We start from the raw sequence: 144,179 nt of genomic DNA on the forward strand, positions 1-144,179 counted from the left end.
ATTACGCATGGCAAACAGATCAGCATGAGAATTCATAGCCCCGATATAAAAGTCATAACACCAGAACAAAACCAGCATCACCTGGCACATGTTATGAAAAACCACACGAGACCGTCTAAAGCATAAGGAAGCATTCAGTACCTTTGATTCTCCTAGGAAGGCACATTCTTGCTTCTTTCACTCCTACTGCTTTCCCCACCACTCCTTCCTCTGTTTTCTCAGATGCTGTAGTAAAAACTTGAATCAAGCAATAAATTAGTTGCAAACTTTTAGACAGGGAACTTGTTTTATTGACTCTGCTGGGAGATGTTGAGCAAGGGGGCTTGAGAAGGAATAGGTTTGTAGTACTTATGGAAAATGAGAGTTTTGGCAGAGCTCTGCACCCATTAACAGTCCATGGTAAGGGCCTTAAGTTTCAAATAAAGGACAAGACAAAGCTTAATTGGAGATGTCGGTAAGGATTCTTACAGTAACTGCAGCCTCTCTGTGCACTCGGGGCCCTGCCATGAACCATGTCTTCCTTCACCATGAGAAATCCTCTGGAATTACTATCCTCCTGATGAAAAATATTAACTCCAAAATTTTGCTTTGAGTGGCTCAAGTGTAATCATTAAACAACCAGATCATCTCTGAAATCCTCTCAGAAAGAAAATTGTCGTAAAAAGGTCATTGAACATAGGTTTACCTTTAGAAACATTAATAACAGCAGCTGGGATGAAGACTTGGGAAATTACTTATTTCCCATTAGTAATGATCTGCTTTGCATCAGAGAATGCAATTTTTAATCTTCAAGGTACTTTGTAGTAAGCAATTGTTGTGATGAATAAGCTACAGAAATTCTTGAAAACAGTTTGTCCCAAACTTTGTAAGGAATGTTTTTTTTTGACATGGCTGTCTGTCTGAGGGATAGCAACTGCATTAGAGATGTGCTCAGACTTTTAAAGAATTTTGTGAATTTATACACCTATCAGTAGCTTTGTCCTTTGGTTGGAGAGGTTTTTATTTTTAATTTTGAGTCAATTCTTCAGCTAAACATAAATGTAGAGCCATCATTGTGGAAGATGTAATGCACTAAATAAGATCTCCTGGGGCCTATATGGGAAAAAGAAAAAAGGAAATGTGATTAAAAGGAAATTCAGACAGATTGTTAAGAAGCTGGCAAAATAAAGAATCTTACGGTATTCCTGAACTAATGTTAGAAGCTTGGGAGAACATCAGAAACTACTACAGATTTTCATGAATAAACATAATTATAATTGGATTGACAGACAATGTAGAACGAGCTTCACAAGTGAAATGCTCATCAGTGACACCCTGTACTCTCGATCCAGACATGGCAAAACTCCTGTGGAAGCAGCAGGCCTAGCCTGTTATACACTGGAGCCACAGAGTAAAGGGTCATCCCTGAATACATATCTAGGAAACATGATGTGACTTCACATGAGATGTATTGATTTGGAGGCTCATTGTTCTTCAGATTTAGTTTGTTTCTCACTTTTTAGTGGCTCAAAATCATATACTTAACCCAATATCACTTTAGGACCCTGTTCATTAGACTGAATGCATGAGATTCAAACAGATCATGCTCAGAATTACTTCTATATAATTGTTCATGGGTTTTATGTTAAAGCTACTATGAAAAAAAAAAAAGCAAAAGGTAGTCAAAAGATAATGTGACTTTTTAAAACTTGAATGTTGCTTTTTTTGGTGCTCTTTCCTCAGAAGTTATGAAATGGTTCTCCTTGTGCACCCATAGAGAGAAAGGAGCTGATACTGATGTCCATTAGAGGAAAGAGAGATGGAATGGAAACATTTATATCCTATTTAACAGAAGTGCTTGGCTGATCTACCTACACTGGCCAGCCAGCACAGATGTAACTGAGCTAGTCATACCATAAAGACAGCAGGTAAAATTAAGGTATATTTAGGATATGCTGAGTGCTGGGCTATTTGGGTTATATTTACAAATTGTGGTGGACATTGGAGATTCTGGTAGGAATGAGGCAAATAAATGTCTTGGAGAAGATCAGAGTTCTGCAATGGATGTGCTATATGGACCTGTGGCAACACAGGATTATTGCAAGAGTGCATGACTACATCATAAATCCACGGAAAACCATATTTTAATATGAATTTTCAGTTTTTAAGACAGCTTATTCTGCTCCTTAGGATTTATAACTAGCCTTTGAAAGTAATTTTTTAACTGAAAATTGCCACAAATATTAAGTTTTGTTGTTCTAGGTCTTGTAGGAAGACATTGCAGGAGCTTCCACCATTTTATTTTGAAATATCATACCTTAACTGAAATAGTAAGGAATTGTATCTTTAAAAAGGTAGCTTTCCTCCATGGTGTCTTTTGATCATAGTATTTAAGAAAACACATATTTAGTTGTAAAAGAGTTTGGCTTCAAATAAGTTTTTATGACTGAATTATGGAATGCATCCACAAGTATTTAAATTTTTAAATTATACTCTGGTTTTTATATCAGTGGTCTTCCATACTAGTTTTTGTAGCAAAATGTTTTAGAAATATGAACATTCCCCAAAAGCTCCATAAAAGATCACAAACTACATAAAAGCTTCCAAATTCTTACTACATATATGCACCATTACACAAGAAAGCTACTGATGTTTGACTTTAAAGGAATCATTTTGTGCATGGATGATGACTCCCCAAATGTCCTCCATAATTACTTTAAAAGAGGTAAATAGTTGTCCTTATACTTCTTAGTGCTTTAGAACTTGGAAAATCTATTGCAAAATGAAATGTCCATCAATTCAAATAAGTATAGCAACAAATCAATCTCTTTTTCTCTTAATTTCTATATTAAATGCAGTTGCACATAGAAGAAAGCTTAGTACTTCATCAAGCATTTTGAATATATATGCATGCAGAATAACGAGAAAAGACCAAATTACAACTTAGAACACATTTTTATAGTAATAACCTATGCCAAATGGAGAGTGTCTTTTCTATGTAAACAAAAAAAAAATCTAAAACTAGTATGTTACTGTAGTACTGCTGTTGCTATGGATGTTCTGAATGTCTTCCTTAACATCTTTATCTAGTTAAGACACACTACTAATATACAAGGACAATATAAGGACATATGAATTCGTTAATCAAAATCACAAAAAATACTAAATTATTTTTATAAGTGTGAAGTGGTGGGCTTTTTTTCCTTTTTTGATTTGCTTTTCTGTTACTACATCATTTCTTAAAGCTTTCTCTTTGACCACAAACAAAAAATCTTTATGTAAGTGTGGCGGTTTCAAGAAAATCAAGATAATAAAAGCCCCAGAAGTCAGACTAAAGTACCATAGACACATGTGATACTAATGAGAAACGTTTATTCTGCCATAAGTGTTTGGATTGGAAGTATCAGAAAAATGGGGAAAAACCCAACAACAAAACAGTTTTAAAGTATGAAAAGGGGCACCCCCTGCAGAGTTTCTTGCACTTTTGATTCCTTTAAGCTATTAGATGTAGTGCTCTGGTGACCTTTGAAGGTGTCTGCCAGCACCAAGTCTCTGCTAGTCCGTGGAGATTGGCCTATGACTTCAGAGGTGAAAATGAGCTGAGAGGCTTCTGCAAATCTATCTTTAGATGTTTCAGTTAATTATTTGACTGCCACACACTACAGAGCATCCCAGAGGCTGGAGGACAGGGTAGCAGTGCTGGATGTATGTTCCTGAAGGACACTGCCTGTTTGGTGCTGCTATCAGCAGGGGCTGGATGGAGGCAACAGGTACCCTTTAAAACTCTTCAAGTAATTTCATGGAGCTGGGTATTCCAGGGACATAACAGCTGTAACATCAAAGGCTGCACACAAATGGAGGACGTGGAAACGCTCCCAAGGTTGGTAAAGAAAGCAGATATAAAACCAGACAGCTATGCATCTTGAATATATCTTAACATGCATCACCCAGTTTAGGTATCAGCCAAGAAGTCCCTCCTCTGAGATAATTATACAGGGTGTCCTTAAAGTAGCTTCTCTAGTGTCTAATAATATCTGCACCTACACGACAACTTTTCCTTTAACAAGACCACTGATAAGATTTGCTTATTTTACTTGGCCATTTTCCAACCCTTGTAGGAACATGTTTATTTTTAGAACTATGGTCCTAAGTTAATTTGGTTGGAATTAGCCAAAGGGCTCAAAGGCGTTAGTGGAGAACAGAGAGATAAACATGCATGTGTGCATGCATTCAACACACACACATATTTGAGCCCACACAGGCATTTTTTTTATCTTATAAAAACCAATTTGAAAATACAATTTAAAACACACCCTTCAGCAGTAATCTGCATGTTATACAACAACAAATACATTAAGTACAGCTGACACTCTATTTGGTTTGGAAAATTTCCCTCATTCCTCATAAAAACCAAAATTGAACTATAGAATTAAGCTTATGTAGGAAAAAAAGATTATTTTTATAGCCCCAGCAAAATACTTTAACTATATGTAAGTCACAGCATAATAAAAGATTTCCTATTTGTCAAGTAACAGCACGGTGGTCTGTAACAAATACTAATATAATATAGCATGTCAGAGATCAAAGCCTCAGTCCTAAAAGATACAGAATAACTCATGAAATCATAATTACTGTTTTGATTTAATGCAGGCAGTTTGCTTAAAGCAGTTTTTAAAGATATGCAAGCATTTCAAAGAAAACAATTTTCTAAAAGCAAAACAGGAAATAATCTGGTTCCCTGTCCTTCCTCTTCTTATTTTATGGCACACCTATTTTTGATATTATATAAAAAGACCATATCCAACCAACTAATTCCCTCATCAAAATTTTCCTTCAGTACTGCTGTCAACTGCATCCTATTGAAGTGGAAATAGATTTCTTTAGCACAGGTCTCCTGCTTTGTGCTTAGTATCATATAAGCTATAACATGATTAAAATGCGCAGTCATTTAAGATGCAAAACTCAAACTCACAGTTTTGCAGAATCAGGTCATGATTATACAGTCTGTTTAATGTGATTAAATCCTGCTGATTACATGCAAAAATGGGTGCATGTGCTCTTTGACTTGCCTGACTGTGCCTGCTCAAAAGCCTCCCTGCTTATAGCAGCACTAAGGAAGATGCTGGGAGTGAGCAGCTGGGCACATGAGGAGACAGAGTCAATTTATGTCAGGTTGACATGAGTGTGAGCCATCACTGCAGCCTCTTATTAGCCAGCCAGTATAGCTGGAGTTTTGCTTATTTCTATGAAGAATTTCATACAGTTGGGATACTTTAAAAAAGTGAATTTTCCTTGTAAATGTTGCCATTTTTAGATAAACAACTTAAAAATTATTTATTATGAAGGAAGTACATTATTAGCTATTCATTAGTTCAACCAAAGGATTTTAACGTGAAAACTGTCAAATCAATGCTAATGCCTACACACCTCAAAAACTGACCTTATGACATTTTGTGGTCTGCATAATGAGCTGTGTTTTACCTTGTTTTTGAAGGGAAAGGTCTACCCACCAATTCTGGTGAAGTCAGTGAAGATCTTAAACCTATTCCTTCCTTAATAATCTAGAAATATACATAATACATAAAAACTGGTAGCAAAAATAAATTTGAGGTTGTGTCATTCACAACAGTAAGTATAGTCCTACACATTAAAACTGAGACTATAGGAAAAAGATGTAAGGGACCTTGTATCTCTGCCTAGAACCCTGGGAGTTCCAATCAGTAATCACACTAGTAGGCACATGCACCTGAGCCAACAAAATGTTATCTTAAAAACAGCTCAACTCTTAAAATTAAATGTCATTCCTAATTGGAAAACAAATCACAAAATGCCACTCAAACTATTTCATTCTGTATGTTTAAAAAGATTTTTTTTGCATCCCTTTTGCAATCTTTTAATCAGCAGCTGTGTACTTTACATATATGATGAGTGTGTTAGCTCCAAAGAAAAAAAAAAGGAAAATGTTCCATGGAAATAAATGTAGTTTTGCTTTCTCTAGCTTCAATGCAGGACTAATTCATTCTATATTCATTTCAATTCATTGTAATTCATTCCACAATTGAACCTGCTCTAGATATAACATAAAAGTTTAGGAAACAGTTTACAAAGGCTTTGCCAACTTCTGTGTAACTAGCTTAGTCCCAGCTATGTGGACCCCAATGAATAAATGCAATTCTATTCACATCTCTCACCTAAGGTAAGGAAAGTATTTTTCCTTATCCTCACAGAAATAAATGTCCTTGTGGAACAGAGCTCTGTCTCTCTATAGTTATTTTTGGACAAAGACTGCTAAAGAGGTCTTCTGTGTCCTGGAAATCTCCAGATTTTGGAGAAGAAGACGGATCACATCTTTTAAAATATTAATCTGCTTGTGGAGCACTGTTTGGAATAGAGCTACCCAGTCAATAGCAGGTGGCAGAAGATGTCTAAATGTGAATTGGTCACAATCCTACACACACTTTAAGATATTTGTGTTAAAGTATAAGTTCTGTGCATTGAGTGATTATAAAAGCTCTTTCAGTAGTAAAATTAACAGATGCAGAAGTTTTTGAAGGCTTAAAGCATTAGGAGTAATCAAGATGGAGAGGTTTGAATCCAGAGGTACCTGTATCACAAACTAGAAATGCATTTTTTCTGTTTACCCGGTTTTCTAAGGCTTTAGGGTTCACATAAGTAAGCATTTCTGTTCCAAGAGGAAGGATGAAAACTTGTTCGCCTACAGCAGAATCTTTCATGATCACATGGCTCAGGCACATGTCTTCACAAATGGCAGCTTTAGGTCAAGCAACAAAACCAACCCCAGAACCTGCTATAGCGGTGAACTCTATTTGATTTTTCCATTTGAAGCTGTTTCATATTTACTGAAAATCTATAGAGTTTAAAGTTACAGAGCAAACATACCCTTTCCCCATTAGTGAGACTATCCTATCCAGAAATGCTTTTGGTAGCTACCATCAGCCTTATCCCAGAGCACATTTCCTCTCAGAGATAGAAGCTCTTTGGTTTGAGGGTGAGGCAGAAGATGGATGAATCCTGGCAGCCAGCTCACTCCCCTGGGATGGTACTTTCCCCAGGTGGCAAGCAAAAGACAATATTCATGCTGAGCTGTCAGAGAGGTATTTCTGAAAGGAATATGGCGTTGTTGCCACACCAGGGGCTTAGGAACTGAAGGGAAGCACATCTCCCCTATGAAAATGGAGAAACAGAATTAAATATTACATCCAGATATTGCAGGGTGAAGAACAAAAGAAAAAATAAAAATGGCACTGAGTGAGCAGAGAAGCTACAGATTGATGAACACTAGTCTTTGCAAGGAAGATGTTTATTTTCCACAGCTGGATGTAAATGGGATTGTAATTCTATTTTTATTTTTTTAATCTTAAATTTTCTTAACAAGTATGTTACTCTAACCTAGTTTTGTTTCTTTCCCCTGATATATATTTTCTAACTGTGTGTTCACTGGACTGCTCCAGAAAGAAGCAAGAAAAGATCTAGTGCAGCTGATTTATGTTTTGTAACTGGAAAATATTTGTTCCAGCCCTGTTCTTTGTCACTTCTGTCAGATAATTTGCAACTTAAATTAGAGGTGCTCTTTGGTTTTTAACTCTGGCAACACCTGAAGGCATTACATAAGTTTTTAATTGCTTCGTGTATTGAGGAAGAACTTCATGTACCTAATTGTTTCTAACTGGCAAGTTTATAATTTAATAGGCAGATAAAAATTCAAAATAACAATGTTCAGATCAGTCATATATTAGGCTTGGACAGAGCACATCTTTTTTCTTTTCTCACCTCCAAAGCACTGATGAGTTTGGAGTAAATCAGGCCTTTTCTGGCAGTTATCTGTGTAAATCCAAAATCTCCATCACTATGATGACTAAGCAGATCTAAATTTCAAGTCCAAACTGCATTGCAGATTCCTGTGCCTAGTTGTTAAAGAGATTTTAGCTTAGGTTTTTACTTTGCAATCTCAGCTTTGACTCCAGAGTAGTCTGGGTCAAGTGATGTTTATATTCAGTGTTTTCAAATAAAATCCCTGTGATTGTACTTTTGGTTTGAGACTGTGTTTTGACTGCAGCATCTGTACTGCTTGTAATATGGACATAAGTAAACCTGAAGTACTGTATTCTCAGTAAGAGAATCACTGAAGAAAAAGTGATATCCTTTGTTAAATCCACTGACATCAAGGAGAAAGGGAAAGACTAAACACACATTTTAAGCTTACAAATACTTTTCAAGTTGGCATTTCCAGAGGAACTATTTTAAGAAAGAACAGGAATTATCAGGAAATTATGGGATTTATCATGGAAAATTTCACTGTCCTACTTTAGGATATGCCTTTGCTGCAAGGATTAATGCCCAGGTGTGTGAGTCACTCTGCAAAATCCTAAGATTATACCTTTACTGAACCTTCGTGACCTTAGATGTATTGCTGATGTCCTCACGTCAGCAGGAGTGGCATACATGGTTCCAATTCTTTCACAATAAACTGTGGAGAAATGAGTCTGTCTTTATGGCAACTGGATGTAAATTGTGAGAAAGGACAAGTGGCATTTAGTCCTCCTGGTAAACTGAAGGAAGAACACACACAAGCAGAGATTTAATTTTTTTTTGTCAAACTGTAACAATAGGGAAAAACCACCCAAAACAGAAAACCAAACTTGTGAAAAACTTAAGGAGAAGAACAGAATGTCAAAAATAAAGCCAACAAACCATAGAAACAGTTAGAGGATCAAATCTTTATTCAGGGACACATCTTGTATGAAAAATCCACCCAAATGAAATTCTTCGTAATGGCCTCTCTGACTATGTGTCCAAAAATGAGGAAGAGGAGTGCCTGAGGAACAGGTTTTTCTGGTGAAGGAGGGACTTGGTAGTCCTTGTAACACATGAAAAATAATTTGGCATTGACACAGGACCAGTTTTTAACGCTCCTTCAGGGGAGCAGACACTGATTTTTGTTGTAATGTCCACAGGGGAGAGTGTTGTGAGAGTCCCAGATAACCAGAGGAAATGTTGTTATTCAAATAGGCAAAGATTGTTGTACTCCTCTGAGCTGCCTCTTCCTAATGCATTACAAGCAGCATTTTGTTTCAGGTGTTTGGACTTACTGTGGCTGTTTCCAGTGGTTAAATTAAATCTCTACATTTTGTAGTTGCATCAGTGTTTGTTAAGAAAAGACTGTTGTAAGTGGGCTGCAAAATAAACAAGCAGAAGAATGCAACCAATTTCCAAAGTGGCTTCAAAGGTCTAAAGCTTCAACTCTGAGAGCACATCCAGTACTGATAAAGTCCTTCACACATAGACCAGCTGCAAACATCAGTGGTGCACAATGGAAGGAAAGTATAATAAGCTCTCCAGTATTCTCACAGCTTTTGCCAAGTCCTGAAAGTTTACTATAACTTACAATATTTAGCCTCTTTCTTATAGTTTTTGGAGCCAAGACATTTATTGCCAGAGGAAATAAGCTTTTAAAGGATTTTGTAGTGTTTATGATTGCAAAGCAAAGCCTGGAAATACGACTTGACAATTTCTTACCGGTTCGGGAAACACAGAAAATGTAAACTTTCAATTCCAATGTCATGATTTTAGAGCCTGGCTAATGGCTCTGAACACCTGAGGTTGCTGATACTGCAAACAGAATATTTATTTACTCATAGCTGTTAGATTCTTCTCATTTTCTCCCCCACATCCATCCCCTATAAGCAGATTACCTGTCCTAGAAATTTTGTTGATTATGGATTAAACCTTTACGACTCAGTGGAAAACATTGCTTAAAGAAAACAAAGAAAAAGTTTTAGAATCACTTCTAAAGCCCTTCTGGTCAGATTTTTCTAAAAAAATACATTTCCTAACAAAGAACCTTTTGCACCATATGTTAACTGCAGTACTCTTAGTCAGGCTTCTCAGTATGCTGTCTTCATCTGGATTTATGTAAAGAGGACATAATAGACACCAATTTTGCAGAATACAAATACGGTAAATGATGCCAATTTTTTTAATGTGTAATGAATAACTTTGCTTTCTATTTGTTGGTTTTGGGGTGGGTTTTTTTTGTTGTTGTTGTTGGTTGGTTGGTTAGTTGGTTTTTTACTAGCTAGTAGTCTTTTTAAGTGGATATTTTCTCCCTAAATGTTTTAGATTCAACTTATTTTGTGTTCTTTGTGTCACTGAATATCTTAATTTTGGTCTTAAATCACAGCAAAATTCTGTATTGTTGTAACAATCACAGTGCCAGTATCACTGTAATTGCTACTGTAGTAGTTCGTAACCTGAAAATTCAGGCCCAAACTCCTGCTTAGGACCTACACCTAACATCTGGAAGGATAACTATGATACAGTGATGCAAACAAATTCTTCTTACCAGAAAAGTAAACTGAGTCCACTGCAACACCATCACCAAACAAAACTAAAACCCATGTACACAAATTGTTTGCAGTACATTCTAAAATTGCACATATGTATGCTTGAGAGAATACCAAAAGCATCCTTTTGAAGTATCCTTTTGATACTTTTTAGCCTGATGGGCCGGTCACATAGGCTGATCTGCCTGCCAGATACACTGAGGGGTTCAGATCTCAGAAGAGAAACCATCCAAACCCTTTTGCAATAGGTAGTTGTTGACATCAGATCAAGCTTGGGTAACAGCAAATAGTCTGAAGAGCAAAAGAAATATCTTTAAATCACAGATATGCTTTCATGACCCTTCACCCACTTGAAAGGAGTGGGATTGTTTACCATAACATAGAATAAAAATTCAATTTAACAGTTTTTGCTGCAAATGATCATATAATTCAGATAAAGAATTGCACTGGTTGTTTCCAAAGGAATTTTAAGAATTAAGGTGACTTTTCTAAACAGTTTGTTGCATTCTACCTTACTTGCCTTTGAATCAGCAATGTACAAATAGCATAGGAACCCTTCTGTTTGTGTGCAGTATTTTCACAGAAAATCCCCAGCCAAAAGCTAAGCAGCTGATGACTAACATCTATGTTACAATTCTGATATTACTCTAGTTCTGATAGACTTCTGATAGACTTCTAAAAAAGAGATCATAATTTTGAAAGTTCTATTTGTATTACAAACATAGCTTATCTTTATTCCAATACTTAGACAACTAGGATTAAGCTGCTAAGGCAAACGGTGTCTGTCTAGCATGTCTAGCTGCAGACAGTTGTTTGAATACAAAATGTTCACTATAGCAAAGATGTAAGCTGGTGAGAGCTTTAAAAGAAATTTCAGCCTCCCGTAAACAATTCTGAGAACATGAACATTGGGGAAATATTGCAGCCTTATTACAAAGGATGAAGCAGGAATTAGGGCTGATGCTTCTTCAGTAATTATTTATCTAATGCCCAACATCCACATCATATTGCTTTGAGTGGCCCTTTCACATACACCCTTGCACCATCTGTTTGTGATGAACCTCAGGTGAATGATGAAAAATCTTAAAGTGAATGAGATATTTAATTGGAAATTATACAGCTGTGATCTTGAACAGAAACAAAACTTCTGATAAGGCCACTCAGAGCAAAGAGCTTAGAACTGGCAACATCCTGAAATAACGGAATATTCAAATTTTACATAGAAAAGATACTTTGAGTTCCCCTTTCTGTTACATTGCTATGTAGACTTTTGGGGTCATGTGACCTTGTTTGAACTGGAATGGAATGCAATCACAGAGAAATGCTCTTGAGCAGTTAAGACAAAACACTTGAAATATTTAACGACTACAAATTCTTCAGATCTTCTCCACCCAACCTTCTCCCCCAGTAAAAAGGGTGAAACCCAAACTGAGCAACCCTATGCAAACTCTAACTATACTGCCAGCTTGAGCTACAGGCAACTTAAACAAGAGAACAGAGGCCAAACTTTGGTTTGCATCAGTTGTTATGGACAATCAGAACTAATTAGAGGATTCAGAAATAATTCTGCAAAAGACCTTTCTAGATTGTAAAGAAAGGTATAGAAGTTCAGGCTTGCTGATGTTAGTCTTGTAGCCACTTCCATCAAACTGTTTTGTAAAGCAAAGTCGGTCTGTTGTTCTTTCAGTCTGTCCCTCCCCCAACCCTGCCTGCAGTTTCCCCTTTCCTTAGTCTTCACTTGTTTTCTTGTACAGACCACAAAAACATATCCTTTTGCTCTCCAAATACAGGCTACTGCTCTTTCAGAGGTTATCATGATGGCAATTAGGTCACCAATTTCATTTTTCATAAGCTGGTGAGCTAACAGTTATTTAGGTTGTGGAACTGCCCTCCTTTCAGGGCTGGAAAATAATTTGCACTCCTTTGTGCTTCGCTGCAAGTTGGCACAGTTGCTCTTTTATTGCTAAATCCCGCTTATGCCCCTGCTTCTGTGCGTGTTGTGTCCTCCCCCTCACAACTACATTTTTGTTTCTTAACTTAGTGCACTTCTTATGCTTTACTTTACAAAACCTTTATAAACTTCTGGATGTAGAACCTGATGGTGGTGGACAGCCCCATGGCTCCCAGTGTCCCCAGTGGGATTTCAAAATGTGGATCTAGACCATCAGACCACTCCTCTAGCTTATAGTGAAAACTGTCATAAGTGCAAAAAACACTACAAGGTGTTGACAACAGGTTGGAGTTTCATAACTAGGAAGGAATTCATAGCCATCAACTTTCAGGTACTCCTTGTAGATGAACTAAACATTTGTCTAGGTCTAAGAGAAAAAAATTCTGTGAGTATTTTAAGGACTGAGTGCAAACACTTTCTGCCAGGTTTGCCTTTGACTGCAGATATAAATACTTGCCCTAACACAGTTCTTCACACTGTGCTTTGTGGGCTTGTGCAACTGATATGAAAAATAAGGCATGTGCTGCTCTGCCTGGATGAGTGTGGTGCTAACGTGGCTGCCCTGCTCTGTTAATATGCTGGCTTGTTGCAGTGCCCGTCCCGAGCTGTATGTAATGAACGCAAAAGGATGACATGGATAAACTCCCTTACAGATGACTCATCAAGTCTAATGGAATTATTGTCACTTGAAGATAGGCTCAGGGAAACAAGTGCTAATGCTTCTAATGCTTCTGGCCTACCATGGATAATTCTTTCAGTCTCTGTTGAACCCGTATTTTCAGACCTGTTCGCACTGATTTAGAAACACCTTCCTTCCTAGGGGGAAAAAAAATATACATTTTTTCAGTTTATTACAAGAATGGGAACTGGCAACATAACTGCTGATTTATTTTCTCTTCCTCCCAGCAGCTTTTCAAGAATTCCCTGATATCATCCTCATCCCAAACTGCTGCCGCTTCTCACCTCTCCTTTATGAGGCTGCCTCTTCTTCTGCCTTGAGTCTAAGTGGTCCAGTCCTTCCTTACAGCCTCACTGCTTGCTATTGCAATTACACTGCCTTTCCCTTTTGAAGCTGAGATGATATTGACCAAAAATTAGAACAATGGATTCTAGCATCAGTAACAATTTGGAAGACTATTAAGGCTGTGCTGATTGTTGTAAAATCAGAGAACAGTTTTCAGCAGAAGTCTGGTGGGTTTATTCCAGCACTACAAGAACAGAAGGTGCTTCCCAGACTGTTATGCTGTTGGGCTGCCAAATCCCAAGCAGAAGTAGGGACAAATTCAAGTACAATGTATTAATTGTGACATCATCTTGCTGGGAGATTTGTGTCAGATTTGCTCTTTTACATCTAGCACACTTAGGATATATACATCTTTGCAGTAAGCTGTCAAAAGATATTAATTATTTTGAAACCCTTAACTGCTATAGCTGAACATACAAGGTAAAGAGATATAGTGTCTAGAAAGTTTGTTTTTCTAAACTATTATCTTGGTTCAATTACTATTATTTATATAGATTCATAAATATAATAGATTTTATATTTAAAAGTATAGTAATATTTTTAATCCTGCTCAACCCTTACATTTTATGAAATAGGTAATTTATCTTATCAGTTCATGATATGGTGCCTTGCCCAGAGGACATATTTATTGGCTCAATGACGTGTCAAGCAGTAGGTGCTTTAAGTATTTTGACTCTATTTCCTATTTACCTAAGTATGTGTTGAAGTTTTTTCATAATTACACACTACTGATCATTTACAGATCACTATTTTATGGGTATTTTATGGGTACCTTCAGGATTTCCTGTAACACAGATCTGAGCACAGGGCATTATTTGCTTGTCTTGAAGCACAGTGAAAGCCACAAATATGGATCCTAGCTGTGTACATACATGCCTGCCAAATAAGCACCTACAAAATTTTAGGGGACCAAAGCAATACAATGGAATTGGTATTTCACAACTCCTATTTCTCAATGGTTTTGAAAAAATTTAATTTATTAAGGTGGTGAAATGTCATGTGCAAGACCTCTGCATGGCACTGTTATTGACAATCCTATCCTGTAAAGTAGTTTGTGCTGTAAGATTTGGATTTTCGCTGAGGGATCAGCTTGGGGGAAAGAGTACTGCTAACATGAAACATTCAACATTATAGACTCAGAAGTAAAAAGCATATTAGACACTTAGAAAAATTAGTATTTTTTATTATTTATAAAAGGCAAATAAGCTATTATGAGTATCAAGTGTTTGCTCTTTTTGCTTCACATGACTAACAGCTGGGTATCTGACTGGGGAAAAACAGTTGTATGAGTAAAACTGAAACCCAGTAATATCACAAATAAAACTAAGAAGTGGTCAACCGTGAAATGTTAAGTATTTACCAATCCCTGGGAGAATTACAGAACTTCTACAAAACCCATCAGCCTTAAGAACTGCTTAATGCCCTTCGCGTTTCTGCAAGAAAACAGATTCTGCTTTTATTGAGGGAGAAAAAACACTGTAATTGAAGCTTGGTTTTCCTCACATTAAAATAGTCGTGTTGTTTTTCCTCCATCTTTCCTGCAAACCATTATCATTTCTTTGGTGTGCATGTTTGTGTTACGGGCAATGCAGGAAAAAATCCCTCTTTGTTTCTACTCTCTTAATGCACCTAAGGTTAACTGTGTAACTTAAAGTCCAGTGAAAAAGCAACCACACAAACAAAAGCCCAGAGAACAGTGCTTAAAGGAAGAGAAAGTTTTGGACAGGAATCTTTCTGTGTATTCAAATACTACGCAGAAGGGGCACATCACCCCAGGGCTCTCTGGGCTGGGGCAGACATGGCTCTGTTTCTGAGGACATGTGTTTCTGTTCCATACTTTATGCCATTAATTAACAACACTGTAGGTAACAGGCTTATAGAAGTTTCTTTCACAGAACCAATGAGTTTGGAAAAGACATGAGATCGTCGAGTCCGAACAATGACTGATCACTACCACGTCCAGTAGACCATGGCACTGAGTGCCACATCCAGTGCTTCCTTAAACACCTCCAGGGAGGGTGACTCCACCACCTCCCTGAGCGGCCCACTACAAAGTCTAAACACACTTTCGTGAAGAAATTCTTCCTAATATCCAACCTAAACCTTCCCTGGTGCAGCTTAAGACTGTGTCCTCCCGCCCCGCCGCTGGTTGCCTGAGAGAAGAGACCGACCCCCACGTGGCTGAAGTCTCCTTCCAGGGGGTTGTAGAGAGTGATAAGGTCACCCTGAATCTCCTTTTCTCCAGGCTGAACACCCCCAGCTCCCTCAGCCGCCCCTCAAAGGACTTGTGCTCCAGATACCACATGCGCTCTTTCTTAGCATCTAGAACCAAGAAAGACGCGCAACGCTGCACACGTCACTGGTGGATGAGAGATATGCTGCTGGGTCAGCAATTTAACAAAATATTTCCATTAGCGTCCGCAGCACAGTTGCCTGACACCGAAGAGCTTTAAGACAGGTCACACCAAGGGATATAGGGCAAAAAACCCGACCCGCAGTGTCGAGCTCTGTGCCTTGTGGCCGTACCCCGCCGAGGGCTGCTGGAGCCGGGGCCGGGGCCGGGGCCGGGGCCGGGGCCGGTGCGGGGCCGGTGCGGCCGGGCAGGCGCAGCGCGGGCCGGGCTGGGCGGGGAGCGGAGCGCCGGCCCCGGCAGGGGCGGCCCCGCTGGGCGGGCGGGGCGCGGCGGCGGCGCACGTAGCCGTCCCAAGATGGCGGCCGCTCCGGACCGGGCTGCGAGGGCGGCGGCGGGGCCGGGGCCGGCGGGCGGGCGCTGAGCGGGGAGGCGGCGGGGGCTGGCGGCGCTCGCCTCGCCTCGGCTCCCCGCGGGGTGCGGGGTAGCTTTCCGCGCGGCCGCCAGGCTTCACCATGCTGCGGGGCTAGAGCCGCCGAGGCGCCGCCGCAGCGCAGCGGGGTAATAATGTTAACAGAGGTAAGAGCGCTGCCGGCGAGGTGCGGGAGCGCGGGGAGCGGCTCGCTGTCCTCCGAGCGGACAGCGCTCAGTGCCGCGGCTCAGCCCTGAGCCGGGGCCCCCGAGGTGTCTCGGCGGCTGGCAGTTTCCCCCTCGGCCGAGGAGGGCAGAGGCGCTGGCCGGCTCGCCCAGGGCAGCTCCGGGCCCCTCTTATCAGCCTCCCTCCTCTCCCGGCGGGGAGGGACGGGAGCGCGGCGCTCCGGCTCCGCGGCGGAGCCCGGTCCGCCGTGCCCGCTCCGTGCGGCGGCTGGGCCCGGTGCCTGTTCCGACGCGGTCCGCAGACGGCCGGGCTGTGCTGCCCGGCGAGGGCCCGCGGGGCCGCGCTCCCGCGGCGGGCCCGTGTCTGCAGGTACGGAGCGCACCTGGTGAGGGGCAACCCGCCCCGGCCCTGGGCCGCGCCGGGGAGGTGCCCCCGCCTGGGCCCCGCACGCCCCCTCCGGCTTCAGCCCCTCTGGCCTTCTCCGCGGTGGCTTCGTAAGGGCTCCGTGTTTGTGTTCTACTTGGAGGGCTTAAACGGAGCGGTTCGGCTGTGCTTGCAGGAGTTTGTGTCAATAGCTAATCCTTAGAAGTTGGCTGCCCTGGTTCACCTCTGCCTGGTGGAGGGTTTTTGTCCCGAAGCAGCTCGGCTGTGAGGCAAGCAGGTATTTGAGGATCAGCGTGGGCGATAAATGTCTGCTGTGTCCAAAGGCATTCTAAAAGGTGGAATCTGGCAGTGCTTTCCAGTTGCTGGAAATTAGACTTTACCCCGTATTCTGTTTTGTCTACAAAGAGCAATTGATTTTCTATTTTTAATATGAACAAGGTGTCCTGAGTGCAGATACTTCTGCAACACAATGACTACATTACCCATGTTTTATAATTTTTCATTTTATTCTACAGTGGAGTTTATTCATCCAAAAGTGAGTTGTCCTAAGTCTTGCAGAGTAAAAGCTTGCTTCCCAACACCTGAACATTTCAGCTTTGCTTTCTTGAATGATATTAAACAGTATCTTAGACGTTTTAATTTGCATCAGTTCAAAGTTTTAGGGGATTAATAAAGCAGTTCTGTGGAGCCATGAGCTCTCAGATTTCCCCAGGAGGGTAAAATTTGCAGAATGAGTTAAACCGGTAAAAATGTATGACCTATTTTTGCATTGAGGGTATTTGGTAGGTGGTCAGGATTAATAAGCTGCAATAAAGAGAGTTGGTGAGTGTGATGCATAAGCATTAGCCATAGTAATTTAGATTATTTTAAGGGTAGCATAGAACATTCTGGGTCAGTGCCTCCTACTGGACTGTTTGTTCCATAGGATGGTGGCTGTGTGTGCCCATCCAAGACACTTTATCTTGGAACTGAAATTTGTTTTTTATAACAGTATTGAAATTCTGTAAATAGCAGTGTGGATGACAATCCATTGGCTTTTTGAGGTAAAGCTTAGTGATTTCATGTGTGATGACCAGTCATGACTCTTATCCTTGGTGTCAGGAGAAGAGGGCTCTGATGTTCCCTACTTTTAGTTTCTGTACCTAAGTTATTTGCAGACAAGATGCTTCAAGGTAAAGCATTCCATCCTTGGTCTCTGCCAAGGGGATGAATTTAAATTTTAAGAGAAAATTTGCAGGCTTTGCCTGCCTGAGAAGCAGTTGTGGGGAGTTCTTTGGGCAGTCAGACAGCTCCGGGCTGTCAGGAGTACCCATCTCAGGTGAACTGGAGGGGTCCTTTCCCAGTGCCCTTTTCTGGGTGTCCCGGTGGTCACTGGGTAGCTACAGCTGCCCGGGGAACCTGCACACGGTTGCACCTATGAAACCTTGCCACACTTTGGAGGAATATACAGATTTTTTCAAGTCTACTGAGACGTGATTTCTTTATATATGAAAATTGAGATTGACTTTATAGTGAACTGACATTAGAAGCAAAAACTACACCAGTTTTTGGTGCTGGGTATTTGTGGCCTTGTCAAGTTTGCTACTGTCTAGAGTGGCCAGAGTCACTTGAAATTTTTTTTTTTAGCCGTTAAAAATTTAGATCCATTTCCCTTACTATAACTGCTAGTTTTATAACTTAAAAATATAGAAAATATTTTTTCTTAAATGTGTTCAAGAATGAAGGGAAGGCAGATGGAGTTTTGCATGTATTGTTATCATGCAGTAACATAGTGTTGAGTTTCTCAAGGTCAGTTTCCTACATCCTTTGACTGTGTCTGTATATGCAGACACCAGCAGATTCGTTTCAGTTTTGTGTGAATGCAGTTAGGATTAGGACTCTGTAATCAGTAATTTCAGGGGAAGATCACACTTCCTGTCAGGAAAAAACACTCTGTGCGGTTTTTATTTGGCCCTTTCTGCCTATCTTCTTTTAGTTGCATTCAAAACCCGTGCTAATTTGATGCCAAACACATACATTTATTTATCTAGCTGGCAAATGCCATTTCCAAATCTTTCACCATGAAACTTATTTCTGCAGTAACGTTGAATACATTCTGTCGGGATGTGTTTAGAAGCCTGCTGTGATGGTCATTTCCCAGGTCCGTTGTGTTGGCCACTCTGTGCCTTTTCACTTGTTCCCCTTTCCTTGTTCATCAGATGTCTCCTCTTCTTTCCAGGCCAGTGTGGCCTGTTCCCGTGTGACTTAGTGCCTCAGCACTTTCTCAGCTGGTGAGGCCATGGCAGACACAAGTTGAAGTGATCTTTCTCTTGTCTTTTTGGACAACTGGCTTTGTCATGCTCACCTCTTGTGCAGTGGTAACTGTGCTGCACGGACTACAGGGAAGCAGTTGGTGTTTTACAGCTCTGGCTCTTGGTGGTCATTAGTGTCTTAAATTCTGATGGAACAAACATTCAGTAGGATTTTGACTTAATTTACAGGAAGTTTTGGATGTCTTTCAAATTGATGGCCTGTGTTGTCTGCATTTGCAGCCTGTGTCACCTCTGAAGAAGGCACTTTATCTCAGCTGAGAGCTAGGTTCCTTTTTTTTCTCCCCAGCTGCTTATTAAACTGCTTTGAGATGCTTAGGATGCTTAGGGAGGACTTCAGAATTCATCAGCAGCTAAATTTTTGACAACTTAATTCTCAGCAAGAGTAACTTGTTGCAGTACTAGTGACAGTTGAGAGGATTTTTGAAATTTGACAAAGCAGGAAAACTTTTTCTTATCCACAACTAAAAATGAGCTATACACTAAATGAGCTCTGATGTGTTGGTATTTCTTCTTAGTGCAAGTGGTCAAGATAATTCGGTAACTACATGCAGATTGTTTCCTTTCCATTAAACAATCTACATTTTGTTTATAAGAGAGGTTTAATAACCTTTTGTTGTTGTTAAATTTTGGTAACTACTAGCCACTGAGAACTATTTCTGAGCAAAATCGAGCAAATTAGCTTGATTTTTAAGAATAAAGTTTGACTTAGCAGCTTAACTTGCTCTAGAATAATAGTGAATAAGCCTTTCTGCAACAGTAGCACATTGTAAAGTATATTAGTACAGCTCCGAAAGATGCAGAACACAGTTAACTGCTTGATTAATGCTGTAGCATTAAATTTTTCTGTTCCTTGATTCATGTCAGTGGCAGGTTGCTCTGGTGCTTTATGTGTCTGAACTTTGTTCCGCTGGTAAAACCATTTTCAAATGTGTAGACATTTACCAGGGTGCTGACATAAATTAGTTTCCTGTCCTTTTGTGAAACTTGTGTGTTGGGGCTTTCTTTAGTGCCAGTGTTTTGCTAGATGAGATCTAGCTGGAGCATTAGTTGCAAGCCCTTGGGAGGTAAAAAGCCTCTTTCTCCTTCAGTATTTTCTGTCAATGAGGTTTCCCCTTCAGCTGGACTGTGTTGTGTCCCTAATTGTTCCTATTACAGCTCTTTTAATAACTCTGTAGTTTATGAAGTGTCAGTTGAAAGTATGTAAGAAATGCTAAAATTAAGAAAACTAACCTTTTGCAGGGAACAGTTATCGTATATTCCTTAGTACTTGTTTTGAAATATTTTGCTGGCTACTAGTAAAAGACAGTGTCTAAACATTCAGGACTATTCTTAGAGTGTACAGTTGGGCCTAAACTGCTGAGACCGAGTGCAGAGTTCTGCAAGAAAGCTAAAATGTCAGTCTGGACCATTCCCCAAAACAGCATGGAAGAAGAAAAGCATAGAGTTCCTTCAACAAAAATAGTAATAGCTTGTCTAGTTAGATAGCCGAAGGAGCTCCAAATGATGATTACCTCTGTCTGGTTGCACTCTAGGTAATTATCTCTCTTTTAAATATGTTTGACTCTTCTCCCCACCCTTACAAAGATGACAAAGCATGTTTTCTTTGAGCTAGCATTGGGAGAATTGCTATTATTAGAAAAGAGAAATCATTGATGTTTTATCTATGTTATTTGCAACAGTGCAAGAATTAATATTTAGATGTCTCACTTGCAATTTCCCCCATTGCTTGGTTGAGAATACCAAGGCTGAAATGATAGCAAAATCAATTGCAGTTGGCACTTGCAGTTATGTGAGCGAGAACTTTCAAGAAGTACAAGGCATTGTAAGCTTGGGCCTGATGCTTGTTCTTATGCCCACACCATGTAATGTCTGATTTCTGAATTAATAAAACACGGCATTATTTCATGATGTAAACATATTGACAAGTTTGAACACAAGCACTCTAACCTTGTTTACATAATTCCTGTGAAATCACACCTCATAATGATGATGGCATCATTGTGATTTACAAGTTTGAGGTGAAAAGGGTGTTTATTGGTACTGTGAGTAAGCATAGATTATAGATGTGTTCAGCCAGGGGGACTCCTTTTATAACTGCCGTTTGTTTTAGACAAGAGGTTAATTCCTACACTATCACAGTTTGGGAGGACCTGTTAAAGATTATTATTGCTCTGAAACAGGGGTAGCTGCAAAATCCTGAAAGAGTGGAGGTGGTTTTCTGAAGAAGTTGCCCTGTTGATTGACTTGATGTTCTGTATGGAATGGGATGTAGTCTCGATTGTGCAGTTAAAATGGTGTGAGCCAAATTTATTGCTGTATTCTAACACTGACATTTTACAAACATTTAAAAAATCCCACAGATTTTTAACTATTTTTTTTCAAGTGGGATGTTAGAAAAAATCAGGGGTTTCCTAGGATAGAATATGCAATTTGACTATAGTGGTTAGTACAGTAGTTTATTTTGGAGCTGTTTTGCCAGTGACACTGAAATCTTTTCAATCCTGCTGTTTTGCCTGTTTTCTCAGACAGTGAGCACAAGACTAATTTGATTTGAACCTCACTGGTTTGTCAGTCCACTAGTTGGCATCAGGAGATGGAGATAAAATCATCTCTGCTGGCTTGAATCCCATTAAATCCCTTCATGCATCAGATGGGCTTGTATGATGTCCTTTCTTCAACTTCACTTGGAAGGATTTTTTGATAATAAGACATACTAAATTTCAAGAACTTTTTCTTTATTTCATAGGTAGAAGTAGCATTGTGTGTGTTCATGTGACGGCTCCTATGGCCTAATTAAAAATTCACAGGTACCATTGATGTCTGAAATGCTTAATTCAGTATCCCATTGTGGTTGGAGTTCTGAGTAGGAGGATGAGCTTTGCACACATTTTCTTTCCAAGAATGTTCATAAGTTTGGGACCATGCTTTGAAGAGTATTAACTGCTTAAATACAGTTGAGCTTTGGTTACAATGTGTTCTTTTTATCTTTTATGTCTGTTCCTTTGCCATTCTTCCCTTAATCTCATGCTTCTTGGAGGAAAGGGGTGATCCTGGTTTTATTTTAATCCAATCTGTTTGTGTCAGAATGTTTTGATTTCAGAAATGTCACTATTGTAAGATCATGTATTTTTGTTCATCGGTATATTTTTGCAATTCTAGGGAATGACTACTCAGCTCTTCTACTGGTGCCTTTAAGGCAGTGCAGGTTAGGCTATCTCTTGTGATGTAAGGGAATGAACTTGAGAAGGAAGTTTGAATTGCTACATATCCTGTAGGGACCCCTGCATTTCCACTCTTTCAGTCAGCACTGTTAGACAAGGCCAAGTAGAAAATAATTTAAAATAGTAATATCCTTGCAGCAGCTGTCCAGCTGATTGTGAAACAGTGCCTCAGACTTGTGATGATTTCTCACATACCTCTTAAGTGATACTAAAAGCAATGGGGAACAAATGTGTATGGTGTTCCCAGTCACCCCTTATTCAGGATTTGGCATTCCCGACTGCACAGATGAATTGAAAATCTGGTGGTGTACATGCCTTGGAAAACAAGTGTCCAACCTGTGTTACTGTAGAAAGAGTGATTGCTCTGAAGCCTTGCTGATTGTCAGGATGGTCTTGGAACTGTCTGACTTGGAGAGATGAGGGAGCCTTGCTTGTTGCCCTTCTGCTGTTTTAACAATGGCCAATGCAAGCTGAGATATCTCTGAGTCTTGAGGCTTTTCTCCTGTGTGAGGCCCACTTAAACCTTTACATTCCATGTCCATTATAATAAATCAAAACTTGGTGTAGGTTGGGTTTCCCCAAAGGTTGTGGTGCTTCATACTGTTGTATCAGCTTACTTTTCTCAAGCCTACGTAATGGTTTTTGTGCTATCTTGAAAATAATGGGATCAGTAAAAATTATATATGTTCCTTATTCACTGAAGGAACTCTTTGTGTTTGGAATCACATCTGTATTTATCTGTATTTGTGTGATAATTTTTCTAAAAATCTATGCAGGTGGTTGTTGTTCTGTTCCCCTCCCCCAGTATATCTTGGTGAATTTGTTACTGATAGATATCTTAATTTTTAATGAAACCTATTGGGGATTGAGGTATCCAACCTCTTTTAGCATACTTGGAAGAAAAATAATTTTTTTATAGTTCATATACTCAAATTAGTATTTTTGATTACAGTGGTAACAAATGGAAATTTTATTAACTTTGTAAAGTAAAATCATATGCTATGGAAGTCTTGAATCTTGTGATTTAATGCCTGAATTACAAATTTAATTTGATGGTACATGTAATGAAGTGGTAATTACTTTTTATGCTTGTTTGTTTCTCCTATAAAATTCTTGTGGAGAACAAATTGGTGTATGTGAATATAATTTTTATTGTTTTGATGAGAAGTTATTTATTTATAACATTAGGCTAGGAGAATAAATTTTACTTAAAATTTTCACACTTACCAGTTTTTCTCTTCACATTCAGTATTTTTTCTAAATTGAATAGTGTGAAGTAGGTGTGTTAAAAATAATTTGTCCTTTGTGTATACGAGCACTTAATATTGGTACCTTGCTTTATGATCTTACAACTGTGTACTTCATTTTTTCTTTAGTGCTTTATGCTTGACTTGCATGTGTGCTTAAAACTTTGAAATTAATTTTATGTTTATTTCTTTATGTTGTTTTTAAGGTCTGGACTTTAAATGGTCCTGGTCTTCTATCTTTCACTTGGCAGTTGCCCTGCTGCAGCTTCTTAAAAATTCTTATGAAGGTTATGAATTAGCAACAGGGAGACCAACAGCAAACAATATGTCCATGAATGTTTCTAAGCTCTTCCATTACTTTATTGGATATTTTCCTTTATTGAATTCTGCAATTAATGATGGTTGGCTGTTGCCAATCTCTGTTTCTTTTAATTGGGCTTTGTTTTACTGGCACCTTTTTTGTTTGAAATATTTTTTCTATCTTAACAATTTCAATATAACATGATGCTTGCAGTCTTCTTACTTTTTCTCTCTAGATTGCTAGAGAATTGTCCATAACTCTTATGTCCCTTACTCTTTATTTTTGATGCATTATGCCTTTTTTTGTTGTTGTTGTTGTGTTTTTGTTTTTTGTTTTTGTTTTCCAGTGATAAAAAAGTAGCTGCATTGTTTCTGTGTGGAGCTGTGTACCTGGGCTGGTCTATGAATGCTTCTATCTTGCTGTCTGTGTGGTTCTTCTTTTGTTCATTCTTTGTTTCTCGGTGTATTGCCCCCTGCTTTATAATTTGCTTTATATATTTTTGTTTCCTGCTTCTGTCACTGAGATGGCCATATATTTTTCCTTAGATGTCATCCATGCATAAAGACATTCGAGATGCTCGGAGTGCCATTTCATGTTTGACTTGACTGGATCTAGTTTGGCTGCTGCTAAAGTGGTTTTCTCCCCTCCACCAGACACAAGCTGGTCTGACAGCTTCTTGTTTCAGGTCTAGCAGCTAAGTAGCAACTGCATGAAAAATTCTTTTGCCTTGATGAACCAGTCTTGTGGAGGGATGTGAGGGTGGGAACACAGGATAAGTTGCCAAATCAACAGCTGCATGGTTCAGTGCTAGGGAAGTGCATAGTGTTAGTCTTCATTTCCTTCTGTGTAGATCTAAAACGAGTCAATATCCAAAATAACTCATGTATTTTTGAAAACAGGGAATGTCACTATTCATTCTGTGACTTCTGAATGCATCTCTGCCTCCAGAAAATATTACAAATAAGGTTTGGTAGTTCCAGTTAGGTTTCTTTTTTTGTTCTTGGCCCTGTGGCAATGATTGAAGTTTTTAGATATCTTCTCTAAACTTCCCCTGGGAGCTAGATATTCAAATGACTCAATTAGTTTAATCTATAATTATTTTCAGTCTATAATCTTGAAGTGGCAAGAGTTGATGCACCATTTCTGTGGTTTCCTTCCTCTCTGAATTCATTGAAATTTGTTGGAAATACTCCATGCCCTTATGCATGAGAATGAAATATTCCAGCAATTTTAAAGAACTGTCCCTTTATGTAAATGTTATTTGTGGGTACCCACACTTGCTTTCCCTCTTCTGTGTCTTCATGGGAGAGGTAGTATGAGAACCTGGGAGATATCCAGGAAATAGCTGATATGCTGATTCTGGACTCTGATTTTGTACAAGGAAAAAGATGACTACTTGATGCTTAAAGATTCATCTAGGATACTCAACAGGCTCTTTGCTTCCTTAGAGAGGCCAGATGGACAGAGGTCATGGAGCAGAGTCTTGGAAGAAGTTGTAGGAGGCTCCACCCTACTTACACTTACCTGCAGTACTGTTAACAGCATTCTGTAGCAAACCCCTCAATAAAACTTGTGGAGTTTCTCGGGGTTGTGCAGGCAGCAGACAGAAGTTTTCTCAGTAACAGTGTTAGGGAAATAGCAAAAGTGCAGAGAGGACTGTGAAAGAGATGCACGGAGTGAGCAAGCCTTCCTTGAAAGGGATGGGGAGCCAAACATCTCTGGAAAGAAGCAGGTAAAGGACACAAGCAATAAGGACTGTAGGAGGTATTGGAAAAGGGGGATTATTAAATACATGAAGGGGAAAGATTTTGTTTCTATTACATTCCTGTTACATTTGTCCCATTGGAAAAAGACAATAATATTTAAACAATTTCTCCCCCTCTTAAGCAGGGGCTTTATTTGCTGATTCAAAGCAAAATCAGAGTGCTGATTTTCTGTGTTGGCACTGTTTGTTCTGTAAAATTAGGCAATCTAACTAACTGCTTATTAAAGAGGTTGCAGATTTTTTGTATATTATGGACTACTGAAAAACTTGCTGACACTGAACTGATCGCTTTCTCTTGCTTTACTAGATGATACTCTGTCCAGGAAAACATTTGAGAGGAACAGGAAGTTTTTAGGCTTACTCTAGCTTTGTAAAGGTTTGTGTCACTTTGTATAACAGCTGTTTCCATGGTTATTTTGTCTTCATCCAGTAAGCATGCTTCATACGAAATTTGGCCCTGTAGGAGTTCAGATGTATTCTCAGAGACCACTGGGAATTTGTAGTGAAATACTGGTTGTATCAGAGTTTCTGTATTTTGTAAGTGGAGAAAACCTGTGACACTCAGAGAACTGCATAAAATTGTAACTCTTGAAGAAAACAGTGGAGTAACATCACAATGTCCAGAGGAAGGTGCTAGTATTCTGTCAGTGGTGTTAAGTTTCTTAAAAATGGACTGCATTTGCAGCTTAGGATTCTCCTTGTTATTTGTGTACTGACAACATAGTCTTTGTGGTGCATACTCTGACCTTTGGATTTTTATTTTTAATATCCATTTCATTTTCCAGTCTGTAAATTATGATGCTGATTAAAAAGCACTACATAGTTTTACGGACTGTTGTGGAACTATCAGTACATTTTTGACAAGGAATTAGATATAGTGAAGGGGTGATCATTGCAAGCAGGAGTCCAAACTGAAACTAGTTCATGATGCTGGCACTGATTCAGGTCTTGGAATTAAAAGAACAAAACGAAACTACCAAAATAGTAAAATCAGTGAGTATAGTGTTGGTAGCTGCTTCTTCAGAATCCAGTGTTTAGGTAGTATATGCACTTTATTACATTGGTGGTAGGATTGTAGAGACCACTACCCTTGTTTATTTTTGAAGACAAAGGTGAGCACCAGGGAGAGGAGGAAGGGGGTAATACTTTAAAAATTGTGTTACTTCTCAGTCACATAAAAGGGCGTCAGAATGTTAATTGGGAGTGCCACCAAGCTTTCTAAGTCTACCCTTCTCTTGGTGGCAAGTGTAGCCAGTGTGTGGCTTCATAATATGGATACATATTATTTTAGAACAAAATCCTTTGTAATAGAATTGGCTATTTTGCATTGGTTTCCAGATGGATTTGTATTGTAACAGGAAGACCAGAACTGCACACAGGACTCCAGGGATGTCCAATGGAGAGGAAGGTTCACTTTGCTGTCTCTGCTGGTGACAGTTCTGCTGGTAGAGGGTAAAATACTTTTGGCCACTTTTGCTACAAGGGCGTGCTGCTAACTCGTGTTCACCTTATGGCCCACCTTGGGGTCCCTTTCTGCAGAGCTGGTTGCAGAGAGTGGGCCCCAGACTGTAGTGTGGCCCAGGTTTAGTCCACCCCAGATACAAACCTGTGCTTGTTTTTGTTGAACTTGATGAGGTTCCTGTCAACCCCTTTGTTGACACACCCCAGAACCCTCCAGTGTAGTGAGCGCACACCTCACTTTAGGATTCCGTGCACCCTTTTACTGAGAGTTCGCTCAGGCACGTGTCACATCACGCACATTGCTGAGGCATCACCAGTCCCATATTGATCTGTGAAGGTTCTCACCTAGTCACTGTCTGCACACTGAACTCTGTACCACTGATCTTGTCTTTGCATCCCGTATTTTTCACTTACCCTTTAATCTACTCATCCAGCCCATACCTCACCAATTTAGTGATAAGGAAGCTGTGGGATACTGGACTAAAGGCAAAGTGCCCATCATCTAAGGCCCTGCCTTGTCCTCAGCATCACTTGCCTCACCACAGAAAGCAGCTGGGTTGGTCAGACATGATTTGCACTTGGTAAATATCTTGGTTGCTCATGACCTTCTGAGAGACTGAGGTGATGCTGACTGGCATAGATTTTTCTTTCCTCCCTGGCCTGGACCTTCTTTCTTGCTGATGGTCTGCTGCCAATACAGTCTGAGAAATCATTCATGGTGGCTTTCTGTTAAGCTTTGTTTTTCTGGATTCCATTATAGCAATTACAATACTGTCTTTAATCAAGGTGACATTTTTACATTTGAGATGAGAAACTCAACGTGGTTTTCCTTTATGAACACTACATTATTGCTTACAGCTTTTCTCCTCCTTTTTAGTAAATTAAAAAAAAAGAACAACACCTTTTTTAATGGTAGTAAAAAGGATAGGGATGTTTTAACCACATTATTTCATTTGCCAGAATAATTCTACAAGGATAGGTGGCATGACTGACTGTATTTAGACACAACAGTCTTTATCACTAGGGACAATGTGGAAATAAATTTTTAGTCTTGTTGAGTATGTCTGTTACTGGAGGACTCCTGGCAGTTATGACAGATAATGCCTTCCACTTGTATTCTTTCAGATTTGTAACCTGACCTAATAAGGCAAGTAGAGTCAATCTTTATATTTAGTACAGTCCTTGATAAAAATATTCTTAAGTTATGTTTTTAGCTTAGTATTTTTAAAGTAACTTTTTCATCAAGAATGTTGCTTATTTGGGATCTGCTAGATAGTGGTATGTTCTGTTCAAAGAATACTGCATCCAAAGCAGTTGCATCTTAACTTCAGTGGAATAATGCTGAAAATTTTGCTGCAAATAGCAACATAATATTACCAGTGGATTAAAGAACTAAACAAAACTAATTTTATAGCCTGAGGAAGCCAGAGTACTAAAAGGTTGATGAGAAGTTAATGACTAAATCTTTCTGCAGTAAACTCAAGTACTGGATTTAGTGTGTATATATATAGTATTTATATATATGTGAAATATATATAAACACATATAATATGTTTAGATCTCAGTAAAAAAAATCACACATCGTGAAGATATACATTGAAATATATGGTTTATCAGTCTGTTTAGAAGAAACTACTGATTTTAAGGAATTTGCTTAAAATAATTATTTGCTTATTACTGCTTTCAAGCAAGTCATCAAGTGATAGAAACAAAAAACCTAGTAGTTTTGCCAGTATAAAATTCAAAGGTGTTGTCTGCTGTTTACATGTGGTGAGTTGTTCAGGAAAAAGCAAAACAATAAAGCTCAAAGACTGCCACTGCAGTGTGCAGTTCCAAAATATTCCAAATTTTATATAATTTATCTTATGTTATACCTTCATGTCCTTGACACTTCTGTATTTGCAAAAACTGTGTGCTTTCAACTTCATTTCACTTTTTGTTGTAGTGGGATGGTTGTTTGAAGTTAGCAAGATTTTCCAAAGATACTGTATCATTGTGCACCTTTGTTTTGTTTATTCTAAGCTGATTCTATCAATTCAAGATTGCACAAACTGTTTTGCACAAAGCCACTGCTATGAAATTGTGTGATATCTCTATAGAAAAAAAGAACGGATTTATTTTAAGAAAAGTAATTCTTGTTCATCAGACCTCTATAACCCACCTTTTTCTACTTTGCCCTCCCTGCAAAGATCATAGACAATAATGCATTGCCTTTGAACAGAAGACTCTGTACAAAATAGTGTTTATATAAATAATCTTTATATAATTTTTTTTTGTAATGGTATAAGTTGGTCAAGTGTAATGGAGATTTAAGTTCCAGGAGTAGGCAGATGTTTATTGTTTGGCAGAAGGGATGCTGAGTTGAAATTACCATTACCATGAACAGCTTAGAACTAAAAAGATTTCTTCTCTACCTCCCAAAAGCATAGCTCTTAAGGTATGAAGAAACCTTTTAAAAAATGTGTCCTGTGCAACTGTTTCTGTAGTATCAGTGAGCTCTGCCTGCATGTTTTTATTAAAAACATAAAGAGATGACCACTAGATCTGATTCTTGTGGAGAGAGACATTTAATGCACACAGATAAATTTCCATACATATAAGTATTAGGAGCTGGAGTGGTAGAAATTGTTCTTGAAGCAAAGTTCATGATTCTTAAAGTTTATTCAGTGGAATCAGGTTTCTTTAGCACTGAAAAAAGAAGAAAATGGTGAAAAGAACTTTTAGATAACTCCTTACTGTGGGTTTCTTGACTTAGCGCATTCCTTATGTCGAGCCAAATAGGAGAACAGACCCTTTTTTTTTTTAATTTATTTTCTTCATCTGCAGCTTCTGGATTCTGGGGGTTTCCCTCTCTGTCCCCTTTGCCACTATTTTGCACCAGAAAAACTTGAAATAGATATAATCTCTTTATCCAGAGGCTGAATGTAGAACAGTCTAGATTATCTCATTGGCTTGAATTCAAGATAGAGATTTTACTTTATTCTCCCACTTTAGATCACCTTAGGCAATCCAGTCAAACCTGGCCCTGTTTCAATCACCTAAGGTGATCCAAAATGCTTTTATCTTTTTGTCTTGCTTTCTGTCCAAATAGATAAATTAGCTTGGATATGAATCAATATGGATCATTACAAAGGAAAATAATCACTTCCTTGGAATTTGTATTAAAGATGAGTTTGAGAATGTCACTTTTGTATTCAAGAAAGTAGCAGAAAGTGGGGCTTGCATCTCTTATTTCCCATTGCTATTCAAGATGCTCACGTGCTTCTTTTAATTTTGACCAAAAATCCATATCCTTTAACTAGAACATGATTCAGAGTGGGTTTTAGTGCAAGCATGCTATCATAGTGTGCATCTGTGAAGTTAGCCTCTTGGTTTTTTTCACTGCAAGTTAAGTACTTACGCCACTCAAGAAAAGGTTACATGGAATGAAACTTTCTGTCCCTTGCTGATACTTCTGCTATATAATGAAGTAGCTGTTAGCACTGGAAATAAAGGCAGTAAAATGAAAGTCAAAGTTTAAAATTAAACATTTCACTTCCTGATTTCATGTAATGATCGGCAATGGTGACAAAGCCAGGTGTGAGAGAGGAAGAAAAAATAGTCTTGACTGTGTTCACTTTCTTCTTGAGGGGAAAGTTTGATGCTGAAAATATTTACCATTTCTTATAGAAGTGTAAGTCTTAATCAGAGAATTGGTCGTCTTCTTGCAAAAAACACAGTTGTATCAGAATATGGAACATAACATTTTTATTTTTAATTATATTTTAAGTTGTATAGTAATATGGTGATTATTGCAAACAGTAAAGTTTTAGTAAATTTGTTGTTCTCTCGATAAAGGCTAAAATTGCGGTAGTGTGCACAATAACTTTTAATCTTTCTAGTTACACACTATAATGTTACACATATTAAGAAAATGTTAGCACATATTTTAATTTAAAAGTTTGCACTTCTAAAAATGAGTTTCAGTAATAGTCGAAACTGCAGTAATAGTGAATACAGATGAAAAGTTGTCTCCTATCTATTAGAGCCTAATCTGGTTAGACTGCCTTGTATAGCTGTAGGGGAGAGTGTAGGAAAATTATCCCAAAAGCTTTGTTGTTTCAGGCAGTGTGAGGAACAATAGGAAAACCCAAACTCAGTACAGTTATACATGATTGTGTTTGGATTAATGCAACTATGAAGCAATTGAGCCATTTGACATACAGAATGTGCATTAGTGGAAGACGAGGAGGTGAGGTAGAGAGGAGACAGATGGACTCTTGCTTGCAAACAGAGTTTCCAGCCTCTGTAAGCAGGAGGGGTCAGCAGGAATACTACACTTATCTAGAAGAAACTTCGTTGGCCAAACTTCTTAACGTTAATTAACATTACCTTTATTTATTTGAAGATTTTTAGTGTATAGTTATATGCTTCAGTATTTTAAGCTTTCTCTGGGAAAAAAAAAAAAAAGCCCGATCTAAATTTAGAACAATAAAAGAAACATAGATTATGTAAAATCCTTTTTTTTTTTTTTTTTTTTTTTTTTTTTTTTTTTTTTTTTTTTTAATCCCAAGAGTTTCCTGGGGAGTATTGCAGTTAATTATTGTGTAGATTCACAACAATTATTTTTCCATAGTGTGAAGTAGGAGTGGAATTTAGGGTGTTTTTTTTTTTTTCCTTTGCCCTCTTTGGGCTGAGGAAGGAAAAGAACAAAAGATTAAGAAGGAAGAGGTTAAAAAGAGACTTTTAGAGTTGTTAGGAAATCAGGATATGCATAACTCAAAACCCTGTTGACATGTATTTCAGATGACTGCTTTAACTTTGGCAGATAGGAGAATGTAACTAGAAAGCTGTTAATGGGTTATTTCACAATTGTTAAATATTTCTCTGAGTAGTGTAACATAGCAGTTTCATTGCACTGAAATTGGCACTCTGGTTGGTACAACTCTCCAATTTTACTTGTCATGCTAGTGAAGAGACAGTAATTTGAAACCTAAAATAATGTTTTTAATCACTTGACAAAAGTGACACTCACCTTAATTATAGAAAGGTTTATATGTGAACATGTTCCATTTGCACTCAAAATGGAAGTCAAATTAAAAGGCAGATGTATGGAATTAACAAAATTAAACTTGACATCTACTGTAAATGCAATCCCTGATAATTTTTTTAATGTGAGCCCAGAGGAGGCATTTTAAAAAAAAAACCCTAATAATTTAAACTACACGCATGGCAAAAAATAGTTTATCAGTGTCTGTTAGAAACAGGTCAGCTACTGTAACTTTTAAAATATTTATGGAAAAATGTAATTTGATAAATGAATTGTGAAGAAAGAAATATGTTTTTGTTTTTAAATGTTGCTGTTCTTTCAGAGCTCAGATTATTCTGTTGTGACCATTAAATTAGAAAATAATCACAAATTATAATCTTCCAAGGTGGTATCAGTCTTTTAGATGCTACTGTAAGACTTTAATCATCTTCTGCTGCAGCTTTAAGATTGACAAAGAGGTGATTCCAGAGCCCTGCCTTCCTATATGCGTGTTCTTTATTTCCTCTCAACTGTGTCTCCAGACTTGAAACCACAATTCCTGTGAATGTGTGTGGGAATTGTGAGGAGAGACAAGTGCCTGAAACAGGAGCTTCTCGCTGGAATAGGAGAGTGCTGGCACCAGAGTCGCATGAGTGGAAACACTTGTCCTCTGTTCAGTGGCAGAGGGGGCTAGGAGGAACCTGTCACCTGGCCTTGTGGAGGAACACTGTTTTGCCCTAAACCAGACACACGTGTTAGCTTACTGCCAGTTTCAAGCTAAAATTGACAACACTAGTTTAAATCCAAACAGCAAACCTACATCACCTTGGCCAATCATTTTTAGAGAAAGATGTGTCAAGACTGAAGATCTTGCTTAAAAATGGATGTGCGGCAAAGGCCTGAAAGATTGTCAGATGGATTTAGCAAATAAGAAATCTGTGAAGCTATCTTTTAGTAAGATATGATTGTGTTTGTTTCTGGAATAAAAAATTGTTGTATATTGTGGATTTCTAGAAACTTCTGTGTGAATGGTCACATTAAGTCATATAGTCTTAACACAACTAGCTATAATGGCATGCTGCTTAGAGCGTCAAAATGGTATCTTGATTAGGAAGCAGAAACCAAAGAAAGAAAAAGGAAATACGCATAAGAAAGCAAATTCTTTATGTTCTACTTTTAGTACTTGGCTGTATACTGTGTAATAACCATTCAATGTGAAAAATGGACAAAACCTAGTCAAAAAACCCCGGGTAAACAGGTGTCATTGAGGTGACAGTTTTGTTGTCTGTAAAAGCTGAATCGAGCATATATGAATATTCACCTTTGTGTCTTCTCACACCTGATGAGCGCTGCAGTGTACTGTTGGAGCTTACAGACACCCCTGTACTTCAGCTGCCATTTGTTTGGCTGAAGCAACTCCAACTGTGGGAAGCAAATTACCGTGTTTGACGACAATGCTACATTAACCCATTTATGTGTGTATGACCTTGTAATGTAATGCAGAAGTCTTAGTAAAATCTTAGACTTGAAAGCTAAGTAGTGATGATGGTGAGACAAACAGAGCATCTGTAGTGGTGGTAAGCGAAAGTGGCTAAAACTGATGAAGTGGAACAGCTGCTGACATGGAATAAACATCCTGTATCCATGTGTATGCACACAGTATATAGCCAACTGTGTCTACCACAGCACCAGGACCTGTGTATCTCTTCAGGCTTTAGGTAACCGTCCCTAATTCCTTGAAAGTCAGTGAACAGCACTATGCCAGATCAGCTTGGAAGTTTGCCCTGCCAATGTAGGGCAGGTCAGCTTCTTTTAAAGGGTCCAGATAGCTGAGACTTAAACACCAGCAGTTACACCATTTCAGAAGACTGGTTTGTTCTTTGTGTTAAGAGTGATAAGCATTCACCCTGTAGCTAACTTTAGTAACACTACCAGACCTTCACTAAATATGTACATCTTCTAAAAAATTAACATTATAAATAAAATTTGGAGTTAAGCTGTAAGTGAGGTTTGAATTTAAATACCTGAACTGTTTTCCTGCTGACCAGCCAGCTGTATAGTCATATTTGTGTATGTTTGGACATTCTGTTCAAAAATAGTTGATTTTTAAGTTTTCACTTTTTTTTCCCTAGGAGTTTTACTGCTGAAGTCCCTTCAAGAAGTGTCGAGTTAGGGAAAGTTGTGTTTACAGTCAGCAGAAAGGGTACCATCCTGATGATTTAATCCCTTTGAATGTCTCAAAAGCTGTAAGACTATGAACCACTCATTTAGAATATACAAGGTCTGAGCCAGTATCTGTTGTGCTTCCTGCAGTGTACCAAGTTGTACGATTTTTAAGAAATCCTATTAAAATACCAAATGAGATTTGAATCTCTGTACCCATATGCTAAATTGCAAAACTGGAGCATAGGACAAAAGGTCACTGTTTTATTTATTAGCGTAATAGAGCTTTCTTTGTTAATTATGCATTCATCCAACTCTGACTATACATCCATGTAGTTTAATTAAGTCATTTAGAGTGCTTATCCCATATTTAGAACTTAAACTTTTTTGAATTATGTGATTAAGCATAATGGGGTTCTGACATAAAAAGACCATCATTAAATGCTATCTTCTGTGTGCATATCTTCCTTATCATGCTTGTAGTGCTCTGCAGAAGTTTTAAAATATATTTCTGAGAGTATGAATATACAGAATCTTCTTTATGTATTGAAATGTAAAAGTGCCATGGGATCTCATGTTTTAGTTAATTGTTCCATTAGTGAGGGTTTTTTGTTTCTTTTTTTTCAACTGATGTATCTCTCCTTTCTACATTCCAAAGAGTTTATCATAGAATCCTAGAATGGTTTGGGTTGGAAGGAACCTTGAAGATTATCTAGTTCCAACCCCCTGCCATGGGCAGGAACACTTTTTGCTAGACCAGGTTGCTCAAAGCCCCAACCAGGCTGGCCTTGAACACTGCCAGGGTTGGAGCATCCACAGCTTCTCTGGGCAAACTGTTCCAGTGCCTCACCATCCTCTCACCTTGTGTCTAATCTGAACTCAGTCTCTGTTTGGAGCCATTCCCCCTTGTTCTGTCACTACATGCCCTTGTGAGTAGTTTCTCTCTATCTTTCTTGTGAGCTCTCTTCGTGTACTGGAAGACCACAATTATCGACTGCATTTTCTTACTGTGAGTCAACAAAACAACAAAATCTTCTACTTGGTTGTGATTTTAGTAGTGCAAATTCAGCATTTTAGCTGTGTGGATTTTGTGGTTTATATTATCTATTAAAGCAATTCCTCTGCTTAAAAAGAATTGAATAACTTGCAATGCATTTTTTTTTAAATTGTGGCACTTAGGTTACACTCATCTACATTCTTGTATGTTGAATTTTTCCCAGCCTCAAACATTGAGAACAAAGCCATTACAACTTATATCTCCTGCTAAGAAAGTTCAACTATGAAGAAAATAGAATTTCATCTCAATATTCCATTAAACTTTTAACTAAGAAAAATAAGTCAGATTATTACAGTTTAGATCTATGAAACAGTCTCTCTTCAGAGCTGTGATTTTGCTTTTTGATTTTCCTCTCAATAATCAAAGCTGCTTTATAGAGGAGTCTTAATTTATATTACTTTTCATGGGCTATAGGATTTTTAAAACTTTTTTTAAAATGTTGATTTTTTTTAAATACTATGCCTAAGATGAAAAGATGAAATCTAAATAGTTCCTTGAGAGAAATGAGCTGTAGCTCCTTCGTATTAAAAGCTAAAAAAGGGCTCTCTGCAAATCTGGTGTTCAATTTCTGTTTGTTTTCTAAATGTCAAACTGCAAGACGAGTTTCTTTAAATACCTTCTTAGTGTTACTTGTTGACACAGTTGTCTAAGTTCCCATCAGGGTGTCATTTGATCAGTGTTAGGAAAGGTGTAAATTAGACAACAACAGTAACAAAAAACCACAAAAACAAACAACAAAAAATTGAGAATCTTTAAGCTGGAACAGTATGGGTGGCCTATAAATACTTGTCATCCTTGTTTCACACTCTTGGGACTTGGCTGAAATATGCTTTCCATATTGAACTAGAGACTAGATTGAATTCAATTTATAATATTTGTTGACTGCATTGCAGTATTGTCATGGTCTAAAGGTCTAAAAACTATTGTAGCTCAGATCAGCCAGATTTTCCCTGTCCTGGTTTTTTAGATTACCATGCAAGTATGTACAGACACACATCTTTCTGTCAGATCAAGTATGGATGTGTATACATGGGTGTGTATAAATGCACTTACACAACCTATGTTGGCACAGTATCTGGAATTTTGCTGCTTTTTTCATGCTCCAGGTGGCTGCCAGTGGAGGTGGAGTTTTGCCTGCAGCATTTATGCCAGACAACCCCCAAAATCCCACCAGCCTCACATGTGCTCTTGTGACTGAGTTTAACTTCGTCACGGGCTTTTCAAACAACCCTTGCCTCTCCGCCACTGCCCAGGTAGCAGTTTCTGAAGTTTCCCTCCCTTTTATTGATGTGGAAGAGTAGAAGTGTACTTGTGCCAATTATTTGGTGCACCTGTTGACCCGCCTGTGACTTGACTGGAGAAAGTGGTTTTTTTAGTGTTGCACCCTGTTTGATCTAGGAAAGAAGCAGCATTGCTTGGTTGTAGAAAATAACATGTTTAGATGTGTAAAACAAGGCTGTCTGTGTCTTCCCGTTTTGCCACAAAGCCTGCTTTTTCCTAGGAGAGGGGGAATTTTCACAGGGTGGAGATGAGGGAAGAGGTGAGGAGGAAGGGATCTCAAGAAACAAAAGTGCACAAAAGGAGAATAGAAAAGAAAAAGTGACACCTTTAAGGATGATAGTTTTATCTGAAGTGAGAGATGAGGAACAGTGTTTGAAAGAAAAATGCTCTAATGTTAGCTAAACTGGATTGCTGGCCCACAATGTAACGGGGGACATATTTGATAGCAATATACTCTTAAAAAAAGGTAATTTTTCTTTCATCAAGCAGAACTTATACCTGGTTAAAATGTATCAAACACTATGGAAACTGCAACTATTGCTCTGGAGACTTAAAGTTGTATGACTACAATATTAATTAATCCTTTTCTATATGTTCTTATTTACAGACCAGTCTTTCCATATGGGGATGGCGAAGTCTTGGCCTTGTTCTTTTTCTGGTAACTTTTGGACCCTTCGCTATATTTTACTTTGCATTTTATATCCTCTGCTTTGTGGGTGGGTAAGTATATTTCTTAGTGTTTTGTTTAATTTACTGTGAAAGCAAAATTTTAATGGGTGTATTAGCAAAGAGCTTGCTCTGAAAATATGAAGTGGCTTTATATAATTAATATTTCCATATTTGAGCACCTCTTTATGAGCAAATTTTTTGTAATTGAAATCTCAACTTAGCTATTTTTAGTGGATGTTAGAGGACAAATGCTCACATAAAAGCAGTGGTAATTTCAGTTCATACTTTTTATTAGTGTCAGTTCTTTTCCCAGGTACTTCTAAGTACTCCATTTCCTTCTCGAACACAATCTCATTTTCCTGTCTGAGGCAATTGATTCATGGGAGTGGATGTTGCCTGGGTGTGTGGAAATAATGCCACAGTTTGAACAAATAGATCAGTTCAGCAGCTGTAGACTTTTCATGTATTATCTATATAGGCAGGAAGGGAGCAAACAGGTGAAGTGCAGCACCATTATTACATTGTATATTATGATGCTTGCCTTGTAACCATTAAAACATTTTTAATAACAAGTTAGAATGTCTTAGTGGGATATTATCTTTACTTTCTTATTTAATACCATACAGAATGTATGTATATTCCTGTATATCTCATAAAAAATGTAATAGAGTTTAGCAGCTAGAATTAGAGCTGCTACACTTGGGTTTCAACTTGGTATTAGGCTTGGTATTTCATCTCTGAGAAATCAGAATAGTCGATCTGTTAGAAAAGGGATTTAGTTAAAGTAAAACTAACTTGAAGTAAATACTTCTGTCTTGTTAAGTCTTTTTACAGGTATGGTTGGCATATTTTGCTATCTGTTTGTCCAGGGCAGAAGTCAAAGTTCATCCAAAGGGCAAGAGTGCATCTGCTTGCTGTTTTGTCTTACCACTCCCTTAATACTTGCAGTATGGAAAATAACATAGGATATAATAATTTCTTAAGATATTATCCTTAATTCTTGCGCAGTTTCAGTTGTTTGGCTTTTCAAAGCTAACAGTCAAAGCAGGATCTCAGAGCATGTCTGAAGTCAGCTACAGTTTGGCACCATTAAACTGCGTGCGGTGCCTGAGCTCATTCATTCTCAAGTCAGCTCTCATATCTCTTTGCTGTGGTTATTGTGCTGCTTTGATTCATTTTTGTAGCTAGTCAGTAAACATTGATCTTGTTAAGGGTAAATTCATCTAGTGGTAGTGTATCTGTTAGAGCAGAGTGTTTACTTACATATATAGATGTGAAGTCTCAGCCCTTGCAGTAGAATGTCATCACTTCATTACTTTAACATTTACATCTTGGCTATGGCTGTGATCTGGCCCTTTTTTACACTGTTAATCTTTTTCAGAGTGACACAATTACTTTAACATTCAGCACACAGAACTGTGAGTGCTAACTAGGCCTAATGGGTTTATATCTAAATTACTCTTGCCTGCTTATTTTTTTTTAATAATTCCCTTGAATTTTCACAAACTGATTGGTCATGGTTCTCTTAGAAACAAACAGAAATTGTTATGAAGTAACTTTTGCACTTACGATTAGCAATTCTATGTCATAACATCATATACGTAGACTTAGAAAACAAAAATTTTGTTTTGGTTCATGATTATAGTATTTACTGTGCCCTTCTCTGAAGCAAAGAAGCAATTTTCCACATGGATTTTTATGGTCAAATTTTTTGTTGAAACTTGGAGTTTTTATCCAGTTTGTCACACAGTTTTCTAGGTCTTTATATTTCATTCAAAAAAGAAGTGCCTGTGTCAAAGTTTTCTGACTTCCACTAGCCAGAAGTCCAGCTTCTGTCCCATTTTACAGTTTTAGCAAAAGAAAATGCTGAATCACAGCTGGTTGTATTCTTAGTATTGACCTAAGCATTTAAATAATATATCAGAGAGCTGTGCAGGGAGACAATGATGATGCCATATCTGTGTCATTGTAACCAATCTCTTTGTAGTGTTTAACTCCTATTATGTGCTAATTACTTCTTTTTGATTTACACTCAACTCTGTGATTGCACAGATGGTTTGTAATAAACATACTATTGTTTTTGTTGTACGTGGAAGAATACTGAAACCATTTGTATATATGAATAAAAGTTCAAAAACACAATTTCTCTTTATTTTATTTTGTTCTGTTTCAAGACTGATTTATAAAATGTTAGCCTTCTTTCATTCAAGATCTGGTAGCTCATTCACTTAGGGAACTGAGCTCAAGAGCAGGAGGCTAAAGATAGATACTGTTTACTTGACCTGTGTAGAATATTACAGGGTGCTATCCTTCTGTTTTCCTCTCCTTCAAGTACTGGTGTAGACCCCTTTACCTGAGTGCTAAGCCTGCCTTTTCTACTAAGAGTGTTTCTTATCTTACTCTTTCCTTCCCTCTTCAGCCCCAAGGAAGTGAAATGAAAATGATGGGAATTGTGGTTTTGCCAAATACAAAAATTGAAATTTCTTGGATCATCAATTGCTTTGTCATTTAAAAGAATTTGCTCTGTCATCAAATCCCATAATTATTGATACTCAGTCATATCCAAATATATGTGACTGTCTGGCTCCATTAATGATTGTAACTGCTGACCAAATCAGGAATGGTTCTGTAGCTGCTTTTTGACTTTCACAGAGCATTCAGCTGAGACTGTTGCTTTTCAAACTTGAGGGAAAAGTGATAAATCTGTAGTCTTCATTTTTCTATCTTTGTTCTGTTATTAATCTGCCCTTGGAACAGCTGGCTGTCCAGTAATCTTTGGAAGAATTTTTAAAAAATGAAGCAAAATATAATCTTTTCCTTTTTCTGCTCTGTTCATTAGAGAAGACTAATATGATTTCTCATTCATGTATTGAATCCTCCTGATGAATTAAATAAGCATTTACACTAGAAGATTCAGTTTAGCTAACAGATGCCCTGAATGGTCAGACTCTGCATCCTTCTCTAATGCTTACAGGATTTTACATCAGAGAATAAAATGTGTTAGTTTCTGCCAGAGAAGAAGCTCCTAGCATTTCTAGCATAAAACTGAAAATACTTCAAGGCATCTAAGAAGATTAGCATTTTTTTAAACCATATTGGTACTATTAGTATTTTTGAATGAATCATTAACTTTTAAAGTATCAATGTATTTGAGAGAAACAGAGATATAATCTATAGGTAGTTATTTCCAAGGCTTCAGTCCTTTTGAATAAAAGAAAAAATGCAACTGGATGATGTATGCTTGAAGTTAAAGTTGTTTTTAGGCCAAACTTGAGTATGCTGTTTTCTTTAAAAGACAACTAAGGCTTCTAATAGAAAAGTCATAGATAATCAAAAGAAAATCCAAACTTAAATAATTAAAAATGAACCAAAACATTAGTGAAGCTAATATTGAGATTTTTCTGAGCAAGTTCTTCTTAACACCTGATGGGTGTTATGACTTTAAAGTTACAGAGAGCAGGAGGGCAATTCAACCTGCTTTTATTTCTTGCTGTCACATGGCAGGTAAAGAAGGCTGTAATGGAATTAGAGTATCCAGTGAACTCCTCTTATGCATTGTCAAGTTACTGATAATAATTTGTGTAACTTTTTTTTTTTCACCTCTTTATGGAATTGACTTCACAGCTTCTGAATTACTGGGCCTCTGGGGGACTTAAAAAGAAATTCTTTAATTTGGGGAATTAAAACCTTTAAATGGCATATTTTAACTTGGATAGGATTTTCCCCTAATCTTATAAATGAGACCATCTTATATCAACAGCTATCTATAGTAAAAAAATGTATTACTTCAGCACATTTCAAGCCTGGAATAGCTTTGTGAGTTCCTGTGGTCACAAATGCTGGTCAGCTGGCCTTTAAATTGAATGCTTTGAAATTTGTGTAAAAAGCTATGTGTGTTGAGTCATCCCAAGTCTAATCTATTTTCTTTTTTCTTTGCTTGATATTTCAAAGGCTACATGCTCTGTTGATGCCAGAATTGGGGCAGACTGTAGGTTTTCATATATTTCTTAGTAAAACCAGGTTGATGTTCATGTGTTTCTGTGCCCTAGTGTCATAAGCTATAAATAAATTCTTTCTGTTCTAGCAAGGGTAAGCACAATGTCTAAACAGATGCAGTGGTTAGTTACGCTTGCTGCATCAGTTTATTCCTGGACTGTGGTTTTGTGGCTCACACTACAGTGGAACAGCCTACAGAGTTTATTTCGTAGTGTTGGAGACTCTTCATATAAATGCAACTTCTGCATATACCCCTTTTCCCAAGTGCAGATATTTGTGAGCACAGGCAGCGTGCCATCACAGCAGGCACACTGTAGCATAGACAGTGCTATATAGATCTTCTGTGTGGTAAGAATGCATCAAAACAGACAATACAAGATTGGGAAACTTCGTACTTAGGGTTGTGTCAGTTATGTTGAGCAGTGTGTTACCATGTGAAAAAGCACAGGAGTAAACAATGAGGACTGTCATGTATTACTGTCATTTTATAACTTGCTGTTAAATATTTTCTAGAGGTGAGAAAATGTGGCTGTTGTTGTACCTGGTCTTTCTTTTTCCATTTTAGGGGTTTTGTGGTTACTCTTTTATTTGGAAAAAGCAATTCAGAAAAATACCTTGAGCAGTGTGAGCATTCATTTCTCCCTTGTATGTCAGTTGGGATCCCTAAGGTAAGGAAAGTTTTCTGGTCTTAACTTCTAGATTGGATTATATAACTTGATTAGAAATAATCAGTTTTAATATAAGAATTCTGCTCATTTCTCAAGGTAAAAGAGCCTGCTTTTATCTTTTGACTCAGCTGCAATGTGCAAATGAAATGCAATATTTTTCCTGTATGAAATACAAGTTTTTTAATAGCTTATGGAAAGTTTGATTAAAGTATTGTTTCTTTATTGTGAGAAATGAGTATGGTAGGACTGGCTAATAGAATAGGACTGGCTAATAGAATCTGTGAGGAAGTTACTAAACCATTCCTTTCTAGACTACTTGTGTGTCTTGGTTTGGTTTGGGGGATAGCTCTTTCTTGCTTTTTTGTGCAAGATTGTCATGGCTATTTACATGTCTTCCATCACTGGATCTGTACTTTCTCCACTTTTGATTGTGGTCAAAAAGTTGCCTGCCTAAGAAAGTTACAAAGTCTAGATTTGCAGTACTTCAAAGATGTAGAAGTTTTCTTTGGCTGTCTTCAAGACCAAGCAAAATTACTGTAAAGGCATAGATGCATACAGAGCAGCAGTGGAATCCACTTTGCACCTCTTTTCTTTTCTGAATACCCAACAGACACATCATTTCGGTTGATGGGCTTAAGTTCAGGGTTCCTAGCTGGACAAATCTGCATCTGTTTAGTACAGAAAAAGTTGTTAATAGCCAAGAGGTAGAATTTCTAGAGTTCCTGGTTTATGAACCAATGCATCTTGTTAGCTCAGAAGTTTAGATATATCTTGGCTAATCCATTTGCATTCATCAGAACAGAGTAAACATTTCAACCCAAAGGTTGCTAATTAGGTTAAATTTAATCTCACAGCTATTCTGACTGAAGCATTCTGTTCTTTCTTAGCTTCTTTCACTACACTTTGTGTTGTCTTTCAAAGGGGGTGAGTGTTCAGCATTATCAGTAGCACATAGAAATCTGCCTTGTAAAAGCAGTAGGTTTTCTAGTCACAGAACATTTTCTGTGACTGTTCATAGCTTGTTTGGTAAGTGGCCTTTTCACTTAAGTCTTTGAATATTTTAAAATAAATCTGAAAGTATACCCTAAACTGTATAAGTAAGGTCACTACTCCAGATGAAAAGTACAAAGGTTAAAGCTGAAAAAGGGAAAGTTAGCAGTCAGCTGATGTTTCTGTTAGGTTTATGAAACCTCATTTTGGATGGCTGAGGTTCATGGTGCTATGTAGACTTTAGTGCTTTATATATGTTGTGGAGTGTTACTTACTGTCCTTGTTTTGAGAGCAGATTTAGAGAAGTTTTTCTGTTTTTTAAATTTCCTCTACATTTTTAGAAACTTTTTTTAATGTTAATGTTACTTTTTTAGGTTCAGTATGTATGTATACTCTGGTTGCTTTTTAAAAGAATAAAATCTTGCAGAGCTTTTTGTGTGATCTTTGCAAATTCAGTAGTTAGACATCTGATTTGAGTATGGACTATTGACACAGCACTTTCCTCAAATGACCTGTCTCGACTAATCTCTGGATTTAAGTTTTGTACTACAAAGGTATTTGTTTTTAGCTGACTTATGGAATGCTATTCGAAGCTGTTCACCAAATAAAATCTGTTTGTCTTCTAAAATAGTTTTCTCTTTTGCCACTGCATTCAAGTACTGTTAACAAGTGTAAGTGAGCTTTTCAGTAGCAGTGCAAGCAGAGATGAGTTCCAACCAAAGCTGATGTCTCTAAGCTTCACCCGAAAGACAAAGAGTGTCTGTAGGCTGGATACAATATTGCCAAAGTACAGTAGGAAAACAGTGATACAGCTTACAAGCAGTGGATGCATGTTGGATCCCTGAGTAGTCTCTGAGTCTATTTGTCAGTATGTAATATCCTATATCACAGATTTGAGGCAGATATCTCAAATCAGTGTCTTGTCCACTCATGAAACCCTGTGGCTGCAGTTGAGGAAATAGTAGCACAGTCTAAATGAGGCATATTTCATATTTGACAGTTACCTAAGAGTTTCAAAAGAGGACTTCAGAAATACCCATTTGTACAGTGAAAGAAAAGTCTGAAATAACTCAGTGCAGTTAGATGCTTGTGGAGCCTGGATTTGTTTGTGCTGCATCTCACTTTGTGGAGTCTGTGTCTTGCATTCCTCCCAGGTTCTTCCTCCCTGCTTAAAATGAAGCAAGGAAATGTCAAATGTAATAATAAGTGATACCCATTTTTCCTAACCAAGTATTTAATACTGGTAGGGGACATCAGACTGACTGTGAATGAAGTGACAGTCAAATGGGGCAGTTGTCATGTGAGTTGGGTTCTTCTTCTAAGCCTGTCTTGTGTGTCAGTGTCTGGAAGGCAGAAGTAAAACCAACAATGCTTTCCAGGTGAGACTACAGTCAGCTGTTGTACCTGTAATGGAATAAAAGCACATACTCTAAATTTCAGATATCTTTGCATATCAAAAGCAAATTAAATTATACTGCAGGTACATAAAGATTTCACTGGACATAAAGGATATGAAAAAATGGTCTAACCTTGTAGTTGGCTCTGCTTTGAGCAAAAGGTTGGACAAGATGAATTCCTGAAATCCAGGTCAAAACCTGGATCCCATGAGCATATAAACATTCAAATTTTTACCAAGTAATCTTGCATATTCTCTGTATCCCTGTTTTTCTTGCCTGCTGTTTTTTTTTTTTACTGCTGTATTTTCTTCTGTTTTCCAAATGTGGTTTTATGCATGCAATCCTTCAAAATCGTTTTGACAGGTCTGTCTGGTAATTTGTACTATTCTGTGCTTAGTAAAAATATTTAATTATTCAGTTCTGTGTCATTTTGGTGGTTTTGACACAATCAACACAAAAAAATACTTCAGAAATTCATTAGTCGATGTATGGAATTGTTTGAATGTGAGCTAGTGTATTTGTATTAAAGTAGCATGAAGGTTCCCTTGTCTTGAAAGTTAAAAAATATACAGAATTCTGCAACAAAATATTTCTGTGTTGTGATACAGAGTTGCTTAAATAGGAGGATGATGGTTTTTTTCTGGCCTCAGGTATTTCTCTGCCGATTTGAATGAGAGATAGTTAGGGCAAGTCACATAGAATGAAAACCTTGGATATATGGTTTATAATTCCTTCATTTATGGTTTTGGCAGTTCTTTTTTTCCAATATAGTCATAACTTTCTCTGTAGATGAAATAAATTACTTGTTTATCTAAGCAACAGTGTAAGTTGTTGAGTTATTACTTCTGTGAAAATAGAGGAGTTTATTGCCTAATTCATCGAAATTTTGTAGAAAGACACTGCATTAGTTCACTTGAGAGATGCACTAATAGAGGGAGGTTTTTTTCAGTATGTCACTTGCCAAAAGTCAGCTCTCATGAGGTCATTCTTGGAGTTAACTGCTTAGAGCTGCAAATCCTTCTATAATTTCTTTCCCTCCTCATCAATTACTTTCCAAAGGCTCATCTGTTGAGCAGCAATGGTACAAAAAAGTAATTTCTCTTCTGGCATATAGAATAAACTGAGGTGGTTAAAGAAACCAAAAACTCAGCTGAAAATTATCTGCCTGAGGTAGCACAGTCAAGTTCACAAACAAGAGGGGAACTGGAGTCTTTCACAAAAACTATCTTGTGCTGTTCTTGTGTCTCCCCCTTCCCTCCTTTTCCAACTAGTTGAGTTTTATTTCCTTTTCATTTAGTAATGTAGCAAACACTTGCTCCTTTAGCATAAGCAAGAAGTAGATTTGCAGGAGTTCCTCATCATTATGTACTATATAGATAAAAATACAGAAAATATTGTTACCCAGAGCAGTGGTGAATGCTGCATCCCTAGAAACGTTCCAGGTCAGGTTGAACGAGGCTCTGAGCAACCTGATGTAGTTGAAGATGTCCCTGCTCATTGCAGGGGGGGTTAACTAGACCTTCCAACCCAAATAATTCTGTGGTTCTCTGATTATATTTTCTCTATAAATTTTAATAATATAGAAAATACATAAAGTTATTACTGGAAGGACTCATATATATCATAAGCAGTAGAGCTGTTTTTTAATTAGATCTAAACCCTTCAAAGTTACATTTCTCAATCTCTTTCAAGTGCATAGAAGAAATGAAACGCGAAGCCAAACCTATTAAGATTGACAGAAGGCTGACAGGTGCAAACATAATTGATGAGCCTTTGCAACAGGTAAGTTCTAACTAGGACTATTTAACCTACTTGTATTTTTTTTGCAAGTATTGACTGTGTAATAAAGAAGTAGTTGAGTGGCAAATAGAATTTCCAAATTTTACCAGATATGAGAGTAATAAATGAAAAAACTATGGGCGATGGGTCAGGATACCGGGCAATATTTGAGTATGTTTTTGGTATGTTTTATTTTCTTAGTGTAGTGGTGATAAAAACAATGTGTGCAAGCCAGTCTGAAAAAGAAGTTTCAGTGTGTGGATTTTGTTGTTTCACTCCCAGTTTCATAATGGCAAAAGAGTATTGTTCACTCTAGCAACCTTTTAGGATAACTGCTGTTGCATTATCAGGCCCAAAAACTGTTGAATATTTTTTTGTCCTTTTTCATTAGTTCATTAGTTTCATTAGTTGTTTTTTGGGTTTTTTTCCCTTTTTTTTCTTTCCGATTTCAGGTAATCCAGTTTTCCCTGAGAGACTACGTGCAGTATTGGTATTACACACTCAGTGATGATGAATCCTTTCTTCTGGAAATTAGGCAGGCTCTTCAGTATGCACTTGTTCAGTTTTCTGCCAGGTAAGACTTGTTTTTATTCACATCAATATATTGTGGGTTGTATGGTAGTAGATAAGTGATTAAGTTAATCTACTAGTGTAGTTCAGTGCATTTTACAGAAAGAATGTATAAAAAAATCAAGATTATCATGTAAGAAATACAATCTTTTGCTGATCCCCTAGGGAAATAAAGGAGATGATAGTGTTTGAAGTCATGATCTTTTGCAAAACGGCCATTTCAAAATTTAGATTAATGTCTAAAATCACTGAACTGCTTTTCTTTTTCCTTTTTTAAACAAGCATTAAGTTTGTGATCCATTACCTCTTTGTATTCAGGTCCTTCTCGTGTAAAGAGTAGGGCTGCTCCCAAGGTAAGTCCGAATTCAGTCCAAAAGTCTGAATTCAACATATGTATCACCTCAGATGATTTTTAGAAGTAGTATGGCTCTTACATATGGAAGATTGGATTAATGGATATTTTAGAATAATGAATATTTTAGAAAGAATAGTAGCCCAGAGAACAAAATAAAATGTCACATATGCACACCTTTTTTTAAAAAAGGATTGCTTGAGGACAAATGGATGGTTTGTTAATTACCCCTTATTTCTACTGCTGTTCCCTGACTTTCTGCTACTGGATTATGCAACTTGTCTGAGAAATTAACTTCTTTAGTGTGACTGATTTCTCAGCCCAGGTACCACGTGCCTTTATATCCATATACTTGTTTATTACGTTTTTATTTCAAGTGTTCATCCCACTGTGCTTATTGTTACTTGCTTTCTCTGCAGAAGAGGTTGTGAGTCACCTAAATATAAGTAAATTCTTGGCAATTTTCAGGTGTTATCCCCTCCCTCTGTTGACTTAAAAATGTAGGTTAGTGTGCTTTTCTGACAGTGAGGGTCAAAGATGGAGAGCTGGGTTTAACACTAGGAAAAATTAATTAGAGTACAATAATTATAAATATAATATATTAATATATAATATAATATATTAAAATATTGAAAATCCTAGGAAACAGTATTAAAATGGTGAAAACTATGCTGAATAAACTGTTACAGCAAGCAAATTTATGGTTGAATGAAATGGACCTGGCTACCCAACTTCAGTGTTTTTGTCTGTTTGGCAGAGTTACTTTATTGGACAGTGTTGAGCACTGAGTTTGTGTCAAAGTAGGTCAAATTCTTGCAAGTTTATTTTTTTTTCCTGCAGTACTATAGCTCTTCAAAAATAGGCACTGTTCCTGTGCAGTTGTGTTCTGCTGTAGAAAGCAAATCAATTTCACAGGCCTGCAGCAGTTCTTCTGCAGAAAAAAAAGTGATGTAGTGTATTTATAATGCCTGTAGTTGGATATAGCTGAAGCAGTTTAGGTTAGTACCATCACCTCTGGTTTCACACAGCCTGTCAGCTCCTGGGCAGAATGAGTACAGTGGGAATTTTCTATTCCCTGATACCGCAGCTTTGGGAGCCTGGTGTAAGGCTGCCACCCAGAGGTTTTGTGCGGTTCTGCCTTGTGCAGTTGGGGGATCTGGACTGCTTGATCTGTGGCCCTTTGGAACAGCTCTGCTCTTATTTATATGTCTACATGTTGCAGTAGCCTTCCCTTTCTTCCAGAGTTTGTTATCTTTTTGTCTCTCCTTGAGAAAGGAAAGAGCAGTTAGGAGAACAAACACAAAAAAAGGAAGTGTTGAAGGATTCCTGCTGTAACAAAATGGGCATCTTGAGAATTCAGCAGTAAAATACTTAGTGCAGGGTAAGAGCTGCTACTAGCATCAAGGTTCATTAAACCAGTAATGCACAATCACATTTTTAGGTTGCTCAGTAAGACACAGATATCATAAAAATAACTGTATCCTTTTCACACCTCTAAGAAAGTAGTTTTATGTAAATCTAACAGTGACTATTTTCTGATCTAAACCTATGTGCGTTGTTGGAAGAGTATGCTAAGTGCCTCATATAAGCTGTGGAATCAATTGTTGATAACATTAGTTTGCGTTTAGTTTCAAGTGAAATGTGTGTTTTCTCACTGGTGCATATTCTCCAAATTCAGAATAAAATTATTTTTATTGGATGCCTTCCAAAATTGTAGAAAGTACAGCTGAAAAAGACCTGGGGAAGATTTTAGTTTTACATTGTGAACTGTTTATGTCAGGACTTGTCACAAATATTTGACAATGTCACAAATCAGAACACTATTCTAGATGCAAATGTTGACTTTCAACTAAATCAAATATAAATATTAATGTGGTGCAAGAGTGGTATTTTACAATGTTTGGTTTTTCAGTGGATAGGCAATTAGGAGACTGATTTATTTCTTTGCTTTTCCATGTTTACTATCAGTGTGGCTCTTGTCAGGAAGGAAGGAGAAGTAGGAATTTATTATTGTTCTTTGTGTTCACAATAAAATAATTAATTTCCATGGATCTCCTTTACTAATAGGTCAAAGGAAACAGACTGGCAGCCTTATTTCACTACACGACTTGTTGATGACTTTGGCACTCATCTTCGAGTTTTCAGGAAAGCTCAGCAAAGGATAGCAGAGAAAGGTGATCAGATGAAAGGTAATGTGAAGTACTTTTTTATTTGAGTCTGAGTAGGCTGGTATCTTATGTATGTGAAATATAGTTAGCTTTATTTTATAATTCAAGTTCACTCTCAAGTTTCTAGTCTTGACAAAAACATGCTTTTTTAATTTTCTTTTGCATAGATCAAGCTGAGGAACTTGTAGATACATTCTTTGAGGTTGAAGTTGAAATGGAAAAAGAAGTCTGTCGTGATCTAGTCTGCACTTCTCCCAAAGATGAAGAAGGTCTCTCAATATTATCTTCTGAGTAAATATTTTAGTATGGGAGACTAAATTAAAATACTAACAATAGTGTTCACTATCTGAAATGCATTAAAATCTTACCATATGACTTTCAAAGTGTGGCTATATACCATACGTGTATATTTCCTCTGGTTTGTACGTATTAATGCTATAACTAAAACGAAGCACATACATATGTAAGTCTTTCTCCTTTCATTGGAACAATTTTAAGATGAAAATATTTTTTCCTGGGAGGGAGGGTATGGTTTTGCAGATTATTACTGCTTTTTGTTAGATGTGTCTTCCTTATCACTATGCTGTAGTTTTCCTTCAAAAAACACTGTATTTTAAGGTAAAGTGTTGAAAGACAGGGAAAAAAGCTGTATATGTTAACTAAGGAAAATGAATTAGAGTTAGGTTGTTGGGGTTTTTTTAATCTTGCAATTTGGCTTTTGTTGTCTTGGGTTCAAGATAAATCTTTTTCATCAGTGCTGCTTCTATTTCATCTGAAAGTGTTACTGTAGTGCTTGGAATGTAAGAGATATATGATTGTATGTTTGAACTCAGAATTAAGGATTTCTCTATGGGATTTGGTGATATCAAATAAAATGTGAAGTAACATAACAGGAAATTGTGCTGAGGGGGTTTTGTTTTCCTTCTCTAGGATTCCTAAGGGATCTGTGTGAGGTTTTACTGTATATATTGCTACCTCCTGGAGACTTCCAGAACAAGATCATGCGATACTTTGTCAGGGTAAGTACAGACTCTAAAAGCCCTCCCAACTCTTTGGGTTGTCATAAAATTTTTTTTAGATGTAAACTGCTGATTTTATTTTCTAAAATTGATCTAATTTAACATTAGGGTATTTTAAAAGCAGTAGAGTCTTGAGAAGTATTTAATAGCAGTGAACAGTTTGTCTAAAATGTTTTTGAAGGTTGTTTTAGCTCTATCATGACAAAAGCATGGGAAAGTGGATGTTGTTTTTCTCGAGGCTGTTTTTTCTTGAAGAGGTTTTTCTTGTCATTTCTTGCAATTACAAATTATATTTGTAGTGTTAATTGGAAGAGAATGTGGTAGCGCCTATTAAATGTTTTCTGTAATTACACTTTTGTGTTTTAAGCTCTACACAGTAATGTTTAAATTGTTGCAGTTATACTAGCTTTATGAATAAATTTATAAAATGGTCTATTATCCTTTGTTTTTCAGGAAATCCTCTCCCGAGGAATTCTTCTTCCATTAATAAACCAGCTCAGTGATCCTGATTATATTAATCAGTATGTCATATGGATGGTAAGATGTAAAATGTTTAAAATTATTTGTACTTCCAGAACATTTTCATGTAAGGTTTTAATCAGGTTCCCTATAATCACACTGGGTAGGTATCTGGTATAAACATTACCGATGGATGTCTTGGCAGAGACAGTGAACTTAGGGCTGCTATATTAAATTTTATACACACATACACACAGAGTCTGTATATCTGCACTCTTCATTTTGATTATTCAGCAGAAGTTGCTTGACTGAGGACAAATGTATCACAAAATGTAAAGTTCAGTCCCTCTGACTGTTCTGCTTGGCTTGGGAAGTATGGCAGTAACTGTGGAGGTGCTTTCCCCTGACCATGGTTACAGTTTGGCCTTTCAATCTTACGAGGCCTCAAGAATGAAAACTAAGAAATAGTTATTTTCTGCTAGGAATTTCAGGGAAATTGTTTTATGACTGTTTGTGTTAAACCTAAATAATTCAACTGAATGGGCAGAAACAATTTTTTTTGCTTTGAGAACTCTCAAATGCACCTGCAAAAAAAGCCCCCAAACTTTTAAAATAGTATTATATAGTAAAACTAACATAAATAGAATATTTATTCTTTAATTAACATTACTGATTCTTTGCAAAGCAAGTTAAAACTCACTCTCATATGTTATTGTTCTTTACAGTTCATGAATCGAGTTTATTTTTTTTTTCCCCAACTTCTCTCTTTTTATGCATGTATTTTAGTCTTATGGTGTACATTCAAAATCTATGCTGAAAACACCCTTGCATTTCAAAGTTCTTGTTATGTATGGAATAATGGACTGACTTCAAGTGTATGTGTACAATGCTTCCTTTACTCCAGCCTCCTCCATTTCATGTAAAAGTTTGCACACATTCTATAGGAACCTAGCTTTAGTAAGAAAAAGTATTGCTCATCTGGACCAGAATTTTCAAACTTGGATTCCCCTTTCCTCCTACATTTGTTCTTTATGTGTAACTTGGCCTTGTTCCTTGTTTACTGAGCACTGCCCCCCTATCCAGAGATAGGATTCTGAATTTTTTATAAGGCTTTCTGTTATGATAGTGATGTCTCAAATAACTAATTTTCAAAATTGCTTTCTGAGATGGAGCAGCAAATGTGCTGGACAAAAGATAAAGAAAAAATGAATACAAGTCATACGAAATGGAAATTGTTGCAGAAATTAAGGTCAGAAGTAGAGATGGCTGAAATAAATCCTGGCTCCTTTGACATAAAGTCAGACTTGAATGAAAAGATCAGTTTCTGGAAAAGAGAATTCTAATTCCAGATTTCTAGGCATACCACAGTCCAGGACTAATTCAGCTGCAATAAAATACAAAGCTTCAATATAAAATTAGAAGTTATTTCAAACTTCCCTCTTCACTGTGAAATACACAAATTTACAAAGTGTTTTATATTCAAGTATTGCCTGTAGTATTACTTGTAAAAGGATATTTCTAGGGAGATTTTTCCATTAACTTTGGTCAATGGTATCCAGTCTTCATTCCTTCTGCTTAGTGCAGCTCACGTCAATGCACTTTTTTGGTACAGACAAAGTATTAAATTTCCATATCAATGTGAGCATTTATAAGAGGTGTGGGTGTAGTTTCAGATGGTAAAGACAGCATTAGAACTCAACCCTCAGCACCTGTGTGCATTTGTTGTAAAGCTGCCAACCTTTGCCTGATCTCCATGCTGCATTCACAGTTTCCAGTGATCTTGGCAGCACAGGAGGCTTCCTTCACTTGTACAAATTCCTTTGAGTCCCTACAGCAGGTTCACTCTATGCCAACACTGGTAAAATAGTATGTATTTAGTTAGCTTAATAGTAGTTTCCAGGGTATCTGAGTTAGTGTTCCAGACAGGAGTAATTTACTTTTGTTTTCCCCTCAGTAGGTTATGATTACATTGTAGAATGTTTTAATTCTTTTTGTAATTCTGTATCTTAAGAAGCCATTACTCTAGGACCATGTATGTTTGCAGGGGATCTTGGTAAAGCTGAACCTTGTCAGTGGTCTCACCATTTCCTGCCTACTTAGCTAAGGAGATAATAGCAGAAGAAGGTGGATTGGATTTTGGAGATCTTCACTAAGGAGGTTGATGGACTTGCCATGTGTCTGTGTTGTACTTCTTGAAAACAGAAAGTGATAGTGTGAAATAGGTTTTGATTATGCATGCTTTTTGTGTCTTAGTCCATGTAAAATTTCAGTACCAAAAGGAAGATTTAAACGTGTCAAAGAATTTTCAAAATGCCACTTTGCAGTGCTGTATCAAACTAATTTACTTAAAGAAAAATCACATCCTGTACTTTTAGCTGGTTTGCATTGCTTACACTATAAAACTTTGTGTTTCAGATTCGTGATTCCAACTGTAACTATGAGGCCTTTATGAATATTATTAAATTAAGTGATAATATAGGAGAGTTGGAAGCAGTGAAAGATAAAGCAAGTGAAGAACTGCAGTATCTTCGATCTCTAGATACAGCAGGAGATGGTTAGTATTGCATTGTTTTGCAAAATATGAAATGCATTTAGCAGCGTGATCTCTGTAGAGGATTGTAGCAATTAAAAAATAAAAACTCTGATGCAGCAAAATATAAAGTATTTTATTTAAAAAATTGCCTAAGAAGTGATAAAACTTGAGTTTTCATTTTCATAAGTGTTTTGGTGGTTGGTGTGTGTTTGATTCCTTTTTGGAAGTATAGGGAATTTGGTTACCTAAGTGTATTTCTGTTAAATCAAAACTGCCTGACTGGTGGTTCTGAATTTCAGTAATATTTAAGGTATTAACAGTAATCAGTTAACCATTAATCTGAAAAAGCAAAGAAAAAATATTTCTCTGTGTTCATTTTCATTAGCAAGGTATTTAAAATGAAAAAAATAAAAACTAGGACTTTATTTAGTCATCTGGATTGCTTAATTGTCCTTGTTTTTGCTTTCAGATATCAACACTATAAAAAATCAAATAAACAGTTTATTATATGTTATTAAAGTATGTGATTCAAGAATTCAAAGGTTGCAGTCAGGAAAAGTAAGTGGTTTTAAATTTTTTTTAGTTTCAAAAGGGTGAGGTTGAAAATGACTGACTAGTTGTTCGTTTTGCTTGTTTTATAATTAAGGGTTGATGGAGGTGGTATGTTTGGCTTTACTTAGTTTCTTGACTTTCCTTATTTGGCCTAGATGTGGTTCCAAGATAATGTAATATTCTGCATGTATTGACAATTAAAGTGATTAAGCATTCTATAGCTGGACTTGAAGGCATTGCTGTAAGAGCAAGAAATGTCATAGAGGCAGAAGAAAATGTGACAGAGATAAATTTAAGTTGTGGTGATCTGTGGTCCATCAAATGCTGAAATTAATTCTTATTAATTAATTTCTTGCTACTGCCACTGTTGATGAGATATTTGGCGTTAATTTGACCTGCAGACTATGACATGAATAGCAATCATAAAACCCAGCTTATGTAGCAGAATAGCTGCAGCCCATTTTGAAGGCAAATAATTAAGAAAACATGATCTAATCTAGACCTTCATTTAATAGTGATCATGAAAATAGCTAGTCATTGAGATGCTACTTTATTATATGTACTGTAATTTTTTAACCTATATGTTTTGTAGTATGTAGAATCTTTAAAAGTTAATTTTAAAAAAGCCTATGAACACACTGAACTGTGTCTTACAGGAAATAGATACTGTGAAACTGGCAGCAAACTTTGGAAAACTTTGCACAGTCCCCCTGGACCATATTCTGGTAGACAATGTTGCACTACAGTTTTTTATGGGTAAGTGTCAATTTATCTGATCTATCTATTTATAAAGAATATGCTAACTCACAGGAGTGTATAGTTGGAATTGCTAAATGTCAATATTAAGAATATCAATCAGTTTTGTTGGTGGTTATAGTCCTTTCAATGCAGCAGATGGAAACAGTCCAGGAAGTTCCTGGAGTGCGTGGGCGATACTTCCTGACACAGTGAGGCAGCCAACCTGACAACAGAAAGGGACCTGTCTGAACCTGGTGTTTGCAAACAGGATGATGTGATAGTTGGAGGCTGTCTTGGGCATAACATGAACACCCTCAGTCAGTTTGCAGAGGACACTTAAGTTGGGCAGGACTGTTCCTCTGCTGGAAGACAGGGCAGCTCTCTAGAGGGAAGAAGGCTAGATTTGTGGTCTGAGATAATTTGTATGAGATTCAGTAAAGCCAAGTGTCAGATCCTGGACTTGGGTCAACCCCAGGCAGTGCTGCAGGCTAGGGGCAGAGTGGCTGGAAAACTGCCTGGCAGGAAAGCACCTGAGGGTGCTGACTGACAGCTGCTGAACATGAGACAGGAGTGAGCCCAGGTGACCAAGAAGGCCAGTGGTATCCTGGCCTGGATCAGCAATGGTGTGGCCAGCAGGATTAGGGCAATGATTGTTCCCCTGTACTCAGCACTGGTGGGGCCACACCTCAAATCCTTGAATTCTGGGGACATTCACTACAAGAAGGACATTGAGGTGTCTGGAGCATGTCTAGAGAAGGGCAATGAAGCTGGGGAAGGGTCTGGAGCACAAGTTGTACGTGGAGTGGCCCAGGGAGCTGGGGTTGCTTAGGCTGGAGAAAAGGATGCTCAGGGGGGGACTGTATCACTCGCTACAACTGCCTGAAAGGAGGATGTAGTGACGCAAGGACTGCTCCCTTCTAGGCAGCTAGCAACAGGGTGAGAGGAAATTGCCTCAAGATGTGCCAGATGAGGTTCAGATTGGGTATGAGGAAATATTTCTTCGCAAAAAGGATGAAACATTGGCTTGATAGGCTGCCCAGGGAAGTGGTTGAGTCACAGTCCCTGGAGGTATTTAAAAGACATGTAGATGTGGTGCTTAGGAACATGGTTTAGTGGTGGACTTTTGGTAGTCTTGAACATCTTTTCCAACAAAAATGATCCTGTGATTCTATGAATCTGTTTTTTAGAAATTCAGTTTGAACTTTGTCTCCATTTGTATTATGCTATACAAGCCTGTTATATTGACATGGTAATGACAGATTCACTTTTTACATGTGCACTTGAGGGTTCAGTGCTTAGTTCCTAGACTTTGGTCTCAGGTTTTTTTTTTTTCCTGATTATCACTATAATGTATATATGTATGCATATACACACATAAATAACACCAATATGTATATGCATTTTTTAAATTGACTCTATATGGCAAGTATTCCAGATGTATAACCAGATCCTGGTGTTCCATGTGTAGTCAACATCACAGAGAATTCCTATTCCAAGATGCACAACAGTAACTAAGGTCATGTGGTGTCTGTTTTCTGTAGATTACATGCAGCAAACTGGTGGCCAAGCACATTTGTTTTTCTGGATGACAGTGGAAGGATACAGGGTTACAGCACAGCAACAGCTGGAGGTACTTCAAAGCCGGCAGAAAGATGGAAAACATCAGACTAATCAGACCAAGGGTCTATTAAGAGCAGCTGCATTTGGAGTTTATGAGCAATATTTATCAGAAAAGGTAGGAGTAACTTAATTCTGCAGTTTGGTGTTTGTACTGATACTTCTTTGATAGTTCTGAGTTAGTTAATATGAAATGGTTGTTGTGGAGCACAAGTTGCTTACATGTTGACATTTAAGCTGTTGCTTGTGTATCTTCTCTCTCTCATGTCAAGTAGGCTCATATTGCCACTGACTGATGCACTCATATTGCACCCTGTCAGATGCACTGTGTTCCCCAGAAGCTGACTTTCTAGAACACTCAAACTAGAGACCGTGTAAAGACAGAATAAAAAAGTGTCTGTCTGCATATGCTGTCCATTCCCTTCCTTTTATTCTGCCCTTCACCCTTGCCTGCTGCCTTAAGAAGTGTTATTAAAAAAATGGAACTAAGTATTTGTCCAAACTTGAATTAAGATTGGGTTATCAGATGAAATAGCTTCCTGTGTCTTTGTACCCTTGTCTGTGTAAATTGCTCAGATATCACCACTGAGCATCTTTCAGTAGGCAGTAAGGATTCCTCTGTGGAAGAAACCACTCATCAGCTTGTATTGACAAAGCATCTTTGTTCTGAAATTGTGTGTGCATAAAAACCACCTCTCAGAAATGGGAGTTGGCAAACTGTTAGCCTTTCCTCAGACATTTCATCCTATTATTTTTTTATTGGCTTATTCTTGTTTCTGAATCTAAATCTTTTTAATAAGTAAATAAAAACTGTTTATAAGTCTGAGTAAATGTATGTATAAATTGTTTTTGAGGCAATCCCTAGTGTTTAATAGTGAAACTTCCAAGTTTTTTAATACAAACTCTGAATTTAATTTTGGAGGTGGAGGGGATCTGACTCCTGTTGTATATTCTAGACAGTTATAGAGATATTTGTGAAGAAGAAATTTAGTTTACTTAGAGTTGCAGCATTGCATTGGATTTTATTTGTTAAAGTACAACTTTCTTATTTTTATGCTGCAAAAGTTGATTTAGATCTCTATGACAGGCATCTCCAAGAGTTAATATTGATGACAACTTAGTAGCAAAACTTGCAGAAACCTTGAACCATGAGGATCCAACACCTGAAATCTTTGATGACATTCAGAGAAAGGTATACTCTATTCATCCTTTATTTCATAAGAACTGTTAATGCTGTAGACTATAAAACATAATTACAGATGCTGAAAAAGAAGGAAGTCAAATATCTAAACCCTAAAACCTGTGTTACCATCTTGCTGTTCTATGAAAATCACACTCTAAAATTGTCAACTTTTGCTTTGCCATTTGTTAGCCCATGGTTTTCAAACCAGTGGAGAGAAGGAGTAGGTGTCCTTCCTGTATGACTCTAAATATGAAACACACTTCAGAATTATCATGTTTTTATTTGTGCTAATGCAACAATTTAAGAACAATGTCACAAGTAGACTAAGACATACAGTTTTTGTTTAGTTTTACTTCTGTTTTTCAAAGGTGAATGTAATTCACCCATATTAAATCTTATAACTCTTCCCAGAAATAAGTTTGACTAGTCTGTTTATGCAAATTTGCACAGTGAAGCATTCAGAAAGAGCAAGTACTGAAGAAGAAAACCAGTATTTTTACTACCTGCTTATGTATACTTTATCACTCAAGTATATGTTATAGTATTTAGAAAGGAAAAGTGAATGATTAATATTCCAGCAAGAAGTTACATACCCAGTCTGAAATGTTTTTATTTTAGATCATTTGATCTTCTTGAGATCATTTTGATCTTCTCATTCATGCTACAAATTAGTGATGAGCTGTTGAACTTAGAATCACACTGTTGTATTTGGACCCCCATTTAACACTAATTAAAGCACCTTGTGAAATCTGGGCCTTGCTTGTGAGTTTTGCTGAAGAGCATAAATTTCCCATATGTTACAAAAGAAATTAACTTCCTCAAACCTGTATGGATTGGGGTTTTTTCTATTCTTACTGGATGATAGTACTTGAACAGTGGTCCATGGGAAAAAAAAAAATCATTAAAATATTCTAGAGTTGACATGAGTATACAAACATCATGAATTAATTCCTGCTATGTACAGATATTTTTGTGTATATGTATATATACTGTATAGGCTGTGAAGGTAAATTGTTTGAGGTGGTGTGGTTAAATCTTTGTGAGGTATGGCTACATTGTATTGGCTTAACTAGAAATTGTCAGAAAAGTCACAAATGGTGTCTTCCCTCCCCTTCTTTCCCTCTTCTCACCTCTTGCCCTAAGTGTTTCTAGGTCTACATGTATAGTTCATGCACAAGGAGGGACTGAGATAAGCTTTTATGAAATGGATAAAGACCAAATAGGTTTATACTGCAATTGGAAGGAAGCATTTAAAGCTATTGTGCTACTTCCCCTCCTAGATGTGCATGTCTGACTAGTTAGATGTTATCTGATAACCTTTCCATTCAGAGTAAGTCAGAGACACGTATGCAGAGGTACTTCCTGTTCAAGTAGAATTTATGAAAACTAGTCTGATGAATTAAAAAATGCAGTAAGTGTTTCTGAAGTTGGCATTTTGGTTTCACTAAGGTGTATGAGTTGATGCTGCGAGATGAGAGGTTCTACCCTTCATTCAAGCAGAACGTGTTGTATGTGCGTATGTTAGCTGAGCTGGATATGCTGAAGGATCCCAGTTTCAGAGGATCAGATGATGGTGAAGGAGGTGAGCTCTGTATCTTTAGGGGGTATTTCATGGGACCATTCTTTGCTCTGCTTTAAAATGAAAATTAAAAAATTATCCACACTGTTTTTATGAAATTAAATACTCCTGTGGTGTCTCTGATATTTAAATTAATTCTCCTCCTTGTGCTTTTGTGTGTAAATTGTTTTGGGACACACATAGAGTTTTCACTGTAGTAAGTGTATTAATCTTGTATAAATTCTTGTCAGGTCTTGGTAACTAGTTTGTCACTAAAATAAATATTCTTCCATTCTACTTTTTCTCTTGAAAATATTTAAAATTCTTCAATGTGTTGGGTTCTTTTAATGCATAACTGTGAACCTCTCTGGAAATAGAAATTGAAAGTACATAAGACATGTGGCTTTTTAAAGCAAATAAAATCCTTTTTTCTTGTTAACTGAAGTACAAATCTAGTGGAAATTGTTTTCACTGTTAAACTAGCTCCTTAATAAAGCAGTACTGTGTGGGGATATAAACTTAAAGAAAATTATCTGAAATATTTATTTAGAATCTTTATAAAATTACATTTAAGTGTCTTTATTGGAAATTTGAAACACTTGCATGTTGCATGCAGCATTTTGCCCAGTGCCACAGTCTTCCTTCATTTTCCATACTGTTTTGTGGATGCATTTTTATTTATGTGTGGCTCTATAATGGGGGAAATCTAACAAGCTGATTTTTCCTTTCCCTCACTGCTCCCAGAATCTTTTAACGGGTCTCCTACTGGCAGCATAAGTCTGGTAAGTGCTTGGATTTTTTTAAATTATTTTTGTCTTCAACAACAGAGAGAGTATGATAAAATAGTTTAACTTAATGTACATTACTGGCTTTACTTCACTGCCATTGAATTTCTGAAAGTTTTTGAGTCAAATTGAAACCTACAAGTTATTAATTACTCTGTAAGATAAAACTTCTCCTTTTTTTGTATTTTCCCATGTTTAATGACATTTTACATTGTTTCTCACAGAAACAGAAAATTTATGGAAAGCATACTTTCTTATCCCTATCTGTGTTTCTTAGATACAAATTTTGAGTTGCATAATAGTAGGTGAAAACAAATCCTTTGAAACAGAAATGTCAAAGGATTAAATTCAAAGACTTTAAAATAAGGCATTTAATCACATTTCTGTTGGTTGATTATTTTTTTCATTAAGACTTGATTTGGAAACATTAAAGTACCTGGAGTTTATTCCAGCCATGAGTCTGTTTTTTTAATCTGTTCAATTTCAAGTTCAATTTTATTTTTTTGAAGTGATTCTTGACCTGTGTTAGTTTATCAAAACCTTTTCTTTGCTAAATGAATGTACCTAAACCAGAAATGCAAATACAGTTACTTAAAAAGGAAAAATCATAGAAAGTTTGAGATATATCCTCCCCATGTTTCTGTAGACAGTGTGTAGCTGAGCCACAAGGTATGCAAGATTGAGTTGGGCATATGAGAGTATGTTTCCAAACCTTTTAGTTTCATGAAGATTTACACAGAGATTTACAATCTGCATGCAATTTCCTGGATTATGTGATGCCTGGGCCCTTCTAGTTTGTTCTTGGAGGGTGCTGGTCATGCTTGCCTGCAAAGGAATGAGTGTTTTCTAAAGGAATACACGTAACATTAATGTAAATGTTCCATTGTGGGGCTTGGTTGTTTATGGGGTTCGGTTTTTTGTGGGTTTTGAATGTTTTTTAATTTAAACTGGGATTTTCTTTCCTATTATTTTCCTGTTGTTGACATTTTGAAATATAAAGACAATGGGAGGTGTTTAGCTGATACAATTTATGCAAACTCCTGGTAGATACAGAAGAAAAAATTATTTTAGCCTTTTGTTTTGTTTTGTTTTTTTCACAAGAGCCTTTTTACTGGTTAATCTGTTAAAAGGTCTTTCTAATATTTTTTAAGTACTCTTTCTGAAAATGTTGTAGCATACCAGAGTTATGTTTAATGGATGAGGATTTGTTATTGTGGTGGCTTATCTGGCTAGTGGTTGTCTGCTACTTTGTTTCAAGTGACTTTCCAAGCTAAGTTAGAAAGTCTTAAAGTCTTTACCAAGCATTGTTGCAGTACAAATAGGTATTTGCATGGGACTCTTCAAAGACTTGATACTTGTTTTTGTTGTGACAAGGGTATTTATAGAATATTACATTTATTATAAAGAGTTAGGAACATTCTAGGAGAAATACCTAAGTAGATTTCTCTTTATGCAGATCTAGTTTTACTTTTCTGTCATCCATATTGTTCAGGGTGTTCAGTGCTTTTACAGGTGTTTGAATACTGGTAGATTAGTTTTTTCTGGCTGGATTCCATGTCCAGAGTAAATTTCTGTACACATAGTTTAGCTCCCTTGTGTTAGTCTGTTACATAAGAAAAATAGACCTTAGAAAGGTTACTTCAAAGGTCAGGGAATTTCTGTACTTGCAACTAATGACAATGTATTAAATAAGATTGGGTTGTGCTATGATGTGATATTTTTAGATTTTTAATTAACTTGTGTTCCTGTGAATATATCTAATGGCAGAGATATTAGCTCATATTAAATGTCTGTCTGTTGTGTTATCTATTCAAGTTTCAACCTTTTAATTTACTTGTATTAATAGTTGCTGTATAGTGCCTTGCCACAGCAGTTGAGTGTTTCCTAAAGTTTCTGTTATAAAATAAATTGTTTGCAGTTCATACTTTCACTGGAAGAATTTGGAAGAGATGCTCAAAACTGTTTTGAGGAAAAGTTGTTCTACAAAAATATCTGAATTTCTGCCTTTTGATTTGATACTTTAATCTACTATATTAAATCAGTGGGTCACATTTTGGGAGTATAAAATCATTGTAAATATTTATAGACTCCTGCAGATTTCCTCTAAAGGATTCATAATGGGAGCTTTGCACTGAGTAAATACGAGTTACCCAGGTGTTCCAAGACCTTGAAGGGCAGCAGAAGTGGCTGGGTTGAACTTTTGGCAGTCATTAGCATGTGTCAGCTTGAACCTCACTCAATAATCACAAAGAAATCTGAACTTGAGTGGCAGTGAAGGGAAACAAGAAAACAAGAAATAATTATGCCTTTAAAAAAATATAACAGTACCTATTGTCAGTATTTTGTAGCAAACAAAACATTTGGGCAGCTGACAGTTGTCTTATCACATCTCTTCCATCTTGTTGTTTATCAAATCTTAGAGCTTTCAGAACATCAAGCACTTTGTCCAAGCTTCCAAAAATGTCTGCTGTTAGCCAGTCTCAGGTGATAGTCTGCTCCTGAATTGAGCACTGCAGTGTAGAGCAGCATGCCTGACAGGGTCATGGCTGGCAAGGGACCTGCTCAAGAATGGACTAAGTCAGAGTCCTGTGTCCAACAATGACTGAAAGGAAGCATAAAATTAAAGGAACACCCACTTATGGTGATACTTTACCAGAATAACTCTCCAGCATCCAGTAACTTATAGATTCTTGAGGTAAAGATGATGTCTGCTGTCAAAATATTTTTGCATAAATTCATCTGTTCTACCGTTCAACAGACATAAACTTCTGGCACTATAGCATGTAGTGGCAAAATAGATTCCCCCAAAGGGGTTTTCTTTCTTCTACATTTTCTCAATCTAGGCCTTAGTACTACAAGCCTACAAGCATATCATACAGGTATTCAGAAGACTCCCTACTGCAACACAGTTATTCAGACACTTTAAGCTGCGTTTTATTTGGTATCTAGACTTTATAACAGAAATGTTATTTCCCTCGGCTTCAGTAGTAGGCACTTAGGCAGAGACTGGTTGAGGTGGTTGAGGCAGAAGAGAGTCATTCCTTGGAGAGGACTGGAGGAGGAAAGAATGGAGTATTATGTTGGGATATTGTGGAGTTGATAAAGATTCAGATAAAGAAGGGGCAAGAGAACAGACTTTCAATAATTCATTTTTAAGTCCAGCCTATCTTTTGATTGTAATCTCGAATATTGTTTAATGTTTAAGGAAACAGAGGAGATTTAGAGACTGCTTTGATGTAGGTAGAGGTTTTAGTTTGATATGGGCATGGCATTGCTAACCAGTAAGTCCCATTGTAGGTAACTTTTTATGGTAAGTCACTATTAATCTGGCTTGGTTAAATTATAAAAGATAGTAGATAGCTATGTTCATTCTGAATGTGTTTCTTTGGAGAATTTTAGAATTCTGGGGTGAAATATACAAAGGGATCCCCATGTCTGTGAATTCTACTTAGGTAGCTCCAACTCTTTTTTTTCTTTTAACCTTGTAATTTAAGATTAGAATGCATAGCGGCCCATCCTCTATTTCTTTCAGTTGTATATGCAAGTCTTTCAACAGTCTTGAAGAGCTTTATTATGTTAAATCTTAGTAATCAGATGTATTAATTTTAACTAAAAACAAGGCTTCTCTAAAAGATCCATTAGGCTTCTTTTGATCCTAGTAATTATTAAATATGGAGACAGAGCATTAACTAGCTGAGGATGTACCTGTTCATTTTTTACAACAGAAAATATTCCTGAGAAAAATGTTGGCTTGGTTTTTTTTACATAAAGCAGAAAAACTTCCAGTTTCTACTGCTGCATAACATTCGTGTAGTATGTAAAGACATTTGAAAGAAAACAGAATGCTATAACGGTAAATGCCAAAAGACCTGTTACACAGCATCTGTATCTCCCCAGTTGTTTGGGAGATTTTCTGGGTTTGTTTTTTCCCTAATGCTCAGCAAAAGATCATTTTTACCTGTATTTCCATTAGAGTTGAAATATCAAACTGAAGTGGCAAATATGTTTGATCAACTATGAGTGGTCACAAAATTGTGTGTGAAAATGATGGAGAAAATGAAAGGCCCAATACTGTGCAAAAAAACAACTTTGGTAACCAGGTGGTACAAACACCTACGTTGTTACATTGCACTAAGCTTTTAGTATAGTGAATTGAGAGTTTGAAAATTAAATAGATTAATCAAAACACATCTCAAATACCATGTACTTCTGATCTTATTCTTTCTTTCCCATTTTTTCCTCCTACATGATCTCTCCACCCTTCAGTCATTAGATGACCTTTCTAATGGCCCTTCTGATGAGACAGTTCAGCTCCATGCATACATCTCAGATACTGGTAAGTGAATCTGTTATGATATCTGCTTACTTCTTTTCCACCATTTATTTTGAGTTTTTAATATTACAGGCCCTTGAAATCCTAATTGTCACATTTTTTTGGCCTCATAAAACATTTGAGTTCATATTTTCCATTAAGTCCTTTTGGAAATCTTTACAGTATTATTCTATAGGTCACAGACTATATATCTGTACATTAAAAAGTGATTTAATTTTTGTTGCTTATGGTATTGTTGTTACTACCTTTATATCTGGACAGTCATTCATCAAACATACTATTGAGTAGGATTTATTTTAGCAATTATTTAAAGAAATTCTGAAAGTCATCTCTCTTTCTAGTAACAGAATTATAATTCTTGAGTGTTTCATTCACTTGGTATAATATTTTCCCTTATTCTTTGTGCTTCCTTACTGACTTAGTTCAAGGAAGTGACTTCTGTCCTTATTGTGGTGGCATTTTTGGTTATCTTTTAAAAAAACTTTGCTTAGAAAGAAATTATTTTTCTTTATTACGTGAGAAGAAATAACAAAAAAATGTGCTATTATTTGCAAATGCTCTAGTTAAATGAGATTGCTTTGGGTGGTTGTGCAGTGGTCTTCAGATACTTTTTTGGTAGACTTTACTATGCAATATGCTTTTAAATCTCTGCATTTATATATGGACACATGCTGTCAGCAAGTATTCAGCTACTTTACATTTTAATTAAACCTCTTTCAACTCAGCGTGAGGGCAGTGTGCAATTCAAGTGTCATGTGGTCAGTCCTCAGAGAAAGGGGAAAATGAGTTGAAAGTTAAGAATGAAATTCTGCTTTTTTATTAAAATGGCATGCAGCATCTTTTTTCTGGATTAAACTTAAAAGTTTCATCGTTCTGACCTAAGAAAAAAAGATAAACTTAGAACCACATAAATTGTAAAATTTATAATCTTGAGGGCAGCATGTAACTACCAGTCTGACTCTGAACACATGATGCTCCAGTTGTAGCAGGAGATCTGTACAGGTTTGTATTGCAAGGTAGTATTAAACTGCATCTGTGAGTAGGCTTTTTCCTCACTTAGTTACTGTCCTTTACTGTGCATGAGGGTTATACAGATAGGATTATCTCTGTGTGCTTCAGGATTCACGCTGTCTTGGGTTGCAAAATAAATACTAGTTAAGGGGCTATGGCATAAAGGGCAGCAGTACTGCTTCTTTCTTTTTCTGCCTGAAGTGGTTCTGAAGATGCCACTTAGCAGTGCCCCTGAGATGTGATCTGGAGGCTGCAGGGCCATGTGGTCAGTGTGAGTGTAGAGGACAGGGCTTGTGCAGCATCTGTGGGGCTGAGGGATCCTGGCTCCGCTCTCTGGGCAGTCTTTTGGCACCATCCTGCCTGCATGCTCGTTCCTCTGGAGTTCAGCACTCATTTTCTTTTAGAGGATGGATGGCAAAGACAAGATGCTCTGTGTCCACTCTTCAACTTTCTAGTGTGTAACTCTTGCATTGGCAGCAGCTGCCACTGTCCTACAGGTGCTCCCTGCCTGCTTAGATAAAAGCATTATACTTCAGAGAAATCAAGACTGAAAGTACTACAGAGGATGGAATTGATGATTTCTCAGGAGAATTGTATTTTATGCAGTCTGGGTGCATAGAAAAATTCAAAGATCTTGATTAAAAATATTTTCATCTAGCCACTGGAAAACTGTAGGTACTGAATATTGGCTCGATACTTAGAAATATAACATGTTGCCAATTTAAATGGTGTGCAGTGTAAACAATATTGGTTCTAGTTATTCGATAAATAAAATGAAAGATTTTGAAAGAAACTGTACTGGGAAGAGTCTGTGAGGGAGAAATGTCCAAGAAGACTTAAATATTTAACAGAGATCAAAAAGATATTTGTTTCTGTTTCAGGTAGCTATATGCGTTCTTTTTATTTATAAATTGACTTTTCCATACAATGTGTGTGTGCACACACAGAGAATGCTTTATATATATGTACACACATCTGTATATAGAGTTGACTAAAATAGCACGGGGATTTTTTTATCTTAGAGTTAATAACTTACTGCTGAGTTAATAACAAACTACTGATGCCAGTAATAACGAATGCTTGCACCTTGCAGTCATTGTCCTGTATTTACAGACTTTTTTAATGTGCAGACTTTTGCAATGTGATTAGACTCCTTTGCAGACTGGAATTTCTTCTGGTTTCACAGTTGCCTTTTGCTCCCATCTTGAGTTCTTTAGTTTAAAATATTTTTTTGAAAGATCAATTTACTATTTAAAAGTTGAAAGTTTTTCTGTTTGTTTATGTTTTGCATGTCATTGAAACCTGTCTAACTTTAAAGCTGCTTAATCTCTATTTAAGTTTACGTAGGAAGTTTTGCAGGGTATCGTACAGTATTTAAGTTAAAGGGGTGGTTGGTTTTCTGCTTGCATGTCCATTTTTGTCTCTCAAGTCTGTCATTCCAGACATTTCTTCACTTCACATTTGTGTCCTTTCGTCTTCCTTCTTTCTGTTTGTTCCTTTTTTTATTTTTGTTTTTAAAACTACTAGTCTATGCTGACTCTGACCCATATGCTGTGGCAGGAGTGTGCAATGACCACGGCAAGACGTACGCCCTGTACGCCATCACCGTCCACCGGCGAAGCGCAAACGGCGAGGAGATGTGGAAGACGTACCGGCGCTACAGCGACTTCCATGACTTTCACATGAGGATCACCGAGCAGGTAGCCAGGCTCATGAAAATCTTTAGAGCTCCACGTTTCTGTAGTGTTATAACCGGTGACTATATGAGTGCTCTATGAAAAAGAAATGGAACTTAGAAAGTCTCCCTGCCTCCTGCCAAACTGCTTAGTTTGACTTGAAATCTTTGTATGGAAGTGCTGTTGGTCTCAGAGAGAGTTAGTTGTATTTGTCACAGAGATTAAGAAATAAAAGCTGAGGTTGGGAAATAGGTATTTAGATTTTAAGTGAGTGTTAAGAACTGGTGGGGTCCCGAAAGGGAGAACTGGTAGCACTTCACTATACTACTAGCAATCTGCCTTTTACTGCTATACTTGTATTCTCAGACTCTTAACCCTCCTAACATGAAAGAAGGAAGAAATAGAGAGTTGTAATTCACCAGCTGGTACAAAGTAGAACCTTCTGACATGAAAAAATGATGAAAACAGTGCTTTTAAAAGGGGGCTGAAGTGCTTTTAAACCAAGCCTTTGGAGAAGTCAGACTTGACTGCATAACCTTTGAACTAGTCAGAAGTGTCAGTTTATATCCCTTTACTCTGTTATTAATTGAGAGTTATAGAGAAAAAATTCTGTGCAGGTAAGTTAGCATTTTAAAATAACAACAATAATAAAAATTGAAAAGGCTTTATTAAAGCAAACACTGAATATTTGGATTAATTATGAATGAAGTCCAACTTTCCTTTGAATTTCTGATGATCTTAGTGTGCTGTCGATAAATTTGAAATACCAATTTTTGTACTCCTTCAAACTGATTTTTTTAATTAATTCAGTGTTTTGAAGAAACCTAGATCTTAGAGGGCATTAACATTCTGCTGATATGGGACAGTCATTTAAAGTTAAGATAACGTTAAATAAGTAGAAATAAATAGCAACATCAAAGATGTTCCAAATATGAAAGCTCAACATTTCTAGTTGCTAAGTCAGATTGACTTTACAGAGACTAGAAATGTTACCCTAGAGTACTAAGATTGTAAAAAGTAAACAGATTTCTGTGATTCACTGTGGCATCTAAGATGCTTCCAACAGTTTTGCTTTGTCTTGACAATAAAATAAACATTCTTACTGTCTTGTGTGCTTGTCTGAGACATTTTTATTGACATGTTAAGCATAAAAATTAGAATCATTAATTTGAAATTAATAAGAAGGGCAGGGACTATTTTTCAGAGAAAATAGATAGTTGATCCAAAATGGAATTGAAGTCAGATGTTCAAAGTATCTGAGTTTCTTTTCGTTAGAGCACTGAATAGATTCACACCAGTTCCTTTAATCAGTCATGTAATAAATACCTTTTGAAGTAGATACCTATATTTAAAATAGAGGCTGTTAGTTGCTTACATTGCTTCTGCTTGGATACAAGAGTCCAAATGAAAACTAGACCATCTTCTGTTCAGTTACTTTCCCATATGACCTACTTGCAAGGGAATGGGATTTGTAAAGTTGTAAAGAGCTATTCTTTGGTGCTTCCTGCAGGCCATAAGTTTTTTATGAGCTTCGTGGCCTTCCAAAGTTTACTGATGCAAAAAGAAATCTTGCAGGGACTGAATGGAATCCATATCTTTAAATCTGTAATGTTGTGGTCTTTTCTAGAGGAGAAGTATGCAACCTGTTTCCAGGTTATTTCTTAAAGCCTAGAATATAGTATGTTTCTCTCTTTACCACCTTAAGGATATTATTTACAGGAAGTCTGGATTTTGTATGGGGATAGAAGATTTGTTCTTGTCACTTTCTTATTTTTTGTGCATTTTACCAAATATATTCAGCCTTATTAAGTGTTAGGGCCTCATCTTTCCCATCTGCTTCCCCAGGATTGCTATTGTTCCTGCAAAACTAGATCAGAATACATGTCAACCAGTGCCAATCACTGTCATTACGTGGAGAAAGGGCACAGATCACGACATATAGAGCATGTTGTGATAACCTAGGTGTAAACTGGGTGCTGCCATCTCTCCAGAGAGAAAAGCTTAATTATTTCCTTAATAGGCTTGATCAGGATAGCAAAGGAAAGAGATTTTAGAAAGACATACTAGTTCTCTTGAAAATCTTTACTCTTTATGTAGTCTCATAATCCTGGTAACTACATTTCAAATAATAATGATAAATTTTGAGGCTAAGCCTTTTCCATACTCTATTGGTTTGTGTTTCAAAAGAGAGTTTCACGAGAAATTGCATTTTACCCTTGATAGTTTCCTGGCAGTTTTCATACATTTATTCTTGACAGCATACGTTTCACTTTGGCTTTTCGAAGGATTCTGAGTTCTAGGCATGAAGCAGAATTCTTTTTGTCAGGTGTTAGATGATTATAATAATAGGTGAATAGAATGTCCTTATATGAAGACTTGAAACTCTTGAAAACAGAATAAAAAAACTTCTCTTTTTTTCTAGTTTGAAAACCTGGCAAATATACTAAAACTTCCTGGCAAAAAAACATTTAACAATATGGACAGAGAGTTTTTGGAAAAGAGGAAAAAAGATTTAAATGCTTATTTGCAGGTAAGCTGTTACTGTTTTATTTTAGCACTGTGCTTGGAGTTATTTTTTCAGAGGTAACTTGCCTTTATGATTTCTTCTTTTGTTAAAAAAAAAAAAAAGCTGTGTTGTAGTTGGTACACAAAACTAAATAATATACCATAAGAACTTGATGCTGTCTCATAAGTTTGCATTTTATTTGGTGTTTTGGTTTATTCTTAGCCAGTTCTGTCACAGCTTTTCTGAGCTGGTGAGGTTCCAGGTATGTTGGGTTTGAGCATTATGCCACTGACCTTCTCCTGCTGACATGTTTGTGGTCACTTTCTCTTGTGCTGCTGTGTAAGGATTTCCGTGGCACCCACTCCAGCAGTGTAGCAAACCACACAGTTCCTCTACTTGCTGTGTGTCGTGGTTGGGGGGAGGAGGTGAAATTTTCCAAGGAGATGTGGGCAGTCCAATCAGTGATCAGCTTTTCTGCTAACACCTGGATTGGTCACTCGGAGGTTTAGACACGCCTCTGAGGACACAAAGAGTTAAAAGCAGGAGTCTGAGGGGCTCGGCCTCTTTTCAGATCCCAGTTTCAGCAGAGAGACATCTCTGGCCTCCTTCCCCCCTGCCCGGCCACGAAACTGGGTGGGGGAGGAGAAACACGTGGTCGGCTCAGGTAAGCCGGAGCCCCCGGGGGGGGGAGAAGAGAGGGGACAGGACTAGAACTGAGCTGCCCCGTCCAGGATGGAAGGGTAGAAAACTGTAGAAGTGTCTTCTGTGTGTGCTCACCCCCCTCCTCCCCCCAAACTCCGAGAGAAATTGCCCAGCCATGTGGGGGTTTGCCGAGCCTGGGAGTGCCTCAGCTTGCACCCTGCCCAAAAGAAACTGTTAACCCTTGCTTGGCAGAAAGAAACTTTTCTTAGACATTGATTCTCATGACTGGTAGTTTTCGGAGAGAGGGAAGCGGCCTGAGACCGAGATGATAAAGCATGATTGGAAAGAATTCGATAGAAGAATGAGAGGAGTAGCCTTAGAGCTAGACTTTTCTTGCATAATGTCAGCCATGGACTGAACTTGAGTCTCTTTTGAACATAAACTGCATTTTTGGGTGGATGCAGCTGCCCCTTGCTTTTGCTACAGTGACTGGCACTTGAAGAATGGAGCGAGCAGAAAAAAGAGAGGGAGAGTGAGGTAGTGCCCTCTGCCCTCAGGGCAGACCTGCTCCTAGAACCCCGGCCCCTAGGTGAAAAAGGGAGAGCTCAGCATGCAGCATCCTTAAAAAGCCCTGTATGTAGTTTTGGCCTATGAGACAGCAGTGAGAGCGCTAGACATAAGAAAAAAAGAGTGTCACCTTAGCAGACTTCTCCAGGCAGTGCTATAGGTGACATAGAAACACATAAGGAGTGGACCCGTGTTTTCTGAGGAACAGTCTGTGGTGCGAGAGAGACTCCTCTCTCCCTTGCTGAATTGAAGATTAGTTTGTTTTTGAGTAGTGATTGTTTAATCTAAAACCCAAGAGTTGGTCTTTGAAGAGTGATGAGTGGAGAAGTAGAAACTGGGAGAAGAAATGTTCTAAGAAGTTTTTATTTCTGTCTCTGTGTGTGTTTAAGAGTATTTCTGTCCCTGTTCTTATGTAATTAATAAAGTTTTAGTGAGTTTTTTTTTGTTTTCAAGATTTAAGCCTGCTCTGCTCTGTTCCTGATCACATCCCACAGGAGTTGTTAGAGAAAAAACATATATTCATGGGTGCACTAACATCTGGCCAGTGCTAACCCATGACACTGTGTCAGCCCAAAGAAAGAAATTCAGTTGTCTTCCTTCATAGGGACTTTCTGGTCATTTAGGAGTAAAATATATTGACCAAGTCAATGATCATGTTAACAGTAAATAATGAAGATGAGTAAAATACTGTGAAATGGCAGTTTGATGATAAAGGTGTATGTTTTTCTGTGTAATGCTACAATTGCCATAGTGGTTAAAATTATGGTAATTACTAAGAAGCCCATTGTTTCCATCTTGAGACTAGTGTAATGTGGAATAAAATTTAGGTATGAAAAAATGCATTGCTAGATGTGATGTCTTTGATCGTGTTTGTTCATTATGTATTAATATAATTTCTAAAAATTATTTTACTCAGCTCTTGTTAAATCCTGAAATAATGAAAGCTTCTCCAGCTTTAGCCCATTATGTGTTTGACTTCCTGGAGAATAAAGCCTACAGCAAAGGGAAGGGAGATTTTGCACGGAAGGTAAGAATGTTTTATACAGTCAAGGGAACTTCAGAGCATTCACTCATGCAATGATTGCATTAAACAGACATGTTGAACCGATACTAAAAAGTCATCTAGCACTTTGAAAACAGCTTGCAAGTGAGTTATTTTAAAACTTTCAGTGGCAAGGTATCTGAGGACATATGGAACCAAAAATGACCTTTTTTAAATTGGGTAAATCTGTTTGTATGACAAGGAAATAAAATTTTGAAATTGGGCACAATGAATTGCAGTGAGCACTCTAAAAGTGTGTTTGTTGCAAGTTGCTTTGTCAGACATCTAAGGTTTTGGGGGTTTTTTATGGTCTTATTCCTTCTGATTTCTTTTTGTAATTCCTTACTCTGTATTTGCTGCTGTTACCATGCTTTCCACCCTTCAGCCCAAAACACGATATGCATTTCCCTTCAAAAGCACTTGTTACGTATTTAGGTGTAACCATCCAGAGTCACTGGTCAAATTCAGAACTCTGGGCTCTGCATCCTTTTTGTTTAGCCACCAGAACTGTCTTCAGACAAATGGCTCTTTGTTCAGTTGACCAGTTTGTGTGAGCATCTGCTTTGCAAATGTAGCCATTTCTAAAGTTTTAGTGATTTAGATATAAAAAGCATCTGCAGTTCTATTGTCACCTCAAGTTACTGTCCTCCCTATATTCCTTAAATAATTCACAGTGAAGTAGTTAAATATTTATCAGGGTTTATATAATGATTAAGATGTGTTTTCCAGCTTACAAGATTCTTTATAAACATAACTTTATAAAGGGCATCACACTGATGCATCTGTTTGGACCGAATAGAGTATATAATATAAGAAAAATTGCAAAAGTTTCTGTGGAACCACTTTGTTCTTAATTATACTTGCTGTGATACATACTATTCCAGTGCTGTTTAGAAGAGGCATATTGCAAGGATGAAGAGTTGAAAGCAGAATTGAAACATCTGGAAGTAGAAAGCTTGGAAGGGACAAATGGTATCGAATGGAGAAGAAAAGGAAAATAGATTTAAGCTAAGAAAAACCAAGGGATGGGAAATGGAAATGATTCAGGAAAACATCTGTTGAAATATGTAAATAGCTGCAGTAGGGTTGTAACAAATGAGAACTATAAATGGAAGTAAAATTAAAACTGTATTCTGCATTCTGTATTGAAGTTAAGTAATTTGAGTTGTTCTTTTATATTATTTTTCTCTGTAACAGTGCCATACTTCTCATAGTGTATTAATATGCTGGTGTCCTCATAGATTATACAATTCTGGTTAAACATCTTCCCCTTCAGATGGATACGTTTGTAAATCCACTGCGTAACTCTATGAGAAACGTATCAAATGCAGTCAAGTCTATCCCTGACAGCCTGGCAGAGGGAATGACTAAAATGTCAGACAACATGGGTAAAATGTCAGAGAGACTGGGACAGGATATAAAGCAATCATTTTTCAAGGTAAGAATATACTGGTGGTTAATACATACTAGTAAATTAACAGAAGAGCCACTGTTGACTCATTTAAACTAATGTTGTATAGAGGAGTCAAGTCATTAAACAGAAGCCAAATCTGTTTTGTACCTGCGCCTTTTCAATAAGGTTCGAGCAGGCATTTTACTACAAACATGGAGGTCTTTGTATTAAGTAACGTGTTTTAAGATGGCATCTACAGACTGTTACAGTTCTCCTTCACTTAATTCAGTGAGATAACTTGAGAAGAACGTGAGATTCATGGCTTTTCTTATTTTTTAACCAACCATTCTCAATCAGCTAATTTCCTGCATCTACTGTTTTCGTTAGGAAAAACCCCATGGATTTTGAAATTCAGAATAGGGAGATAGCCTCTTTTCTGCTTATTCTTTACTGAATTCTGGTTTAAATTAATTTTTTTCTGTCTTTCCTGCCATTTTCCTTCATGTCTTGCATTCATAAAACATAATACTTTTGTGCTGGGGAATAGTACCATGCTATGCAATCTGGAAGTCCTATGAAAATAGTTACATTCAGAACATGTTCATCTTCCCTTTATTTCTCTGGTCTTCCTCTTTCTGTGTGTAGCTGTAAGGTCTGTGTTCAGGGATTGTTCCATTTTGTGCTACCAAAGCAGTATATATGGCAGATGTAGAACAGCAACTGAGATGGGTGAATTAACCCTTAAATCATGAAAGGCAATAATAAATTGGGGCCTGGGGGAGGTATGTGAATTTTTAATCACTTGCAGGGTAAAATGACTGTCTCTGGATTTTCTCATTGCTAGTAACTTCTCTGGTGTGTGACTAACAATATATTTGCAGTTGTACTTGCTGGGAAGCCTGTGATTAGCAGAAGTTAAGGTCAGGAAGAAATACCAAAAAGAAATATCAGTCTTATAGGAGTTTTTAGGTGTTTTTCAGTTGAAACATTAGGCACTCAATGAATTAGATATGGGTTGTCTTAAAGGTGTTGATAATTTTGGTAGCTATACAAAAATGTATACAGACTTGATCTTTGGTTTTGGAAGGTAAAAGGGCCACTGTGTTTAGCATTAGTTTGCAATTACTTTTGACCAATTGTTGTTTTATATTTTCATAACAAAACTGCTCATTAAGTTTTTTCTGATTTATTCATATCTAAAGTATTTTTTCTGCATTAACATAGCCTTTTTTATTGTAGGTGCCGCCTCTGATGCAGAAAACCTACTCAGATCCTGACCATTGTCGTGTTGCAGCACCAATTGATGACAATGTGAGTCTGACATTTGTCTTTTCAAAGTTGACACCTCTAAAATGAAATAAATGGGTTACTTATTCTGCATTGAGCTACATGTTTATTGTTTTCTGACACCATACCAGGCACTTCAAAACAGTTCTAAGATTTTTAAAAAGAAATTTGCATACTTCCTTTTAAAATGAACGTTTTTGCTAGCACTCAAATGGTTTGCACAACATTGCAATAACTGTAAAGAGTGTATGCACTACAATTTCTGTGATTTATGGCTGGGGGTTTCATTTTCTTGGGTTTTTTCTCTTCTCCCTCCAACATCTTTTTGTAGGACAATCTGTGTAACATCAGCTACTAAAAAGTAAAATTATGATCCTTTTTTTAATCTTCAAGCATGAAAGCATTGGATAGTCATGCAGGTTACAATGATATCTAAATAAAAAGCAATCCTTTGCACTGTTTCTAGTGTCTGTAAGAAAATGGTGCCCAAAAAAAGCTCCTTTCTGAGTTTTTGTGTAAGGCAGTTGGAAGGACAGCAGCCAAGGAGGAGGTCAGGGATGAGGTCTCTCTTTAGGACATATTTACATCTATTAATTTTGTTCAACTTCTGTCATAACTGTTGACTTTTGAAATAGTTGCTGCTTCTTGTCTTGTTTTAAAAATTCAGTGTATGTGAATTTAATTTTCAGTCTTTTGGTACTAATGGTGTTATAGAAGATTTAGAGAAGATTATGTATTACAATAAAATAGAGAGTAAAGTATTTGTCGTCATTGGGCTCCTATTGAAGACAGATAAAGTAGCTTCTAAAACTGTAGCTTTCTTGAACTGAAATAAAATTTTACTGTTTATTCTTTTACTTGGTGATCAGGTGGATGACAATATTCCGCTGAGAGTAATGCTCCTACTTATGGATGAAGTCTTTGATTTAAAGGAGAGAAATCAGTGGTTAAGAAGAAATATAAAAAATCTGCTTCAGCAACTTATTAGAGCAACATATGGTGACACAATTAATAGGTACTGTTTTTCTTATATAGAGCAACCATGTAAATGCCACTGTATAGTCACTGTCTATGCATCCTTCTGGGTGTTACTAAATTATTGTGGTTTAAATCTGCATGCATCCCTCTTCAAGGAAAATCAATAAACTGAGTGCAAATGTGATGTAAAATGGAGATAAACACAAAGCATTACTGAAAGAAAAATTCCAGTAACTCTTTCATGCCAGAGAATTTACAAAAGAGCTTTCACATACAAGAGTTCACGTTTCTGTGAATGTAACTTAAGATTTATGTTTTTTGCTCTGTTTTACCATTATACCTTATTTTATTAATATTATTTATTACTTTCTGCACTATTTCTGCTTACATCTCTTTCATGCCATAAATGATACACTGGCACTTTCAAATTATGTGAACTATACTGAGTTCCTGCATCAAGGTTTTGCTCTCACACTTTAAAGATGGAAGTGGGAAAGGAAAAGGACACTTATAGGGTCTGTCTTGGCTGTTCCATGTTCTTTGTGCTTCACATGTACACTTACTCATGCAAATGCAAAGCCAATTAATAGTGCTAATTAAGTAACATTTCATGCCCTCAGCTTAGAAATACACAATTTCCAGGCTTGCCTTCTAATAATTTGTTTCTGAAATGTGAACAAATATCAAGGACAAAACCAACAAATTCTGGATGCAGGTATAGAACTGCTTTGTTACTTTCGATTTAGTGCCATGAATCAAAAACTTAATTTCTAGATGGTGAGAAGTAGCTTCCTATTACTTTTTTTTCAGGACATTCCTCACTGTATAATTTCTTTTTACCCTTCACAATTACATTTGTGGCATTTTCATTATTACTGTTAAATGTATAGACTCGTGGTAGCAGTAATGATGTAACCGTGTGATGAAATAGCCCTGGGTTTTTCTCAAATAATTCCTTATGGCCAGTTGAAAACTGTCTTGAGAACTGTACTTCCAAGAACATGCTGGGCTGTTGAACAACTCTGAATACTTTTTGTCGTTTCCAGATTGTAGTATAAGCAGCAGAGTTTGTGCACAGGCTGCTGCTTCCCTATTGCAGAGGTGGCTGCAGTGTAGTACTAGTTTGCTTCTACATTTGGAGCCATTTCAGGTACTCATGGCTTCCTCTGGTCAGCAGTCATACCTTATCCTGGCAGGTTCTTGGGATTTAGCAGCATTCTGCAGAAAAATCTTTTTCTGTTTCTTAGAAAAGTAAATTCAAATTGTTGTTAGGGAAGCAGTCCTGGGATTGTGATAATACACAGATGCATGTATGATTTCTGTAAGCGTCCAAGATTTGGATATAGAGCTGTATGTATGGGTTGGTGAATGAAGGCCTGACAAATGATCAGTCTGTATCTCCTGTTAAGGATTGTGAAGTCACTGTACACATTGCAGCAAGTATTTTGAGATTGTAAGTAGATCCTTTGCCTACACAGCAGAACTTAAGGGTGCTCCATGAAGAACATGAAGAGGAGTGCTCTACAAGCAAACCAGTTGTCTAATGCTGATGGGAGATGCAACAACAGCTTTGCAGCCAACTTCATTATCATATAGTTACCTAAAAAGAAAAAAGCTTGAGCTTTAGGGAGTGATCAGTGAGCTTAGATTCCTATCTTGAGAATCAGTGTTTGCCTTCCAATTGTGCAGTATTATAGAACCTACTTACAGAGTCAGAGGAAGTTGAAATTATACTTCGTTTACCCTAGAATGCTTTTTAAAATGCTTCAATTATGGGTTCTCTGCTTTAAAAAATAAACAAAAGACCTGTTGCTTTGATTTTAGAAAAATAGTTGATCATGTTGATTGGATGACATCTCCTGAGCAAGTAGCAGATGCAGTGAAACGCTTCAGGTATGTCTTTTATTACAGATGTTCAATATGAAGCACTCACCAATTGACGTCTAATACCTATATGTCTTCTTATTCTTCTTACATGAGGAAATTATTATCATTCTACAGAATACAGTTGGATTATACACTGCTTTTTGCACATGTTAACTGAGAGAAAGCAATTGTCACACGGAAATTAGTACTTTTAAGTTTTCTCTTCTACCTTAAAAACTTCTTTGTTAACCAGTCTAGAAAAGCTGGCATACAGATATACTTAGGAATTTCATCATTTATCGCTGTAGTGATGTAGTGTCTTGTTTGCCTTGATGAAGGCATGTACGTGCCTTGCTTTTAAAGGCAAACAATTAGTGCTGAAAGAGCCCTAGCTCTGAGATACTGTTTCACTTTGGATAGATACAATGTAACCGAAGTCTGAACTTGAATCTCTCAATTTCCTGAAAGTTTTAATGGCTTCTACACTGGTGTTGAGAAAGTGTTACACACTTTTATTCTTCCGCTATAGTTTAGGGGTTTTTTTGTTGGGATGAAAGTCGAAGTAGGATAATGTATTCCCCAAAGGGCAAGTGTACTGTTATCCTTTGATTAAACTGTAAGAATGCATACTTTATGTTCAGAAAATAATTGTCTTTCACTGAGGCAAAATAGCTTATTAGAGGCATGTCTTTTGCATTGAACTTTCTACTACACTGAAACTATTTCTTCTCAGCTTTACCTTGTTAAAAGGTTAACTGCTAGTGTCAAAATTTTGATGAAGCAATTAATAGACCTAGAGTCTCAGTAGCAATAACCCTGGTAAAAGCAAGGCTTAGGTCTATTTTAAGTAAGAACTGTGTGGTATTTAAATGGCTTTGATTTGCATTATTAAAATTTCATTTCTTCTGATTCCTGTGCTAAAAAAAGTATATTGTAGCTACTGATGAGTGTGTTGTTCTACTTGCTTTTGATTTCTTCATCTCCTTCATCATTCTTCATTTTTTTCTTCTCCTGATATTTGAAGTGTGTTAGGTTGTGTGCAAGTTACTTGTATTTATTTTATGAGATAGCCTTGAGAGATTTAAGAGTTTTTCACTTGATAAAGTGTTAATGTATTTTGACAGATGTGCTTTTGTTACAGAGACGCTTTCTGGCCCAACGGCATTTTAGCAGAAACTGTTCCACGAAGGGACAAAGCTATTAGAATGAGAACAAGAGTGGCAGGGAAAACCAAATTGCTGGAGGTAATGCCAGGTAAGTGAGTCTGGGATTAAAGTCTAGTAATTCATACCATTTATTGTTACTGAAATGAATGTCAGTATTCTTGTTCATTGTTTTAAGTACTGCAAAGAAATGTTGATATATGAACTTACCTGAACTTAAATGAAAGGGTTTCTCATTATTAAAGCATTGGATATTTTCACATGTACTGTCAGTAATTCTCTTAGAGCAAACCCAGTATGAAGTTTCTAGAGGATTTAAGTTGTGCCTGAAATAGGTATATTCCAAAACAGTACAGTGTCTTGTAAACATGGTTTCCACATATATAGGGTAAGAGTGAAGTAATTTTCAGAAACACTCTCTTCTGTGGGAGAGCTTTTAGTTTAGTCATGTTGTGTAGGGGCACTGTTACCTCGAATTTCAGGCTACATAGTTTGAAAGACTTCATATTCAGTTTAAGTTTGTTGTTAACATGGAAGCAGAATTTAGCTTAAACTTCTGTGTGACTTCTGTTTTTGTAGATGAACTGAAACACATCATAGGCGCCGAGACTACGCGGAAAGGCATACTTCGGGTCTTTGAAATGTTCCAGCATAGTCAGCTGAATAAGAGAATGGTGTATGTGTTTCTGGAGAGATTCCTAGAAACCTTATTTCCACAAAATAAGTTCCCTGAGCTGTTCAGCAAACTGCATTCAAAGTCAAAGCAAATGCAGAGATATAAGCAGAGACTACACTCTACTCAAGCGCCTTCCTTACAGAAAAGGTGACACTTCAAATCCGTTAAGCTGGTGTTTGTTTGTCCAGGATTAATTACTTGGGCAGATTCTCTGGGGCTTCAAACTCACATGCTGTCGTTTCTGCACCAGTCTTCTAGTGTCACATATTAGATTATTAATGCATCTGTAAGACCTGTGGATCTTCTCATCTTCACTTGTGATTCAACCACTACCAGAATGGTTTGTGTGTCTTAAATGATTTGGTGCGTCTTCATGCAACATTGAGAAGAAAACTGGCCCGGTATATCGGAATGCTGATCCCTTCCGTTCCTGAGTTGATGTTTTGCCAGCAATGAAAAGTGCCAGACTGTCCAAGTAAAGTACAACTGTGGTGATACGTTTGAAGAAAAGGGTGTTTTGGCACTGGGAGATAGTGCAATGTGTGAGAGTCAGGTGAAATTGTTCGACATTACAAGTGTTGAGGCTCTGTAGGGCTATTTTAACATTCCTGTAAAGCCTGAGTTAACTGGAAAAGCAGTCTTTGGAATAGCAGGTTCATAGGAGCAGGAAGAAATAGCTATAGCCCCATCATAAAAGTACATTTATTGAATAAAAAGTGGAGGTAAGGTGGCTTTGATGCCACATTTGCATCACCTTTCATATTTTGAAAATTAAACTAACCTTATATCTAATGGGGGCTTTAGTAAAAGCAGAGGTGCAGTAGAAACAAACCCTTTATTCAGATTATTCTGTAGCTTTAAGAGCCATATGCTGCTCTTACAGCACCTGGCATACATTTTGCATGTAACTTCAGTGGAGAAGGAACATCATATTTATGTTCAATTGGTCTATTGGAACATAAGTCAATAGTTGTAGAAGGAAAGGGATATATGTTTCAAAGAGGATACGTATTGTGTTAGAAGATGAGGAAATTGCACTAAGACACAGTTTACACACAACTCCCCACTAAAATCTGGAGCTTTTTTGGGAGGTGAAAGAACTATATCCAACTTAATTGAAAGGTTCCTTACCTTTAAGTGTGTAAGCCTCATATGGAAAAACGTGAGAATTACTTAGTTCCTCACAGGTAAAAATTTCATTAGTCATATGCAAACACTTGGAAATTTCTGAATGCATCTCAGTGTATATATGAAAATAAAAAGGAAATAAAACTACAATATTTTTTTAAATAATTTTTTTATTTTTTGCATAGTGTAAAATTTTAATAAAAATTTGACATCAAGGCCCCACATCCATCTGTTTAGTTTCATTGAAGAAGTTTTTTCAATTAAAAATACAGCAACATCTGAATAATCCTGTTTGGCCACAGCGTATCTCAGTTTGTGTTTTCTTTTTTGTAGTCCTCGACTGTTTGAGCACTACTATCTTGAGTGAATAGAAGGTAATCTTTTAGAGTCTCTTTTTTTCCTGAATGCTAAACACAGGGTAAAATACAGTTATGAACCAAGGATCCCAAGGATCCTTGTTGTAATTTGTGTCTTAATGGGAACAAATGGTCCTTTTATGCAAGAGAGAAGCATAGACCTTTGATGAAAGCGTTCTGAGACAAGATAGAAGGCTCCCAAAGGACCTCGTTAAATTGACTGACACCTCTATATAGATAATTTTTCTCATGGACTCTTAATGAAATGTAGCCTTTTATCATACTACTTAATGATGATCATATTGTACTGTTAACATTCTCATACAGTATGCATGGGCTCAAGTGCACTTGTTTTTTTCTTTATTGCAGAACTAAATGCTGTAAATTAAATCCCTTTCTTTTGTAATCCCTAGGAAGACAACTTGGTAAATATAGAAGAACCCCTCTCCCTTCCTCTCTGCAGGTTCTGTAGAAGTGTGACGGTTAAATGCTTTTGAATTTAACAAAAATTCTTGAGTTCTGTGTAAAGTAATCAACATAGCCAGCTCCTATTGTTTACATGCCTGTATCTTCCTCTGATGTCAGGGTGCTCAAGCATAACTGATATCTGACTGATGAAAGATCATTCAGCAGTTGTTCTTGCAGATACAGTAAATATCTCATTAATCCTACCAAATCTAATTTATGTCTTTTAAGTCACTGAATTTGTTAAGCAGTATTCAAGTGTGAAGTTCAAATACTGTTTTGTCCAGTCCGTGGAACCTTTTATCTATCTATAGGTACCATGAAAAATTTCAAGAGGATAATGATAATATACAAATTTGGTTTTTTTTAGTTATCTGGTACATTTCTGTACAAAAATAAAATAATATCTCTAGGAATGTGAACTGAACATAATGCACTGTGCTTATTAGTCGTTTTACTTAATGAATTTATTACATATACCTATACACACATTTATATACGCATGTGTGCATATGTATATATGTATTGAAGTTTTGTCTTCTGTATTTAATTACAGAATGTGGCTTCCTAATTCAGTGGTGCCTGCTGGCTGGCAAGAACCATCAGAAATGAGTACTTTTTGTTAAAACGAGTTTGTATGTATCTTTATTTAAAAGGTTTTCCTGTCGACAATTTGAAGTACCCACCCTGTGAACCCATGCAGCCTATTATCCTAGGAAGTCTCCAAAACTGAATGTTAATATACAGCACTGAAGTGTCTGGGTGTATCTTCTGGCCTTTGGGTGCTGTGACTGGCCACTGAAAATTGTGCCACTGTCAACAAATGCACTTGTTTTAGCCTTAATTATTTTTAAGAGAAAATGAGCAATTGAGTTTTTCATTTGGTTCATCCTCAAGCTTGTGCTGCTGGTGTTTGCTAGAACTAAACAGTAAATTTTAAGTGCTACCAGAACGTGTACCAAAATGAAACTATAAATTCCACAATCTAAATTTTAATTTTGTGCAATATTTTCATTTAATGCATGTGTATTTGAATAGCTGTAAAATAAATGAATTTTTAATGTTCTGAAGTCTAAGTTAAAAATGTCTTCTCAGCTGAACGATTCTGCATTCTGTTGTTACATTAGTTTATTTAAGGACTTGTTTTAAAAGTCTTACCTGTTACTCCTTTGTTAATTCCTTTGTTCTCAATGATCCTTGCTCTCCTGAGCAGGCTCATATATTACAAGGGAAGAATCTGAAGAACACATCTCATAAGCTCATAGAGCTGCTATAAATTATTTGTGCATATCATTGTACAGTAAGTGTCAGCTGTGTGCCTAATTGTTCTATTGATGCTTTTCCCCTCCCTTCCTCCTCCTCTCGTTTCTGTAACAAAGAAGGAACATGAAATGGGCTGCCATGGTCACTTCTACTGAATGGCAGAGGACTCTGAATTTTTTTTGGAGTTTGCATTTATGTTCTGTCCAATAGAAAGCTAAAAAATGACACTAATAAAGTATTAACAGGATTACTGTGAGTCTCCATTTTTTTTTCAAATAACATTCTCACTAGCCGGTACAAAAGGTCACTAAAGATAAAGCTATTGCTGTTTAAGTAAAACAACCATCCTTTGATTTTTTTTTTAAACATTTTATAAATTGGGTTTGCTTCTAACAAATTAATCTCTACATTCATTTTTGACCAGTGTTTGCAGAGAGTCCTGTATTTTAAAAAGCAAAAACAATGGGATTGTATGATGTGGGAGGGGTTTATATTGCAGGTTTTTTTAGTCTTTGCCTTTTTCCCCCGGGTTTATTTTTGCAGCAGCTGTGTCTACCATGGGATCACAATTGTTACCCTTGATGCATTTCTTCCAGCTGTTTCACATTCATCAAAAAGATGCCCTGAGCTAGGGAGATGTTAGTTCTTTGACCCTTGAGTAAAGTGTTTACCACTTTCTCTTGCTATAGGATATAGACACATAACAGGAATTTTACTGACTTAACAGCTGATTGGAAGTTCTTATTTGTTGAACCTGTTATGCTAGGGTAATTTCATGCAAAAATACACTCCATAATAATCTTACGTTTTTTAAGTTTTTAAAATATCTGCCCTTTGCTAACTGAGTGTTATATGTGTCTATGGCTTATTTAAATCTTCAGTCTATCAGATTATTTGATTTTGATTTTGATGTCTAATGCAGTGTGATTGCTAAAGTTTGTGTGGAGTTCAGTAGGCAGCATCAGTCTTCCTTGACATGACTACAGATTCTATAATTTGTCTCTTGGAAGAAGGGAAATTATTTCATGAAGACAATGAGTTCACTTTTGTTATGTATTTCAAAAGAAATTAAGCTTTAGTAAACATTTGAAACCTGTACACTACTACAGTGTGTCCCTCCACAAAATGCATTTGGCTACTTTTGTGTTCAGATGTCTCAAATAACTATTTCCCAGTTATTTGAGATATTTGCCATGTCTCTGAATTATGATGGCATGTTGGGCTTGGGATAATCTGCATGGGTCAGGTAAATAATTTGATACCTGGTTCAGCAAGGGCTAACTGGAATTCTCATTTGGCGTATTTAGAATTGGTCTAGTCCACAAATTAATTCTGAGGCTGGGTTTAAGTAGAGAACAAGATTATACTGAATTCGTTGGCAATCAATATGTACTAAATGGAAATAAGGAATGTAGATTTTAAAAATTGTATTTTTCTTTCTAACCATAACACTTTTAAACCTGAGTCCAAAGTAGTCTTTAGAGGTTCTCATGCTGAACTGAGAGATAATGATGATGAAATTTTTCTGTTACCACCTTCTGGGAGTTTTAGCTAAGAGATTATCAAAACTATTTGAATTGGGAGCATTCTTCTTCATTTGGAGCATGTGGAATATGGTTCTGCAAGTTACCTGGTAATTCCATGCATAGAATAGCCAGAATTTTCCCTTCTTATGTTATTTCCCTTAAAATAGCCAGGCTGTATTAGGGTAAGTACAAAACTTTGCAGATGTCATCTCCCCTAGAGTTTTGTTATTTTTCAGTGTGACAGTGAAGTTGGAATTTAATTTCCAAAGGCAATGTCTTTGTATCAAGAACTTCATACAAAACATTCCTTTACAGTCTATTTAAAAATTTGGTTTCACATCTTACTCAAGTTATCTATGTTGATTTAAAACACTGGCTTCCCATTAATCCCAAACATCATTTCTGCAAACAAACAAGACCTGCTTATGTCTAATGTGAAAACATGGATATCTGGGGGAAAAAAAGGGGTAGGACCTCCATGCAATGCTCTTCTGTCCTGTGGAATGGCATCAGTGCAAAACTGAAACCAGGATGCATGCATTTGGAAATTCACAAATTTTGCTGACTTTGTGCGGTGCCATGTAAAGGAAACATGGACTCATGGTTCTCCTGTGGAGCTCAAGGAAAAGTATTTTAGTTTTATTTCATGTGGATTCTAAGTGTTGCTAAGGCCAGTGGTGACTATGTGTGGTAAATGCCTCTGAATGGGTTGGAGCCTCATTGTTGTGCTCATGAGGGAAGTGCAGCCTGTAGGAATGTGTTACTGACAGGGGTTCTGTGGAACCAACACATGGGGCTGTCAGCACTAAAAGAACTTGCTGAAGCACCTGAGTGATACCGAGTGATTCCATAAAGAAATATTTGTGCTGTTCCACTTGCTGTAAAATCCATCCTTTTTTACTTTCTTTAAATGGTATTGCTATTGCCAAGAATATCGTGGTCCCTAGAGGCTGTGTCACCCTGAGCCTAAGGAGTGCAGTAACACTGGACAGAGGGCTGTTCGTGTAGGTGGACTCTTGGCCTAACAGTCACAATACTTTTCTTGCAGTGTTGTGGACTACAGCTGAAAAGAATCCATAAGAAGCAATGATAAGAATAAGAGGAATTTTAAATAATAATTAAGATTATTTATCAAGAATAACTTAAAAGTTATTTTTACTGGAATTTTTTTTACTGATGTTTTATTTATTTGATACCAAGTCAAGTGATTACTTACCAAACTGAGAGAGATGTGGCTCTCATAGTGGGTCTACTAATGCATTTCTTAGAAAACAAACAGTAAAATTTTGTACTCATTTTGCAACAGCACGTGAAGTACAATATCCTCAGTTCATTAACTTGAGAGAGAATTGGATAACCTGAAAAGAGAGCACTTCAGAAGAAAAATTGGTAGGTCAGAAATATCTCACCTTCAAGTTTATTTTGAAAACTTAAAACCTCTATCGACATCCCATTCCAATACTTTGTTTTTACACTCTTAATACAAATTAGACAGTAATTGATTGAAATTTGCAGCGCAATTGGGGTTTTTTGTGCATCTGTATTATTGTGTGCATTTATACTTCTGAGTCTTACACATTTTGTATTGAGCATTTCACATCAGAAAAATACTATTTTACATGCAATACTTGTTTTCTTTCGCATTAGCTATTTGTAGGTTTTATCACAGATGAAGGGAAGCATTTTCCAAATAAACTGCCTGCTCTTTGCAAACTGCTTTAGTTGACCACATCAAAATTAGTTCAATTTGCTCAGCTAGAAAATACTTCTCTTTTTGTTAAAAGACAAAAGACTAAGTAGGGAATTGCCAGAGATAATGTTAGTTTCTTCTGGTTATTTTTTATCAATCAGCAAATCTCATGTTCTTTCTTACAGGGAAACCTAAACCAAGGAAGTCTAACATGTAGAATTAGGTTATGTATCTGAACATAAGTGTGTGTTGTGTGTTGCTAAGTATAGAATTAAGTACAAGCCTCCTGAACATTTTGGGGGAACTGTGCAGTTTTAAAATCAAATATGGGGAAACTGAAAATGATGCTTTTGATTTTATTCAAATATAAAATATGCCAATCTTAATGCTTTTTTTTCCCCAAGAATTCTTTTTGGTTGATTATTTTCTTTTTTTAGTCTGATCACTACTTTTATACTTGTAATAATCCCTCACATGAGAAATGGCCCAAAAAAAAAGGAAAGGACTGACATACATTTGCATGTCTCCTTTGGCTACAGAGTGTTTTCAGCTACTTGGAATGTTTTCATGCAGTTGCTCCTAAAAATGGACAAATGTAAATACGTTTATGGTGAGTGATGGCACTCATCCACACATTGCTTAAACAGCAGTGGGACTAGCTTAAAGGCAGAGGGGTTGGGTTTGTAGAGGAGATGTGGGCAAAGAATTGTGTTTTGTGGGCATTGCAGATGTTCTGAGCATGGAAACACTGGGGATGTTTACTTTCAAAGCAGAGGAGGACAGAGTGTGAAATCTTGGCTAGCAGAAGCTGATTACAGTAATGCACATCCTGGTTGAGCCTGGGAACGGGCTCCCCAGGGAATGGTCACAGCACCACGTCTGTCTGAGGTCAGGGAGCATCTGACAACACTCGGGCACATGGTGTGATTTTTGGTGGTGTCCTGTGCAGGGATCCAGGAACTGGACTTGATGATCCTTACAGTCCCTTCCAGCTCAGGATACGCTGTTGTATGATTCATGAATTGCTGTCTGAGCCTGTTTTGACCATGTATGCTTTTACCTTCTACACGGTGGCCATCCCTTTAAGTTAAATAAGAAAGAAACCACAGTTAGGACTTCTGTTTCTGTGCCTATTTTTTATGGGCCTGGAATAATTGCATTTAAATGAATCTTCTCTCTCCTATTAAAAATTATACATGTAAGCTAAATTCCTTTCTTAACAGCCTGCTGCATCTTTTAGGTAAATTCAATTCACAAGTCCTAATAAAAAATATTGCAAGGATAATTATCTGAGGTTTTCCATTCTTGCACTGTGTATTACTCTAACACATCAAGTTAAAAATATTCTATTCTTGATTTTTTTTATTTAATTATGTTTGAAGTAAACCAGATTATTCTAGTATTGTTTGTACTTAGTTATTTTACAGCAACATCTGTTTACTCAATGTGTAGGAATAAGTTTGAAAGACTATTTTTTGTTAAACTGATGTAAACTTAGAAAAAATGTAAAATATTTCCAAATACAATTAAACCTGATAAAACACTTTTTAAAATTTTCTCCTTTTCAACTCTATAGTCAAAAATTAATGTTGATGTTGTTGTTCCTCAAGTTGTTTTGTTGTAAGTACAAGCAGGGATAGTATGTTTCTAAAGACTGATGTATTTTAAAGGTGATTGCATAGTGCATATGTAGAGTTGAATGATGCATGTGACAAGGTCCTTTTGGACAGGCAGTGAAATTACTGAGCTCAGTTAAAAAGAAGTGGAGTAGAGGAGCTGAAACCCTCTTAAACTGTAGAGGTTAAAAAGAGGTCAGGCACTCAAGTTCTTGGATCTATACCCTTCCTCTTGTCCATCCTTCCCACTCCCTGCAGTGTTTTGGTTATGCTTTATGGCTTCAAAATTCAAGAAGCTTGTCTCCTGGCATGATTTGCTGCTGACATTTCATAAGAATAATTGGTTGTATGAGAGGAAAATAAATACTTCAGAAATATTTATGGATTTTCATCCAAAGCTTCCTGGCAGCTAGTTCCAGGCCTCTGTTCTCATTTATTCCAACCCTGAGCCATGTTCCTGGTCTACATTCCTCTCTCTTCACAAAGTGTTTTATGTTCTGTGTTTTTTAATCAGTGTGTGATGGTCCAATAGTGCCTGAGATCTGCTTGGTATAAAGAAAGTGGTTGTGTATGTAAGTAAGATCAGTGTATGTGGTAAGGGAGCTCCACTGGGGGAAAACTGACACACAGCAGGTGTGCAAGGAATAAGCAAAAACATTTTACTATGATAAAGATCGTGAAACTGAAGGCCAGAGAATGTCAGCTATTTCTAAGACCCCTGACATTTTCATAAAGTGGTCTTATGGTACATGCTTGCCATCATCTGTTCAGTTGTGGAGGGGTTTAGAAAAAAATGTTAATTCAGTGCTGCTGTCTCGACAGAGTCCCAAAACTTCATGTTATTGCACAAAAGTCTGTAATCTTAAAAATCAGTGGAAGGTGTAATTTGAAGTATTTTCTTCCAAAGTGCTTGGTCTTTGTGCATTGTACCGTGTTTTTGGTTGTTTGTGGGTGGGATCATGCTTTGGACTTTGGTTTGGGGAGTGCAGGAGTTTGTGTTTCTGAGCCCCACAGGATATGGCTGAATATTTGCTACAGCCAGGTGTGATGCAAGATGGGCACAGCCTCACAGACAGAGGTAAGCTCCACCAAAGGCATTTGTTCTAATAATTCTGGTGCTTTGGGAACCAGGGGAAGGTCTGGCTTTGAAAGCTGCACTTCTGAAGTTCTCTGTTCCCACAGTCCTGCCGATCCTTTTGTGTCAGAAGAGGCTTTTCTGAAATTACATGGGCTATGGGTGTACAAGGAGGTTGTCCTGGATTTAGCAGTTGGATATGGCATATCTTCTATTTAACTTTATTGTAGCAAAAGTCAGGGATCTCCCTGGCATGAGTCAGATCAAGAGAGATGTGTTTGCAGGTCAATTTGCTGAAAATCTGCCATAGCTTCCATCCTAGGAAAGAAGCTTTGAGTAGGAACAGGTAGTGTGGAGCCTGCACTGAGCAGAAGGCTTGAGGAAGGAACCTCTGGAGAGTTCCCCAGCAGAGAGTGGCCAGGCTCAGCGCTGAGCCCATGGGAGCCTCCGTGTCTGAATGGGGAGACTGCCCAGGCAGTGGGAGAAGGGTTCTCCACCCCAGCAATTGGTGTGACTGGAGGAGTGGTGTTCAGGTGTAGTGGTATTGAGGGGATCTCCTGCACCCTCACAGGTAAAGCCTTTCTTTGATGGAGCCCTAACTGGAGCTTATACAAAATCATGGTTCAGCTTTCAGGGGTACAGAAAGAGCACAAGGTTCTGCAGGGAATTTGGCCCATTGCGTTTCGTTTTAGTCCTTCCCAGGAACTTCAGGATGGTGCTCATGGATTTCAGCTTATTGTCTAAAAAATAACTATTAGGATAGCCTTTAATGATGCAGATAAATGAATTCATTACTTTTGCAGCCTTGTGCTACTTTAAAGCCCTGTCTTTAGTGTTCTTTAAAAAAAAATAGAATTTAACTGGTTGCATTGCTACATTTTTGCTTTGGTGTATCAGTCTGGCCAGCCCAGCTTCACAGTAGTTGGGACTTTTACCCTCTTGGAAAAAAACCTTCTTGCTACAGGTGTTTTTCTTTTTCTGTAAGGGGGTTCTAGAAGGTCACAGAAGCATGAAATCTATCCTAATTCAGCTTAGCTGCTAATCACAGAAAGAGAAAGGAAAGTGTGACTGAGTATTGAGTAAATGTCAGTTGGCACCTGTTTTCACAATCTCAATTTGTTTTTCTTCTCACACCATATTACACCTCTTAATTTAATTTGTGACTAGCCTTTTCTCCTTCCAGCTGTCCAGGGCTGCAGGGCACACGTTCCAGCTGGTGTTACTGGGGGCTTTGCTTAGCCTGAGGGCTGAGCTGAGCAAATCACCCAAGACCCAAAGCTGCCAGGATCTGGGTACTCTCTTGCTGTCTTATCTCACTTACAGGCTGGTAACTTGATTCCCTGGACCTGAAATGCAATATGCGTATTTCAAATACCTTTAAAAAGTCTTTCCCATCCTAACTATGTTGTTTTGGGATTAAAATGGACTTTAGGTAACAGAGTGGCCTATTCATCAGCTTTGCAATAATTATGGTGCTAATGTTGATTTAAGTTTGGGTTTTTTTTGAAGAGAAAGGTTCCTAATGGCATTTGCAGGAGGGCAGGCTGCCTGGCAGTTGTGCTCTGAGCGTGTCACGTGTAAGGGCTGCATTCTCCTTCTGTCCCGTGTGAAAGCACATGAAAAACAGCAGGGCTGGAGAAATCCAACATCCCACCCCCATGCCCCAGAAAAGTTTAAGACAGTCCCAGAGTGACATTCAGAGAAGTAGCAAATTTATTTTTTTGGACCTCAGGCTATGATAGCTTAATCCTTCCTCTCCAGAACAGCTACCTTCAAAACTGAGATGCATGACTGTCTGGCAAAATTAACAGACTGAGAGATGATGAATTGGTAAGATACAGAAGCCAGTGTTATTGCCAGAGCTTCTCTTTGTGTAGATCTTGGTGTTCCAGATCAAGAAAGAAGGAAATTGCCTAGCCCTGCTCTCCCTGAACAAATGTTTCTTGTCTTCTGTCAGCTCTCTGAATTTCTAAAAGTTATAGTGTGTGTATGTTGTGCATATAATTAAATAGGTTGTTAATTTGCTGTACAGAAGCCAATCTGTTACTAGCTCTGACTACCACTGAAATGTGCTAGCTAAGGATACTTCTGTCCTGATAAGCTCATCTTTTTCACAAAAACCATTTTCACAATTTCTCCCATTTTGATTTGGGAAAAGTCCTATGTAGTAGTATGGTTCCTGTATTAAATGATACTGCTTGTTTTCCTCTCCATTAGTTGTTCCAGAGTGAATATGCTAGCAGTTGCCTTTGAGTAAGTAGTCAGACTGAAAATATATTTCTGAAAATGGGTTCTAAACTGAAGAGCTGCTTGAAGGGTTTTTTAACAGTTTTTGTTCATTTTGTTTGTTTGTTGATGATATTTTTGGGGAGGGTTGGTGGCTTTGGATGGAAAAAATTTGAAAAACATTTGATTTAGATGCAGCTTTGGTCAGCACAGGCTGTGGTTACAGGTGGTATTGGCAGGGCAGGCATCAGACGTGGTCTTGGAGGTGGAAAGGGCAAAGACCTCAGTGAGAGTGTCTGTCAGCCCTGCCAGCTCACAGAGGCTGTTTAAGGAGGATCTAGAAAGTCTTTCTTCTTTTCCCAAACCCCAAACAATTGCATTGTTTGCATTAAGGATGACCCAATACTGAATTTCATTTCAGCAGATCATTCTCTGTGGCTCTTCTCTATAATTTTCTTGGCTTTGTGTAAAAGCTCCTGGTGGGTAAAGAATCTGACATCTATTGAAATGTTACCCCCACTCTGCATGTATTTCATGGATGTGGGATGGATATTTGAGAAGAAACAATCTTTCAGTCTTCAGGTTTTGATTTTTAGTAAGTCTCTGCTTGCCCATGATGACTAAAGAGGAATTTTTAGAAAAGTCACTCTTGTCACAGCTGGTGACCGCTTGAAGCTTGAAACTTAACACATGTTGAGGCTATCATCATCTAGGTTATTGCAACTTGCTTTGTCCCCTAGCCTTGGCTAGTCTTACCTCTGCAGAGTACTGCCACAAAGACTTTGTTTTTAATAGGGGCTGTTATAATTTTCTTCTTTCCCTGCTGTAGTTGTTTTGAGAGTACACGATCTTTTTAGTCCCCCAGAACCTGTAGAAGCAGTAACAGGAAAAATTAAGCTGCAGAGAAATTCCATAATAAAGTCAGAAAAGTACACTTTTCTGTGTTCTTTTCTTTTTGCAGTTTTTTGCAAAAGATATTTCAAAAACCCTCCACATGCTCATTTTGATTTGCAATAGTCCTTTTTTTTTTTTTTTTTTTTTTTTTTTTTTTTTTTTTTTTTTTTTTTTTCCCCCAAGAAAGTGTCCCAGCTGTCTACTTTTTAGTTCTCATAGACCTGCTTCCTGTGTACAGCAAACACACTTAGAGCAAATGTGGAGTCTGGTGCCCAGGTGCAGTCTCATGGCTGCTTCTGCAACTGGTAGGAGACCTGGGTTTGCTCACAGCATCACCTTCCTAATCACCCTGGTGCAATGCATGAGATAGATACATCCACTGAGTGACAAAGATTAATTTTTCTTGATTTTTCTGATAGGTTCTCTCATTGTCATCCCTGGAATTTGGTAAAATTATGCCATAGAAATCGGAAGCTTCTCTGTTTTAAATTTCCATATTTCTTTTTAATCTCTCCTGGTCTTGCAGGCTTGCCATAATAGAATTATTAGGCTGATTTTTTTTGCCTCTGTTTACTTCTATGTTGTGCTGATTGCCACCACTTAGAGTCAAAAATGGGAAGATGGCAACACCTGAATTTCAGTTTTCCAGCTAAACTCAGGAAGTAGAATAAAATGTTGGAAAATATTTCTGACTTGCTGGCAGTCTTCCCTCTCTCTTGCCTCATTTTTCCATCTTTATTTTAACCCTTACATTGAACCCTGCCCTGTCAAGAAGGTATCATAGGGCTGATATGGCAAATAATTTTACTTGTGTGCCTATTGCTGATGAGAGAAATGTCAGGTTAAATTTGAGCATGTGCAGGTTAATCTGTAAAGGTTGCTGAATTTCTCTTCCGTGTTCTCTAATGAAAGATTACTGCTGCCTAAGATTGTCACACTGAGATAGGGAAAAGTGAAGCTTGGAAGAGAAGTAAACACTTGGGAAAATTTATTTGCCTAATTATGCCTTGTGGGAGCAGGGTGGATTGAACTTCCTAAGATACTTCTGTGTTCTGGTGAACTTTTATTTTTCTAAGTGCAGAGAAATCCCCTAACAATAAAACACAGACTAAAGCACTTGGCTTTAAAGTAGGACCACTTAAAAATAAGTATTCCACTTTTTCTGCAGTATAAGTTGCTGTTCTGAGTATTTCAGGCCCAGTACGTCTTGAAAAGTAATGAGAAGCAACATCCAGACAAAGTGTGTAAGGAGAAGTGCACAGAGGAAGAGGCTTCTCTTGAAAGGAGCCACATGTTCAGTCAAGGGAATCCAGGAGGTTTCCTGGTTGAAAGTGCAGCAAGATTCTCTAGAGAAGAAAATACAGAGATTTATTTTATCAGCTCTGGATAATTGACTCAAATCTATGAAATGAGACTTCTAAAATAATTATCTGTTTTAGAAGGTCCCTATTATATAGATACTGTAGTGTCTATATGACTTTTTTGTCAGACATGAACAGCTTTTGTCCTGTGTCTCTTAAATCGCTCACATACAGGTGCACCCCCAGCCCAGCATGGGGAAGAAGGTAATAAACCTATTACTGTGTAGCAAAAGAAGAGCTACAGAGCTGGGGAAGGGTCTGCAGCACAAGTCTTACTGGGAGGGAGCTGGGATTATTTACCCTGGAGAAAGGGAGGCTCAGGGGAGACCTTGTGGCTCTCGACAAATGCCTGAAAGGAGGCTGCAGTGAGGTGGAGGTCAGCCTTTTCTTCCAGGCAACAAGTGACAGGACAAGAGCAAATGACCTCAAGTTGCACCAGAAGAGGTTCAGATTGGATTTTAAGAAAAAATTATTATCCAAGCATGTTGTCAAGCACTGACACAGGCTGCCCAGGGAACTCATGGAGTTGCCATTCCTGTAGGTATTTAAGAGATGTGTAGATGTGGCACTTAGGGGCAGGGTTTAGTGGTGAACTTGGTTAATGGATGGAACTCTATGAAGTTAAAGACCTTTTTCTATCTAAATGATTCCAAGCTTCTCTGAAATTTGTCTGAAGCCTCTGCTGCTGGAAGGACACGGCCTGGGCACTCCCTCCTTGGTCTCTGCCTGAGGGACTCCAGTGCTGCACTATTTCACTGACTCACTCATCTGTGAACCCCTGGATCTCTTTGCATGGCTGAGAGTTAAAATTGGTGTTTAAGGTCCTTTGATGTCCATACCTGATAACTGGGAGCTACTGTTTGTTCAAGCTACCTTTGTTAATTGTGGCCCCCCTGCCTCTTTCTGTTCAGGTTTTGTAAACATGCATTTTTAGGTTAGACATGCTTCACTACCAAATCTACTCATTAAAGGAAACTTTTATGTCTCTGGTTTTTATGGCTGACTACCCTGACTTAAATACATATGCAGGTTTCCCTGAAAGAACATGTTTTCCAGGGTAATTGTGACTACTTTTGGCTGCTGACTCCTGTGCCAGTGTCATGGTGTTTAACTAAGGCAGGAAATGCATGGCTATAGTTGTTGCCTAAGTTGTTGTCTTGTACTTCACTTCTTACTGGCAAGCTCTCAGACAAATGAAATGTTCAGAGCAATGTGTTTCTCCCAGTGCTCATTGGCAAATCGGGGTTTAATAACTGGTAATATTTGGGTGTCTTTGGACAAAAATCAGCCTCTCTTGAGCTAAAAGTGCAATAAGTAACTGCATTTATTTAAAAAGTTAATCTTTTATGTAAAAAAACCTCTTAAGTAATACTCAAACTGATGGATATCAGTTTCATTTATTGAAAGGTGATCTAGACTTTTCATGTGCAACCATGCCTAATCTAAGCACACTGAAATATAACAATATTATCTAAATTCAAGGGGAGAAATTATATTGGTTTTTTTGCAAAGTTTAAACAGTGGTTGTGCCTCCCCAAAAATTTCCCTCACAGAGGGATGGCTGCAGGGCTTTCTGGCAATGCAGAAAGAAGTATGCTGCTGCTTTTTTCTTTTCTTACATTTACCAATTATTATTTTTTTTCTTATATTTATCAGCAACCGTAACAAACTTGAGCAGAGGGCATTTCCCAATGACCCCATGACTGACTGGTTTTAATGACCCTCAGCTTTTCTCTGGGTCATTAACTTTCCTAGGTAGTTATCAATCCCCAGGAAACCTCCTGGGTCTCAGTGTTCAGTGTTTAAAGACATGATAGTCTCTTCCAGATATTTTTCCTACAAAGCATCCAAAACACATATTCAACTAGATTTTTTTTCTTTCCAGATGTTCCAGTGTTTTTCAGTCTCCAGGAGGAATCTTCTCTTATCTTAGTGATTTATTTTGGTCTTATGTTGCATTGGTATGCAGCTAGTGTACGTCTGTCAATTGAAGGTTTCCACGCCCTCTGGTCTTGGGGCCTTTACTCTCATTTCATTAAATGAACTGCAAATGTCTGTGCACAACATAATGGTAGTTGTGCTTTGAAACATATAATTTATTGACCTATTTCTTGCTTTCTGTCCTTTACAGCCACAGTACTGATGCCCAGAACAGCAGTCTCTTGCAGAGGACGGAGGGATTGGTGCTGTAACAGGGACAAACCCATCCATTAACTATCAGAGCCAGGGATGAGGAACCCTGGGCCTCAGCAGCCACAGGATGGCTCGGATGGATGGTGTCTCAAAGCACCAGAAATTCTTTGATTCTCTTCTTGTGTGCTTTTATTTCCTTTAATATAGGACTGCTTATCAGGATGATTCTTTGAAAAGATTGACATGATGATGAAAAAGCATCTGTTGCAGGGCCCAGCTGAGTGCCAGAGCAAGCAGCCCATCTGAGGTGCTGCTTTGGGAGGTGCAGCCGTGCATTGGTGCACCAAACACCTGACTTGGCAGTGGTGGGGATCCTGACACTGAGAACGTCATGGGACACTGCTGAGAAGCCTCAGCTCCTGGTGCTGTCTGTGAGCAAGCTCTTCCCTTAGAGGGAATATTTTGGAATCTGCAGTGTCTGAAATGAAATAGTTTGTTACTAATGGTAAACCACTGTAGAGGCTGAACTTCAGATTTTACAAACAGCTTGCAAGACAAAGTTCTTTTCTCCAAATATAGAACTTCTTGAAACATTTGTGGAGTGAAAAATACCAAGTTATGTCTTGCTGTCTGTGTTCCAGTAATGCCTCTGGAAAGCAGAGCACAGCTGTGGTGCCTGTGAAAGTTCCCAGTGAAACAGTTCTCTGTGATACACCTCTGTCTCTTGGGGTGTCTCGTTCTACACCCACAACCTTGAAAAGGCAGAATGGCCAAACTTTCCCAAAATGCACAGAAATGCTGTGGCAGAAGAGTAGAGCTCAGGGAATGAAAAATCATTCTAGACTTGTGTTTTCACGTCTTTAATCAGGATCACAGAGTTTTTGTCGTAAATCTCCCATTTTCATCACTGGATAAGGTGTTGAGGGTGGGATCAGGCCCTGTGTAAGAAATAGCTCCTTCCTTTTTATTTGTAGGAAATTATTTTAATTTTTTTCTGCAAACCAGGGCTGAATTACTTTGTAGTCTATAAATTTATTTTGTTTTTAATACCTATTCAAACAACGTTTTTGTATGTTCAGACACCCATTAAATTTTTATATTTTACTCGAAGTTCTTTCAGGAGACAAACTTACAGGATCTTTCCCATACCGAGCTCCTCTGTGTTCATTTTGTGAGGAAGGCAAATCCCACCCCCCATAAATAAAGAAGAGCTTTCCATTGAACTTACTTCCACTTTAAAAGTTCTTCCTACAAAGTAAGCCCATGAACAGTTTCTTAGACCTAAATGTAATAATAAGTAAAAGACCTGTTGCAAAATAATTCTACTTACCAAGAACAACTTTTAAAAATTGTTATTTCCAGTTGGAATGCCCAACTTTAATATATCTTTATTTCTAGAGATGAGGAGGTTTTTTTTCTCTTTTGATGTTGTGCCTATTAATAAGATGTAGCTGCCAATTTAAAATTGAGTTGGTTTTCATTATTTATTCTGCAGGCGTGCACTGGTCAAAGTCCTGATGCTTGAGTCTGCCTGAAAACAGCACAAGTATGAAACGAGATTGCCACCTCCTGGTTGGAAACTGAGCTGAATTGGATTTTATGTGCCAGTATTAATGCCTGCTTTTTTGACTCCTGCTGGCTGACTGCATGCCTGATCCCATGATAAGTCGGGATCCCTGGGAGAGGGTGTCCCACAGGAAAGCCACCAAAGTCATGTTTATTACCTTTACTCAGCTCTGTGGCCCCTTTCAAGCCCCAGAAAGCAGGGGGCTATACACAGTGAAAAATTGAGAGATATTAAGTAATTATAGCTGTGGGAAATTCAATCAGTTAGAACTGTCCTTTCTGCATTAAAAATGGAAAAATAATTGTAGTGCCGCAAATATTCCTGTAGTGATAAGACAAGGCAAATATTTAAATATTAGAGCTCTTTAAACCATCTCTTGGAAAAAACAGTGGTGAGCAATGTAGATGTTTACCAAAGTAGCACTTTGTTTTTAGAATTTTGTACTAATTCCCCAATTAGATGCCTGGAAATGAGGCTAACAAATACTGTTTTAAGCACTGTGATAGTATCTCCTTATTCCATGTACAGTGGTATGGGTAAACCTCTGCAGTGCTATGCAGCTCCAAACCAAGGGTGACGTCCTTAACAAGTAGGAACTGCAATATCAAAACTGAATCACTTCACCGATCTGGCATTTTTCTAGTGGAACAAACAACCTTACATTTACATTCCTACTGCATATACTATTTTTGAAGACATGTATTTAACTGTTGGCATAATTCAGTTTAAAAAAAGAGAAGCTGTAGACCTTAAGGCACAATATTTTATAAACAAAATATATCCCTAATGATTTTAAAGGGAGTATTTTTCAAAACTGTCTGGCTGGGACCACTGTGGGTGGAGAGCCCTGCTGTGGGTTTCTCTTGGCAGGTGCCTTTGCCTTGGCCTCACGCAGGGGTGGCAGTAGCCAGTCCTCTCCCCAGCTGCCCAGTTATGCCTGTGCTGCTGCTTGGCTGCTGCTTCTCCCTGTGCCTGATGTCTCCCTCTGGACACTAATGACAGGGGCAAGCAACACTTTTGGTTCTTTGCACAGTTTTCATTAAAACATAAATTTGTCTTCTTGCCCTGTCATCTCAAAGGGCTGCACTCACTGTCAGCTGTTTTCTGCCACACAAATGGCATCTGAAATGGCACTCTGGCTAGAACATCATAATTAAAAATTATTTATGAAGGCTGAAGTTACTTCCTTGACCTTTTCTCTAACTGTGAGGGAAGAACAGACCGACTGTATGGAAGTTGCATAGACATACATCCAAACCAAGGATAAATCTGCTTGTCCAAAGTGTATGAGCAGTGGTTAAATGCTTTATCATCCAAAACAAAACTCCATTTACCTTAACCATCCTCTAAATATGTTAGTGTGATGTATTTTACCTCATGCATTTAATTTGAACAAGTAAAATTGTGATATATGGCTGCAGATTACAATACCTCTTTTCAGGTTAACTGAGCTTGTCTCTATTCCCTACAGCCTACTGGAATTCTCTCTCTTACATTGTTACCTGGCCATAAGGAAAAGCTGTGAAAGAAAACTTATCCACGAGAAATCTTTTCCAGTGTGCACTTTGTTAATGGAGTCCAGAAAATGGATGTAGAAATAATACTGAGGGTGCTAACAACTTATTGCTTATTGCTGAAATAGAGAATAAAAAAAATCCCAAGCTTTTGAAAACTGGGCCCTTCCAGTGCCCATAGGTGACTCTGGATTTGTCCAGCATTTTTTCTGGAAGCTGAAATATCCTCCTGCGGGGCACACAATGTGTGAGGTGCCAGGTACTGCGCTGCCTGAAAGAACCCTTGCTGTTGAGGAGGCTAAGCATAATCCTTTAAAAAGTGCTTAAACTGGTGGATGCTGGAGGCTGCTAACACTCTCGGGTAGTTTGTGTGACAGGAACATCCAGTCGCGGTGTGGCTGCACCGTCTCAGTTGCAGGGGTAACCTCGCACTCGCTCACTGGGGTACAGCTGGTTGTGTGCAGCTACAGCAGCACAAGGCTCATGAGCCCTGCTTCCTTCCCCAGCCTGGGTAAATAGCTGAGGGGAGATAGCTGGTGTTATTTATCTACTGGGAGTTGTACTGAACCGACTGACTCACTCAGCAGAGGTCATTGCTTGGAGATTTGCAGCTGTCTCCATCACATTGCTGGGAGGAAGACTTTAGACTCTTGGCCATGAAGCACTTGCAAAGTAATGCATTAACTCCTATTAAATTCACCACTTGTTCTTCCTTTTTCAGGGATTGCTTGGTCAAACAGCAAAATGAAAGTGTAGGCCTGGAGACAGAGCAATGGCACTAAGCATTACTGCTGAAAATTTGAGGAGAGCTGCCAACTAATTAACACATCCAAGCAGCTAAGCTTTCCTGCTGAGTTACAGCTGCCAAGGGACTATTCAAGGGGCTGGTTGGGAGCACAGTGGTGCTCTGTGCCTTTTTCTGAACTTTTGATATGTGAGCAAGTGACAAACTGGAAGAAGAAAAACATTCAAATAAATACTTTTAAAGGACCTCAGGAATTACTCATAAGCACATGTTCTTGTGAATAGTAATATATGATTTTAAAAAAAATCCTGCTTGGAAACACTGAAAATATGCTTAACACAGAAGGGTTGATTTAGGAGGGATTTTCATCTCTCATATTTATGGTTCTGACACCTTCTAAGAGTCAGATTTGCCCCATCTCCTATTTCATCACCTGAGATCTAGATTGTCACAAGTAGTCAAACTGGTAAGTGTGTTTGAAAACATAACTCTGAAGGGCCCTTGGTCATTTGGAAACCCAGTGCATGATTTACTCTCTGAGCAAGGCTGGAATTTCTCCTGTGGGAAGGCTGGGACACATGTGTGAATGGGCCTTTCTCTTCTGTGGCACACAAATGAGGTATGAATTGTGGCCTTCATAAGGCCTTGCAAGAGGTTGTGCACCTCTGCCCTGTGTGCTGGGTACCTGTCAGACCTGCCCTGGCATCCTGGCCTCTCCTTTTCATGTCTCACGTGTGGCAGTGTCTGCCATTATCTATTTTGTAGCTGGACCACAGACCACTTGAAACTGCTGCACATAATGTATGTGATCTTTATACCAGGGAAAGATGGGAGCGAGCCCTGGCTGTTCATCTTCACTTTGACGGAGCAGGGCCACAGCTGATTCTTATTTTGGCTTTACATTGCTGTTTCTTTGCTTTCCCTCTCCATGAGCTTGTGCTGGATAGACCATGCCAGCTCTTGGATGCACCCACTGCATCCACAGCCCATGGACAGACGAGCTGGATGCATCTTCAAGAAAAATATCCCACCAAGGATGTTGGGGAGACAGCACAGGCAGACAGCAGGGCCTGCTGCTTTCCTTTGCTATCGAAACAAAATCGGCTTTTCTTTCCACCTTTCACTTGGTAATCAGCCTTGTGAATCAGTGGCTTGCTGGCCAAACCAATGCTGCAGATCAAAGCAGGTTTCAGTGTGTTTTCCTGTACCACCAGTCCTGCTGCAGGCCTCTGTGAGAAACGCTTGGGCTGGCACATCCACCCTCCCTGAAAGTCTGTTGTCTTCAGTGGAAAGCACAGGACTTTGTGTCCTAAGCTGTTAGCTCTTCAGGTTAACAATTCAGGCTCTAACATCCCATAATTTTCACTTTTTTTTCTCAGTAAAGATCAGCAAACCTACTACATGGGCTATTACTTTAAGTTTTAATAATCAAAAAGTAAATAGATACAAACAAAATAAATACCATACATTATTACTATTATTGCAGCTCAGATTCTCTATCTAAACATTTAGAAATTTCAAGCTTAAGGCACAAATTTGTTTTTTCTTTCTTCCCCCACGCTGGATCTTTCAGTTCATGAAGGTTTATCACCATTCAGAGCCATATACATATAAGGTGATTTACATGCTGCATTTTGTGATTTAATTTCTTACCGAAAAGTTGTTTTCCTGCTTAACATGACAAAACATGTCAAGTTAAACCCCAGAGGAACTCTTAAAGAAGGCTTAAAAAGACAATATTGCTCTTTCAGACAGACATCTGCAACAACTATAGTAGAAAATACTGATGAGCTTTGAATCCACTGGTGGACTCCTAGTGCCACCTAGTGAATAGGGAAGAATTAGTCATCTTACACAACCCTCTACTAAATGAATTTATTTTTTACAAATATATCATAAAGTGTGGAAGAGTAGCTTTGAGAGTAAATATACTTTCGTTGGGTTTCAAGCTTGAAGTGCTCAGACACTAAATACAGGTTGTATTTAACCTTGTGGAAAGGCTTGTCTACTTGATAAAGTATTGCCACAGGGTGATATATATCATGTAATGGACTTTTTTTCCATAAAGCCTGTGCAACTTATTTTTTTGTGGCCTCTTGAAAATTTTGCCATTCTGTGTCTGTGTAAAATTGTTTTATGCTCAATCCTGATCACAGGGGTGGCTTGTGCATTTAATATTGTGCCTAAATGACATTTTCTGTGGTGGGATTTAAGGATATGGCGTCAGGAAATCAAAAGCAGATAAGCTGTTTTTCTGTTTATTTGGTTGAGTGGGTTCATTTTGGGGTTTTTTTTGTTTGTGTTGGATTTTTTTTTGTTAGGGTTTTTTTTTGTTTGGTTGGTTTTTTGTTTTTTGTTTTTTTTTTTTTTTTTTGTGGTGCAGGTTCAGTTGTTTCTCTGAATTTGTTTTTGAAATGAAAACTTTTCAGATGTCAGATTTTAATTGGCAATATAAATCCATATTTTGTGTCTGTCATTCCCATGGTGACTGGTTTCTCCTTTGTGTTACTTTTCAGAGAGATGTGCTGTAATATTTGGTCTTACACACAGAGAAGACATATATAGGATACTTAGTGTTTTGCCTTAGTTGTGTATCACAGAGTGGGTGAATGTAAACAAGTTTTAAAAGGTATTTTCCTTAAAATATGTTGAGAAAAAAGGAGCAATTCAAGTAGCATAGAAGGAAAAGCAAGTAAAAATATTGCCTGTTTGTATTTGGCAGAAGTATTTTCTTTATTATTTTACTTCCATTTAAGCCATCTGAAACACACTAAATTCTTACTGGAAACAAGAACATTTACCATCAATAACCTTGATGTGTCAGTGTTTGCTTCCTGCTTTGAGCTATTTGCTTTTGCAAGAAGAGAGATTCTTAAAGAGGAAATTTTTTTTGTAGTTTTCATCGAATTGTTTGAATTACTTGGGAAAAAAGTCTGTATTTCATTCCCGCAGTTTTTTGTTTATTTGGGTAATAATTGCTGTAATTTCCCTTCTTATACTGTTGTCCATATACTAGGAGTTCTCTGCCTGTAGCAGATTGCAAATAAAAGCTCCCTTGTGGCTCCCTTGTGTCTTGCTGTTGTGGGATAGCTCTGATTTAGCTGTATATTATTTTTGGCTTTTTGCTCCTCTCCTGCTCCAAATAGATTCCTTTGGGTAATTTTACCGGGATGTAAAGGTTTGTGATTGCTCTTCTTGGCAGTTCTTTTTTGGCCAGAACAAATGGAGTGGACCCTGTCCCCAAGTGCCACAAAAAGCTCCTCCAGGTTGGATGAACCCCTTTTTGAATGGGGCCATGGCAAATTGTTGTAGAAAGGAAATGCAATTAGGGAAACATTGGCCCCAACTCTCAGATATGAGTCTTCAGGAAAACCAACCAACAAGAGATGCATAGTCTATTGCTGACCTCCAAGGTCAAAAACTGGCACATTTAAGAGAAAAATGCTTTGGTGACTAATGGAACCCTTGCTGTAACATCCTTTCCCAGCCCTGGAGAGTGGCCATTTCAGCTTCATCAGAAAACTGCCTCTGAATTGTATCACAGCCCTGATAACTAACTCTTTCAAAGCAGAAACAAATTTTAGGGCATTCAAAAGCATCTCTGATCTTTTATCTTTATCCATACTGTGATGAAAAGAGTGGGCATGCTATGAATAGGGATGCAATGGGTGTGCTGCCAGGTACTTTATTTCAATGAGGCCATTCTATTTAATGCACTGAATCAAACTCCCATGAAGTTAAATTTCAGGTATAAAACTAAAAAGTGGAAATTTAAAGTTCAGGCGGCTTGACGTTTCTTTAATAACTCCCTTGTGAATAATGTGCCTGTGTTTTAACGTCAGAATCTTTCATGGCATAATCATATAACACTGACTAGCCTCACCTTCTAATACATTTGATGATACTGATCATCATGTAATTTTTCCTCCTCAAAGTTTATATTTTTAGGGTGTAATGGAAAAACAGTGTGTTCATGTTCTTAAGATTTTTTGAGAGTTTCAAAATGAATGTAGCATTTTTCTTTAATATTTTAGCAATGCTTTACTAAAATCTGAAGTTCTTTCCCCCAGACAATGCCAGAAAAAAGCAAAGTAGAAAATGGTGAGGGTCCCAGGCTGCAGAAAGGTTCTGGCACTCAATGTTTATACACACAGGCAGCTCCAATGGGATGGAGACAGACACCTTTCAAGCCTGTTCTTACTGAGAGCCAGCACGGGCTTTGGTGTGGGCTCACACAGCTCAGACCCTCAGAGAGGCTGTATTTGTTTGGCTGCACAGTCAGAAAAAGGGCATTTGCTTGTCCACTGCTGAGTCAAACCAACAGTTTTCCAGGGGTTGTTGAATTAATGACAGTTTCCCAGAGCTGGGGAGAGAACCTTGTGTTGTATCCCTGTTCCTAAATTCCCCTTGCATGCTCCCATTCCTAAACCATCAACCATCAAGAAAAGTGGTGTTTGAGCAGCTTCTCATTGTGGCTGCATAGAGCAAGGGCGCAGCAAATACCAGCCCCTTCATGATTCCCTCACCCAAAGTGGGGGCACTTTTTCTTTCCCTGCTTGCTGGTCTGGGTCCATCCTGAAGGAACAGGTTCACTTGCCAGAAAAGCAGCTTGGCCTTTAACATCCATCCTGCAGCAAGTCCACTTCACACCAATATAACTAAATCAGTCATTTAATAAATGAAGTTAATGTGTTTGAAGTGCTCTGCTATGCTTTTCTACTTTTGGTGCTAGCAGTAGTTTCAGAGGCACTTTAGCTTTCTGTGTACTCTGTCAGCTTCTGTTTGGTTAGCTGGTTTGGGCTGTCTTTTTGGAAGACAAAGGAAAGAGACTGTCATTAAGATTTCAAGGCCATTTAATTTTTGTCCTTGCCAGCTGAGATAGCTATCTTTAGTCCTAAACAACTGTAGTCAAATGGCAACTAGGGACTGAAAGAATTTTTACTATGAAAAATATACTGAGGGTCATGTATATTCACCAATGGTTTCAGGCTACTGTAGGCAGCTTGCTTCAGTACTCTTCAGAGGGTCCGAATCAGAAGCCTAGACTTCTAAATGCAATGCAGATTGATATAGATTGTAAATATACATAGCCACAAACCATCACTAGTGCTGATGGGACTCCAGGGAAAATTCCTCTTGCTTCCTTAACTTTGACTTGAATGCCAGCTAGAGCCAAGATTTCTGTGTGTCTTTCTTGTTTATATGCACTCAGTGTTTCTCTTCTGAGTGAGGATTCTGTTTTTGTAGTACTGCGTTTGTTTGCCCCACTGAAGCTGGTGCTAATGGTGGAAGGATGAAAAGTTTAGACTTACTTCCCTGAGCTGCTCTTGTCAAGCAATGCTTCTGCTTTGGCATCCAATGAGTGCCTTGGTACGTGGCTTCCACAATAATTCTCGGTGACTCTTGCTGAGAAACTCTCAAGTGATATTCCTACTGGGCCAGGATTCGCAGAGAGATGTTGGGAACATCATCCACTGGCTGATACCATTATCCTGTGGATGTATGTCTGTACATGCCTATGCTAGCTGATGGCTGAAAGACAACTCCTTTTCCACTGCTAGATGGCACTGTGTCTTAGGGCAGAAAATTCTGCACAACTCTATGCTCAGTTTTATCAGCATATCTTTTCACTTTGTTTTAGCAGCTGTTTTTTTTGTTTTTCTTGTTGGTTTGTTTTTTTTTTCCAAACTGGAACACGTTTTTGTATTCTGATGCAAAATACCTATTCAGTTAAAGATGTGTTATTACTATGGGGAAGCCATATCTCAGATGCTTTAATTATAATCACTCCTTTCCAAAGGTAACTCTCAGCCTTAGGCTTGAAATGTGGCTATGTAAGGATGTGTTGATGAGCAGAGCTGTTCTTTTGGAAAGCTTTCATTCTGTTGCAGAACGATTCAAAAAGGATGACTCTTTGAGAGGTTTACCGGGTGGAAAAGGTGACTGGGGTACTCGAACAGGTACCTTGAAATCATCCATTCACACACCTCGAATGATTTGGCAGGCTAATGTAGAAATGCACCTAGCTCAAATCTAACCTTGCCTCATTGAGGGCTGGAGTGGGGAGAGAAAGGAAAAGTTCCACAAGGAGTAAAGCAGAAAATTTATGGCTTCAGCTGACAGAGGCTTGGCACAATACGCTGACTTCAAAGTGTACTAATACTCTGCAGAGATCAGTAAACATGATTAATATATAGTCTGTGGAATATTATTTTCTCTGTATGTGAAGTTATATAAAAACAAAAACAGCTTTTATATTTAATGTCTAATGTGTTCCATATGAGGGAATGTGTATCAATATGTTCCTACTAAGGGACAGATTGGGGACAAAGTGCACATGCTGAGTAGTAACTTAGTCTGCAAATAGTGCAACAACACTCTTCTAATGAGAAAATAATTAGCATATGAGTTTGAATCTCCCATATCAATATGTTCAGAAAACCAGCAACATGTTTCTCCAGATTTTCTCCTCTGTGGTTCCCTACTTGTCTCCTATACTGGTTTTCTATGTATTTTCTCTCTGGGGTCTGCTATTGGTGCCCTTCAACAGGCAGCCTGGGGAACCCTGTAGCTCTGATACTAATTGTTATTCTGTGGTGGGTCTGCTCTGTCTGACTATGTGGCCTGTGCTACTCATGCCAGTGCAGCTTTACTGGAAATTGTTTCTCAGAACCCATTCTTCCTTTGTGCATCTTTTTTTAGCTTAATGGGTGATACATCTTCTCATTAGCAGATGCTATGAGCCTGGAGCAATGCACTGGTGGCTCTTGTGTCTCACATGGTAATCATGCTCTGATTCAGGTGTCCTGAGTCATCTCTTCACCTTCCTTAGCTTTCTTTAAATGTCAAAATTTATGCATTCTGTGAATTTGTATTTTGTAGACTTAGAAAGGTCTCCTTCAGATATTTGAAAAGCAGTTAAACTCCAGCCTTTCTCCTATCTAGCTAAAGGTATAACCTCTTTTGTTCTGTTATTATTGGTCTTTCAGCTGGTACAGAAATTTGGTGTCTGTAACAAGCCATGTCATTTCCCTGCAATTCTCTTAATTCCCTTTAAAATGGTGGGGGGAAGGGGGAGAATTTATGCTTAATGTGTTTGTTCTTCCATTTCTCCTTGAAATTATTTGCACCAAAGCTATAGGCTGTCAAATTGTAAAATGTCCCTGTTTCTCCTCCTTTCCTCTGCAGCTGCTAAACAGTTGGCAGCCAAATGTAGCTTAAAAGGAGAATTTTGATGGCCTTTGTGATTTTCTGCTGGCATCGAGGCCCATTTGGGTTTGCTGGGCTTTGTGCAGCATATGTGTGCTCCCTGTGCCCTAACTGCTGTAATTGCTGTGAGCCTGCAGAACACAGCCTCTTCCTACAGTTACATAAACTGCCCTGGCCAGCCTGTGCCAGCTGTCCTTTCATCTACAGGCACTGCTTGCCCTGCCCTGCCAGTGAATGTGGTGAAAGGTGCTGTATTTTTCTTCATTCAGCTTTTGTAAAAAGCTGCGATCAAATGTAAGACATTAACTTAAGAAAACTAAACACTGAAATACTGTAGATCTCAAATGCAAGTCCACAAAATGCAATGTGCAAAGAATTGCCCAGTTGTGCAGTATAGATTATCCCCTTATCAAAAGGCAAGGTAAATTTCCATTCTTTCTAATAGGAATGTGGCACAACTAATGTTTATAACAGCACTGAAGAAAAGATCCTTTCCTTTCTGGGATTATTATTTAAAATAAAAAATTTTGAGGTGTAAATCTACTGCTGTGGGTGCCCAAGAGAAGCCAAGCAGGTGAATTTTTTGATAACTTCAGTCCATTCTTCACATGTACACAGCTCTGACAGGCCAGTTGGCAAGGCTGGCAAGACTGGGATGTGGCCCTTTGCTGTGATATCCTGCCACTGCAGGAGTTTCCACTTCTGCCACTCCAGAGAGTTCCCACTCTCTGAACTTCACCTGTCTGTTTAGAGGTGGGCCGTGGGAATCATGGATGCTGGAGCTCTCCTGTTCTGACTTTCATAGTGGCATTGACAAGGGAAGACATCAAGGGCTGAGTTTCTGAAGGAAGACCCTTCTTTACCCGGCTGAAGGCTGGGATTGCTGTAGAGCATGGCTGTCTTGTAAGATGGAGAGAAAAGACTTAGAGTGTTTCCAGTGCTGCAGAGCTACCAGGAATTGTGAGGATTTAACTGATGATGGTGAGGTATCATGTAGGGAGTTTTATTTCTGTTCCATGACATGGAGTTAGCATTACAAAAGCAATAAGCACTTGCAGGATTTGGTTTTGTTAGGGTTGTTTTAATTTTGTGTCAATTACTGAAACTTGTAACTACAATTTTTTAAAATATTTTAATATTGTCCTGTAATATGACCATGGATCAAAAGAATTATACCTATTGTACCATGTGCCTGACAGCATGTTTGGACTGGAAATCTGTTTAAGAGCCTTTCAATATGCTAAAATCTTATAACAGATGCTTTACTCAATAACAACAGTTAATTAACCCAGAAACTTTATATATGCAACTTTTTCAATGGGGTTTCCTTGCTTCTGCAAGCATGCATCATGCTTTGACAAAGCACACTGTGTAACCAAGATCAGCAGAAAGTGAATATATGAGGCTTCTGCTTGGGACAGTGAGCTCTGGGAGAAAAATATGAACCAGATTCCATGAAAACCAAAGTGATTTGACATACAGTATTAGTGTGAGAAATATCTGCTTGCTCAATGGAGCAGTTCCTTTTTCAATGGAATTCTTCTTTCAAAGGTGAAATTAAAGGCTCACAACATTGGATGGAGGCAGTGAAGCTTTCCACAATCTGCAGGAATCTTAAAGATTGAAATCCATTCCCCTTTGCCATTTGTTATACTAATCCTGATTTGAAAGGCCTTAAATGATCCCAGGTTACAAAGAGTTAAATATTAAGATGTTTTAATTAAGGATTTCAGCGCTCTGGATTTCACAGTACTCTATCAAAGAGAAATACCACAATGAACCAAATATTTTGGAAGATATTTCTCCCCTGGGAGAAAGACATTTACAGAAATTCCGTACATGAAAATGTCAAATATTACTCATCCTCTCTGTGGCTTTTTTTTTTCCCTTTTTGAAGTATATTTACTTCCACTTGCTAGCTGAGGGTGTCACTGCTTGTTATTCGATATGTGGAACTGGGGCACACAAAAGGATGACTAATCCCATTTACTGGAATTTTACAGTTTTCATCAAGGCCACAGTTTCCATTTCAAGCTTTATAGTAAAAGCAAAACATCAACTGGCAAACTGACTTCTGGTTATTGTTGTAGTAAATTAACATGGATTACCATTGAAGTAAAAGGGTTATTTTTGAAGGTTGCCTCTTGAATTGAAAAGAAACTTACATTTAAATATTTTCTCAGGGGCAGTTTATAGTAACTACATTGACAGCACAGAGGGCTCCCTGTCTTTCACCCGGCAGTAACAGGCAGCATATTGTGTCCTTTTGCAAATACACAGGCTCTCTCTTTCTGGGTCTCAGTCTCCCTCTCTCTTTCTCTCCTTCATTTCATGGTTTCAAGACCAATGGTTTGCATCCAGGCTGAAATAAACTTCTTGTTACAGCTATGTGACTCTCATAGTTATCAATGAAAAATGCATGCACCCCTTGTATCTTGAATAATTTTCCCTTACAATTCAGCAGATCTTGAGGAAAAAGAAAACCTCATAGTCACTGTCTTAGGCTGTTCCTTGCAAAAGCCTTTTCTTCTTCCAGTTTCTCATGCTTCTGTTGCAGTGGTGTTTCTAGAGCCTCAGTGGGGCAGCTATTGAAAGCTGTTCTGAGCTTATTGTGACAGTCCCTTTTTTAAGAAAAGAAATCAAATTTTAAGAGCCACCAGTTTACATTCCAGCATTAAGGCCCTTTAAATTACACCACTGTGGTGAAATCTCTTCTCTAGGCATAGATCATACCTGCTGCCACTCCTTCTTTCCTTTTCTGCTCCCATGAGTTCAGTGAGTCCACGTTTTGTTTCCTTTCATCTTGCTCTCTCCATATTACACCTACTGTGAGCCACTTTCTGGCCTTCTTTGTAGTGGGTTGCTACAAAAGAGCACAGCCTTTGGAATTACAAGACAGACAAAAAGAGATTAGATTTATTTAGAAATCAATTGAAGTTGACTCATTCTTTTCTTTATTGAAAACCCTACAGTACATGGTATTTTCTAAACCCCCAGCTGCTGTGGGTTTGTCTACCTAAAGAGCTTACCTAGGTGAAGCTGGGGGATTTGACTAAATAAGTTCTAAGGGTTGGTAGTCACAAGTTTGGAAACTTCATGGGTTTTAAACCAAATCTGTTTGGATTGATCAGTCTTGATTATATAACACCTTTTTTTTTTTTTTTTTTTAATTGCAGTGGATTTTTCTCCCCTTTTCCTCTGGAAACTGGATCTCTGTAACAAAGTGATGTTAAACACAATTTATTTTTGGGAACGATAAGGTGCCCTTTCTGATACAATCAAATCAATAAACTACCAACTCACAAAGGATAACAGAAATCTTTGGAAATAAATGAAAAATTGGGCTAATCTGCATTGGAAAGATCTCTGTTGTAAAGTCCTCCTACTCCTGAAGACTGAAGTCCTCTCTTGCTGGCAGCACTGGGACAATTCTCAGTTTCTTGAGACCGAAGGCAGGTTTTTTACGTGCCGCATTGGGACCAGACAGATGACTTGTGCTTTGGAGATGGGGAATGTGGGATGTCCCCCTGTCAGGTACATCAGGTACAGCCTGTCTCCATGGGGAGCAGGTCCCACCGCACTGCCAGCCTGCCCCACCTCTCAGGGCTGAGAGCTTGGCAGCTGCAGCACCCAGGTGTGTTTTGCTCTGGGCTGAGTCAGTGCCAGCCAGTCCTGGTGGCTTTGGGCACAAGGGTCAGTCTCCTTGAGTACAGCCAAGCTCACCTGATTAATGCTTTATTTTGGTAGTGGGAATGACTCTTTCCCATGTCATACAATTTCCTCCCCCACATGTTCCTGTGTCCAAATTAAAGGTGAACCCTCATCTGGTTTAAATCATGGCTGTGCTGATTTCATGCTTGCATGTATAACTAATGAGCTGGAAATTTACAGCTAGCACTGTAATACAGTTGTTTGTTATACAAACGGATGGAGACTCATGGCACAGGAGTCGTCAGTGACAATGTGAGTAAGGATGTTGAGACACTTTGGAGTTGGTTCTTGTGACGTCAGTAGTTGCGAATTTGCAAAATCATCCTGCCATACTTTTTGTGGGGGCCTAACAGCTCTGTTTTCAGTTAGATTTCAGCTTTTTGTAATGAACTGTCTCTACTCCTGCACCGTTCTTGCACAAGCTGTTCATCAGCGTAACTCTGCTAATGAACTGAACGTGGCCATCCCCAGATCTCAGACTTTCCTTGTAAAACTTTCATTTGCTTAACTGGCAGCCAGCCTCAAAGCCTTCCTTTTCTCTAAGTCTGGTGAGCCACAGAGCCACTCTTGTGACAGTGTATTGAGAGTGGTCTCAGAAACTGGTGCTGATGCCAGTGTAACTCCTTTGTGTGTTAGACATGGAGGGAGCCTCCCAGAAACTGGGAGCTCTGCCATGACAGTAGGTTGTCAGCAGCTGAACTGCTCTCTGGAAGTGTAAACTGTTTTCACATCTCCTGCTAGTCTTCCCTAATGAACTTTGAGGGGTCTTTTCCCCTGCTTTGCTTGCCTAATCAGCTGAACCCGTCTACTGCAGATACTATTGTCCCTTTAAGACTTAGTATTGACACAAATCTCTCTCTTAGCATATCAAAATATTTTTAGACAGTATTTCAAAGAGAATAAGTGTTAAACGAGCAAAAAATATCTACTTCTAGTTTTATTTTTATCTCTGTGAGATGCTAAGAATGATACTATAACTACCCCACACTTTAACACCCTTTTTATGGAGGAAAACAAATGTGACCTGATTAATGACACAACAATAGATTTGTTTTCTTAGAGAGAGCTGAACTGTAGGGTGTCTGTAACAGCACTGTACACGTATTTGAACATCTGCCAAGAATAAGTGCTCCAAAGCTGATCTGTGTTGATTCACATCTGTCCTCTACACATTCTCCCTTTATGGAGCAGCTTTCCTTCTCCTCCTTGATTTTCCAGAAGGTGTCACTGTAAGGCAGTTATGGTCAAAAGTCTGTAAATTTAAAATTAAATGAGTGAGAAGTGCTTAATGGCTCTAATTTTCTTGCAATGATTATTTAACTCCTAATAAATCAAAAAGAAGAGTTTAAAACATTAGAATAAGAACAAGAATTAGGAGTATCAAAGTTCCTTCATAGTCTGAATTTACAGCCTGTTTGAAAACATGTCATTCCAAATAAAATTCAGCTGCTCAGGCCATTAGTTCAATAGTTGAGAGTGCAAAACCACCAAAATGACTGAGCAGTTTTAAAGCCTGCTTTAAATGCTCTTACTCTGTGTGTGCACACGGGGGTACATCTGAGAAGCCCATGTGCATGCCAGTGGATGCAACTTCATAAGGAAAAGTTGGAAAGAAAAATATCTATTTTTCCAGGTATTCAGTGAGATGTGGCTTGCTTGCAGATTTCAGCTTCCACTGATCTTGGGTGCTCGACACAACACACTGGGGGCCCTTACAGAAGGAGTGGGTGACACAGATTTGGAGATGGTGTTGCTGTGGGTAGAAGGATTGGAGGGCAGCACTACAAGAGCAGATGAGCATGAGGGCTCCAGCCATCTGAAGGTGATACACATATTAAAATGGAATGCAAAGGCTCAGACGTAGGAAGAACAAGCCAAAAGTTCATCTGTAAGTTACAAGTGAAGAGATGAGAAGAAGGCTCGAGTCACACTGGAATCTAAAGGGTTCCTGATATAATCTGTCATGAAAAGTAAGTTTGGAGTAGAATCAAGGGGAAGAGTTTCCAGTGAAGCTGAAGGAGCTTTAGCACCTCTGACTTGAGGCTGGCTGAGCACTCCCCTAGAATGTCCCACCCAGCTCTAGTCCTTTGCTTTGGGAGGTGGTGAGTATGGGCTGAAATGGAAAGAGCACTGGCATGCCTGGGAAGCCAACTGTGGCATGCCAGAAACACAACCTAGGATGCAGGAAAGTGGCAGCACAGGCAAGTTGGGAAATAGTGGCCATTTGAGCTGTAAAATAGAGAAATAAATAGATATTTGTGGACAGCACCCTTTGATTACTGTAAAATTAACTTTGATTATATGGTGTCCATAATTATAATCCAAGACTATAGATAACAGTTCTGGAGTTGCCTGTGTCCTTCCTGTTTCCTCACCAGACAATAACATGCAAATGCTGGATCATTCATTCCTCTTCCTCCCAGCAAGGGGGTAGGTGCAGCCCAGAAGTGATGCTTTGATACCTATCATCTATCTCAAGTTCTTGGGGAGGAGGAAGAGGAGAGCAGCCTCTCTGTGCACGCCCTGCACAGATTCTGGTGCTGTGCTGGTTTACCAGCATGGAGACCAGCCCTCCAGGCTTCTGCCAGTCTCCTCCACTGGCTGCTTATTTAAAATGGAGTCCATGAGATAGGACAGCTGCTTTGTTCTGGTCTTGGCAGTTTTCCTGGAGGAGCTCTGTCTTGTGAAAAAACCCTGTGGCAGGAAGTTATGGGGCAGGGGGGGACTGGTGAACTCCTTGGGCGTCATTGAGTGTGAAGGGGATCCCTGCAAAAAAAACCCAATTGATACCCTAACAGCCCTGGCTGCACTTTGTCCAGACTTGATTTGTGGGTCCTTTGGAGTAGAATACTGAGCTGAAAGGTGGGCATAAAGCCATAATGCTCCTGTGATTTCTGCTTCCCCAGGACAGTCATCAGAGTAGAGAGAGGAAGGGAGAGCAGGAGAAAGTGGGGGGGAGACAAGGCAAATATTGGAGCTATGTCCCTGAAGGACCCTCCTGGGGCAGACTTTCAAGCATTCATTTTTACAGCACATTCTTTAGTAACAAATTTTCTATTTAACCAATGTGTTGACAAATAAATCCTGATTTGAATTTGTACTTTGCTTTGATTCTTCAAGCAACTCTTGGATACGTAGCCAGATTCTTAATATAGAAGCAACTGGAAGTAGGTCATTTCCGCCCTTCAAATACCATTAAAAAGTTTCTCTGTGTTATGGAAGAGAGGGAAAAGTTTTCCCTGTCTTTTCATCTTCCTATGTTTCTGCTGTGCAAAGCAGCCTATGAAAATAAATTGGCATAAAATAAAAGTTGTTATTTCCTTTTTCCTTCGATTTTACTCTTCATCAGGACAGCTTTAATGAAATCCATCTATTTAGTTTGTGGGATTCTAGTAACGTACCTTCTCATTATGCCATAAATAATGGCCAAGTAAGAATCTTATGACTATTACTTTTAAATCAAAGTTATGGGTTTCCTAATGGATTCCATAATACAGATTTCAAAGTTTACAGTAGTTTAACCATACACAAACATTGTATCCTCCCCTCCTTTGTAATTCAGCTGCTCTTTATTTTCTTCTGCAGCTTCATATGGTTTGAACATCTGGGCTTTCGGAGCCGTTCCATGCCTGCTCGCCTTGTTAGAGCTCTTGGTGCTGGAGCCTCCGACTGAGTGCCAGAATCCTTCCCTTTGTGTCCCTCAGTGACGTACACAAGAACTTTGAGGTGGTGTAAGAACAGAAGGATCCGTGGCTAATAAATACTTCATCTAAACGGGTGAGTGCTCGAGCTGGGCTGTTAGCTTAATTCTAACCATAAGGAGAAATAACCACAGCATACTTAGGGTGGGAGAAGATATCAATCACTGTCACTTTTCAGCAGAGGAAAAGGAGCAAAGAGAGAAGAAGCTGGCGTAAATTGTAGCTTTTGGAAACCAGGTTTATTGAAGTTCCTAATGTTTCATTTCAGTAGTACCATTGCTCCTGTTACTAGGTAAAATAAGATGATTAATACACATATTATGACCAAGGCTGACTACAGCTACATTATTCAGTTGTGTTGGAGCTTAGGAAGAGCTTATATTGAAGCTTTGTTTGAAAACATGTACAGAGGTTATCAAAGTAACTCCCTTGACATACCAGAACTGACATACCTCTGCTATGCTCTGAAGTTTACTCCAAATTATTCAGCCTTGGGAGAAGTCTTGTGAATCTTGTCAGAAGTTAACGTGCTGCCATATTAAGCATTCAATAATTTTAGAAGCTTCTTTCTCATGGTCATTTTAAGCTTAATTTACATCACCATTTGTAGGCAATGTAAAGTTTCGCTTTTAAATCATCATGGTATGTTCATCAGGGGGAGTGATTCCCTAACAAAATTCTTTTAGAGGTGGAAATTATTTATTCTCTTTAGTAAGTTTTGCATTCACTGTTTTACATATAGAGGATGAGCTCCTGGCCCTGTAGATGCCAGTAGAAACTTTGTCTTTACTCCAGAATTTCAAGACATCACCTTCAGTCTTTAGTGCAATCTGTCTCCCCATAACCCTCATTTCCCTGACAATCTCCTCAGCATTCCTACGATTAACAAAAAACCTCATTGACATTGTCCCTTCCTATTTGCTTTTCAGACACTGTGTGCAGCCAGGGAAATCTCATTTTCCTCAGCAGCCTCAGTGCCATCAGTGGTATGGGGAGAGGGCAGCTGTGACACTGCATCGCTGTCTGTGCCCATTACCAGCAGAGGAAAGAGATCCCCCCTAAGTCGTATTGATTTAGAAGGGAGCCTTTTACAACTGCAAAACCTCAGTCTCCTAACTGTAATCACCACAGAGGTTTTTCCTCACAGACATCTTCCGCCACGTTGAAGCAGCTGAGTTTTGGTAAAGAAAATGCATTTTCCTCTTCTGGAAAACCACTGGCATTCAGATGAGTTGCTACTTCTCTTAAATCTCTCCCTCTGTCCAGTTTGAGAGCCAGCTGAGTAACATAAAAATACATAAATGAGAATTAAGTGAGAAGGACTTTTGCTTTATATTTTTCCCTAATCACTATTACTCTATCCATGTCAGCTTCAGATTTACACCAGAATAAATTCTGAATCGAAGAAAACTGACACAATCCAGCAGGGTATCCTAATTAAACTCTTTCAATCAGTTGTAAATTTTTTCCCTTTATGGTTGTAACTTTTCAAGTATAGTGACCTGGTCAGGTTGAAAATGTTCTGCTTGTATCTTTTGTAAAAGCATGGATGATATTTCTCTACTTAAATGGTCATATACAGTTTTTACAGTGGAGTTAAGAAAATTTTTTTGCATCAACAGATATACTGTAATACCCACTGATAAAGGTAGAAGGAAAAAAAAACACTTATTGTTTTTTAAGTGCAACAAAAATAAAGTTTCAGCATGTAATTTTTTCCCAATAAAAATGCAAAAAAGCATTTTCTAAACAGAATTTTTTAATTGAAAAGCTTCAGGTTTTTTCACATTTAATTTCATCCTGGCTGATAAAATATAGTTGATTGAAGGGTTTTTTTAAATACTTTGTTTCTTTTTTTTTCTCTTTTCCACCACCATTTCTTAGAATCCTCCTTCTATTGCAGTTTGTTTTGTCTTCAAATTGGTTTTCATTTTTATTTGCTTAGGTATATCTGTATGTATGTATGTATGTGTTTTTTTATTTTTGCTCTTTGTATCTCTCCATTATTGGAAGTCTAAATTCCCTTCCTCCCCTATTATCTTTTTTGTCCTTGCTTCTGCTCCTTCGTACTGAGGAACTGACTGGAGCTTCAAACCTATGTTTAAGACCATAATTTTACTCCTCTCATTTGATAAACTGAGTTCCTTAGAGCCTCCATCTATCACACAGCTGCTAAGGAAGGAAGGTGATTCACCAGACAGTAATGCCTGTAAAATGGAAATGGACAGTGTAAAGCACAATTCCTGAGCTGGTGTAATTAAAGTGAGTGCCAGAGGACGAGAAGACCCCAAACACTGTACTTGGCCTCAGCTGTGGAGAGACTCAGCATAAGGTGGAACTCCAGTGGACACCTGGGGCGTGGAAGTCCAGCAGAAGCCTGGGAGGGTATTGAATGGTTTTATTGGGCCTTTCTGAGCACATCTGTGCCTGCAGAAACTGGTAATTGACTTTGATAACCTCAGAGCTGTAAATAAGCATGATTTGCAGTAGTAGGTGCATAAGTAAAGGACGGAGAACCAGACCTAGGATGCAGCTCCTGAGAGCATACCTGATACAACAGCTTGCAGAAAGGACTGGCAAAAAGACAATCTCGGTCTCTTGAGCTGGTGACTGCAGTGTGCACCAGGAGCTCATCTGGTTTGAGTAAATTCCTGTCAGTAGCCTGCCTTCTGCTTAATGGGGTTTGAGGTCAAGAAATCAGACTTCCTCTTGTCTTAGTTCTCTAAAGGTGTTGTTTCTAGTTGTGTGATTTCTGAGTGTGATCACACAGGATTCATCTTAACACAGTGTGTTGAGCAGTCTTTTGAATAATAGCGAGAGATCAGAAGCTGGGAGATTTAGATTTCAACTCTAAAGGCTTTTAACAGCACTGTACACATAAAAGAGTGCTCCAGTGATCTTGTATAAGTATCCTGAGTCTGACACATAAAGTCTGACATACTTTATCAGTGGGGTTTTGTTTTATACAAGTTATCTGAATTTTTTTTGGAGCACAGAAAAAAAAGACTTTCCAGCCTCATAATTTGGTGCATTGCCCTGGGAGATTGGAAAGCAAATTTCAAACCTGTGATTATTTCCAATTATTGTCTTGAGTTTTAATACAAAGTGAGAAAAGGCAATAGGAATTTTCCCAAATCATTGTAACGATTTGAAGGCAAGGATAAGCTTGGAAAATGGAACATTTCCTGTTTCCTGCCCATGCAATCATGGTCCTTCCCTCTCTGCAGTGCCCATAGTTTTAATAGTTTTTGATTTTTACTTGGTTATAAAGAGAAAACTTTAAGCATTTTAAAATGTAGGTTTTTGTTTCTCAGACTCTTACTACAGACACCTTGGAGGATGTACTATCTAAATCAAAATTTTCTTTCAGTCTATGATATCTTCTTTGAAAACCTTTTTTTTTTCTTTAATCTTAAACGGTATTTTTATTTCTAATAATTCTGTTCTGTTTTGTTTTATTCAAATCAAACTTTTCTGATTACCCGCTTAAATAATTCCCTTTGTGGACATAAGTGAAGCAAAGACTGGCTGCTCTGAAAAAATCTGTTCCTTTTTTTGTAGTCCACAAAATAGAGGTGGCCAACCAGACTCTGCTCTTATTCTTGAAATAGTTCTCAACTGGGAACATTTAGCACCGTGGTTGATGTGTCAATGTGTTTGCCACTGAAGAATAAACATCTCCATGCCTACCCTGTAAATAAAACAGTTTCCCTCCCCCAACTATCCAGGTCCCCTCTGGATCCTGCTTTTTGATGAGACACAGAAAAAGCATGTCAGCACTGAGAGATGAAGCTGGTTATGCTAAAGGAAAAATCCAAACCACACACCTAAAAGCTGTTCAGAAGAAGTTTTGATCTATCCCTAAACCTGAAAGACTACTTGTCTTTGAATCTCTCCTGTAAGTGACCACCCCGCATCCCTTCCAACTAAATTATTAAAAATATTTTGCAGTATAGTCTTGACAGTCTTTCAACTCATTAGTTTTGGAAGCATAAGCTGCCTTACAATAATAAGGAAATTGATCTTGGCATCCACATTACTTCTGCCTATTTCACACTGGATCTCTTCAAATGACTACTGCCACTAATGCTCTTGTAATTCATCTGAGTTACCACATATCTTTTAATCCTGTTAAGAAGAGAATAGTGATTATTTAGTGATTATTAGATTTTTAAGGAGCTCATTGGAAAAATTATCTAAATTCTGCTCTGAATCATTAAACAAAGACCATAATTGAATTTTGCAACACTGTGGAAAAACTTCTGAGATTCTTTCCCAGCAGTGAAACGGGTCAGCAATGAAGATCAGTTTCAAATGTATTTAACTTTGAATACAAGTATGAAGAAAGATGTTATTGCCTGTCACTGTTTCTTATTTTTATCCATGCCACTTGTGAATTAATTTGTAAATTTGGGATTGGATAAGTTCTAAAAAATTTAATGTCAACCAGTTATAATTCTTCTGAGCAAATGGAAGCACCTGCCAACTCAGAGGGATGACAGTGTGGTTATTCACCTGCTCATAGATGTAGTCCAGTTCTTAGTGCATTCAAAAGCTCAAATTTTATTGTTCTTTCAAGTATATAAACTTCATTACTTTTTAATATAGAAACTCATGTATTGTTGCTCTCTGAAATCCCATTCCGCCCAGTTCCCTAGTGGTTTTTCTACTGAAAAACCTGTATCCCTCCTCACCAAGCATTCAGCAAAAGTCAAGACACTTGAGGAACATTTAAGAGGAATGGTGAAAATCTGAAGTGCAGTGGTGAGTGTATTTCTTGAGAAGATCTGACTAGTCTTGCAGGAAGAATATTTATCTATTTATCTATTTATCTGGTACCAAATGATGAATCAAACCCTGATTTTAATTTTGCTCTTCTAAGAATATTACAGCACCAAGTAGCAGAACAGACCATGAGAATTGGTTCTTTAAATAATTTTTAACATTTAAAAAGTTACAGGGATTTCCTTTCACCTATTTCTTGAATCAGAAAATGTTTCTGGGACACTCAGCCCTCTACTGAACCTATCTTGTTAGATAAAAGAGAATTTCAAACTCTGTTAATGCTATTGTTAATGCTTAGCCATACTTCTTCAGCAAAATTATATTAGGCATATCAAAGAAAAATAGTGTTCAAACTAGCAAAAAATATTAAAAACAACTTCACATTCCCCCTCTCTTTGTGCTTTGAAAGAGCAGTTTCATAAAGCTGAAAACAATTAAGAGCTAAATCTTTGGGGAAAAAGCTTTTAAACAGTAAAATGTGAATGATAATTAGGAGCTGCTTAGGAATATTTTACCAAACGCTTCAAAAACCACAAATGAGAGAGAAGGCCATGTTGCTTTTAATAAAAATACCACCCAAACAAAACAAAACAAAATGAAACCCTGGCTCAAAAAGAAAGTGGAAACAGATATGAAACAAGCAAACAAAATAAACCCAAGAAGAATGAAAATTTATATAAAAATGGAAAAAGGGCAAATTTGAAAGTGGTACAAGTCAGAATCATAGAATCATAGAATGGTTTGGGCTGGAAGGGACCTTAAAGAAGGTAGGAATTATTCAACAGTTGTTAAGGGGAAGAAAAAACCCCCACAGAGACAGAACCTGTAGTGTGTACGAGGGAAGTTTTAAAAGATGTTGAGAAAAGTTGTAATTAGATTGTTCCATTGCCAAAAGAAAGTGCTATTATTGTCTATAATGACCCAGAGAGGCAGAACTGCTCTGCAAGTAATCATGTCGTCCAGTATTTGAGGACATCAAACACATACCATTCAAGTTAGATATTTTGAAATAAATTAGTTTGATAAGCCTCACTGTAAACATTTATTCTAATCTAGAAATGGGAAAAATTAACACCATATTAATGTTTTAAAGGAACAAGATGGTGACTGCAGTGGGTGGAGGATCTGTGTGAAGCTGCTGAAGAACTTCTACAGGAAAAATGAGAGGAAGGTCCCAGCGTCAGCATCAATTGACATAGGTTTGCAGCTAACAGCTTTTTGCATCTTATTTTGAATAAACTGAGGTAAGTTTGGCTGTTAAAGACAATAGCACTGAAGTGTGTTTTCATTTGTCATTCTGTTTAAGACGTGAAAGGGGTAATTGGTAATATAGCATAGACTAAAACCTCATTGTGATAGATCACATTTTAATCATTTCTGGCAGCTGTCAGAGGACAGGTGGTTCCTGTCTGATGTACTGATGAAGGAAGAAAGAGAATAATTTATTTTTGTATGGGAAGGTTATTCATCAAAGTATGAAAGATTGCAGCAATGCAACAGCGGACATAATGAATGAGAGAAAGCGGTGACAATCCTGAGAGCAGGATCACAGGATGGCTCTCCTGAGGCCTTTGGCTTCTGCCTTTCTGTCTATCTACAAAAAATTAATTAGTATGGCTAGAAAGTATTGTCATAGTTTGTCCACTGCTGCAACTCAAGGTAAGTTTTTTTAGGACTTAATTGTGTGAAATTAGCTGCAGGCTAATTTCACCCTGCAGCCTGTGAAAGGGTCAGGCTGGATGGTCCTTTACAATCTGTGAAGGCACAAAGGAAGAAAAGACCATCCAAACCAAGAAACCCACAGTGGGAAGGGGAGAGAGCTACCCAGGTTTGAAAATACTGCTGCAGATGTCACATCTCACAGAACATTTGGAGAGTTTTAGGCTAATATAATCCATCTCCTTAAAAATGACACATCTGTTTCCACTTTCTGTTTCTTATATTATCTTTGTAACATCACTGTAGGCTCCATCTGGAACTGAAATTCTCTTTAATTTTTTTAAAGCGGCGTTCCTGATAAAATCTGGCATTGTAATGATTTGAAGGCAAGGATAAGCTTGGAAAATGGAACATTTTCTGTTTCCTGCCCATGTAACTATGGTTCTTCCCTCTCTGCAAGCACACATGGCAAAGATATATAGAAATATGAATGCAGTTACACCTCATGTATACGGTGGAGGGAAAACCAACACAGTTAGACTAAGATAGATCCTTGCTTTTGTATTGATAACATTGTACTAATCTTAAAGACAAATTAAAATGTGTATTTGGAGAAGTGTTTTAAACATTAAAAAGCATGATTCCTAATTTCTTAGCATTAATAATCTTTGTACTGTTCCCTCTTCTTATTACTCATGTTTTAAAATTTCCCTTGGCTTTGTAGTCAATCCAGGCTGCTGGGGCTTGTTCTTGTCTTACTGCAGTTTAAAGGAATTTTGTCATTGACTTCAGTGAGGGCCAGCTCTACTTTTACTTTTGTTTTGCAGCCTCTTTTAATTTCCTTTACCATATGCATTAGCCCAGAGGTAATATTCCCAATCCTGTTATGGAAAGATCTTTTTTAAATATCAGCATTTAACTATATCAGTGGAAGTGTGAATAATATTGGTGTGTGTGTGTTTTGATGATTAATACTGAGGGGAACTATGAAACTGGATCCTCGAGCTGTTTATCTATGAATTTAACAGCCCAAAATATATCTGGAAATCTAAAAATGTTCTTGATTAATATGGAACAACTGTGGGTGTATCTTATTGCACCAGGAAGAATGAATAAATGTGATTATTGGGAAACCTGTTTGTCTCATATTATATTTCCTCTAGAGGTCCCAGTACAAAAATCTCCTGGAGTCAACGAAGGCTTGGAGTGCAAGCATTCCTCCAGTGCCTTTGATTTAGCAATAACAGTGACTTATTAATCTTCAGTTGCTAGACCAGAGTGGATATCTTTCCAGGAAAAGAAATAACATATTTTGCTGGGGGAAAAGAAGGAAAAGAAAAGCAATTAAAACCAAAAAAAAGTTTATATTTTTAAGCAATAAATCTATTGTCTCCCCTTTAAACTGAGAAGGAGATAACCAGGAGGATTTTCTGGTCACTTAGTAATCTCTCTGTGCCTTTTCCTGGCTGACTAGTCAGGCACTTAAAATTTTTGCTGGGCAGCAAAGGAAAGAATAAGTAATGCAAATCATGTGACAAAATTTGAACATGGAGTAAAAGAGGGCAATTTCAAGGAGGACTGAAGACCACTTTTTGTCCAGTTTCATAGCTCAGTTTAATTTAGATTTCTTTTTTTTTTTAATGGAGGAGAGGAAATATTTTGCAGTGTCACTCGTGATTATAATGGAACTATCTCTGGACTTCTCTTTCTTCTTTTGTTTCCTTACACTCCCATTTCCTGCCTCAAGTTTGGGAAGGAAATGCACTGCAGCTTCAACACAATGCCTTAGTCCTTCACAGTATACAGTAAAGGTCTGAGAACTTGTTAATGGTGCTGGCCTGGCAACATCCTTTCTCTCCTTATGAGAGCTGGCACAGCATAACTCATCCTTATGACTTCACTCCTGCTTTTTCCCAGCACCTTATCTATGTGACAACACTCAAAAGGCATTTTGCCTCGTAAGAGTCAAGTAGCATCTTGAAGCTGTGTGCATTCTTCAGTTTTCCCATCAGAGAGGCTTTTGAATTGTTATCCTGTTGTGCCCCAAACAAACAGTTATCCAAAAACTATGCCATCAAGATACTCTATCCATCTAGAGCTGCTAATTTTACTCTCTCCCTCCCTCTGTCTTTGGGACATACTTGTCTGATTGGTTATCTATCCATCTAACCTAGTGTGTGCTTCAATGGATGCAAGTAACCAAGGCCAGCATGACCCACAGCTGAAGTGCAAAGAGTAGATTTATTCCATTGCCCTGCTGGCTGGAGGATTCCAAAAACAAGAGGGGACACATGCATTGCTAAGCTGAGTCCATGTTAGCAGCGTCAAAAGGCCAGGAGCACATTCCCACCCTCAGCATCTCCGAGGGCCTGGAGCATGTGCAGTGGAAAGCACTTTGCTTTCCATAACCCCAGCTCCTCATCTCTCTAACAAGCCTGGCCATGAAGAATGCCTCAAGTTTTGACAGCTTTCTGTTATCCTCTACAAAAACTCCACCTCTCAAGACTGACAGAAAACAACAAAGCAAGAACAATACCCAAAATTTTCCACACTGGATATTCTTGGCATCCCCCAGCTGCAAGGTCATCTTGAGAGAAGACAACTCTGCTTTCCCTCCTTGCCAAATCTTCCGCTTTCAACCCTTTTCCTGCAACACCTAGATAGATAGATAGATTGATAGCTAGCTAAGAGAATGAAGGAGTTATTTTAGCAGCTTTCAAAGCATCCCAGACAGCAATCCACGTTAGAGTTCATGGGGGTATTTAACCCTTAAAATCCTGTCTGTCAACGAAGACTAAAAATAGAAAATTAACTTCAAAATACTTGACAAAGAAAAAGAGAAATCAAGAAGTAAATCTTCAAAGAGTGGGAAGATTTCTCTTGACTGTAGAGGAGACCACATCAGCTCTCTGGCCACATCATGCTGTCTACACTGTCAAATGATACTGATAAATATTCATAATAGTGTTCAAGATCATACATGGCAAACTGGGCATAAATGCATACATGTCTTGTGAAGTTTTTCAAAATCTTAGATGGAAAAAAATTAAATACCCGACAGTTTAATTTATGTTAGCAATTCAAATCAGGCTTAGACTGCAAAGCTCTGAAAGTTGTCAACACTGAATAAAAAATCCTGAGCTGCAGTAGTAAGGTGGTTGCAGAGAGGGACCCATCACAAAGCCTGCCCTGATAGCTAACACAGTTTTCAGTGGAGGCATCTGCTTCTGTTCTTGAGTAGAGAAGAGGCATTGTCATTCCAAATCACAAGGAGTCACCTCAAGGATTGCCATTTTAACTCCCTTTTGGCCAGATGAGAAACATTAGGTGGTGTCAAAGCTGAGCCAGTAGGGTCTGGCTGAGTGCTCTGAACTCTATCGGCTACAAAAGTATCACTACCAAATGACTGAAAGAAGTTTCATGTCAGTATATCTTAGATTTACAGTTTATGTTTATACCCTTTAGAACCTTTCCAGGAGGGACATAGAAAATTAAAGTGAAGATAAATTGGAGCAAACTGAGTGCACCTTATATTGCTGCTTTTTTCCAAACAGTGAGAAGAGTACTCACTGCAAGTGGGAATCTGTTGTCCTTCCTCGGGGCTCAGGAGCATAAATTTTTTGTGAAGCTCCTTGAAAGATCATCTGTTTAAATGTGAGAAATCTTTAAGGAATTGATCAAATTTTCTGGAGACCATTACTGATCTTTAATGAAGCAGTCTGAAAATTTTAATTGATTTTGGTGTTTGAGCAAAATTGACCCTTGGAAGGAGAAGGCATTATTACTTTTTGTACTGTCAGAGGTTGAATTCAATTGTGCACAATATTAAACTGTTTGCCTTTATTTTTTTCACCACAGAAATGGAAACTATAACTTCACATAAGATTTTCCCGTTTGCAGAAAGGGCAGAGAAGGAATCCATAAATTTTAAGTTTTCTTCTGATCTATTTAACACTTTTTTATGTTAAAAGTTAGTTTCAAAATAAAAATAATTTCTCATCAAAATGCCAGAAATACTTTCTTATTGGAAATGTTTGATCAGGCTAAACATAAATTTTCAAAAGCCTTGGGTTTCCCAGAAACTTTCATACAGCTTCTGCAGCCCGTCAAAAAACCTAATCCAGTGTTAGATTTAATTTGCTCTGATGTGAGTGTGAGAGGAGAGTTAGGCCACATGTTTCCATTTGCTCATTCTAAGCCCTTTTATGAAGTGTGCAGTTTCAGTACAATCATATCAGATTTGAGATACCCACAGATATACCCTGAGATCAGCAAGCCAGGAGCATTTTGAAAGGTGATGATACACTGAGTGTGTGTGCACACACACACACGCCTTTAGAGGTTTCCTTTGAGGCTATGAATTGTGATTCCATCCAATTTTACACAAGCCACTTAGCTTTAATGGAAGCTTTGATCACTGGTAAAAGAAAATAGTTTTCATTACTCAAATTCAGAATGCAGAGGATGACTTAAGAGTGAAGTGTGTGCTTAATGCTCACACCCCCCCTTCAGACCCAGGGTGCTGCTTCCCTGTGCTTTTCCTTGCAACCCAAGAACACCACATTCTGTTCTAAAGATTGAAGTTGATAAGACATTAAAACGTGTCTTTCAGTTGATACTGAACACAAAAGTTCACTGTATTTCTTAATCCTACTTTGGAAATTTTCAGAAGTCATCAGTTATGGAAATGATTAAAAGCAAGAGCTGTGACATTAAGGAGAAAGATTTCTTGTTCAAAATGAAGGCGAATGGTCATTCAAGGATTGCCAAGGGCCAGGGAACCATGACACAGTTTCATAGAGCATGCAAAATGGATTTTTGCTAAAGTAATAATTACAAGAATAATCAGTAGGTCCTCTTAAAATTAAGAATTTTATGGTTATGAATCTCAAGCATATTAGACACTAGCAACACAGTCAAATAGCAAGATATTGGCACAACAAGACAGAAAGAAAATACTAAAAGAAAGACCTGGTCTCGTTCCCTGCTCTGCTGTTGGACCAGTGGATAATCTCAGCTCCAGTAAAATCAATGCAGTTTCATATACATTCATATTAATTCAGTTGATCCTTTTTTTTTTCTTTCCCTATTTCTTTACCCCCAGTGTGTGATGCATGAAGAATTAAACTTGTCTTTTCATGCATTCACTGAAGAAAGTGTGACAGTAGCAAATCCCCTGATGTTTGTTATGCAGGTAGTAATCTGAGTGGAAGAAAAATTAAATTAAAAACACCTGTAACTGTAGTAGTTTGCTGAATAGGGAAATGCAGGTTTGGATGGATTTCTTGTCATTACCTGGGACTGCATATTCCTAAATATATAAGCATCCCTGTCTTTTCACAGAAGTCTTTGAGTATGATTCAAATGCATGAGTTGATGCTGGAGTTTCAGCCATGATTCTTGATTTCTTCTGCCTGTAGATATACAACAAAGAACACTAACACTGGGTTTTGTAACATTTTGGTGTCTTTGACTATGTTTTGTACAGCTTGTGGTCAGACAGCTAGGTATAAGCAGATCAACCTCTCTTTTTGTTTCCTATATCAGCAGAATGGGTACAGTATGAGGGTTGCCTAGATGTTTGTCCATGTTTCTTCCAAAACACACTGCTTCTCCTGTAGTCTTCTGAAGATAAACCACTTGCATTTCCAAAGATTTGTGCTTATTACTGTGTAACAGTGGTTAGAAGACACTCTTGCATCTAATAATTTTCTTCTCAGTGGTCTTTCTGAACTCTTCAAAGCATTTCCTTAGGAGCCTGCTAGAAACCCAGAGGAAGCCAGGCAGCCAACCAAGAGCTGATTCAGGATCCTCCAACTACCTTGTGCAACCAAGTGTTTTTTGTTGTGCTTGTGCTATTACATGGCACCATAACAATCTCTGAAAAAGAAAAGGAAAAGAAAGAGTGCTCAGAGTGCTCACCAGCTCTAAATGTGATATTCTTGTCTGGTTAAATATTTTTTAGCCTTCATTCTTAAGAAACCTCAAAAAGCTTGTGAAGGTGACAGATAGGAGAGACTTTCAAGGGGGATTTATCATGTGGTTAAACTATATACCCTCTCACACATCTGGTTTTGGTTGAAATGGAGAGCTTGTGTTATGCTGTAGCTGCTTGAGTATTCTCAGCAGTGGATCTGCTGTGATCTCAGAACTCCTGACCAGAAGTCATCCCTCTGATATGACCCCAGGGGAAGTGATAGGATCTGTCCTTCCAGGGATCATTGCTGCTAATTCCATTCCATCTCCTTTCTGTTATCAGGATGTTGATCTCACAACTCATTCACTAGTGAAGCAGAGGAAAACCAGCTGCTGTAAGACTGCTTCTGAAACAAGTCTCCTGTTATGCCCACTTTCTGCAGTTTGTTCACTCCAAGACAACATTACACTGTTGACCAAACTGGAGAGCTTTCAATGTGAAGAGATCCAGCTGGCTTCTCATGTGCTTACACCCACCCTTCTGACCAATTGGGCCAGACTAGAACTAATCTGCTGTAAAATCCTCTCTGCTGAGCAAAGTGGAGAAGCTAGCTCTTCAGGAACAACTTTGTCTTCTAAAGGTCTGCTCCTATTACAATCCATCACTTGCCAAGGCAGACGCAGACGGATCTCAGTTCCTTGTTGTGAACATAGATATACCTTGGCATTTGCTGTAAACTGATGACAGAGCAGATTTGCTTGGTAGTGTTTTCTGTGCAGAGCTTTCCTCCAGAGCTTGACCCTGCCACGTCCACCAGCTAAGCGTGGATTCTTCCCTCCTTGGCTGCTTCTCGTGACTCAAAGCGAAGGCTACGGCTTCCTTCCTGCAAGACTGCAGACTGACCAGCTGCCACACCTCTCTGCTGATGGACTGAAGTGCTTTGAGGCCTGACCTTGCATTCCCTCCAGCTGCTACTACGTATACAGTTTTTACTAGGGAAGAAGAAAGGGATTTAAGGGAAGAAGGAATAAAAGTGAATTTTCAAAGGAAATCCTGCTGTTGGTTTCCACTATTTCCCTCTATTGTTGAATGTTGCAGATGCTGAAGTAAATGTCGACAGAGATGGGAATCCCACATTAACTATTGTCATCCAAGTTTGGTCATGGCTAGCAGTTAAATCATTCTTCCTTCTCATTTGAACAGCTGGAGTCTATAGTGGTGTTTCAGATATTTTTCTGAGTAAGCATGTATAATGTTTCCCACAGGTCACTGTCCTCCAAAAATGGGCCAAAAAGATTGAAATAAAAATGTTGAACCTTCCATAAACTCTCTGGCAGTTTCTATGGAATTGCATAGAGCAGGATGCTTGCCAAAACAAACTTATAAGTGCCATATTTTTATTTCTTTGTCTTCCCTATACTTTTAGCTTAATTTATATGGAACACAACTGAATCCCTCAGTGATGATGTTGATTTTCTCCCTGATGAGAAGGCTAGGAAATTTCTGAGAATCCCTTCCAATCCTAAAATGCTCAGATCACTCTCCCTTCAGGGCATAAATTCAGTGTATGGGGCAATCTCTGTTTCAATTAAGCAATGCTGTGCTTAGAAGAAGATTTGGAAACCTCATTGTGCATCTCTTCTAACGGGGTTATGAGTGTAAGGGGAGTGCATGTGCCTCCTCCACTGACCAGACATGACATTATACTTGCAGACTTGACTGTGTTTTCTCTCCTTCAACATGAATACCCTTTACTAGGGAATGTGGGTTACAAGTGTTCACTCTGGTCTGCAAGTCTGCTCACAAAAGACAGAAAAATAATCCCGGTGAAAAATCACCCTAAGAAGGAATCCAAGCAATAGGGTGAACAATTAATGCTTGTTAATACTGAAGATGCAAAGAGTGGAAGAGTAAAAAGACAAGCTGTAAAGCAACTTGCAAAGGGATATAACAGAGTGTATTCAATAACTGTTTTACTGGAAAGAGGGTAAGAATTTAGAAGCTGTCTGAGTATGGCCTGTAGACATTTCCTCCAGGGAACAGTCTCCTAGCTGTTTTAAATTTGCTGATTCTTGGCTTCCCACCCCTCCCTCCCCTACAATAGTCAGCAGCACAAGGACTGAAGGGGGCCCAGCTGTGCCAGGACATGCTGTGAGCACAGGCTCCATCTATGCCAATCTCAGCTCTGTGGCTGAAATTACTCAAGACGTTGACATTGCTGGAAAGGTTGGGTTTAGAGGTTTCCCGTCACCCCCTCTGCCCTGGTGCACTGTACCCTTCATGCTGGTGTTTACCATACCCTCAGGTCACCCTTCTGGGACAAATTAGCCAAAGCTTAGCTCAGTCATGGGCCCATCTTCATACTTTTCTCTGTGTCTCTCCCCTCCTCTCTTGTACCATTCCTGGCATGAGAGTGCCAGGCTACAGAAGTTGCTGGTAGCTTTCTTTAAGCCCTTTGAACCAGCTCTGAGCTGCTGGGAACCACCAGTGCCAGCAGCAGAGGGGTGGAGATCTCAAGGGAAAGATGGGGATGTTGGTGGCAAAGTTGGTTTAAGCTGTTGAGAAACCTCATCCCCATTGCACAAGAACAGCAGCATATGGGGCTACTCAGTGAGCTGAATTACTGAAATGAACAAAACAAAGCAACTCCCCCCAGAAAAACCCAAATCAAACCCCCCTTCCCGTAAAGGGCTATTTTGGTGTGGCTGAAGGGGTGGTGAAATACTGCAGAGTTCCTTTGGGGTCACTGAGGCTCTCATTTCACCCATAAATTTCATCCCATAAATTTCCCCCAGATCTAAGAAGATCAAAAACAAAGAATTTTGATAAGCCTTTTAAAACTGAAAGTGTTAGATTTTGATTTGGAGTTGCTTAATTACAATACCCAATTTTAACAGCTTGTTCAAAGTTTTTGAATTTATATGTTGATATTCTGAACCACTGCTGAGTCAACAAAAACCTGTTGTGCCTCTCAGAAAAGAGAATTAACTCTCCTAAATGTGTTTGCCAGAAATATTGGGATATAAATCATCCAAACAGAGTGGTTTCAACAAATTAAAACCAGCCCGTTAGAGTGACAACATGCTTACTTAACTCAAGATACAGTAATAAGCTCTTTGATGTTTTTCTAACTGAACCAGATTCACAAAATTATATCCTACATTTAATTTTAATGTCTTTAATTCTGTTTCTATGTCTCATTGAAATAAAATCCCATGTGGTTTTTTTATTTTTAGATGTAACACCACCTGTTTTGAAATATTTTTGGATAAAATATTTGAAATATTGACAGAATTTTAGGTGGTGGTTCATTATGCTTATTTAGTTATTTATATGAAGGATAGAAGAACTTTTTATATCAAGTATACAGATAATCTGAACAAATGTTTCTTCATCTTTGTTTTTGGACATCTCTATGTAAGGACAACATCTTGTGTTAAGAAGCAGTTAAGAGTTAAGTGGGGATCTTTTAACATTGTACGCTTCCCAGGACAGGCAACACAGAAGGATTGTCCTTAGAAATGTGCTGCATCTTGTTCTTTGGCTGTTTGTTAAATACCACCTGACATACCACCTGACTTGCTGGGTCACTAATTAGGTATTTTACCTTGTTCAAGGGTCTGTGCATCTCTCCCGGTCTCATTTATTCTGTTCCATCAGTACCCATATCATGAGATGTTTAAGTTTTCAGAGTAATTTTCAAGTGAATTTCCAGAAGGTGAAAATTCTCCACAGTACCTGTTGTTTAGCTGTGCTGATTTGGTTCGACTGTTTGTCATTATTTCTTTAGTACAGCCACACCTTTGTGTTCCTGTGTCACATTAAAGCAGAGTTGCCTGTCTATCAAAATTCAGATAATTTCATGCCTTGCAGTTTTTTCTTTAGGGAAAATAATAGATGGTCAAGATATTAGTAGTATCTTTAAAAGAAATCTCATCATCTGAAATGAACAGAAGAGGAGTGTGCCTGTTCTCACACTCTGTGAGGAAACCTTCAGAGCTCTGAAAAAATGGGATTCATCACAGGGCACAGCTATGACCAAATCACTTCCCTGCTCACGTGATTCCAAAGAAACAAATGAAAAGCAAACACCAGCCTAGTGGCACTGTGAGCTGGAATGGATGCCTTGTACTGGGATTTTTGCTTCTATCTGGGTAAAAAGTCTGTCTGTTTTCTGTCCGAAAAGAAACAATAGCTACACTTACAGACAGGCTGTGGGGGCTGGCTCCAGAATATTTCTTTCTTGAGTGAGGGAAAAAACAAAGAAGAAACTCTTAGTGGAGGTGAGAGAGAATGTGAGCATTTTTAGTGCTTTGAATTACATACTTCTGCTAATTGTCAAACAATCCTCATTCTTGTTTTATTCACAGACTATTTTACAGAAAACAAACTGTAATAGCATCTGAGAAATCCATAGGCAAAATAGACTTTGAAGGCTCTTTTGAGCCAAACCACAATACATACAATTTATTATGTTAATTTGAATTAATGCACTTTTACAACAGGATTCAGAGTTGCAAAACTTTAAGTGGAATAAATAACAGAGGCTTGTTTTTACTGTTTCTGAACTTCTGCTGTTCCCAGTAAATTCAACAAGAGAACAGAACTCTAGAGAAGAAAAAGTTTTCCCCACACCCATTCCCAGTTCACACTTCAGAGTAAAAAAACTACCCAAGAAAACTCAGTCTGTGCTTCAACTAAATATACAATAAAAATCACACTAGATGAGCTAAACTACCAAAGTCTCTGTACAAGAGCTTAGAGCTAAAGTGTTGGCTAGATGCCAAACCTGGGAATTTATGTTGTTGGTGTCAGGGGCTGGTAGCTCTGATCTCCCATGTTCCATTCAGGTAGCTTGTCAGATGACAAAGAAGGCGTCGTTCTGTAGAATTATGTAATTCTGTAGAATTATGCTACAGAAAGACAGTGCCTGTCCAGAAGCAATGGAGAGTCACTGGTTTACTGTATCTTCTCTTATTATTGAACACGTTCTTCATCAACTCTTTAATGTGTGTTTTCTGTGGCAAATATGGCATCTCTAGAGCTAATGCAGAGGTGCCAGTTACTACAGTTGTCCTCAAATGCATATACATCCTAGGAATTATCCTTCTCCTATTTGACATAAGATTGTAATTTCTAATCTTCATTTGTAATATTTTTATTATTATAGTTATGAATTATTAAGGTTATGAATAATATATTTTTGTAACTTTCTGCCATCCTAAAGCATAGAAGAGCATTAAAAATTTACTGATGGAAAGTTACCTTAAAGCACAGCAACACATACTTCATTTCCTTTCATATCATTGCTTTTATACATTTTGCTTTTAAATTGTACTTGCTGGCAATTTTTTGAGATTTATTCTGGGAATTATTTGATTTGAAGCAACCAAGATGGTAGCACTCAGCCTTACAGTACAGAGGCAAAACTGGGCCAGGCACAGCTGCATGAACCTTTCCAAATCTAATTTTTAAAGGGCTCAAGAGTAGGCAGAGGAGAATGTAGGCTCCGAAGTTCAGCAAGACAAGCAGTTGCCTGAATCAAGATTCTTTATGCTGTTTGTGAAATCTGAGTTTAAGGTGCTGTTCTCTGATCTGCCAGAAGTATCAGTAAGGCTCTTTGTTCCTTAAATAAACTGTCTTTAATTTGACTGAACTGAAATCTGAAAAAAAATTATAAAGGTGTTCCAAATAGAAGGAGATTTGCAGGAGGACCCTCTGAGTCTGTGCTGTGTATCACTGCACACAGGCATGTAGCTTATGCCTGTCTGTGCTATGAAATGGGGAAGAGCCTGGAAACAATCCTCAGGTGTAGCACTTTTTATGATGCTTAAATATTAATGGAAAGTGAGGCTGGCTGTGTTTCCTACCTGCAGTTATAACACAGCAAGGTTACAAGGGTAAAAAAACACTGTAGCTGCCTATTTTCCATGGTGTTTTGACCCACTGGTCTCTGTTGGCAGCTGCAGCTTTCACCAACAGTGACTAAACCTCACTGAAAATTCTGATTATTGGCTTGAATAAAAGGGTCAGAATCTCAGCCCTAAAGACTGAAAAATAAAACTCATAGACTGGAGTGATCAGTTCTTTATTGAACATGAATTGTAGTGACATTAGTAGTTCTAAAAAAATCTTTGCCAGCGTATGCACACACAAAAACGTATGCATATACTAAAATGTATGTATACATATTTTACATCCTGAGTATTTTTCTCCAAAGAATGCCATACTTTTGTTCCAACAGCAGAGGAAAGTAATTGATGAGGTTTAGATGTTTAGAAGATTAGCTGCCAAAGTCTGTTTTTAGTTAAACTGCTAATAAAGAAAATAGTTCTGTATTTTCCATACAAGAGTTTTGGTGTGGGTGCCCAGAAGGTACATTAGTGATGTATTTTTTTTTTCTTCTTTTTTTCCAGTAAACAATCTTCTTCCCTTGAAACTGCAAAACCTGACAGCTGCTGTTCAAAGACAATGTAAAACAACACTTAACAGCCAGTGAAATATTCTTAGCACCAAAATAACTCCTGATTAGCATTGACTATGTGAACGATCAAGACAGTAGGGACATTCCACCTGTTAAAAAAAACATTGCCACTCAAAAACCAGGTATGTGATCCTTTTGAATGTTCATCTCAAAATTGGGGAAAAAAAAAAAGCTTTAAGATATGGTGTTGAGAAGCTTTATTTTTAACTGAAAATCATAATTAGTTTGATGTCAGTCCTGAATATAATGTTTATCTTTTCAACAAATGATTTTTTACATTTTGTTGCGCAATTTTCTGCTTTTTTTACAGATGGCTTAACACCGTATCCCTTGTTTCAGGGAGTGGTGTTTAACCATATAAATAGCTGGGATTAAGTGCATGCCTACATACTGAAGTGGAACTACTTCCATAAGGAGCTACCACTCAGTGGGAATAAAACAGAATTGGGTGTAGAATTATTTGTTTATTATTCATCAGACAGAATTACTTGACCACCCAAATGGAGTCCCTGAGGCTGTATCTGAAACCCAGTAGTTTAAAAAACCCAACCAGATTACCCTCTTATAAGTGGTCTGTACAGTGGATTTTTAATTTAGTTTTGTTCTGAAGAGATTTTTTTTACAGTTTATTAATGATGGGGTTAAGAAAAGAACATTTGAACTTAATTAGTGATGTAAGATAATATGTATAATTATAGTATGAAGAGAAGCTAAAATATCTTGGTACATACTGTGGCTGTATTTATTCCCACAGTAATTAGCCCACATATAAAAGGACTTTTCAGACCAAATTCTTGAAGCTAGTGACAAATTTGGATAGCTTTCTAAAACTATGAGAACCTCACTGGCGCCATCCGACTCCCTCTGAAGTCAATGGAAATTTTGCCCACAACTTCACTGCAAGTAAACAACGAGATAGTTTGGAAAACAAGATGAAAACATTGCCATTAGTGAGTCATGAAATCTGGAATCAAACCCCTAGAGAGTCTCCACGTCCTTCAATCTCCATGTAAGTGTACAAAGCAGAATTTCTAAATTCTTTCTTTTCTGGCAGTGCTGAGGTAGAGAGCAGTGTGTAGTACATTCACATATGTGAACTCTTAAGCAAGGGTCCATGCCATTGTACCCAAAACTCTGACTCTGCATTCCTGCCTTTTTGAGCCTGATGTATCCCATGTATGGCCAGACATGTGGGTGTTCAAAGCTTGGAATTGTGCAAAGGTCTGGTAAAACTGTCGTTGCCTAAATTGATTTCTCTTGTATTAAAAGAACTAGAGAAAAAAGTCATAGTTTTTATACTCTAAATGTTTTCTTAAGTAGCTGTTAAGTAACCTGAACAAAGAAAAACTATGGTCCATAAAATTTTGAGAGTATTCCTTGGAATAAGCATACACACAGAACAGAGGATTAACGCAATTAACAACATGATTTTTCAGAGTGAAAGGACTTTTCTTTGTAAGGTATAAAGGCAAAACATTTTCCCACACAAGATCCCTTGTTACTCAGAGAGTGAAAAATGCTCATGTCAGGATAGAAGACAGGAGAAAACATGACTGGCATGGAGTTAAACTCCCTGTGAAAGTACTTTGGGAAAGGCCACTTCAATAAGTGCACAATTGTGCAAATAAGGATTTCATCCACTACTCTGCCATGGTTTCTCTGAATACAACTGTGGTTCAGTTTGAATGTATTGTTCATATATCTGAGTTCTGCACACTGGATGTCAAGGCTCTCTCTTCAGACAAAGCCTTGTTGTTTATTAAAATGTTTCATAAATCCTCATTGTGGGAGCAGCTAACCTCTCCCCACCAAAGCCAGATCCTGTTCAGAGCATGATTTGGAATGCATGTCCTTTTTAATTTAAAGTACAAAATAGCCTCTCTGTGGTCTGTGCTAAAAATCCATCTGAATGCAATATCTTTCCCCTAAGCTTAAGTGGGCTGTGATGTTTTGTGTCAAAATAAAAGCATATACTGACCCTGATGTTCTGCTCTGGTCAAACTATTTTCTATCTAAAAGTGGAGGAGGATTTAGAAAGAAAGAGTATTCTTGTCTACTTCTTAGTCTACCTTATTTTGCCCATAGTATAGGTAAGTACAACTTTATTCAGGACTCTGCTAAATTTTGCTTGACTGTTTTCTCCAGAAGACGTTGAAGCAGAGGAATCTCCCCACACATTGGATCCACCGTAAGCATCATCACTGCAGACCTTCTGTTCTGGGTCTCTCAAATGGACAGCACAGAGGTACTCTGTTCCTTCTTCTTTGTCTGGGGTTTTGCTCCTTTGCAGGACCAGAAATATTACAGAAGCTGCAGTACAGCAGATTTAACCCTCACATTTTCTCACTATTAATCTTTTAAGTAGAAACGTGAAGCATTTGGTAGAGACGTTATTTCATCATAAGTCTCTTGTAATTACTGCACAATGACTCTTAAGGCTATTTTCATTGTTCTGGTAGCCTATGTTCTTACTTACAGTAGTTACATATATTAATTCCTGAGTATTAGACATAAAATCTTGTTTCCATTGGTAAATGGAATTAATTTATGGATAAAATTATTTCACAGGGAATCAGAAGCTGTAGAGTGGCTAAAAAGTCTTTATTGTTGATACACAATATTACACATTTGTATTGAATCAAAGCCCACTGACTCCCTTACTATTTACTAAGAGAACTACAATTAACACTGCAGCCCATGGGTTAAACAGCTCCCTTACAGCTGGAGAATTGGGATGTATAAACTCTTGGGTAAATGACATTATAATTTAAGTGTTGCAAACATGTTCATGGTATTTAAAATAACTTTACCTAAGAAAATTATTTGGATTCTTGATTTCACTGTTTTCCAAAGTCTTTTGATCCAAACCAATTCTGAAGGTGGCTGGGGCTTTATCATATCCTGTCATTTTCTTGAGATTAGGACCTTTACTCAAGACAAAATAACTTCCCTTTTATTTATTTGGCAGGGGGCACAAGGGCAGCAGAATATGAGGTAGGAAAATGACAAATAGAGTCCCTCAGCAGCCCATATTGTATATTTTAGGTCAAAACTTCAACTAAAAAGTATAGGAACTAAAAATTTAGCAGTAAAGTGCATCTTGGATAAATGTATGAAGCAAAGGATTCTGCCCTTTCTTCCTCAGAATTATATTTTAAACATAAATACAAACCAGCATTTTTCTTCTTCAAACCCCAATGTAAGCACATTCCAAAATAACTCCTGGAGTGAACAGCCCAACATAAACAACAATGGCCCACAAAAAGCATTTTTGGGCCATTGATGAACTTTCCATTTTTCTTCAAAATGGCAGCTCAGGAGAGCTTCCAGTTATGTTGGTATGGGGAGCTTCTCAGCTACAAAAGGAACACTGTCATGTATCCCATCAAAATGAGAATGCCACAGCCTCCGCTCCCCAAGGTCACTTATGGGCTGCATGGAAAATGTCCATCCCTGAAAGCTTGCACATCTCAGCACAGATTGCTGCCTCTCTGGCAGTGCTGTGTGACCTTCCAGTGCAGCAAATGTGAGAGGGACTGCTGGCTATTGTGGGAAAACCACATGCTGTGCTGGCTGCTGAACTGCCACATGGGAAAAGGGAAGAATACTTACAGGTTAGCTTTTCCTTTTTTTCTTTTTTTTTTAAATTTCCCATATCTCAGCTGTAGAACCACAGTCTGATGTTTGCTTTTATCCCAAGAATTATATAGGTTTTGACTGAAATTAATAGTTTTCACCAAAACCTTTTTCTTGTGCCTGGCAGGAGGCTGTTCATGTCACCTGTTTTACTTTGACGGCTTAATCGCCTGAGCATTAAATGCTTGCTCTGCTAAACTGGGATTAGTCTGACTGCCTGTTTGTGTCTTCCTTCTATTATCTAACAATATCACGGGACAGACATGAATGTGTAGGTGTATGAGTAAGTACCTGGGCAGCCTGGGTGTGGGAATGACGCATTCTCCTGGTCTCAGTGGGAAAATGGTGGTTTACTTTTAGCAGCTTTTTTCTTGGAAGTGAATAAACTTCTTCTTCTTAGTGAAATATAATGTCCTTCCTGTCCTGTAAACCATGGCTGGACCATGCTCCTCATGCTCTTAGCATGGAGGGTGCTGAGGAAGCATATCTGAGGGGGAGTTGAGTTTATTTTGGGCTTTTGAGGCCAACCGTAGTGTTTCTGCCTTTGTTTAGGATCCAGCCAATACTTCCACAGTTCCCTCTTCCACTACATGCCTGCTTCCCCCTTGACCTTTGCCTGGCCAGAGGAAGGAGAGGAAGGGAGTGGCAAGAGATGTGCATACCAAGAAAACATTTAATAAATCATCACAGCTTTGTTTTCTGCATTGTGTCCACGGAAACACCCACAAAACGAGAATCCGCTCAGTACAAACACCACAGGAATCTCCTGTTCCTGTCCAGTGTATATAAATTGAGTGTCTTTACTTCAAGGAAAATTAAGAGTTCATAAACAGACTGTTTCACAATCACTTAACACCCCCCCCCTGAAAAATCCCACACTGTGGTTTTTTTTCCTCTTTAGTAAGGCATATGATATTTGATGAACAAAGGAAGCTTTGGTGCAGGTGTGATCTAAAACTTTTTGTGAGCATTTTCAATCACATTCCTTGTATTTAGGAAAGCTCAGGAAAACACAATAGGAAATTAATAATTACCGTGGCATTTATTAAATGAAATGCATTTAGGGATGTTTCAGCCTAAAAGGTATTTGAGATTATAAAGGTGAGACTCCAACCAGAGTGTAACTTTAAGTGATGTACTGGAAGAGCCATGTGCATGTCCGAAACACGCGGCACAAAAATCCTCCATGCTGCCTCCTCTGCTTCCCACTCACCAGCTCTTCCCTGATGACTGACACCGTTGCACCATCCCTGCTTTGCCCTGCCAGGTACCAGTCAGGGGCCATGCCCGTTCAGACAGAGCTCCATGGGCTCCTCTGTAATTAATGATGACAGCTTTTCAAAGAGAAGGAGGGCCTGGAGGATGGGCTGGTCCACAGCCTTTGACTCTAAAGCCTTTTGAATTACTTACGCAGGACATTTTTCCCCACCTGCCTCTCTGTCAGCAGGGTGAGTCACACTCATATGCTTGTCCATAACATCGCTTAGGTAAGCTGCCTCACTAAACTCAGTATGGAAACACATACACAAACATTTTCAGACTGTGGACACAGGACTGCAGGCCTTGGCTGTGACGTGAATATCCTTTTCAACATCCAACTGTATGTCTTGATCTAGAGCGAGACTCCTGTGTTATTTGGGGCTTCTAAGTGTAACTAAAATACCTCCAGACAGTAAAGAGCATGGATATCTCTTGGTCTGTCCAAATAAAAAAAAAAAAGAAAGAGAACAACTCACTGCTCTACCAACTCAGAGTTAATCTTATATTTCTGGGAAGTAGAAATGGCTAAATATGAACCTGCCAAGGCCATATGAACACGTGTTGCTTCTCCATCTAGCTGCCAAAAACCATGTCTGTGTTTCACTCTAAAGGTGCTGAATAGTTTCTTCAAAACATCTCATATGAGGTCTTGAGGGTAACAGTTTTGCCAGGTCTCAAGATAATAGAGAATCAAGTCAGGACAGCTGGACTCTTCTTCTTTCAGAGTTGCTGGGATAGCAAATTCTGATTCTGGTAAGAGAGGAGTAAGTTGAGAATTTGCCATCTCTCTCTAAACCAGAGAATTTCACCCTGGTGATACTATGTTAGGTACACATAACATTTATCTCAGCAACAGTGCTTTTGTTTTCTGATTAGAAACTTGAGGTTGCCAAGGTTTTGTGTGTTGTACAGAGCTGTGGGAAGGGAGTTAAAGAACATTGCAAATATTTACTGTAGGCTTTACCAGCAATTAAACTTTATATTAGTCCCTCCTTCCTGAGTAGTGTCAGATTAGAAAGGGCCTTGCATTCTAGCACTGTAAAAGGCACAGAGCATGGGTCTTTGTTAGCCATATATATTTTATGCATGTATAGGCTAGGACTTCCATAGAGGTGGTGAAACCAGACAGGTTGAATACTATTTTTTTTTTTGGTCAGGAATATTATCCTATATTGCAATGCCTGCCTTACAGAGCCTTTCTGCTTGAGGAGTAAAATTCCTATTGCAGGAATGAAAGCAGAAAGCTCCCCTTTATACAATGGCCTTTCTAAAAGTCTTGCATCCCAAACTACAAACAGTGCAGTGTTTCTTCTAGGATTGGAATCAAGACCATGCAACAGAAGCAAAAAAAAAAAACCCCTGAAATTTGGTGATGTGTCTAATGACACCATTAGGTCATACTAGCATTAAGATAATCATGTTCAAGACTTTTTTTTCATTATATTTTTATATTTTAGATATAATAAATTGATTTTTTTAAAATCAAAAATTATCTAGACTCTGGAGATGTAAAGGGAAAAGTGAATAGTTTTTTGAGTGAACTGAAATTTATGTTCATCATCTCTGAGAACACAAAGCAGATCTCTATCGTAGTGACTGAATAGGATGAGGAAGGGAACAAAACCTGCAGGAAATGAGGTTATTTCTAAACTACTTGTACAAGAAATGGAAAGGCAAGGCAAAGCAGTTCTGTGCTGGCCCATCACACCACAATTCCAGGCTCAGAGCATTCCTAGCTCCCTTGCTCTATGTCAAAGGCAAATAGATTTGAACACGTTATGACCACACAAGGCAAAACCAGTGTGCTTGTACAGAAAAACCTGCCACCCTTCCCTCCCCACCCTTCTGGCTCCACAGTGTCCCCATGCCTCTGTGTCTCCACCTTGTAAGCAAACTTGGACACCATCCTCCCCATTCACTTCCCAACAAACCCACAGCTTTTCTCCAAGGAACGTTGTTACAGAAGATCCAGTGTCACTATTTACAATATTCAGAACATTGAAACTAAGAATAGTCAGGGTGGCAAAGGTTTTGCACTAACCAAAGAAATCAGTGTATTTTTCACATCATCTGGCAGATTAGTTCTACCCTTTCCAGCCCAACAATACATTTGTTAAAGGACAGCTTGTCTATTTGCTCTCTTTAGAATTACTCTCAGCTATCGGTAACATAAAACCTAAATTATTTTTTGCCTTATGAAATTAAAGCTGCTGCCTAAGGCGTTCATATACAGATGGCTTGACTGTTCAGAAGAGAAAGGCCACATCAGCTGCTGAGAGATCTTGCTATATATATAGTTAGAGCAAATTATCTGTAAAACAAAGCCATATGACAGAGTAATATTATTTTTAATTTTATTATGGTTTCTTTACTTAAAATCAGACTTGATAGAATCTTGCTTATGATACACACAAAAATTTCCTGTGATACTTTCAATGGGATGAAAAAAATCTCTCAGAAACTTCTCAGGACTAATATATTCTGTTTACAGGTCCAGCAAACTCCTCTACTTATTGTGTTCAATATGCTTGTGTAGGGACCTCAAAGAAGGGACTTTGTGTTGGTAATTAGGACGTGCTCTGTCCAGCAAGAGGAGAACATTGTATAGCAGCATTAACACAGACTGGTCATAGTGGCTGAACTCAGTTCTCCTCCTATTACAGCTTCAGGGCTGATGTTTTCTGTGCTGTGCACTGCATAGATCTTTCTCTTCTGCTTTTTGACACACATATCTTCTTGAGCTCACTACTGGCATTCTTTATGTGGGGCTGCAGCCTAAAAATAGAAGGTAAAATTTAATATTTCAATGGCATGCCACAATTTGCATGATTTTAAAACCAGTGACTTGAAACATGAAAGTTCCTGACAGAACAGTGTGTTTCCAAAAACTGCTCTCTGTAAGAGTTCTTTCCACTCGTCCTGGTCCCATCCTCTCCCTGTTGTTCCAAAATCTGTTTCTCCTCATGAGGTCTGCTCATGCTCATTTATGCTTACATTCTATATTATATCTAATTATAATAATATAACCACATAATATAATAATACCTAGCTATAGTTCTACATCAAATAGAAAGTTTTTTGTGAAAGAATACAAATTTCAGTGCAATAGGGAAATGAAAACACAAGCTCACTTGAAAGAAAGTAACATTTTTGTTTTGTTAGCTATGCATATCTACCAGTATATTTAATGTCTTTTTTTATTGTTTGGCATCTGTAGTTTAGACTGAGCTGCTTAGCAAGCAAGTTTTTCTTTCCAAAGTTAAACCAAAGCTATATCAAAGTTAGTTAAAAGAAAATTGCACACTAGTATTCAATAGAAAACTTGAAAGTACTTAATCAAAGACACATCTTGGCTGAGAAAAAAAAAATTGAATAAATTTCTATTTCCTGCTTACCTTCTCCTTGATTCTGGATGAAAAAAATTGTTACTTGCTCAAGGGGAAAAATCACATCAGTCTGGTAAAATTAAAAGGAAATATTTAAAAATAGGGGGGGAGAAGAAAAAAAAGATTAATTGGAATAGGGTTTTTTTTTTTTTGGTGAATGAGTTTTCAATCTAAATTTAGCATTTTCTTCAGAAGCATCCTGCTCCTCTATAAATGACTAAGACTGTGTACACACAGGCCTTCCTGAATGTGATGTTTACTTGCAGATGCCAAGATGTCCTTCAGACAAATATCTAAGACAGTATTATAGAAAGTGGATGCAAAACTAACTCTTGCTGTCAAGGACAGCCAGCTGGCCCCCATGTGTCCAAGCCAGCGAGAGACTCAGACTTGAGAGAAGCTGATGGGAGGTCTATCCTTCCCAAACTGCTAAGGCTGTGAATGTCTTAAAGATTCCTCTGAGAGTGGTTTTGTTTAGAAATTCAAGAGTTTAAGATTTGTGCTTTTAATATGTCCATGAAGTAACTGTGTCCAGAGTGTCAGCACACAGTGAAGCTCCTCTGTGGATGCCAAATTAGATTTAAGTGGTTTTATGCACAAAAGCTAGAAGCTGTTTCATGAGTGGTGACAACACAAAGCAGTGAAGGAAATCAGGTCACAGAGAGCTGAGATAAGGCTTTGATATGGAGGAGTCTCTATTCAAAGCACAGAAATTAGATCTGTTTTTGGGAGTGGCTGAGAACCCAGAATTGCAGATCCAGGAAACAGCAGGGAGGAGGTCAGACCCATAAAGTAACATACATTGTGCTGCTGTATTTTGCTTCAATAGTAGGAGAAATCTAAAAATACTTTTTTTTTTTATGTCATTGAAGTTTTTTTCAAACACAGTTAATTAAACCTCTATCTCTCACTTTCCAATGCAAAAACAGCAGCACCAAATTTTTAAGGCACAGAGATACCAAGCTTGGTTATAAATGCTACAATATTTGTCAGAGAATATTTTGTTGAGACCCTATTGAACCAGTGTCATCTCAGAAAGTGTAAAGTGGCAGAGATGATCAGACCTTCGAATTCATCTGCTTCTCCCTTGAGAAAACTTTCTTTGCCTTTTCAGAGCTTTAAACATGAGATGAAATTTAACAAGATAAAAACTGTATTTTAAAAAGAGATATCTTGCTGCCAGCTATGGTCAGTATCATAGAAGTGTCTGTCATGTTACTATTTTGATATAAACACTTTACAGTTGCAAAGAGAACCTTGGAAAGCAAGTGCCAAATGTCTTGGATTTGGATGTCAGAAATAACCTGATCATAATCTCAACCACTGGATCTAAATATTTCTTGGTGATGATCTCCTAAAAGAGCTCTTCTGTAGTATCTGATCCTGTTACTATAAACTGCAGAAATAGCCAACATTTCTCTCTACAAATAACTATTGAAACCTAGAAATGTCGTGCTTCATCTTCATGCAGTTATTTTATATTTAAAATCATTGTTTCTGCATCAAAATAACCAAATTTTTTACTGGAAGTTTGTTTACATTTGATGCTCCCAATTTTTATTTAATGTAGCACTTTATATGCTTAATAGTTATTATTATTATTATAATCATTTACATGTTACTTATGTCTTTCTTTTTTGCAAATTTGCATGTTTTCAAAACTTCTGTGGCTTAAAAAAAAAAAAAATCCCCCCAAATGGGAAGGGAACTGAAATATCTTCTGTTACATTAGCAATAATACATTTTAGTTTTTTATATACTATATTTCATATAGTAAACTGACACTGGCTTCTTCCATTCTATAACAACTAACTGCTTTTAGACTTTTCCCCTTCTTACGAATCTCCCTCTATTTCTTTTTTTTGAATTGCACCTTTTAAACACCCAGGTGGTTTGTGTCTGACCCATCTCCTGCATACATATCCTTCAAAGCAAGGAGCAATTGCTTCTTTTTCTTCTCCATCCTCCTCAGCTAGCTCTGTGCCTTCCAGGAGTACTCTTCCTTCCAGCTGCTGTTCTGAATATTCTCTCCATTTCTAACATTAGCCTTATCCCCATTCCCGATTTATGCAGTGTTCTTTGGGCTCCTGCATGCTGTTCTAATTTTCTGCTACATGCCATCCACTCACTTTCCTCTGTCTGCAAAGCCAGGTTTATTGAGCTTTGTGAGATCTATTTAATCACTAAAAAACCTGTGCAGTCCAGAAGTAAAAGTAATATGTATTCCAGAAGACCTACAAACAAGTTTTACTTGGCACTCAGAGCAATGAGGTAAGAGGATAAAATGAGTTTGTGGTCACATTACCAGACCACCAGCAGAGAGTTATGAGAAAGCTAGACCCATTTTAATTAGGAAAAATATAAAAAGTTTACATGAGAGACATCATTCTGGTCTTCTATTAACCACAAGCTGTAATTATAAACCCTAAGTATGAATTTTCTGAGCTTTATTCTTGGATTTTAATATCATTGGGTGAAACAAAAGTTGAATTTCTTTAGGTTGTTCAAAGGTTGCCTTTATTAAAAAATCAGTTTTTTCAAAATCCCTGCAGGAGATTAAACTTGATAATCTGCATGGTCTCCTTTAACTCCAAAATTGATCCATGCCATGCTATAAATCTGTGCAGTATAGGTTTTTAAGGCTGATTTCTATGTAAGTAGAAGCGTACATCTTAAAATTGAATCCTTTGTATTGTGTAAGGGATGAATTAAAATCTTCAACATTTCTCTGAAACACTTATGTCCTGAGGAGTTGTTTCATATTTGATTTTATAATGATGTTATGATAGGATGGATTGTTGCTTATGCTGAGTGAAGATGACTTCTTATGATGGAGGAGTTAAATACATTTTTTCAGTCCAGAATTGCCATGACAGGACAAAACTTTTGCTTTGGGGACTTGCTCAAAAGATGTCAAATTTGATAAAAATATTCTCAGGTAACACAATCTTTAGTATTTGTTTACATCAGCAAGGATATGTCTGGATGGAAATAATTCAATACCATGTTACAAAGCTGAAACTATGATCAAACTAGTTGGTATGATAGTGCCACACCTTGCTCAGTCATTAGAAACCAGCTTGGGTTCCAGAAGGAATGTAGCTCAATAAACATGATGCAATACCTGAATTATTTAGCCTCGAAACTGGATTTTCTGATGATAGTGGGCCTGTCTTTGTTTTCTTTGAAGCTATAACTGTTTAGCCATCTTCTACTTGGCAAAACATGGACCTATGTCTTCTAAGAGATGTGTCATCTCTTCACCAAGTACATCTACACCATAATCTAGAGGAAAACATAAAAGAAAATCTAAAAATTCATTACTGTGGTAGATTTAACATCTGAAGCGGTGGACCTGCGGGACTTGGAGTAAGCTTGGAGTGGGAAGCTGGTTATTTATTATATGAAGGGGAAAAATCCCCTGAAGGTGAGGGGGCATCACTATTGGATAGCCTTTCTCTTGTACCTGCTGGTTATGTAGTGTCTATCATGACACTACACTGCCCATCTTTTTTCAGTAACTCAGTGATTTGGACACTCTTGCGCATGTGTGATAACCAAACTCATTTCTTCCCACTGCTTGCTGAATTTCGAGTCTTTGCCAGCTTCCCAGCAAATGCAATGAGCTTGTGATAATTCTGTCAAAGTACATAACTGCAGAGGAAGGGACAGGCAATGACTGAAAGGAAGAGAAATGCCTTGTTGAGGCTGTTTTACTTCAATTAGACATTTGTGGTCTCACAAAAGTGACTGCTATAAAGGTGCTCAATGTCACAAAATTCAGAGAACAAGGAAATCTGGATTTCCTTCTGTCAAAAATCATTTAGGTTATTCTACAAGATGACACACATTTAGGAAAAGGGACTAAGAACCCTGTGAGGAAGGCTTCTATTCAGGATGCTCCAGTGCTCCATAACTCAGAAGTTATGCCTGCATGTACTTGGTCTTCTGTACTGGGTACTTCTGTACTGAAAAGCTGTCAGTGCAAGGCTCTGGATGTCCTGCTTAGTCTGGTGCCATCAGCACATTCCACTGGTATGGCATTTCTCTTTTGGCTTCTCCCACTGGTGCTTTCACTGCCCTTGATGGGTAGGATGTTTTAGAGTAACCTGGGATGTTCATCAGTGTGACTGGGAACTCAGCAAAGCCCTAGGTGCACAAAAGGAAAAAAATAGAATTTTTCTAAATGATATTTCAAAGTAAGATTTTTTTTGGTCTTTCTTACCTACATTC

At 38.0% G+C, this 144,179-nt stretch overlaps 1 protein-coding gene across 2 annotated transcripts; it reads left to right on the plus strand.

Annotated features, from left to right (window-relative positions):
* The first annotated feature begins 15,999 nt into the window (after positions 1-15,999).
* Positions 16,000-82,098, plus strand: SNX13 (sorting nexin 13). Of its 2 annotated transcripts, XM_063411132.1 has the most exons (26): positions 16,001-16,247; positions 37,074-37,186; positions 41,697-41,799; positions 45,879-45,968; positions 46,418-46,539; positions 48,955-49,076; positions 49,223-49,324; positions 49,986-50,074; positions 50,528-50,611; positions 52,949-53,087; positions 53,536-53,624; positions 54,275-54,374; positions 55,898-56,091; positions 57,061-57,165; positions 58,606-58,738; positions 59,459-59,496; positions 63,766-63,835; positions 66,404-66,543; positions 68,942-69,049; positions 71,151-71,261; positions 72,553-72,714; positions 73,909-73,980; positions 74,826-74,971; positions 76,759-76,827; positions 77,942-78,054; positions 78,543-82,098. In XM_063411132.1, the coding sequence occupies exons 1-26, from the start codon at positions 16,236-16,238 to the stop codon at positions 78,788-78,790; spliced, it is 2,874 nt and encodes a 957-aa protein (XP_063267202.1). In that variant the 5' UTR covers positions 16,001-16,235; the 3' UTR covers positions 78,791-82,098. The 2 variants fall into 2 exon arrangements, with proteins under 2 accessions (XP_063267212.1, XP_063267202.1); XM_063411142.1 differs by lacking the exons at positions 73,909-73,980; positions 74,826-74,971; positions 76,759-76,827; positions 77,942-78,054; positions 78,543-82,098 and having other exon boundaries at positions 16,000-16,247; positions 72,474-72,607.
* The last annotated feature ends 62,081 nt before the right edge of the window (positions 82,099-144,179 follow it).

This window comes from Prinia subflava, chromosome 1 (genome assembly GCF_021018805.1).
Source record: "Prinia subflava isolate CZ2003 ecotype Zambia chromosome 1, Cam_Psub_1.2, whole genome shotgun sequence".
NCBI lineage: Eukaryota > Metazoa > Chordata > Aves > Passeriformes > Cisticolidae > Prinia > Prinia subflava.

Excerpts from the sequence above, each read along its gene's own strand:
- SNX13 (XM_063411132.1), top strand. Across the intron at positions 46,540-48,954 it reads CTTGTTCAGTTTTCTGCCAG|GTCAAAGGAAACAGACTGGC; the intron begins GTAAGACTTGTT and ends CTTTACTAATAG. Across the intron at positions 73,981-74,825 it reads CAGCACCAATTGATGACAAT|GTGGATGACAATATTCCGCT; the intron begins GTGAGTCTGACA and ends CTTGGTGATCAG.